The sequence below is a fragment of the Cynocephalus volans genome, chromosome 4 (assembly GCF_027409185.1).
Source record: "Cynocephalus volans isolate mCynVol1 chromosome 4, mCynVol1.pri, whole genome shotgun sequence".
NCBI lineage: Eukaryota > Metazoa > Chordata > Mammalia > Dermoptera > Cynocephalidae > Cynocephalus > Cynocephalus volans.
Window position 1 is genome coordinate 160,092,822 of NC_084463.1, and position 135,855 is coordinate 160,228,676.

General features: G+C 55.4%; 8 protein-coding genes across 12 annotated transcripts in view; 1 reads left to right on the forward strand and 7 right to left on the reverse strand.

Moving 5' to 3' along the window:
- Positions 1-3,364: 3,364 nt before the first annotated feature.
- MAP4K2 (mitogen-activated protein kinase kinase kinase kinase 2) lies at positions 3,365-15,354 on the reverse strand. Its single transcript, XM_063092911.1, has 32 exons — positions 15,259-15,354; positions 15,072-15,129; positions 14,745-14,835; positions 14,600-14,664; positions 14,275-14,330; positions 13,902-13,949; positions 13,773-13,815; positions 13,303-13,375; positions 13,092-13,223; positions 12,954-13,016; positions 12,485-12,566; positions 12,287-12,394; positions 11,777-11,855; positions 11,617-11,675; positions 11,006-11,049; positions 10,885-10,923; positions 10,759-10,792; positions 10,520-10,622; positions 10,351-10,439; positions 10,229-10,270; positions 10,063-10,147; positions 9,888-9,967; positions 9,746-9,806; positions 9,527-9,644; positions 5,943-6,001; positions 5,758-5,861; positions 5,495-5,672; positions 4,488-4,556; positions 4,317-4,403; positions 4,053-4,123; positions 3,912-3,967; positions 3,365-3,799 (listed from the first exon to the last, which is right to left on the reverse strand). Exons 1-32 carry the CDS (start codon positions 15,352-15,354, stop codon positions 3,712-3,714), a joined length of 2,460 nt encoding a protein of 819 aa, XP_062948981.1. The 3' UTR covers positions 3,365-3,711.
- A 423-nt stretch (positions 15,355-15,777) lies between these two features.
- On the reverse strand, positions 15,778-22,187 carry MEN1 (menin 1). Of its 3 annotated transcripts, none has more exons than XM_063093068.1 (10): positions 22,106-22,187; positions 21,272-21,732; positions 20,081-20,289; positions 19,733-19,861; positions 19,352-19,392; positions 19,182-19,269; positions 18,440-18,576; positions 17,889-18,024; positions 17,292-17,456; positions 15,778-17,059 (listed from the first exon to the last, which is right to left on the reverse strand). In XM_063093068.1, the coding sequence occupies exons 2-10, from the start codon at positions 21,714-21,716 to the stop codon at positions 16,577-16,579; spliced, it is 1,833 nt and encodes a 610-aa protein (XP_062949138.1). In that variant the 5' UTR covers positions 21,717-21,732; positions 22,106-22,187; the 3' UTR covers positions 15,778-16,576. The 3 variants fall into 3 exon arrangements, with proteins under 3 accessions (XP_062949138.1, XP_062949137.1, XP_062949139.1); XM_063093067.1 differs by having other exon boundaries at positions 22,118-22,185; XM_063093069.1 differs by lacking the exon at positions 22,106-22,187 and adding an exon at positions 21,859-21,917.
- Positions 22,188-34,663: 12,476 nt separating this feature from the next.
- On the reverse strand, positions 34,664-53,471 carry CDC42BPG (CDC42 binding protein kinase gamma). Its single transcript, XM_063096001.1, has 37 exons — positions 53,312-53,471; positions 50,665-50,756; positions 50,502-50,585; positions 49,799-49,894; positions 49,366-49,514; positions 48,723-48,816; positions 48,281-48,481; positions 47,908-48,156; positions 47,393-47,472; positions 46,553-46,650; positions 46,379-46,459; positions 46,008-46,114; positions 45,728-45,907; positions 45,342-45,431; positions 45,091-45,197; positions 44,937-45,006; positions 44,641-44,747; positions 44,448-44,562; positions 44,068-44,216; positions 43,902-43,990; positions 43,605-43,657; positions 43,420-43,518; positions 43,280-43,339; positions 42,908-43,013; positions 42,504-42,637; positions 42,285-42,424; positions 42,123-42,204; positions 41,146-41,362; positions 40,129-40,191; positions 39,417-40,016; positions 38,165-38,262; positions 38,000-38,084; positions 37,740-37,860; positions 37,540-37,657; positions 37,191-37,314; positions 36,990-37,075; positions 34,664-35,796 (listed from the first exon to the last, which is right to left on the reverse strand). The coding sequence occupies exons 1-37, from the start codon at positions 53,469-53,471 to the stop codon at positions 35,740-35,742; spliced, it is 4,641 nt and encodes a 1,546-aa protein (XP_062952071.1). The 3' UTR covers positions 34,664-35,739.
- Positions 53,472-59,359: 5,888 nt separating this feature from the next.
- Positions 59,360-81,677, reverse strand: EHD1 (EH domain containing 1). Its single transcript, XM_063094537.1, has 5 exons — positions 81,080-81,677; positions 77,553-77,650; positions 65,062-65,474; positions 61,911-62,075; positions 59,360-61,453 (listed from the first exon to the last, which is right to left on the reverse strand). Exons 1-5 carry the CDS (start codon positions 81,481-81,483, stop codon positions 60,929-60,931), a joined length of 1,605 nt encoding a protein of 534 aa, XP_062950607.1. The 5' UTR covers positions 81,484-81,677; the 3' UTR covers positions 59,360-60,928.
- A 13,384-nt stretch (positions 81,678-95,061) lies between these two features.
- ATG2A (autophagy related 2A) lies at positions 95,062-115,518 on the reverse strand. 2 transcript variants are annotated; one of them, XM_063092851.1, is made up of 41 exons: positions 115,252-115,518; positions 112,746-112,908; positions 112,492-112,644; positions 112,233-112,335; positions 111,693-111,828; positions 111,460-111,558; positions 111,066-111,162; positions 110,822-110,986; positions 110,580-110,720; positions 109,745-109,982; positions 109,514-109,661; positions 109,322-109,414; positions 108,687-108,842; positions 108,324-108,567; positions 107,917-108,013; positions 107,633-107,792; positions 106,668-106,810; positions 106,446-106,585; positions 106,169-106,329; positions 105,564-105,714; positions 105,233-105,432; positions 105,048-105,128; positions 104,673-104,779; positions 104,487-104,579; positions 103,406-103,476; positions 103,099-103,175; positions 102,272-102,436; positions 101,997-102,123; positions 101,697-101,911; positions 100,938-101,146; positions 100,554-100,689; positions 98,906-99,112; positions 98,594-98,695; positions 98,416-98,500; positions 98,174-98,306; positions 98,017-98,089; positions 97,732-97,814; positions 97,332-97,453; positions 97,039-97,193; positions 95,796-95,948; positions 95,062-95,712 (listed from the first exon to the last, which is right to left on the reverse strand). In XM_063092851.1, the coding sequence occupies exons 1-41, from the start codon at positions 115,420-115,422 to the stop codon at positions 95,476-95,478; spliced, it is 5,790 nt and encodes a 1,929-aa protein (XP_062948921.1). In that variant the 5' UTR covers positions 115,423-115,518; the 3' UTR covers positions 95,062-95,475. The 2 variants fall into 2 exon arrangements, with proteins under 2 accessions (XP_062948921.1, XP_062948920.1); XM_063092850.1 differs by having other exon boundaries at positions 102,266-102,436.
- A 5,210-nt stretch (positions 115,519-120,728) lies between these two features.
- On the forward strand, positions 120,729-129,115 carry PPP2R5B (protein phosphatase 2 regulatory subunit B'beta). 2 transcript variants are annotated; one of them, XM_063092364.1, is made up of 14 exons: positions 120,729-121,045; positions 121,509-121,971; positions 122,724-122,920; positions 123,497-123,598; positions 123,761-123,853; positions 123,979-124,109; positions 125,371-125,430; positions 125,522-125,573; positions 126,154-126,207; positions 126,281-126,331; positions 126,459-126,578; positions 127,476-127,603; positions 127,875-127,976; positions 128,438-129,115. In XM_063092364.1, the coding sequence occupies exons 2-14, from the start codon at positions 121,773-121,775 to the stop codon at positions 128,583-128,585; spliced, it is 1,437 nt and encodes a 478-aa protein (XP_062948434.1). In that variant the 5' UTR covers positions 120,729-121,045; positions 121,509-121,772; the 3' UTR covers positions 128,586-129,115. The 2 variants fall into 2 exon arrangements, with proteins under 2 accessions (XP_062948434.1, XP_062948433.1); XM_063092363.1 differs by having other exon boundaries at positions 125,522-125,630; positions 128,438-129,114.
- Positions 129,116-129,443: 328 nt separating this feature from the next.
- GPHA2 (glycoprotein hormone subunit alpha 2) lies at positions 129,444-130,131 on the reverse strand. The gene is made up of 3 exons (XM_063092478.1): positions 130,029-130,131; positions 129,663-129,847; positions 129,444-129,545 (listed from the first exon to the last, which is right to left on the reverse strand). Exons 1-3 carry the CDS (start codon positions 130,129-130,131, stop codon positions 129,444-129,446), a joined length of 390 nt encoding a protein of 129 aa, XP_062948548.1.
- A 2,601-nt stretch (positions 130,132-132,732) lies between these two features.
- Positions 132,733-135,855, reverse strand: part of MAJIN (membrane anchored junction protein) — a 24,511-nt gene continuing 21,388 nt past the window's right edge. Inside the window, exons 9-11 of the mRNA XM_063095687.1 lie at positions 134,721-134,793; positions 133,570-133,678; positions 132,733-132,928 (exon numbers count right to left, since the gene is read on the reverse strand). Coding sequence (XP_062951757.1) covers positions 132,883-132,928; positions 133,570-133,678; positions 134,721-134,793 — 228 coding nt within the window. The 3' untranslated portion in view covers positions 132,733-132,882. The remainder of the gene's footprint in view (positions 132,929-133,569; positions 133,679-134,720; positions 134,794-135,855) is intronic.

Below are 135,855 nucleotides of genomic sequence, written 5' to 3' on the forward strand. Positions count from 1 at the left end.
ACTCGGTAGAGTGCGGTGCTGATAACACCAAGGCCACAGGTTCGGATCCTATATAGGGATGGCCGGTTTGCTCACTGGCTGAGCATGGTGCTGACAACACCAAGCCAAGGGTTGAGATCCCCTTACCGGTCATCTTTTTAAAAAAATAAATAAATAAAAAATAAAATAAATAAAATTAGGGCTGGCTGGTTAGCTCCGTTGGTTAGTGGGGTGCTGATAACACCAAGGTCAAGGGTTCGGATCCCCTAGCAGGGCAGCCACCAAAAAAATAAATAAAATAAAAAGATGTGTAGCCCCTTATGTGAGTTGGGAACTGAGTCATAAATTGACCGCCTGTGAACCTACCACTGAACCGGAGAGCCAAGAAATCATCAATACCTTTACAAATTTCTGTGGTCCTTCTTTATCCCATCCCCCATGCCCCTCAGAGGGGCCACCATCTTGAATTTTATACTTTTCCTCCCCCCCCCTTTTTTGGCTGCTGGCCAGTACAAGGATCTGGACCCTTGTCCTTCGTGTTATCAACACCACACTGAGCTAACCAATTAACTAACCGGCCAGCTCCCTTCCCTTGATTTTTAACAGAATTTTAACACATGTACATGTACTGCCAAACGATTTAGCTTTGCTTGTTTTTAAGCTTTATAAAATTCCATCATACTGTGTGTAGTTTTATGCAATTTACCGTTTTAATTTATCTCTAAGATTCATCTATTGTTACGTTATGTATACTACGGCATTTTCAGTCCTCTCAACAGCCCTGCAGTGGGCTGAGGATGTGGTATACCCGGGGAAAGTAAAGATCTGCAAGATTGGTGATTCCCCCAGTCAAGGGGCCACACTCCAGGGCCTCCTGTACACATTACGTTCATTCCTTTGTGAATGAGCGCCTCCTGTGCACCAGGCAGCGAGCAGGTGCTGTACATGCTACAGGGAACATGGCACATCCCCTGCCATCCTGAAGCGCACGTAATGGCTCTCCCTTGAACATCACTGCCAGAAGGACTCCGAACATCCTGGGGTGCCTATGTCTCTTCTACTTATCTGGAAGAATGGCTTAAAGAGGCTGGCTGACCCATCCCATATATTTCCATCCATGGAGGACAATTTGACATCACCATGACAAATGCTGCCACCTGTGACCCAGCAATACTAGTTCCAGGAATTTATCCTATAGAAACACTTGAATATATACATAGGGGCACTGGTATAAGAATATGTATTGCAGTGTTGTCTGTAATATCAAAGTCATAGAAACGACTTAAACTTCTGTTAATAGGGATCTAATTACAGTTCATTAACGTTAGTTACGGAAAACGCATAAAATGTAATACCACTAGTTATAAAAAATAAAGGAGAACATTGATCATGGAAAGATCTCCAGGATATATTTTAAAAGGGCAAGGTGAAGACAATATGTGGAATGTGTTACCACGTGTATAAAAAAGAGGAAAGAATAAAATATACCAAATTGCTTAAATATGCATAAATACTTCTAGAAGGGTTCATAAGTAACTGAGACCTAGGTGGCTGGGGGACCAGGTAAGAGGAAGACTTCCATTATATCTCTTTTGTATTTAGTAAAATTATATACCATGGGCAAGAGCTACCTATTAAAAAATACATAAATACAATTTAAAGTTTTGGCCTTTCCGTGCACATTCCCTGGCGTTTTGGCCTTTCTTTGGCTTGTGGCCTGCTTTTGCTGGCAGCAAACATTTTATCAGAGGCCCTTGCTTTTCACAGGCACCCCACTTTGGCACATCACACTGACACACCCAAGCCCCTTTTTGGGACAGAATCTGAGGGCTGGGGCAGGCTGCCAGAAGGCGGCGCTGTCTGCTGCCTGCTGCTCTGTGGGAGGAGGCCAGCCCTCCCAGAGTGCCTGGGATCAGGGGCCTCTGCTGAGTGGGCGCTCACCTCCCTGCCTGCACCCCCAACATACCCCCAAGAAATCTGGAAAACCCAAGGTTAGGAATTCACTGTATATCCTTATCACTCCCCCCATGTGGCCCATCAGATGCCATCCAGGCAGGCACACACCTTCAGAATTTGGAAGTTGCCTCTTGCTTTCCTTTGGGTCTCCAGGGGAACATGGGTGTGAACGCCTGGTACACAAGAGGTGCAGCCCCTCCCCTGATCTGGCTTCCCATTTCAGCCAAGAAACCTTCCTGGTCACTGGGAAGAGTCAGAGCAGCCAGGTCTCTGCTGGAGGGCAGACAGGGGGACAGTGTGACACTCGTAGGTGCCACTGAGTCTACTCACATGAGCTGCCATCTACCCACCACCCACCCACTCACCCTTCATTCATTTAGCAAGTGTTTACCGACGGCCCAGCAGGTGGAGAGAAGTTCTTGTCCAAACACTAGCTTTGGATGTTGGAAGGGTGGTCATGGGGCCAAACTTGACCTGATCCCTAGGCCTTTGCTCAAGCTCTTCCCTCAGATCTTCCTGCCCTCTGCAGGCCTGGGCCTGCCTGCAGACCCAGCCCTCCTTCAAGGCCAGCTCTCAGCCTGCTTCCTTGGCCTCACCTGCCCAAAGGCTCTGGTCAACAGCAGCCTGTCAGTACCTGGGGCAGCAGGGGACATGTGAGGACAGCAACGGAAAGCACAAGATCAGCCTCAGGAGGACAGATGTGCCCTGGGATGCAGGCTCCAGCAAGGGGTACGGCCCCTCCTCAAGAGCTGGCCCATATCTTGGCAGCAACCCCAGGGCCTGGCACCAAGGAGGCCCTCTGGGAGTGTCTGTCAAGTGGACCCAGTCTAATCTTCCCAAAGACTAACCTGCAGTCTAACCTGATGACCAGCTGTATTCCGTTGTTCTGGGCATGACCAGGGATACTGCTACCTTGGCAGTCGGTGAGAGTCTGGGAGGCAGCCCCAGGCCTGGATGGGGCGCAGGTCATGGCAGCTATCATCTCCACAGGCATCAGCCTCCCTGGGAACGGAACAGCCTAATCGACTGGCCCCTCCTGGTCCCTTCCACCCAGTGAGATCCCACATGGGGCAGGGATGTCCCAGATGAGAGTCTCTCTGTTCAGGCCCTCCTCATCTGCATGAGTCTTTGGGGTGCCAAACTACAATGCAGTCACGAACTGCAAAGCTGAGGGCTAGTTCTCGGCAGGGGAGCCCAAAAAGATAAAGTAGACCTGAGATGGTTGCTGGGGGCCACCGGCCTCCCGTCACTTCTGCCTGGCTTCCCCAAAAACATGGGCAGCCCCACCCTTCCATGGAGCCCACAAAAAGGGAGGGAAGGAGGGAGATGAGGCAGTGGGCTCAGCTACCCCCACCCAAAGGGACCAGTGGAGTAAAACAAACCAGCTTTAATACCAATATAGTTCTCTCTTTTAAATACCATGTTCTCCAGGACAGAGAGCAGGGGTGGGCTCCTGGCAGAACGGGTGGAAAGAAACATGGAACAAAATGGAATGGATCAGCTGTGGCCACCCACATCCTGCCCAGGGCCCCCTGCCACGGGGCACTAGGCACTGTGCTGTCGCCAGGGGAGGGGAGGTGACAGCAGCTTCCTGTGGTCCAGTTATTGCAGAGGCGTGGGTGGGCTCCCCTCCCCTCCCCAGCCCCAAAACACTTCTCAGGATGAGTTCTGCCCTTCTGCCCAGCAGAACTGGAGCCTGGTCTCCTCTGATCTGGAAGGGCCCCTTCTGCTAAGGCATGCAGGCGGGTGGGGGCTGCCACTGGCCAGGCCCAGTGCTCAGTAACTGCTCTGATGGCCCGTGAGAATGTAGAGGTTGCTGTGCGCCCCCGGGTTCTCAGTGGGAATGCTCTCCAGGATGATGTCTCTGGATGGGAGAGAGAAGTGGAAGTGAGCAAGGCGGGAAGACACTTGGGCACATCTGTCCCTTCTCCGGCTTCAGGGATGTATGAAGGGGAGGCTGGGGTGCCACTGCCTACCTGTGGGCCCCAAGTACTCGGAAGATCCTTGTCTCGTCTGTGATCTCCTGGGTCACCTGGGAAGACGAGGGGCATTGAGGCCACCCCTGTGAGTCCTCTCCAAAAAGGGTGGAAGCAGCCAGGTCCCTGAAGCCCACTTACCTCGTTGGTGTCCAGGCTACGGCCCTGCATCCCATGGCTCCAGAAGGCCAGCACACTGTCCTGCAGACACACTAGGAGGGCCAGGCTGCCATCAGCCCCACGCCTGCCCTGAGGGGGCTGCCTCCCCAGCCCCACCCAGGCCCAGATCTAGGCCACAGAGGTCCTCACTGACCTCACTGACCCCAGGATGGCTCCGAGAGGGGCTGGGGGATCTGGCTCCTCATCCTCTGCCAGGCCCCCATCCCCCACCTCTGGCTCACTCACCCACAGTCTCAATGGGGAAATCAAAGGTCAGCTCAGGTGCCAGCGTGGCCGTGGGCTCACCCTGCAGGTTGACAATCCTCACGCAGCCTGCACAGGGAGAGGGCTGGTGGGTGGGGACGGGGTGGCTCCCCTTGCCCCCCCCATGGCGCTGCCCCCCAGCACTGCACTCACGTTCAAAGCTGACCAAGACTGTGTCCCTGTCCACCTGGATCACCTGCTGGGCCGAGCCCGGGATGCCCTCTGCAGGCAGAGAAGGGAGACACTGCCTGGCTGAGCCTCCAGTACACCCTGGCCCCAAGGGGACATGGGATATGCTACAGCCAGCACACTGCAGCTTTGGCCACGAGCACACTGCAGCCTTGCAACAGTCCCATGGGGTTGGGATACCTATCACCCTATGGCCAGGGCACTGAAGCTCAGAGAGGACAAATGACCGATCCTCAGGCTCGCAGGGAGCAGGGGTGGCGTCCCAGGGGGCCATGGGACAGTTCCAGAGTCAGGTAAACCAGGCTTCTTGGTCCAGTTACTGTGTGACCTGGAACAAGTCACCATACTTCTCTGAGCCTGTTTCCTCATTTATAACCCAAGCATGAGGATGCCTACCTTCAAGGGCCATTGTGAGGATCAAGAATGAAATCCTGGGCTGGCCAGTTAGCTCAGTTGCTTAGAACTCGGTGTTGTAACACCAAGGTCAAGGGTTTGAATCCCGGCAATGGCCAGCCACCAAAAAAAAAAGAAATCCTGGGTGTGAAAATTCTGGCTTGGGTCTGGCACCCAGGAGGGCCTCAGCCCATGTGTGCCTTCCCTCACCTTCACCCACCGCCACTCACTACTGCCCCTGAGCTGTTGCAACACCAGCGTGCTGCTTCCTTGCTCAGAATGGAGGCCTCCGGTGCCTGCCTTGCCAGATTTGGCTCTTCCCTGCAGCCCCTGCCTTGGTCCAGAGCAGTGACGACCAGTTGTTTCTTAGCTGCCAAGCCCTTCGGTTTAATAGAATCTTTTACAGAAGCCCAGCTGAAACTCATTGAACCCCACCGGGTAGCCCTTGGGCCCCCAAGGTCTCCATGGAGCTGGAGGCTATTGAGAGCCCAGTTTGAGGGCCTGGCCCCTCCCTCCCTCCCTCTCTCTCTGATGCACACCCCCCCACACATACTCAGCAGCCCAGCCCTCCTGCTCACCAGGTGGGATGAGGATGTCAGGGGTCAAGCCAGCCTCCAGGGGCAAGATGTGGAACAGGACTCGGCAGCCGGGCCCCTCGGGCCCCTCGGCCCCCACACACACCTGCGGCAGCTCCTTTCCATCCAGCACCAGCGGCTCCAGCAACCCAGCCAGGCTGGGCAGGGGGCTGGAGAAGTTCTGGGAGGCAGCAGGGATGCTCAGGTCTCCATTTCTCCCCCCAAGCCCTCTGCCCCCCCGCTTGAGGGTTCCTGGGCCTCCCCACCTTCAGCAGCAGGAACTTCTGCAGCGGCTCGTACCACTGTAGCAGGAGCAGGCTGGTGGGCAGGGCAGCCAGCAGGAAGGTGCTGCCCGTGTAAGGGTTCCGCACTGCAAGGGAAGTAGGCAGTGGTCACTGGGCTGGGCCTGCACTTGCACCTGTGCCCAGCCCTGCCCGGCCCCTGCTCTTACCCACACGACACTGCAGGCAGCCTTTGGTGTCGGGGATCTTGGTGGAAAGGGCAAAGCGCCTGTAGGGGTGACAACCAGAATATATGTCATCCATGGACCAGGCCCCTGCAGGGCCCTATGAGGTGCGCACTACTATCTCTCCGCTGTACAGGTGAGAGGCCGAGGCTCAGAGAGGCACAGTAACCTGCCCGAGCAACAGCTGTGCAGGGCAGAGGGTCTGAAGCAGGTCTTGTGGCTCTACAGCCCAGAGGGCCCCTGTCAAGTCCAGGGCTTTGGATCACAGAATTACCTCTAGCTCTGTGTGACTCTGGTCAAGTCACTTAACCTCTCTGTGCCTCGATGTCCTTATCTGTATAGTGGGGATAACAGTGGTTCCCACCTCATGGGGTCACAGAGAGGATTTTGAGTGAATGTGGGGCAAGCCCCGGCAGAGCCCCCACACCGTGTGCGCTCACAGAGGGCAGCTTGTATCCTCCCACACTATTACTTCACACCGATTTCAAGTCACTGAAAATCTTTTTTAGGTGAAGGCAGTGCATAAATGAAGAAATGAAAGAATAAAAGAGAGCACGCAGGGGCCGGGAGCTGACGTGGTTCCAGCTCCGCCAGGCAGCACAGGCACTCATGGCCCACCTCACAGATGGCAAAGGGCCCGTGGAGGTTAAAGGACCTCAAACAGCAAATGCCTGCCCCCTGCCTCTGCGGCTGAGGCTACAGCCCAGGTGGCCAGGGGGCGGCACACCTTGTGGCCTGGGGAGATGTGGTGAGGGGTGCTCATCACAGGGGTCCGTGCCTTGGTTACTGGGGGTCCTCCAAGCCCCCAGGGAACCCTCCAAGCCTGCTTCTTCCTCTGGGGAACAGGGCTACATGTCAGCAGCCCTGCCGCCTCCCAGCAAGCCAGGCCCTGGCTGTACCTTCTGCCAGGATGTGGGCCTGCCGAGGAAGTCACTGTCTGTCCCTCACTGCCCCTCTGCCCTGGCTCCTCCCTCTGCACTTGTTCCTCCCACTCTCTTCCCCAACTGGCCTTTGGATGGGACAGAGGCATATTTTTGTATTTGATTTTTTTCTTTGAACAATTCTGGTTCTCTTGTTTTTTCCATTCAAAGTGGACACTGTGACTCTGAGATTTCCCAGACACAGGCCCAAAGCTGTCGATGACTCGTCGGGGTTCTGACGGGCCTGTTTCCTGCAGGTCCTGGGCCAAAGCACAGACTCACTTGGGGACTGAGCTCAGGAAGCCCTGAGGCCACAGGGCTCCAGATGCAGTCCTGGCGTGAGCATGCTGCAGGAAGGGCACGGCCCTCCCGATCTCCCCAGCTGGTGCAGCCACTGCCTGGCCTCCCTGACCCTGCCTGCTGGGTCCACAGGCTTCCACCACCACCCATTGGGTCATGACAACGTCTGAGCCCACAGCCCGGCCCCCCTCTCGTGGGAGCTCCAGCCCTACCCAGCCATGGACTGATGAACATCCCACTTGCACATCTAATAAGCATCTTAATGCGACAAAGTTGAACTCAGCTCCCCCAAAACCTGCTCCACCCACAGCTTGTGACAGCTGCATCCTTCCCATTGTCTAGGCCAAAAACCCTGGAGTCAGCCTTGAATCCTCTTTCCCTTCCATCCACCATTGATCATCAGGAAATCCTGCTGGCTCGCCTTCAAAGTACAACCAGAATCCGACCACTTTCCACCTCCTTCACTGCTGCTGCAGCCTGAGCCACCATGACCTCCACCTGCTTACTGTGACAGCCTCCTGACGGGTCTCCCCGCTTCCACGCTCACCCCCTTCACTCTGTCAACACAACAGCTCATGAAGACCTCAGTCTGTGTCACTTCTCTGCAGTGGCCCCCAGGCTGCTTTGAGTCAAAGCAAAGACCTCATTGTGGTCCATTCTCTCCCTGTCACTCCATACATTCTGGACACACTGGCTTCCTCGAACGTGCCAGGCCTGTGCCTGCCCCGGGGCCTTTACACAGGCCATCCTCTCTGCTTAGGATGCCCTTTTGTCAGATATTCACAGGGCTTGCTCTTTCGCCTCCTCTAAGTCTTTGCTCAAGCAGCACTTTCTCAGCGAGGCCTTTCCTGACCACCCTGTTTAAAACTGCAATCCAAGGGCCAGCCTGTGGCTCACTTGGGAGAGCGTGGTGCTGACAACACCAAGCCAAGGGTTAAGATCCCCTTACTGGTCATCTTTTAAAGAAAAACAAAAACAAAAAACTGCAATCCACACCCCACCCTATGGTGCCTTTCTGCATGGAACACTCCCCCCTTGACACACCACTGCAGTTACATTGACTACTATCTGTTGCCCCCACAAGAAAGTGACAAGAAGATATGGGGCAGGGTCTCCTTAGTTTGTGGATGTATCTCAAGCCCCAGAACACTCCCTGGCACACGGGAGGTGCCAGGCAGATATTTGTTGAATGACTGAATGAATGCCTCTCCTCTCGGACATCCCCTGAGCACCTCATAAAACAGACTAAGCTGACCTCATTATCTTTCCACAATCTGCTCCACCAGAGGCCCGCTGATCCCTCTTGGTCCCTCACCCTCACTACAACCAGTCCCCAAATGCTGTCAATTCTACTTCCTAAATATTGCTCAAGTCCGGGAACAGAAGTAGAAACAGGAACGAGTTGTACTGAATTGTCAGCTGGTGGCATGCTGGCCTGGAACGGCAGGCAGCCATCACTTGACAAGAGAGCCCGCATGAGAACGAAGACGAGAGGAAGCAGAACCCAGGGATGCAGAATGGCTCCTGCTGGTGCCACGTAAGCCTGGATCCAGCTGGGCCTGAAGCTAACCCCACTCCCAAGCTTTCATTTACATGAGCCGTTAAATTCCCTTTTAAGCTTAACGGGTGAACTGTATCCCCTACAACAGGAGGAGGGCTGATCGACACACAGAGGGGTCCTTTCAGAGTGCTCACGGTGCTGCTGCAGTTGGACAAAGCCCAAATCTTGGGCCTGACATCCAAGGAAGGGCTCTGCCACATGTGCACCTTCCTCTCGGGCTACCGCACCTCCCCCCTCGGGCCACACACGCAGAGCTCTCCAGACCACCAGGCTGCTCTGCCCCACCCCCACATGCCTTCACTCTGCCCCTGCCTGGAACCCCTGACACTCCTTCACACTTCATGGGCTCGCCTGGACCCTCTGAAGCCCCCCAGCCTCTCCCTGCTCTCCTTCTAGTTCAGTCCAGCACCAGGTGCTACTGACTGTTCATGGGTTGGCATCTCCCTTTTCTCCTGAGAGCAAGGACTATTTGGCTCATTATGTCCCCAAGCCCAGCGTAGGGCCCAGCATAACATAAGTGCTCAGTAAATGTTTGCTTAACATCAAACTAAGGCCCACATTCTAACAACCACAGTTCCCACAATTTGCAAAGCTCATCCACTACGTCCTTGCTTCCCAACAAGCCTGGAGGGAAGCGGGAGGGGAGGCTGTTGACTAAGAAGGAAACTGGGACTCAAAGACGTAAAGTGACATGTCTAAGATCACAACAATCCCAGTACTGGGCAAGGCACATTCTAACCCTGCTTTGCCCCTCTGGTCCCCCTCCCTGCACACGCAGGGTCCCTGACCTGGGGATGATGCGCTGGGTGAGGCGGTTGGTGGGGATGGAGAGGGGAACCTGTTGCTGCAGTCTCCGCTGCTCAAACAGGCCTGGGAGGTCATGGGCCCAGATGTGCGTGGATTTCCCTGACAGGGAGAGAGAGATGGAGGCTCAGAGCACTGCTGGGCACAGTGCTGCAGGGGCTGGGGGTGCTGCAGGCCCAACCTCCCTGCCTGCCCACCTGTACCTGAGAGCGACAGCAGCACATTGTTCACGCAGTAGAGCCAGGAACAGCGGTGTGAAATCAGCTGGAGGCGAGAGAGGCAGATGGACAGGGGCCCAGGAGCCCAGGCCCCGGCCCTCTACCCTACACAGCAGCTGGGTCTCACCTTCTCCAGTGTGTCCTCATGCAGCTCGTGCAGGTTGAGTGTGTAGATGCCTTCCTCGGCCCCCACCACCAGGAACTGGTCTGCAGGTTTGGGTACGGGGTCAGAGTCCAGTGACACCCCCTGGCCCAAGCAGGAGGATTTCCAGGCTCCTGCTTCCTCCCTGCCCCTAGCGCACCTCGAGTAATAGGGTGAATCCAGGTGACAGCAGCATGGATCCGCAGAGGGCAGCCGTTGAAGACCTTAGAGAAGCAGGCGCCCATCTGTGGAGGAAGCGAGAGTCTGGGGAGGGAGTGCAGGAGCAGCGGGTGGTGGGGCCGTGGGGCTGTGGGGCAAACACTTACGTGCACCTTGGGGGTTGGGGGGAGCCCGTGACAGGACAATCTCTGGGAGGGAAGGAAGGAGTCAGGGTCGAGGTGATATCCACAGCCACCCTTCTGCCCACTCCCTCTGTCGCAACCCTTACCTCAGGATCCTCCCGCTGCTTCATGGTGGCCCAGGTGGTGGGCAGAAGTCGGGGGCTGTCAAGGCCTGGGAGATGTGGGGGCAGAGTTCCTGCAGGCACAGACCCGCTGTGATTCCAGCCCCAGCCTCACCCTGGGCCTGTGTCCTGGCCTCCAAAGCCCAGAACTCACCTGGGGGGCTGGATCGAGGGTCCTCAGCAGGAGGCTCAGAGGGGGGCAGCCCGAAGGGGGCCCGCTTAATGGTTCCCATGGCATCATCTGGGAAGTCCAGCTCCTGGCAGGAGGGTTGGGGGCCCAGCCCACCTGTGAGCAGGTCACCCTGTACCCACCCCAACTGCACCCTCTGCAGCAGTCTCCCCATCTCAGCTCTAGTCTCCCTGCCCTAGCTCCAGCTTCCCTCCGCTTCGCACCTGGAGTTCCGAAGCTGGCCGGATGGTCAGGCTCCTGTGCAGGACAAACCAGAAGGAAAAGCAGTATAAGATAGGACTGGCTCCCAGGCCTAGCCAGCCCTGCCCCTCCCCAGGCCCAACCCTCACCGTTCCTCCAGGGCCTCCTGGACCGACTGCAGCAGGCTCCTGGGCAGGGAGGGAAAGGGGTCAGAGGTCAGCCTCTCTGCTGCCCCTACCCCTCCCTGTAGCTTCCCTCGCCCTCACTTACCCACTCAGCTCCTCCTTTCCCAGCAGTGTCCACTCTTCCTCCCACTGGGAGAAACCGAGGCAGAGAGACCGGGGGAGAAGCAGAGAGAGAGAGGGGCAACATGAGCAGACAATCATAAGGTTGCAGAAGAGAGAAGACAGACACACAGATAGAAAGTGAGACAGTAATAGGCAAGACACTTGTGAGAAACAGAGAAAGACAGTGAGGGGCAAGGAAGCCAAGAGATCACGAGAGAGAGGAACAGACAGACAGCAAGAAAGCAAGGCACAGGGAGACGCTGAGACTGGGAGCAAAAAGAGATACGGTGACAGAGACACAGCAAGAGCAGAAACAGTGAATCAGAGAGTCGGTGACAGGTGAACTGAGGCAGAGAAATGTGGCTGAACTGGGTGGGGTGGGCTGGGAGCTCAGGCATGTGACAGGCCCAGTTTTTAGAAAGGCGTGGTCATCCTGCCACCTTTCCGTGGCCCAGGAAGGAGCCCCTAGCCCTTCAGGTCCTGAGGCCCAAGGCCCAGGCAGCCCCTGCTCCAAAGCTCCCTTGCTTTGAGATGCTCAGCCTCCATCAGCGCCAGCAACCCCACCCCGCCCCCGCCCTCCCCACACAGCCTCACCGGCTCATTTAGCGGGTCCGTTTCCTTCCTGCGTGGGGCACCAAACTTCACCTGGTGAACTGGGGGGCCCAGAGTACAAGGGTTAGGGAACCAGAGTCTCAGGATCGACCCCCGCACTCACGCTAAATCTGTGCACACACAGCCCCTCCTGCAGACTCACACTGGATCTCTGAGGGGGTCCTCTCGGCCGGGCCGTGCTGACCCCGGGAATGAATGGTGTCTGGAAACATGTCATAAGTCTAAGAAAGAAGAGAAATGGTGAGCACATACCTGGCACTCACCTCACACCTGGTACCGTTCCATGTGCTCTACGTATACCACCATGTTTTGTTTTCACAACAACCCTCAGAGATTATTGGGAGATGAAATGGCACCCTCATCTCACAGATGAGAAAACCAGCATAGAGAGGTCAAGTAACTTGCCAAAGGTCACACAGAAAACAGAGGCTTAGTCATGGTCATGGTCAGCCTGGCGCAAGGGCTGGGGAACCTATCAAGGGAGTGTTAGACCCAGCTCAGGAAAGATTCCTACTGGGTGGACTCAACCGGAGGGCAGCTCCACTGAAGGGTGCTGGAATTCCGTAAGTGAGAGGGACCTTAACCTACACCACCTTTGGACTCCTTCCAATCAGGCCAGGCCAAGACCCGTTTCCCAGCCCCCCTCACTTACCTCCAGCTCACAGTCTTCAGGGGAGGGGGTTCCCAGGTGGGGGTCACTGGCTTTGTCCAAGAGCTGCGTGAGGAGGGCCCGAGGGAGTGGCTGGGTTGTGAATGGGTGCTGGAGGATTGAGGGGAGATCGGGTTGGTCCCTGTCCTCCAGGCCCCTGTTTGGGAGCACTGTCCCCGCTGCCCTGCCCCTGCCTCCCACCTGCAGAAGCTTCTCCGCTGTCGGCCTCTTCTTGGGGTTCTTGGTGAGGGCCAACTTGAGGAAATGGTGGAAGTTCTGGGTCCTAGTGGGCACAAAAGCCCCCCACGCCCAGACCCAGGTTAGCTCTCACACAGAGCATCCTGCCAGCTGCCCCCTGCCACACTCCAGAGGAGTCTGCTGGGCCCACCCAGGAAGAAGCCAGCCTGAGGCCGAGGGCAGCTGGCCTGAGCAATACTTGCGCTACTGTCGCAACATGGCAGCTCCCCCGTCACCAACCGTCTGCCCTTCTTCCCCGTCCACACCGGGTCCTTGGCCCAGAGGTGGGCACCAGGCCCCTCCCTCAGATGACCATGGAAAGGCCCGGAGAGGGCAGAGCTCTCGAGGCTGCACCCTGGGAGTCGGTAGAAGGCTCCTCTGGCATGCGGCCTGGCTGAAAAGGAGGTACCAGCAGGGGGATGTGGGCCCTCACCAGCAAGTCTTGTCTCTCAGCTTGGGTGGCTGGAAGCTGCTCTTTGACATGAGCATCAGGGCCCTGTGGAGGGCGCAAGGTCAGGGGTCAAAGGTCAGCAGGGGCAAGGGTCAGGCAAGGGGCAAGTGTAGGGCTGACCTCATGGGGTGCAGGTGGAATAGAGGGGGCTGCAGTTCGCCCAGCTCAATGGCGGTGATGCCCAGGGCCCAGATGTCACATAGCTCGTTGTAGCCACCTTTGCGCTCCACAGCAGCCACCTCCGGAGCCATCCTAGAGGTGGAGTCACAGATGGGATAGGCGGGTGTCGCACCTGTGGCCCCTGCTCCCTCTGCCCAAGGTGTAGCCTCACCAGTACGGAGAACCAATGAAAGACCTCCTCTTGGCCACAGACGCCGTCAGCTCGCCTGACACCCCAAAGTCAGCTGCAGGGAGAAACAGCTACTCTCATCAGCCCTCTGGCTGCTACTCACCACCCCACCCAAGGGTTCAGGATGCACCTGGCAGGGCTCAGATGGGCTGACAGCCCAGGTTCAACCACAGCTGCCACAGGCCCAAAGTAGGGCCAGGTCCCTCTCCTGAGAGGGGTCCACCACCCTCTATCCCTGACCGAGTGCCTGATCCCATGTCAGACTCCACATAGACCCAACCTCATCCAGCCGCTAGCAGGAAAGGAGCACTGTGCCATTTTCTCAATGGGAAAACTGACTTAAGTGGTAAAGTGACTTGCCCAAGGACACCCAGCACTCGAGTCCAGATTCTCGCTAAGACTTCCAGAGCACCCACAGAACCCTCACTCTGAATGCATCCCCGGGTACTGACCCAACTTGACATCTCCCTGGAGAGTGAGGAGAAGGTTGGCTCCCTGTGGGAATGGAGGAGAGAGAATCCCATCTGGTGTCCCCAAGAGGCTCCTCCACCCTCCCTCGATGCCCCTGGCCAGACCCCTACCTTAATGTCTCTGTGGATCTTCCCCTGAGAATGCAAGTGGTGGAGCCCCTGGGGACAAAGAGAAGTCCCTGGGAACAGCTATGCAGCACTACCCCATCTCTCCTGAACCCCCTCTCAGAACTGGGGTCCCCCACCCAAGCCACTTCCTCCTCCCCTCTCCCCAAACAGGAAGTGACTGAGCCAAGAGGGAAATGGGCTGCTTCCTGCAACGGGGCTGGGGCCCCTTCCCCCCTTCCCCCAGACCCCACAGCCCCTCTGGCCAGCTCTACCTGAGGCACTCCATGCACCTCCCCGCCCCCACACTTGTCAGCTGGGCTCTCAGCCCACAGCTCCTGGGGATTGGAGGATGTGAGAGCCTCAGGGGCCCAGCTACCTTCAGTGCCTCTCGGCAGACATAGGCAATCTGCCGTTCCTCCAGGGGTCCTATGGCTGAAATGGAAAGGGTGAGGGCTGGCACGGGGGACTGGGGGATATGCCGACCCTCCCAGGCCACCTTGTGTTGGCCACATCCCTTGTTAGCGTAGTCTGGGATACTGAGTCCAAAGAAGGGCAGCATTTCTCTCAAGGTCACACAGCCAGTTGGGAGGAGAGCCCAAGTCCAGGGCTTGGACTCTCCCCTACTGCCCCCCACCCCCGTGTTGGGGTGGGGATGGGAGGAAAGATTGTAGTCCTCTGGGGCCTGAGGCTCTGGCCCTCACCGTGGTAAATTTCCTGCAAGGACCCCCCTCCACAGAACTCCATGCAGATCCACAAGCGGTCATTCCTGGGGGGACAGAGAGCTGAGTGGGGACACAGCAGGTCACATGGGGGCTGTCTGGGGGCTGGAGAATAAAGCAGCCTCACCTGAGGTAGCTGCCAATGTAAGCCACCACATTGGGATGGCGACACTCACGCAGAATGGTGATTTCCTGCTGGAGAGAGCTGATGTCGTCCCCTGGGGAGCACAACGCATCATGTGGGGGTGCGCATAGGGGTCGCGCTGACTCAGTGCTCCCATCTGCAAAATGGGCACAGAGTGCCTCCCTCTGGGCCAGACAGGTGCCAGGCGATGGTACCTCCTGGGGCCTGCCTCTTGGGGGGTCTCAGAAATGTCAAGTCTCGGCCCCTCACGCCGCGCCCGCCAGCGCGCTGCCCTCCCTCCTGCGCAGAGTCCCCGGCCCGGGCCCTCACCTGGGTCTAGCTTGACTATCTTCACGGCGGCCAGTTCGGACGTGACCGTGTCACGGGCCTGCAGGGGCGGAGGGGGCGACGCGGGATGAGGAGGGGGCGGGGCTGGGGGCCAGGGGCTGGATCCCGGCAGGGCGCCGAGCGAGCACCCTCCTCCCGGCTCTCCCGCCCATCTTGCCGTGCGGCGCACCTTGTAGACGTCGCCATAGGTCCCGGCCCCCACGCGCTGCAGCAGCTCGAAGCGGTCCCGCGGATCCTGCAGTGACACGTCCCGCAGCAGCGCCATGGCCCGGCGCCGGGCGGGCCGGCGGGCGGGCGGGCGCGAGCTGCGGAGCCGGCTCGGGGCGGCGCGGGGCGGGCACGGTGGCTCGGAGGCCGCGGGGGCGGGGGCGGGGCCGGGCCCGAGGGTGGGGCCAGGCCGGGGAGGCCCCGCCGCCCGGCCGGGAGGAGGCGCCCGCGGGACAGGCCCTCGGCGGCGCGGGGGAAGTCCCGAGGCCGAGCGGTGCTTCGGTCCTTCCGCCAGCCGGCCGTTTCTCGCGCCGTACAGGTGCGGAGCAGGACGTCCAGAGAGCCGAAGGCAGTGGCAAGAGGGGGCGTTCCACTCCCGCCCCATCCCCAATTTCCCAGATGAAACATGCACGTGTGCTTTGCTTTTTTTTTACAAAATGTATTCATCTTCCTTGGAACTGAAAAATAAATCTATGTACAAAACAGGAAGAGATCAGGTTCCCCTCACCCGCACCCCACCCCGTGCAGATTTCCTCCGAGGTCCCCTGAGATGGGCTGGACCTAGGGGAGGTTCCCAGAGGGTCGGGAGAGGTCCTGCTCTGATCGTGGCCAGTTCGGTCAGGAAAGGGCGGGGCTCAGCATTCACATGCTGGGGGCGGAGCTTCGTGCCCCGGAGTTTTGGGACGCGGAAGAGACGAAGCTAGGATTTCCAAATTCTGGAAGCAGGGCTTTTCTCTCGGATAGGAAGCTTGGACCCCCAAGGAATGGAATTCTGAAGTGCGGAAATGTACTTCTAGGGTCTGAGTGGGGTCCTAGATTCCCGGGCTGGAGGTGGGACCTGTGTTCCTTGGGTTAAGGGTGAAATCTCAGGCCCCATGACCTGGGAGCAGCCCTGAGCAACACCGGCCTGGCCCCGGTTAGCGCCTTCGTTCCGAAGTGGGCCTGAGTTTCCAGGGGCTGGACCTTTAAAGATTGGTGATCCGGACTTGGGGTGAGGTTTCCATTGGCCGGCTGGGATTACGGAAGGTGGGGCCTATATTTTAATGACCCGGGTAGGGCCTCGGTTCTGAGCTGGAGCTAGGTTCGGGGTTGGGGTTTACTAGTCTGTACTTCCGGGACCAGGTAGAGGCGGGGCCTGGTCCCTGGCTGGAGGCCCTGCCTAGATCCCCTTGGGCTGGGGACGAAGCCCGGGGCCTGGGGTAAGGGAGCTGGGGTGGAGCCTCCATACGGACTGAGTGAGGGGCCTGGGTCCCCGTGGGCTGTTAAGAAGTCCCGGTAGTTCAGAGGCCCTTGCGCTGTCGCTTGAGGAAAGAAAGAGTGTAGTCGCTGGGTGTGGACACCTTCTGCTTCTTCATCTGCACTTGCGACTGCGCCGTGAGTTGCAGCTTGATGGCGCTGGAGTTGATCTTGGTGGCCACCAGCAGCTCCTTCATGCCCTTCATCTTCTCGCTCTGGAAAGTGAGCACCGGACCCTCCGGCGGCGGGGACGCTGCGGGAGCTGGCGCCTGAGCTGTGTTGCCGCCTTCAGGGCCTCGGGCAGTGCCCGGGACCGTCCCTGGGGGCTTCCGGGGAGGTCCCGCCACCGCACTCTGGCCCGCACCGGGGCCCTTATCCAGCGCGGGTTTCTTGGGCGGCGGCGGCTCCTCTGGCTTGGACTCCCGCCGCGGGCCCCGCCGCCGGCCTTCCCGGGATTCCTCACCCCACAGCTCCTCGGCCTCGGCCGCCTCGGCCTCACGGCTCACTATGTGCACCTTCTGTCGCACCTGAACCGATGGGGAGAGCAAGCTAAGGAAAAGGTTGCAGACCAGTGGCTGGCACTGCAGGACCCAGTGCGCCATCCTATCTACGTAGTCTCAGTCTCATCTGTACCAATGATGAGACAATGATGAAGGGGGATGGGCAGATGCTGCCTCTGGGCAACAAAGGTCTGAGTCCCCTGTAGCTGCTGTGGTCACCTGTAGTGCCCAGCCTCCCTGTGCAGTTACTGATCCTCACCTGTCCCTCGAAACGGCCTAGGGACTGCACAAGGAAGGTGGCCCAGCCCACGTGCAGTACCGGCGTGGGGCTGCCCTCCTCCCATTTGCAGATGCCATCGTAGAATCGCAGCAGGTGGGCAAAGCACTCAGGGTCCTGGAGGGCAGAACCCTGGCTCTGGGTGCCCTGGGTAAAGGGGAAGGGAGGGCACAAGTCAGAGTCCCTTACTCACCCCTTGGGAGAGGGCACAAGCCAGTCCTCCCACCTAGGCAAAGAGGTGAATGTAGGTAGGGAGAATTCTTAGAACCTCCTTCCTTTTATAAAGCCAGTCCATAGACAGGAAAGAAGAAGAGGGGAACCATCCCTTACCTCCATCCCACCCCCTAAGCTGAGTGAGGGACCCTGGCCATGAAAGAGACGGGCTTCCACTCCATTTACCTGAAAGTATAGGGTAGAAACCCCTAAAATACTCTCAGTTCCTCAAACCTAAGCCCAGGACCTCAGCTATAGCAAAAGAGAATGAAGCTGCCTACTCTGGGCCACCCTTCTTGTGCAGTCTCCACGTCCTGTGGCTGGGGAGCCTTGCCAAGGGAGGAGGCAGGAGCTCCAGCACTTCACCTGAGTCTGCTCCCCTGGCCGCTCCTCGCCTGCCTCCAGCAAGCTGGCTGCCTCCTTCAGCAGGTTGGGAATGACGTCATTGGCCACTTCAAAGAACTCCTTGTAGATCTCCTCATCTTCCCGGCAGTAGTTGTAGCTGTGAGAGCAGTGGGGCACTGTGGGGTCTTGGCCATGTGGGTACCCCCAGGGACCTGGTGGGGGAGGGAGCCCAGGTTCTTTTCCTAGGTCATCCCAGAAACTGGATGAGTGGTTGGGGTTCTCACTCCAAAACGAGGTGTCCTGTGTCAGCTCCAAGCAAAAATGAGGAGGGGGGCATGAGGCTAAAGGTGAAAGTCCCACTGCTAGATGATGGTGGTTAGATACTGGAAGAGGGGAGAGGGGGAAATCAGGGGTTCCTACCTCCTGGGCAATGGTGCCCTTGGCTGCCTTGGGGCTGGATGGATAGGGACGGGGGCTTGGGACCCAGGCCTCACTCCTGGATGAGAAAGGTAGGAAACTGGGTAGAGGAGGAAGAAAGGATGGGCTGGAGGCCCTAGTGGGGGTATCCTCACTCCTGGATGACAGTGGCTGTGTCGGCCCAGGCCTGCAGGGCTTCACGCACATTGCGGTTGCGACAGTGGTAGCCGGCCAGGTACATGTAGGGGTAGATGTGTTCATCCCGGTAGTAAGTCTTGGCTGAGGCAATGCCCTGGGGGATGGGGCGGAGAAGCCTCAGGGAGACAGACCCAGCTGCCCCAGCTGGCACAAATGCCCTATCAGGTCACACCCAGAAAGGGCAACAGGAAGATCACAAAGAGTCCTCCCCATCTCCAAACCCACCTCCACTCCCTGCCAGCCCCTCTACCCGGTGCTCCTCCCTGGGTCTGCAGGACTGCTTGCTGAGGCCTGGGGCAGACCTCAGGGATGGGGACCCCCAGAGAACAGGCCTAGGGAGGAAGGGGCTCGCCCTCTGAGCTGAGGGCTCATCTCTTTACCAGGCTTTCCCACACACTCTTCTACACAAACACCAAAGACTTCCAAGCCCAGCCCAATGGCCCTCCTACCTCCATCCCCCAGCAAGTTAACAAATCCAGACACCACCACCCCTAGGTTGGGGAACCCAGGGACACCCCTCAGACAGCCGTGACCACACTGATTAAGTACACAGTTGATACAAAGTGGGGACTGGATGAGTGATACCCCCCAATACACAAAGTTCTTCTCTCCTCTCTTTCCCCCTCCCAGTCCCCAGAAAGAAAGGGACCCCAGCTGCTGTTGGGGCCTCCCTTCTGCACCCATCTGAGATGCCCCCACCTTGTGGTAGAGGGTGAGTGGGTCTGGCCGGCCGGGGGTGGGCTCCAGCTCCTCCAGATCTGCCAGGTTCCCTAGCGCCATGGGGTACCTGGGAAGGGATCAAAAGTCCAGACTGCCACCCAGCCCTCTGGCCCCACCAAGGCCCAGCCTGGCCACTTCCCTCTACTGACCTTTCCAGATGTCCCAGGTCATAGAGCAGCCAGAGCAGCTTCTAGGGGAACAAGGAGAGAGTTATGAGCTGGGGGGGAGGGGGGGAGGAGGAGGGATTCTCAGTCTATGAGGCAGAAGTTGGGTTCAGAACCAACAGAGACCTCAACAAGGTAGGAAGGGCCAGAATCCAGGAACCTGACCTTTAATGGAGTCAAAGCCATTTCATTCTCAATTCCACTCTGCCAAGAGGCCTGGGAAAAGCCAGGCTAAGAATAAGTAACCCATTTACAGAAGGGGAAGTTGAAGCTCAGGAAGGGAAAGTGCCCCTGCTCAGGGTCCCACAGTGAGTCACATCAGCAGCCTGGCCTAGCCCACCCCTGCCCCATGGGCATCCCCCTCACCTGCTGCAGCTGCAGCAGCTCCAGGGAGTCAGTGTGCAGGTCAATGGAAGGGTTGATAGCACACACCATAAATGCCACTTCCATCTTTCGGTCACAGCGCATGTATGATCCTTTAAGATACAGCCAGCTCTTTAGAGGAGATAAGACCAGATAGATGTCTCATGATGGCCCATCCTGTGCCTGCTTCAGGGAATGACAATCAGGAAAGGGACTCTCCTGCCTTCCCTTCCTGATATATGTAGGTGGTGATGGTAAGAGGAGAGTGCAGCCCAATAAAGTAAGAGTCCCTTGGGTGGCTTGGGCTAGCAGAGTAGGAAGGGGACAAGGTTGTAGGGGAGGACACAATACCCGCTCAGCCACACCCGCGTTGACTGTCTGGCCCCTGCGGTCTTCGTTGCCCTTGCCGTGCCAGGTGACCTCAGCTGTCTGCTCCCCATTGGGCCCAAACACTACCCAGGCATGATCCTCAGACAGGGCCAGGTGGACATCCCGGAGACCCAGGGCCTGGCAGGCCCCCACCACAGCAAAGGCCACCCCGGAGCTGTCCAATTTGGTGCCTGTGGAAGGGGGAGGTAATGAAAGAGGGTCCTCTGGGCTTTGGCCTGGGGTTAAAGGGAGCCAGGTAGTGATGAGCCATGTTCCCTCCCACCCTCCCTCCAAACCTGTGCCCCAACCTCAGAAGTTCCTGCCCAACATCCCTCCATCTCTTTTTCTTACATTTTCAAAGCCTCCCTGCCTCATTTACACCCCACAGTCGCATCAAGAAACCTTTCTGGGTTTCCCATAGCTTGACCCAGCCTTTGACCCTGTCTCTTCTCTTTCCCTGCAACTGTATTATATATTTCTATTAATTTAAAGATTCTCCCATTTTGTTGCACCTGTTAGATTATAACAAGGATGGCAAAAACAGGACACTCTGGCCAGCTCTTTTTTTCACACACCCACCAACAGATACTCTTAATTTATCTCTGCACCCTTCTCTTGCTAAGCTCAGAGGCAGCCTTAGAATCCTTCTCAATATGGCACACCAGGACATGACTGCCAGTCAACTGGGGTAGGCACAAAGAACCTCTTTGCAAGCCCTGAGCCTTAAGCTTCTTAAGTCAAGCCCCTGGTCTGTTCACTTTCATAGTAATTTTTATAAGTATTATTTTAATTGCCTCAGATGTAGCCCAATTTTGTCTTCTCCACCCCCAATCTGGCGCCACCCTCTGTGCTTCATACTGGGCTGCAGGGCTCCTGTGGCTGCTCAACGGCAGGGATGAGGGTGCTGAGGGGGCAGAGGGTAGGTTAATGGATGGGAGCCAAGTGATCAGGTTCTAGTCCCAGCCCTGCCATTCTGTGTGTGACTTTGGCACGTCATTTCCCCTCTCTGGGCTTCAGTTTCCCTAACTGCAAAGGAAGAAATAGCACCTGCCCCACCTCACGAAGTTTACAGGTTTCAAAAGGGCTCTGTACACCAGTTTCGTAAAGAGGTGGGCCAATGTTTCAGGTGGGACAGGATTCATTCTCTCCCCTTGCCACCTGTCGGGCTCCAACCTGTAATGAAGCTGAAGAGAGACTGGATGTGGGCCCGGTCCTTGAAGTAGGAGCGGCTGAGGCTGTTCCATATGACATCGGAGACCTTCTTCACCAGCTCGCGGCTGGAGACGCCTCCCTCTCGTGGGTAGAGGGACAAGTCCACGGCGCCGCGGATCTGGGCGGTGAAGCGGGCATAGAGGGCGGCGATGATAGATAGGTCGGCCACGGGAAAGTAGGTGAGGCCGCCAGGAGGGTCGGGCGCGGGGCTGGGCTGGAAGGTGAGCTCGGGCACGTTGGTGGGAATGACGCGGTTGACAGCCAGGAAATGCTCCACGAAGCCCAGTACCAAGGAGAGGAGTACCAGGTCCGGTTCCTCTCGGCCCAGCTCAGCAGCGAACAGGCGCACCACGTCGTCGATGGAGCGCAGAGGGAACAGCGTCTTCTGGGCGGCCTTCAGCCCCATGGCGGCGGGCGGCGGCCTGCGGGAGAGACGGCGGAGGGAGTGTCGGGCAGGCTCGGTCGAGGAGCCCCCTCCCAGGCTCTGCTAAGGATCCACCCCCGCACATACACACACAACTCCCCTGTTCCCCGCCCCCCCTGCTCACCAGCTCCCTCTCCTTTGTCGGTGAGACCTCTCGACCGAGGCTGTAGGGCCTACTTGTCCCCAACAACCCCAGGACCCCCGGCCCCGATGGGGGTGCGCCCCAAGGACCCCGCGGAGTGCTCCCAATGGCTGCCCCGCTCTCTCCCTACGACTGTGTCCCTGGCCCCCTAGAGGCCGTCCGGAAGGCGCCCCCAGGCCAATCCCCCCAAATCCCAAGGAGAGCCCTAGCCTCGGTCCCCCGCGCCCACCTCCGCGCTTACATCCCACACAAGGCACCGCGGCGCCCGCCGCCTGGAGCCTGCTGGGAAGTGGAGTCCCGCCCCTCGGCCGCAACGCCTGCCGGGAAGTAGAGTCCCGTGCTCTCCTGACCCCCTCTGCGTCTTGACGTGGGACGGGCCCGGCCTGCCCGCGGTGGCTTATGGGAGTGGTAGTCCCACGGTTCTGAGCGCCCCAGAGAGAGGTGAGGAGTGGAGGCAGCGCCCCCTCCCCGAGGTCCTCTGGGATTGGTCATTCCCTTTCCGCAGACCAGGTAGAAAGAGGGTCCGCGGTGTCTTCTGGGAAATGTAGTCCGGGGTGGGATCAGCAAGTTCAGTTCGGCTGGTCGCTCCGTTTCCGGAGATTCCGTTATCACGAGTCGGCAGGACGTGAAGAAAACGGGTACTTCTAAACACTGCTGGGGAGTAAATCTGTTCAGCCACTTCAGCTGGATATTTATCAATATCTATTAACAGGTGAACGTGTCTACTCTGTGTCTAGCAATTCTCCAATTCTGCCCATGAGACAGTCTGACAGTGCAAAGAGGAACATGGAAAGAAATGCCGTAGTTACTGGTAACAGGGTGAAGATTAAAAGAGTGAAGTGCTGTGTGCATCCTAAAATGGACCTTCAGAGTGTATTATGGGAGGGAAAAAAGCTGCAGAACAATATGTATGCTAAGGTAGAATTTATATTAACAACACTTTAAAACTTGAAAACAATACTAAATTTCTGACAGTCTTTTATTCATTCGCTTGTATATTCAACAAATGGGTTTTTGATACCTATAATGGGTCAGGCACTCAGTTCTAGGCATTGGGTGTATAGCAGTGAATAAAACAGTTAAATTCTTGCCCTACTTCGACTCTACGGGTTTTTTCTCCCCCTCAAAATCCATAACCCTGGTGTAATCGTGAGAAAACATCCGGCAAACCTAAATTGAGGGACATTCTACAAAATACCTGGCCAGTATTCCTCAAAAGTGTTAAAGTCATGAAAGACAGGGAAAAACCCAGAAACTGTTGCAGAGAAGAGACTAAGGAGACAGGACAACTAAATGCAATGTGGTGTTGAGTCCTGGCACAGAAAAAGGACATCAGTGGAAAAACTGCTGAGGGGGGTGACGAACTGTCCCAGTGGGCCCAGGACTGAAAGAACTTAGAGGTACGGGATTTTCTGTTTTAAAACCAGTTGATTCTTGGGCACCTGAGCTGGAAAAGGCCTCACTGAGAATGGGGGAATCTGAGTAAAAACCTGAAGAAGGGAGGGGAACAAGTAGGGTGGATATCTGGAGGGAGAACATTGCAGAAAGGTAGAAGAGCAAGTGCCACGACCCCAAGCAGGAGAGTGCTAAGGGCGACAGGAGGCCAGCAGGGCTGGGGTGTTATGAGCAGCGGGGAAGTAGTAGGAGATGGAATCAGCGGATGCTGTTTGGCAAGGTCACATCGGGCCTTGTCAGCAACATGAGCTTTGGCTTCTACTCTGGGTGAAACGGGTTGGGGGCGAGGCAGCCCTGGAGGGTTTAGAAGGATCGCCCGACCTGACTTCTACTTTAGAACAGCGCTGACTGCTATGAGGAGGATAAACTGGACAGGGTCAAGGGTCCAGCAGAGAACCCTTTGGAGGCTACTACAATATTCTAGGCAAGAGATTATTATTTCCTTTGTCCAGGGTGGTAGAATTGGAGGAAGTGAGAAATAACCCAATTCTTTTTATTTTTAATGCATAAAGTTACTTTAAGTATACATTTAATTTTGAAAACTATAAATGCTAAAATATCTCATCTTCTTCATCTCTTACTCCCATAAAAGTCACAATAGAAAGCTTCGTAAAACTGTAAAATACTATTATAGGAATTTTAGGTTTTATGTTGGAAAAAAATTATTAGTAATATATTGAAATGTTTTCTGTTCTTTATCGTTTTGTTCCACCATGCTGATTTACTTCATTTAAAATAAAAAGATGCATCATTTCTCCAAAGTTAATAAAGACTTAAGAGAATAAAAATAAGCATATCTGAAAGTGCATATTGATTCTGAAAAATAATGCGTACAGATAAGTACCAGCCATGAAAATGGCTAAAAAAGAGCCAGCCCGTGGCTCACTTGGGTGAGCGTGGTGCTGACAACACCGAGTCAAGGGTTAAGATCCCCTTACCGGTCATATATATATATATATATATATATTTTTTTTTTTTTTTAAAGATGACCGGTAAGGGGATCTTAACCCTTGACTCGGTGTTGTCAGCACCACGCTCACCCAGTGAGCCAACCGGTCATCCCTATATGGGATCTGAACCCGTGGCCTTGGTGTTATCAGCACCACACTCTCCTGAGTGAGCCACGGGCCAGCCCATTACCGGTCATCTTTTAAGAAAAAAAAAAAAAGAAAGAAAGAAAGAAAATGGCTAAAAAGAGGTATCTATTCACTCCTTTCACATTGCAGGACTGGGACAAAGTTACTTCTGGCTCTAAAAGTTTCACTGCATGACTTTAGCCATAACCCAATTCTAGACGTACTTTGATGGTAGAGCTGATTGGATTTGTTGACGGACTGAATGTGAGTGTGAGAGAAGATGAAGAGTCATGGTTAATGGCTGGCCCATGGGTCACTCGGGAGAGTGTAGTGCTGATAACACCAAGGCCACGGGTTCGGATCCCTATGTAGGGATGGCCGGTTAGCTCATTTGGGAGAGCGTGGTGCTGACAACACCAAGTCAAGGGTTAAGATCCTCTTATGGTCATCTTTTAACAAAAAAAAAAAAGAGTCATGGTTGACTCCAAGGTTCCTTTTTGTTTTGCTTTTTGGCCAGCTGGTACAGGGATTGAACCCTGGACCTCGGTGTTATCAGCACCCCACTCTAACCAACTGCGCTAACCAGCCAGCCCTTTTCTTTTCCCCCACCAATCTGTACATGGATACAAGATGTCCTTGTACTCTGCCTTTTTTCTGGTTATTTTGGATAGTCTGTCCATTCTCCTAGCAATGGCCAAAATCTCCACTTGTAAAGGAGTTTGGTTTTGAACATGTCAAGTTTGTTTTTTTGTTTTTTGTTTTGTTTTTTTTTCTTAATTTTATTTTGTCGATATACAATGTGGTTGATTATTGTGGCCCATTACCGAAACCCCCCTTCCTCCTCCCTCTCCCCGCTCCCACCCAACAATGTCCTTTCTGTTTGCTTGTCGTATCAACTTCAAGGAATTGTAGTTTTTATGGATTCCCCCCCCCCCGTTTTTTTTTTTTTGTGTGTGTGTGTGTGTGAATTTATTTATTTATTTTTAGCTCCCACCAATAAGTGAGAACATGTGGTATTTCTCTTTCTGTGTTTGACTTGTTTCACTTAATATAATTCTCTCAAGGTCCATCCATGTTGTTGCAAATGGCAGTATTTCATTTGTTTTTATAGCTGAGTAGTAGTCCATTGTGTAGATGTACCACATTTTCCGTATCCACTCATCCGATGATGGACATTTGGGCTGGCTCCAACTCTTGGCTATTGTAAAGAGTGCTGCGATGAACATTGGGGAATAGGTATACCTTCGACTTGATGATTTCCATTCCTCTGCATATATTCCCAGCAGTGGGATAGCTGGGTCATATGGCAGATCTATCTGCAGTTGTTTGAGGAACTTCCATACCATTTTCCATAGAGGCTGCACCATTTTGCAGTCCCACGAACAATGTATGAGAGTTCCTTTTTCTCTGCAACCTCGCCAGCATTTATCGTTCAGAGTCTTTTGGATTTTAGCCATCCTAACTGGGATTAGATGATATCTCAGTGTAGTTTCGATTTGTATTTCCCAGATGCTGAGTGATGTTGAGCATTTTTTCATATGTCTGTTGGCCATTTGTATATCTTCCTTAGAGAAATGCCTACTTAGCTCTCTTGCCCATTTTTTAATTGGGTTGCTTGTTTTTTTCTTGTAAAGTTGTTTGAGTTCCTTGTATATTCTGTTTTTTTTTTTTTTTTTTTTTTTTTATAAGATGACCGGTAAGGGGATCTTAACCCTTGATTTGGTGTTGTCAGCACCACGCTCACCCAATGAGCTAACCGCCATCCCTATATGGGATCCGAACCCACGGCCTTGGTGTTATCAGCACCGCACTCTCCCGAGTGAGCCACGGGCCGGCCCGTTCCTTGTATATTCTGGATATTAATCCTTTGTCAGATGTATATTTTGCAAATATTTTCTCCCACTCTGTTGGTTGTCTTTTAACTCTGTTAATTGTTTCTTTTGCTGTGCAGAAGCTCTTTAGTTTGGTATAAGATTGAAACAGACACAAATCTCCCGAACTCTTTCTATGAAGCAAACATCATCCTGATACCAAAACCAGGTAAAGATATAACCAAAAAAGAAAACTACAGGCCGATATCCTTGATGAATATAGATGCAAAAATCCTCACTAAAATACTAGCAAACAGAATACAGCAACACATACGTAAAATTATTCACCACGATCAAGTGGGATTCATCCCAGGGATGCAAGGTTGGTTCAACATACGCAAATCAATAAATGTGATACACCATATTAATAAAATCAAACAGAAGGACCATATGATCATCTCTATAGATGCTGAAAAAGCATTTGATAAAATTCAACACTCATTCATGACAAAGACCCTCTATAAGTTAGGTATAGAGGGAAAGTATCTCAACATAATTAAAGCCATATATGATAAACCCACCGCCAATATCATCCTGAATGGGGAAAAGCTGAAAGCTTTTCCTTTAAGAACAGGAACTAGACAAGGATGCCCACTCTCACCACTCCTATTCAACATGGTGTTGGAAGTACTAGCCAGAGCAATCAGAGAAGAGAAGGAAATAAAGGGCATCCAGATTGGAAAAGATGAAGTCAAACTGTCCCTGTTTGCAGATGACATGATCCTATATATCGAACAGCCTAAAGCCTCTACAAAAAAACTCTTGGAATTGATAAATGATTTCAGCACAGTTGCAGGATACAAAATCAACACACAAAAATTAGTAGCATTTCTATTCTCCAATAGTGAACATGCAGAACGAGAAATCAAGAAAGCCTGCCCATTTACAATAGCCACCAAAAAAATAAAATACTTAGGAATTGAGTTAACCAAGGATGTGAAAAATCTCTATAATGAGAACTACAAACCACTGCTGAGAGAAATTAGAGAGGATACAAGAAGATGGAAAGATATCCCATGCTCTTGGATTGGAAGAATCAACATAATGAAAATGTCCATAGTACCCAAAGTGATATACAAATTTAATGCAATCCCCATCAAGATTCCAAAGACATTTTTCTCAGAAATGGAAAGAATATCCAGACATTTATATGGAAAAACAAAAGACCATGCATAGCCAAAGCAATGCTGAGCAAAAAAAATAAAGCTGGAGGCATAACACTACCTGACTTTAAACTATACTACAAAGCTATAATAACCAAAACAGTATGGTACTGGCATAAAAACAGACACACTGATCAATGGAATAGAATAGAGAATCCAGAAATCAACCCACACACCTACAGCCATCTGATCTTTGACAAAGGCACCAAGCCTATACACTGGGGAAGAGACTGCCTCTTTAGCAAATGGTGCTGGGAGAACTGGATATCAATATGCAGGAGAATGAAACTAGACCCACACCTTTCACCATACACCATACAAAGTCAATTCAAAATGGATTAAAGAATTAAATATACACCCTGAAACAATAAAACTTCTTAAAGAAAACATAGGAGAGACACTTCAGGAAGTAGGACTGGACACAGACTTCATGAATACGACCCCAAAAGCACGGGCAACCAAAGGAAAAATAAACAAATGGGACATGTCAAGTTTGAATTACTTTCTGGACATTTGAGTGGAGATGCTGTATGCCCAAGAGATCAGAATTCAGGGAAGCAGTCTGGGCTAGAAACAGAAATTTAGAATTCTTAGGCATACAGATAGGATTTACAGTAGGAGATGAGATGAGACCACTGGGGACTGAGTTCTGAGGTACTCTTTCATGTAGAGGTTGGGCAATGAAGAGGAATGAGCAAAAGAGTCTGAGAAGGATTGGCCAGAGAGATAGGAGGAAAAACAGACGAACATCTGGTATCCTAAAGTGTAAAAGGATCACACAACCTGACCTACACTTTGGAAAAACAGTGCCGACTGCTGTGGGGAGAATAAACTGGAGAGGGTCAAGGATCCAGTAGAGAGCCTGTTTGGAAGCTACTACAATATTCTAGGCAAGAGATTATTGTTTCAAGGCAGAGGCATGATCAACAGTGTCAGATACTGCTGATAGGTCAAGCAAGTTGAGGACTGAGGACTGACCGGTGGATTTAGCTCTGTGAGTGCCTGATGACCATATTAAGAGCAGTATTGGAGCAAAAGCCTGATCGACTTGGGTTCAAGAAACGTGGGAGGAAAGAAATGGGAGACAGTGGTAACACAACTCTTTCAGGGATTTTTGCAGCAAAGGTAAGGAGGAAAGTAAGATAGTAGCTGGAGAAGAAGAGGGTTAAAGAAGGTTGTTGCTGTTGCTTGGTTAATAAGAGGCAATTGCAGGAGTGATGGCCTTGAATGGGTGGGAAGGAATGAGTTCCCACGTGGCAGCTTTGGCCTTTGCTTGGAGCACAGACAGTTTATCCACATTACCTGGAGAGAATGCGGAGCACACAGGTGCATGGGGTAGGGACTTCGATTTTCTTTTCTTTTCTTTTCTTTTTTTTTATAAAAGATGACTGGTAAGGGGATCTTAACCCTTGACTTGATGTTGTCAGCACCACGCTCACCCAGTGAGCAAACCGGCCATCCCTATATGGGATCTGAACCTGTGGCCTTGGTGTTATCAGCACCGCACTCTCCCGAATGAGCCACAGGCCGGCCCCCGGGACTTCAATTTTCTCAGTGAAATCGGAAGCCCACTCGGTCACCATCTTTTCAGATGTCTACTGGGCTCCTTCCCACCCTCCCTCCTTCACATCTTTGCTCAAATGTTACCTTCTCAAAGAGGCTGACCCAGCCCTGACCATTCTACTTAAAATCACACCCTCCAATCCAAATTCTTCTATCAGTCCCCCTACCCTGCTCTACTTTCTTTTCCAAAGCATTAATGTGTTCTATGACAGAGTTTCTCAACACAGGCACTAGTGACATTTAAGGCCAGGTAATTCTTTGTTGTTGGGGGCTGCCCTGTGTGTTGTAGGATCCGTGGCTTCTCCTCACTGGATGCCAGTAGCACACCTGCCCCAGTTGTGACCACTAAAAATGTCTCCAGACATTGTCAAATGTCCTCTGGGGGGAAAAATAGCCCTGGTTGAGAACGAAAATTCTAGCATAGAATATAATTTACTTATTTGCTATTATCTGTCTCCTACCACCAAAACATAAGCTCCACAGGACAGGAAATATGTCTGTTTTGTTCACTGATATGTCCCATGTGCCTAGAACAGTGTCTGGCACATAATAGGTGTTGAATAAGTATTTGCTGAATAAATATCTTTTTTTTTTTTTTTTTTTGGCAGCTGGCCAGTATGGTTGCTGAATAAATAATACATGTGCAAAGGAGTGATTATATTGATTGACATGGAATTTAGGCTGGGTGGGGAGGGAAGAGTGTGGGACAGCAAAGGTGTGGCAAAATCAATGGACTGCAGGTTCCAATGGGGGCAACAGATGGTTGGTGTTGGGGTGCTAGAGTGAGCTGGAAAGATAGGGGTGTTGGTTAGAGGGTAGGATGCTTGAAATTGAGATTATGCAGAGGGGGCTGTCGTTATTGGCAATGAAAAGATCCAGAACAGTGCTTCCAATAGAAAGATAACAAGAGCCACATAGTGAATTTTAGAATTTCTAGTAGCTACATTAAAAACAGTAGAAAGACACAGGTGAGATCCATGTGAATATATTTTGTTTAATCAATATATCCAAAATGCTATTTCAACTTGTAATCAATATAAGAATTATTAATGATCATTTACATTTCTTCACACTAAGTCTTTGAACTCTGGTGTGTATTTTACAGTCACGGTACATCTCCATTCAGGCTAGTCACGGTGCTCCATAGCCACATGTGGCTGGTGGCTCCTGTACAGAACAGCATGGCCCTCCAGTGACTGTGGGAGTAAGTGACTGAGGTGAGATAGAGGAAAAGATCATGGGAGAAGATGGGTCTAAGGAACTGAGAGGCCCAGCAGCTGGGTCATCTACATGTATATCGAAATCTCCAAGAACCTCTAAGAGACGGGAGGAGAATAGAGAGTGACAGCAAGGCCAGAAACAGATGATCAAGACGTGAGCCATCCGTGGGCTGGGAAATATCAAAAACAAACTAGGTGGTATGAGCTGATGACTTGAGTTCAGACTTGAGAGTTTGAAAGGAGGAGGGAAGGAGAATGTGTGTAAGTGGTGATGAGGATGATGGAGGGTGCCTGCCCCACCTCCTCCAGGCTCAGACGCAGGAGGGAGTAGGAGGTGGGGGTGGGACAGCAGAGGTGACCTCAGGGAGAGCAAGGTTTCTGCTGACCACAAGGGATAAGGAACAGTTTGGAGAAGGGGATAAGGACCAAGAGGTTGCTGAAGATGGGCCATCAACTCCAGAGGGCACAGAAGACAGCTCTCAGGAGCTGAGGAGGGTAGAGATGGGGTCAGGAAAGGGGATGGCCAGAGCTGTGTGGAACCTGGATGACCCACAGGGATAGAGAGCAGAAGCTTCTGATGGCCTCAAGGCAGGGGTGGTGATTGGGAGCACGCTGTGAGCGTGAGAGCAGGGGTAGGGAAGGGCCTGAGGCTCCAACTTGGTTCCCACTGCTGGACACAAACAGGCCAGGAGAGGGTGGCCTTTCTTTTTTTCTTAAAAGATGACCAGTAAGGGGATCTTAACCCTTGGCTTGGTGTTGTCAGCACCACACTCAGCCAGTGAGCGAACTGGCCATCCCTATATAGGGATCTGAACCTGTGGCCTTGGCATTTTCAGCACCGCACTCTCCCAAGTGAACCACGGGCCAGCCGTGGGGGTGGCCTTTCTTGACTCCGCCAATCTGTATATATGGGTATACATGGAACACTTTAACATAAATTAACCTCATGAGGGAGAGGAGAAAGTCAAAGGGGAATTCAGCCACTAATTTTTTTTTTGTTTGTTTTTAAAGATGACTGGTAAGAGGATCTTAACCCTTGACTTGGTGTTGTCAGCACCACACTCACCCAGTGAGAAAACCAGCCATCCCTATATGGGATCCGAACCCGTGGCCTTGGTGTTATCAGCACCACACTCTCCCGAGTGAGCCACAGGCCGGCCCAGCCACTAATTTTTTTACAAAGACTATCTGTGTAGTATTGTAATTAAAATTTATTTAAAATGACATCAACTAGGTAATACTCTTGACAAAAAAAGTGCAATTTGAACTTAATAAGGGAACAATCAGACAAATGCAAATTGTAGGTCATTTTACAAAAAAACTGGCCTGGACCCTTCAAAAATGTCAGAATCATGAAAGACAAGAAAAGGCGGAGTGCTGGCTGGTTAGCTCAGGTGGTTATAGGATGGTGTCGTAACACCAAGGTTAAGGGTTTGGATCCCCATACTGGCCAGCCACCAGGGGGAAAAAAGGGGGTGGGGGGAGGTAGGAACTGTTCCAGATTAAAGAAGACTAAAGAGACGTAACAACCAAATGTAAGGTTATGAGCTAGAGAATTGGATCCTCAATTTTTCAAAAATTCTGTAAAGAACATTTGTGACCCAATTGCATCAAAAATTGTGTGGTTTGAACAACAGAAATTTATTGTGTCACTGTTCTGGAGTATACAAGTTCAAGATCAAAGGCTGGCCTATTAGCTCAGTTGGTTAGGGTGCGGTGTTAGAACACCAAGGATGAGGGTTTGGATCCTGGTACTGGCCAGCCACAAAAAAAGAAGTTCAAGATCAAGGTATTGGCAGGGTTGGTTCCTTCCAAGGGCTGTAGGGAAAATCTGCTCTGTGCCTCTCTCCTGGCTTCTGGTGGTTTGCTGGCAATCTGTGGCATCCCTCGGAGCATCGCCCCAATCTCTGCTTTCATCTTAACATGGTATTCTATGTGTGTGTGTGTTCAAGTTTCCCCCCTTTTAAAGGACACTAGTCATATCGGATTATGGCCCACCCTAATGACCTAATTTTAACTAATTACATCTTCAATGACCTTATTTCCAAAAAAGGTCATACTCTAAAAGTTATCTGCGGTTATGACTTCAACATGAATTTTGGGAGGTTCTTAGAACTGGGGTTTTTAGAGGTGGTGACACAGGGCTGGCCAAGTAGCTCAGTTGGTTAGAGTGCAGCCTTGTATTGCCGAGGTCACAGGTTTGTACACCCAGTATCAGCCAGCCCCCCCACCAAAAAAAGATGGGTGGGAGGGGGAGGGAGGAATCGGTAAAGGGACATGAAAATCAACTACATTGTATACTGATAAAATTTTTTTAAAAAATAGAGAGGTGGTGATGCAGGAAGTTTCTAGGAAAGGCTGGACACCACGTGATTATTGCTGTTGCTGCTGCCACTGCTGCTCACGATCATTATTTTACCTTTTAATTCTCTTTTTTCCGCTTTTGCCAAATGCTTTGGCTCCAAGTTTCCTATGTGTAAATGTATATATTTATTTATTCTAGCTGTCAGGTGTTAAATGCCAAAGATTAGCTTTCCCCCCCAAAAAAAAGAATTTTGGGGAGGTTACAGCTGAACCCTTAACAGATTGTATATTAAATAACGTTAGAACAATATAACGATGGTTTCTGGTGGCTTTTTACTTTATTTATTTTGTGGCTCGCCAGCAAGGGGATCCAAACCCTTGACCTTGGTGTTATCAACACTGCACTCTAACCAGCTGAGCTAACTGGCAGTCCTAGTGGCTTCTCATTCTTAAAAGATGCCTGTTGACATATTTAGGTGCGAAGTTCAATATGTCTGTAACATACTTTCAAATGGTTTAGCAAAGTATATGCTATATGTATGTAGATATGGATAGATATGGAGGTAAAGCAAAAGTGGCAAAATGTTAATCGGTGGATCTAGGTAAAGACTATATGGAGTTCATATTCTTGCAGTCTTTCTGTAGGTTTGGAATTTGTCAACATAAAATATTGGGAAGAAATTAATTTTTTTAAATATAAAAAATAAAAAAATTTTAAATATAAAAATTTGAAAGGTTTTTGGCTAAATGATTGCTGGGTGCCAGAGAAGCAGCCATTTCTGTAATTTGGTGAGGGATGGCTCGAGGTCTTAGCTTACCAGAGGCCTGAGCATCCTTGCTGCCTGCCCAGAGCTCTTTCTTAGGACTTCTGCACCCTAATAGGCAAAGGAAACATTTCCTGAGTGGGCCGAAGGCATTTTACATCATCTCACCAAAGTCTCACTAGAACCTCCCATGAGATGGGTTTTTGGGGGGGGGGGGGGGTTGTATTTTAAAAAGATGACCAGTAAGGGGATCTTAACCCTTGGCTTGGTGTTGTCAGCACCACGCTCTCCCAAGTGAGCCAACCAGCCATCCCTATATAGGGATCTGAACCCTTGGCCTTGGTGTTATCAGCACCACACTCTTCCAAGTGAGCCACGGGCCAGCCCTAAGAGAGATGGGTTTTATTATTCCCATTTACAGATGGGGAAACTGAAGCTTAGCAAGGTCAGGTAATTTGCCCATGACTGCACAGCTAGACTAGAATCCAGTTGTCTGACTTCCAAGCCTGGGCTCCTAACCAGGCCCTAGAATTTATGGACACTCTCCAACCCCTATTCGCAACCAGACAGTGGCCCCTGAGCCTCTTTTCAGTACTTTCCCCTAGTTATAGGGCCCCCCAGGCCTGCCCTGATCCCAGGGCACATGCCCCACCCTCCTTCCCCATCCAGCCCAGCCACAGGGCCTGAGTCCTGCCCAGTCATGGACACCCCAGCTAAGAAAAAGTGGGACCCTCCCAGACTTCCCCACCTTCCCCCTCTCCCTCCTCTCAGCAGCCTTACCCAGGTGGGCAGTGGGATGCTGGATACCCTTGGTGTGTCCTCCAGATCCACTTCCACCCTTTCCCACCCTGCTCTGTGCCCCCAAGGCTGCCCTCTATGACTGACCTGCAGGAACTGAGCTCTCAGGGCCTCTGGCTGCTGGCTGGGTTTGGACCAAGAGAGGCAGGAAATCGGAGGGAGCAGAGTGAGGTGGAGGAATTTATTTCCTGGGCTGCCTCCTGCTAGGCCATGGCTAAGTTCTTCTGCGGAAAGCCACAGCTCCTGTCAGGTGGCACCACTGCCTCTTCCTGCCTGGCTGGTCTGACAGTTCCAACAGTTCCCCACTGCTGCTAGGGCCCCTGGGCACCACCTCTCCTTGGTGGGTTCCCTTAACACTGCCCACACTTCCGTAAACCGTCCCTTCATTATCCAGCTCTCCTCATTTACCCCATTCGAGTGTGCCATCTGATTCCTGAAAATGCAGGAAGGTAACCTGGTCTTTAACTGTCCATGATACCCCCACTCCTCCCCCCACCCCCGATCCCCCCATTTTCTGAACCCCAGAAGCACAGATCCAGACAGGGAAGCCAGCAGCTTACAAAGTTGTCTTTATTGGTTTCTTGCTGCTTCACAGAGCATTAGAGTCTATCCCTCCTGGGAATGTGGCATTTGAGAAGATAAATACTTATTTTGCCCCCACACTTTAGTAGGGGGAGGTTTAATAAAAACAGTAATATAATAACAATAATAATGACTGTGATCAATAATAAAATGCCCCCTAAGTTCCCCTAATACAGAGTTGGTTGAAGCTTCGAGAAAAAGGAGCCCCCTTTCTAGGAAGGGCCAGTGTGTGTCTAGAGACCATCCAGTGGCCCCCCGCCAGGTGCCCAACTCCCACCAAGAAGCCCTTATAAATACCCTCCCCACCCCGTCCCTGCCTAGAAATTATCTTCCCCTCTGGGCGGATTAGCTGACAAAGGCAGTCCTCACTGTGCCCCTCTCTCTCCCCAATCTCACCAAGCTCCTCCCCAGAGAAAGGACCCTGGGTCTGCTCTCCTCCCGTCCCTCTCCCCTGTCTCTCCCTGGTCCTCCTCTATGTCACTCCTTCATCCCTCTCTCCTCCTCTGGATAGCTTCTGTCTCCTTCTACTTCCCATCACCTCTTCCTCCACCTCCTTTTCTCTCCGCCTTGCCTCTCTCTCACCTCCTTCACCTACATCCTTCCCCCTCTTTCTCTATCCTCCTTTCCTCTGGATCAGAGCCGGTCTTTCCCACCCTGGCCCTGAGCAGAGACCCATACAGGTCTCATCTTGGCCCCAGCTGGGAACCAGACAGTCCACAGACAAGACCCCTGACCTGCTCCCAGGAACTCAGTCCTTCTCTATCCCTCATTCTAAGAGCTTTGGCACCATCACCTCTGGACACCAGGACAAATGAAGTGCCACTCTATTCCCAGTAGCTAGAACAGGCTGGGGCTGGGAGCAGAAGGGAAAGGCGAGATGAGGGCTGGGAGTCAGGACCCCCAAATTCTGGGAACCCAGGCAAGTCTCCCAGTCACTGCCCAGACCAGGCCCTCCCTGAGTCCAAATTTCCACATGCCCCGGACCAGCCGGAGTATGGCACGCCTCACGCTCTTTGCTTCCTCATGTCTTTCTGTGCTGGGATTGGGGTGGACCCTTCCAGAGGGTATCAAGGGGAACTCTCTGATTCAGGAGCTGGGGGGAGGCTCCGGGGTCGTTCTGAGACCTGGAGGTGAAAGAGAAGGAAGTCAGGGTGGGAAGAGGCAGGGAGGACTCTTTCCTCACCAGTCCATTGCCTCCCAGAGGCCTCCCTAGGACCCATCACCTGCTGTAGCAGAGCCCATGGAGGAATCCAGATGTGACATGGGATGGGCTTACATGATCACTGGAAGAAACTGGAGAACTCCCATTTAACTCTGAATGAACTTAAACTTCTTTTGCTCCATTCTTTTTTCAATCAAAAAATATGTTTTACTGACCCCCACCATAAAGGAGCCCAGAGTCAAGGAAGGAGGATGGGTTCCCAGAAGAAAACCACAGCACAGCAGAAGCCACAAGGAAGGGATAGAGGTGGAGAGAGGGGAGTGGCTAAGGTCGCACCAGCTCCAGGGAGGCAGTGACCACCTGACCAGGTGGCCAGGAAGGTTTCTTTGAAGTTGACAGTGGTGGGCAGCCTTGAGAGCAGCCTGAGGAAAGGGAAGGGCATTCAAAGCAGGGGCAAGAGCCTGAAAATGTGGAAGAACATGGCAAGTCCCAGGGCTCTGAGTGGCCTGGGGTGACTGCAGTGGGGGTGGGAGTTGGGGGGCAGTGCAGAGGGTTGAAGATGTGGCCAGTGGGTGAGAGGGAGCCTTCCCAGCTCTTCTTAGGTCTTCCCCTGTCCTCAGTCAGAATGGATTGCTCCCTCCTCTAGCCACCCCACCGCCACCTCCCTCCATAGGCTGAGCCTCTGTAAGAAGCCCAAGAGCTCCCCTTCTGTGCTGACTCCTTCCAAGGTACAGACTCAGCAATAACCTCGTTTTATAGGTCAGACAAGCTCAGGGAAGTTGGGTACCTCCCCAGGAGCAGTCAGAGACAAGATTCTCACCTAGACCAACCTGCCTGCAGGCCCCTGCTGGTGCCCACAGGTGGGGTGAGACAGGTAAGAGCTTACATCTCTCTCTTTCTCCCTGTTTGTTTTTGCTTTTTTTTTTTTTTTTGTAGCTAGCCTGTATGGGGATCTGAACCCGTGACCTTGAGGTTATAAAGCTGTGCTTTAACCAACTGAGCTAACTGGCCAGTCTTCAGCCCGCATCTCTTAGGGTTGAGGACAGGGATGGACACAGCCTGTTTTCCGGCCTCAGGTCACACGCAGGGCTTAGCAAGGAACAGAACTGCCCGTCTTTCGAATGGAGGAGGGAAAAGCCCCTTCCTCTGGCTCACCTGCGTTAGAGAGGCGGCGGGGCTCAGAGATCCCTGGCGGCAGGACACAGACTCGCTGGACAGAGACGTCCAAGGTTTCCTCTTCACTGCTCCAGCAGTATGGGGGGACAAAAGAAGCCAAGGTCAAGTCTGTGGGGGGGGCCCAAAGGGGGTGGTAACTTGGGCGGGGGTGTGGCACTGGGGGCTGGGGGCTGCCCTTACTGGGGTCTGCTTCTCCAGCGAGGTCGACACTGCCTGTGGAGGCTGGGCGCCGCGACGCCTCGGAGAAGCTGTGGGGCCGCTGCGGGCCGGAACTGCGGGCACCTCGGCCTCTCTCTTCTGGAGCCTGCTAGGGGACAATGCAGAGGGGATTGGGACCGGAAGGCCCAACAGACCAGGACAAATCAACTCCCCTCCGCCTCCAGCCTGAACGTGCTAAGGTCCCAGGTACAGAGGAGGAGTCACGGGCCTCCGGGTCCTCCCAGGTAGTGCAGTGAATGAGCTCACCAGAGAGGCCGGTGATTGGCTCAGCCTCACCAGCGAGGCTTGTGATTGGCTCCGGGGGACTCACCCGCGGCAGGTCCCTGGCGCTGGGCCTCCCGTTGGAAGGGCCCATGTGCACAAGGTGGTTGAAGTTGGTGGGCGGAGAGATGAGCTTGGAGCGCACAAAAGGATCCTTCAGCAGCTCCCTGCGGGCGGAGCGGGTGCGTGAGGCGGCGCGGCCAAGGTAACGCCCCGCCCCCGCCCCGCCGCGGCATCGCGCACGCGCACCTGCGCTGCTGCTTCTGCTGCTCCTCCGACACGCGGAAGGAGAAGCGGCGCTTGCTCTTGGTGCGGAACAGCTGGCGCCGGCTGTTGTCGGTGAGGTCGGGGATGTCGAACTCGTCCTTCTCTGTGGGAGAAACACAGAGCAGGGCGGTGCTCACAAGTCCCCAAGGCCCCGGTCTGCTGGCGCTGAGAGACACACACCCACACGTGAGCACAGGTGAACGCGCACACGTGTACACACACCCGCGCGCACGCTCCCTCACCTGCCAGCCGGTTCCTGAGGTAGGTCAGGCGGACCTTCTCGGTGCCATAGAGGAACAGGGAACCCTCGGGATTCAGGGGCCGCACCTGAGGCAGCAGGCACAGAGGTCAGGCCATGCCAGCCGACCCCACCCCACTGCAGCGCTGGGGCCTGGGCAGGCCCTCACCTTCTTGAGCGGCACAGTCTGGACCCACTCTGCTCTCCTCACGTCAAACACCTCGATGGAATTGTCGCTGAACACTGTCAGGTAGGGGGCTGCGTAACCTGCAGGCGGGAAACTGCCTGTGCTGTGCAGCCCCTGGCATGTCAGGCACCTCTCTGAGCTTGTTTCCTTTTATTTATTTCCACGGCTGGCCGGTACGGGCATCCGAACCCTTGACCATGGTGTTATAACATCGCCCTCTAACCAACTGAGCTAACAGGCCAGGCCTTGAGCTTGTTTCCTCCTCTGTACCATGGAGAACACCCTGTGCCCACACCTCATGCAAAGGTCCTTCCTCCGAAGACTCTCCCCTTGTCCCAGCCAACCTCCATAACAAATTAGACAACCACGGAGCGCTCACTACATGCCTGGCACAGTTCTAAACACTAGACATGTATTTTATCCCTTAATTCTCAAACAACTCTGAGCAGGTTCTATAATCACCTCTAATTTACAGATGAGAGAATGGAAACCCCAGAGCTAAGTAATGGCCGAGGTCACCCAGCTGATGAACGACAGCTGGGATTTGGCCCCTGGCAGTCTGGGTCCGATGCCTACAATGCTGAATGTCTGTGCTACACCCAACCCACAGGCCCCACCCCAGAAGAGCCATCGCACATGAAGGAAGCTCTGTTCCTCTCTTCCAGCCTTTAGCCTGCCATCACACCAGTTACTTAAGTGCCCCAGACTGCCCCACTGTCTCATCCATTCATTCATTCATTCATTCCTCCAAGCATTCCTAGTTCCTCGAGTATGCTTGCCTGGGCTGGGTGCTGGACGTGGATGAAGAAACCAACCCCAGCCCATTGTGCAGGCTCCCAGTGCACCAAACATGTCATAAAGTAGGAAGTTCTATGAGCCAGGAAAGAGATTTGAACAAAGAGAAGCGAAGGACCATAATGGCAGAGGACAGGACAGGGAGCATGAAGGCAGTGATAACAATGACAGCAATCATGGTGGTCATTTACTGAGTGCCTACCAGGTCCAGGACCAAGCCAGTATTGGAGCTGGACTTGGAGTTTGCCAGGTACAAAAGGAAGGAGAGCAGCTCAGCAGGCGGAAGGGCATGCGCTAAGGCATGGAAGAGGCAGATCCCACGTGAGCCACCAAGGGTAGGCCAGGGTGTGCAGAGCCTCCAATGCCAAACTCAGGAGTTTGGGTAGGATCCCATTTTCCTCCAAAACACCAAAGGCGCCAGGCCTTCCACAGGCCTTACCCCAGCCTGTGGGCGCCGCTGGCCACAGCAGCTCATGGCCACGAGATTTGCGGCCAGCACCATCCACGTAGACTCCAGCAGTGGTGAAGAGCAGCAGGAATTCACTGAGGCTGAGCTCCACGGTGCCGAGCGCCTCTCCCAGGCCCCCACGGGACGGTGGCAGCTCCTCAGGCACCAGACCGGCCCCCAGTGCTAAGGGCGCAGCCTCGTTGAGCAGTGGGTAGAGTGTGAAGGCACCAGCAGCACCAACACACAGCCGGTCACCCAGCAGCCCCAGGCTCTGCACAGGTGCGGGTGCCTGCAGCTCACGGATGCGGTGCTGCCAGGGCCCAGGGCCTGGGCCCAGCTGGTAGCACAGCACTTGGCGCTTGACAGCTATACAGAGCACGGGGGTGCGGGCCTGCAGGATGCGCCCGGCTGCCAGTGCCTGGCAGCCTCGAGACTCAGGGATCTTGGTGCCCACTGCCTCCACACTCTCCAGGTCGGCCAGGGTGAAGAGGCGCACACTGGGGCCACGGCCGCACAGCACAACCAGCAGGCCTGCAGTGGAGCTCACAGCCAGCCGCTGCACCCGCCGGCACTCCCCCACCTGGAAGATGTCTGTGGGGTTGGCGAGGGGAGTGTCACCAGCAGGTGGGTAACGAACAGCCCACTCCTCATCCTCCTCTGTCCCCTGGAGCTGACCCCACCCTGGCCCAGCCTTGGCATGTACCGTTGCTGTGCAGATGGATCACAAACAGCCCCTCCTCAGTGCCCAGAGCAAGCCGTTCCTGGTCTGGTAGAGGAAGGGAGAGGGTCAGGGGTCAGAGGGCCCATCCAGTGATGGGGAGACTGGCAGTCTCCTGCCCTTGCTGGGCCTCAGTTTCTCTTGAGGAAATGGAGGTAGTAATAATCCCACTGTCCCTTGTCCTTGCATCACTGGACTCTTCTCCCCCACAGTCTGGACTGGCTCTCATGGGAGAATGGCTGTGGGGGCCCACCACCTCGAGCTGTGGGATTTGGCCTACGTCACGTCACTTCTCAGAGCCTCGGTTTCCCCTTATGTAAACTGGGGCTGATGATGGTCTGTTTCTCACAGAGTGGCTGTGAGCAGGAGAGGAAGCAGTGCTGGGCAAGTATGAAGCAGAGCCCCTTACTTCATAACGCCCTTATCCCCTGTGGCTCCCTGCTGGCCTGGGGACCCGTGCATCTCTCCTGTGGCCCCTGTCCCCAGGGACTACAGGGAGAGGTCCCAACACCCCAGGGCAGGGGCTGCTGGGGAAGCTCTGCTTCCCACCTCTTTCCCAGTTATGGAGGGGCCCTGCTGAGGCCCAGACTCCCGGCCGCACACAAGTGCACCTCATGGCAGCTCCAAACATGAGATGCTGTGAGGCTCCGGGGGGTTCCACAGCTCCCCCACAGTCATCCAGCTGTTAGGAAGACAACCACACCAAATTCCTTGTTTGTCTTTCTAAAGTTATGGTTCCTTCCGCTCACCTGAGATTCCTCTAGGAAAAGCCGAGACTGAGGCACAAAAACATGGAGCGGCGAGAAGCCAGGCCCCTGCCCTGGCCCAGGACTCTTCACACAGCCATGCACAGAGCGGGGTCAAGAGGATTCTTGTGCAAGGCAGAGTCCACAGCCCATGGCTGCAGGGAATGGTCAGTGACAGTGGCCTTGTGACTGTGCCTGGGCCACCACCACCCCTACTTCTCCCCAATGCCTGCCCAAGGTGGTGCCCTTAGCTCACCGATGATGGCAGCGCAGAGTGCATGGGGCAGCAGTGGTAGCCTGTTGTCATAGGCCTCCTTGAGTGTATACACGGGCAGGGGCCTCGGTCGTGCGGCCAGCAGCAGCCGCTGCAGCTCACCCAGCACCTGCAGCCAGCGCTCCCGCTCCCCCTCGTTTTCTGCCAGCAGCAGCACACTGCACGTGGTTGGTGGCACTGTCAGCTGGGAAGCTGTCACCTACAGGCAGGGACCCAGGCTGGAGGCCATGGCTGAGAGCTATCCACCTTCCTCCCTTCCCTTCTCCACCAGCTGATGTTGATAAACACGGACTGTGTGCTTGCCAGGTGCAGGGTTAGTCACTGTCTACAGCAAGGGACAAGCCAGACAGGGTGGCCAGAGCAAGACACAGATAATTCCAGAGCCCTGTGATCAGCCATAATAGGGGAAGGACAGGCACTATGGGAACACAGTGTAGGTCCCCTAACCCAGGCCAAGAGGTGAAGAACCACCACCCAGGGGACAAGACATTTCTGCTGGAGCCTGAGGGATGACTCGACTACCTAGGAGTTGGTCAAGGGGGGGTGAGGGGTTGGGGACCGGCAGGGGCTGGCGTTTTGTGCAGGGGGACAGAATGAGAAGGACCAAGCATGAGGTGCACATGGGGTGCAGGGCACTCTTGGTACTGGAGAAAGTAAGGTGTGGCCAGAGCAGAGGGGAGAGGGCCAGGGAGGCCTGCAGGGCCAGATCCAGGGGCCTCAAGTCCTCGGTCAGGAGCACCCCGAGGGCAGCGGGCAGCCACAGAAGGGTCCTAAACAAGGCAGGACATGGGCAGATTCACATGTGGAAAGTCTGTTGTGGCTGCAGGCTGGAGGCTACTGTGGCCGTCCACGTGGAGGCAACGGACTGGCTGAGGAGGGCAGCCGTGGTGAGGGAGAACAGGGGCCAGGGTGGGGACAGCATGGAAAGGTTGATAGTCCATCCTGCCCTAGGCACTCACCCTAAAGATGCGTGGTAGGTCCCTGGATTGGGCATGGATAACATCAGAGGCCAGGACAGGAGTGGCGGAGAACTGGGGGTCCCTGGGAGGTCCATGGAGCAGGTCAGAGATCACACCAGCTCTGGCTGCCCCACTAGCCCCTTGCCACTGCCCAGCACCCACCTCAGATCCAGCGCCTGCAGGAGGGCCCCGCTGGCTGGGCTGAGCCGCGGCTCTGGAGCATCAAACAGCAGCAGGCGCGAGTCACTGAGGGCAGCAAACACCCGCTGCCAGCCCCGCCGGACGCCCAAGGGCCGTGGCACCTGGGGGAAGGTAGCATGGGAGTCCCCGCGCAGACCCTCGCCCTGGGCCCGGCAGCCCCGGCCCCCAGCCCCAGCTTACCGCGAGGAAGCCCTCGTAGGCAGTGCCCGTGCCTGTTTCGGGGTGCACTCCCAGGGCACTGCGAAGGAGGTCAGGGGGCACGGGGCAGGGTGGGGCCTGTGGGGCACAGGTTGAGTGACAGAAGTAGCCGCAGGCTGTGGGGAAAGCGGGAAAAGGTGGATGGTGTGAGGCTGGGAGGGGACAGCATTCCCAGCTGCAGCTTCCCTGAGCTACGGTGGCACCTGAAATGTCACCACTTCCCCATCAAGTGAGAAAAGAAAGATAAAGAAAAACTGAGCAGTGGGAAATTTGACCAGGAGGTGCCAGTGACCCTGGGTTGAGAGAAAAGCCAGGGTGTCAGGGTCACACACCTGGGGGCTGTGGCCAGAAAATGGGAGGTAGGGGTGTGGGGGGGGGATTCTCACCATCACAGCCCAGCCCCTGGCGGCCCAGGCCTAGCATCAGCGAGGTGCAGCGGAGACACTTGGTAGGGGATGGGAAGCTCCGGGGGCGCAGCGTGTGTGAGCCAGGCTGAGGAGGGAGACAAGCCATTACCCACGCTGGCCCACAGCCTCCCAGGGTCCCATGCCCCATTCCTGAGGGGCCAGGTGGGACAAGGGGCTGAGCCAGGCGGGAACACGGACGCTGGGCTCCAACCAGCAGTCAAACTCATGGCCACTGCCACCGCCCCAAATGCGGTCTGCCAGCCATGAGGCTCGTGGAGGGTACCAACCAGGTCTTCAGAGACCAGCAGAATGGCTTGTCCCCCACCCCATTTCGCCCTTCTGGGCACTGACCTTAGTAGGAGGAGCTTCTGCAGGGGCAGCAGCAGCAGCAAGCACTCTGGGAAACACGGCCTACGGAGAGCAAGCCAGCAGATGAGAAGGGCATGAGGCAGAGGGGGCCAGCCCCAGCTGGGGACCCTGCCTGTCCTCACCCCCATGCGCAGGCTGCGGCGGCCCTCCGGCCTCAGTTCTGGCTCCACCCCAGGCCTTGGGGCCTCTGCTGAGATGCCAGGGTCCTTGGCAGAATCCTTCTGGGGATGGAAGAAGGAGGGACAAAGTCAAGGTGCCGGCGCCTCTCCCCAGTTCTCCCCAACAAGTCGCTCCACCTGGCTCTTACCTCTGAGCTCCAGAAGGACAGGAAGGGAATCAGGGAGTTTGAGGGCTTGGTGTCTGCAAACAAAGGGTGTGGGTCACTGGGGGAGGGGTGGACCTGGCCTGAGGAACCAGGGGCCAGCAGGGCTGGGGCTGGCACACAGCAGGTGCTCAGTAAATCAGTGACCAATAGTGAGGCAAGCATCAGAGTCTGGGAATAGGCTCCTATCTCCACAGCCCTGCAAAGCTGTCGTGGGAGCCCCTAGGTAGCCATGAGGCTGGCGTGGGGCCTGGCCCAGGGACAGGCATGTGGCGCACTCACCCCCCGGCCCACGGGCCCGCAGCTCCTCCCGCAGCACAGCCAGCTCCTGCTGCAGGGCCTGGCTCTGCTTCTCGGCCTCCTGCAGACGGCTGGGGGAGAACGGGCACAAGCTCATCACAGGCCTCTGCACAGCCCCGGCCCCTGCAGCGCCTGCCCCCGGGCTCACCGCTCAGCCTGCAGCTGGGCCTCCTGCACCTGCGCCAGCCGCTCCTGCAGGCCCTGCTTGGCACGGATCTCAGCCTCCAGCGCTGACTGCAGCTCCAGCCTGGCTGAGGCCTCCATCTTCTGCAGCCGCCGTGCCTTCCACTGGTGGTCCTGGTGGCCAGGGGGCACCCACGTAAGGTGCCATCTGGGCAAGGCTGCCTCAGAGGTCCCCTCCCACCAAGCGCAGCTGCCCATGCCACCTGGTCAGGCTCAAAGCCCTAGCTCTGCTAGTGAGCTGCTGTGAGCATAGGTAAGTCACTGACCTTCCATGAACTCAGTGTCCCCACCTATAGAATGAGGCTATGGCACCCCCCAACCTCCCAGGGTGTCTCTGAGGCTCACCAGTGGCCGGGAAGGGAGTGTCTGGGTGCCCACGTTCCGCAAGGACTCCAGCTCCTCAGCCATCTTGGTGGCCAGGGCCTGCAGGTAACCTCTGGAGACCTTCTCATCGTTCACCCTGATTGGAAGGGGGCTCAGGGTCATGGGCAGGGCCCACAGCCCCACTTGGGCCCCACCCCTGGCCACGGGCACCCACCAGCTGAGGATGTCGGCAATCTGGGCCTCCCAGTTGCTCTCCGTCTCCCGCCGCTCGCCCTCCAGCCGCTGCTTGCTCTGCTGCTCCTGCTCCAGTTCTTCTGCCAGCTGCGGGTCAGCAGGAAGGAGGGTCAGTCCCCAGGGGGCCTGGCAGCCCTGAGCCTCGTTTGTGTCCACCCCTGCTCACCTGCCACAGCTTGCCTTCCAGCTGGGACCCTGGTGGCTCTGCCCACCCACCTTACCACTCCCCACCTCCAGCCCTTGTCTGTCTGTCCTGCCCCCGTCTGCCCTGCTTACCCTCTCCTGCTCCCGGCTCAGCCGCTGGTTCTCCTCCTGTAGCCAGCACAGAGCCTCCTTCCCACTTGGCCTGGGGAGGAGAAGGCCAAGGTAGGTGACTGCCAGCCCGGGCTCATGCCCTGCCCCTCCCCGCCACCCCTGGCTGCCCACTCACTCATGGCTGCGGGCCCGCTCCAGCTGCTCACGCAGGGTGGCCACCTCCTTCCTCAGTTCACCCTCGGTTGGTCCCATGCCATTAGTCTCAGAGGCTGTGTGGACGGTCTTAAGAACATGGACAGGGTCAGGGCAGGGGCCCGAAAGGCCATGGCCCACCCCCCCTAGGACACAGGCCTGTCCCTGAGGCCCTGAGTAGGAGTCAGGCCAAAGGAGGAAGTACCTCTTGCCAAAGGAGTAAGACCTCACTACCTTGACTGGAGAAGACTCTGCAAGGTTTTGCTCACACTGTCCCTGCAGCCGTGTCACCTCCCGGCTCAAGGTGGCTGCCTGGGCCTCCAGCTGTGATGGGGTGCAGAGGCAGGCCAATGCTGACTTAGCCCCCCAACCCCTCTGCCCCACTTTACTACAAAGTCTCAGGCTCTGCCCCCAACAGCTGGTGTGAAGAAGCAGTGGACTCCCAGACTGTCCTGTCCCAATCCCCATCCCTGGCCCAGCCTCTGCCAGTCACACTGGGGGGTGCTAAGGCAGGTGGTATTCCCAGCACCTTGCGCCAACCTTCCCAGGCTTCCTCCAGCCACGATGTGGGTCACATGGGAAGGGCCTAGCCACTGTCCCTACCCCCACCTGTCACCCACCTCCCTGCGGGCATCCCGGGCTTCCTCCAGCTGGGAGCTCAGGGCCTGGGTCTGGCTGGCTGTGGCTGCCTCTCTCTCCTGGGCCTCCTGCAGCCTCTGGAGCAGCTCCTCCTGCCTCCTCTGGGCTCTGCATAGCTCCTGCTCCTGAGTCTGCAGCCGTGCGTGAGCCTCGGCCAGCTCCTGGGGAGTCAGGGGGGTGGGAAGGGTAAGCTCAGAGTCAGGGCATGGACCTCTGCCGCATGAAGGCCTGGGCCACCCACCTGCCTCACCAGGCCCTCACCTGGTGGAGCTGGTCTTTCTCCTGATGTAGGTTACTATCCTGGCCTGGGCTACCAGCATGGGGCCCAGCCATCTGGGACAAGGGAGTCTTGCTGTCCATCAGCGGCTCTGCCAGAAATAGTCACTAAGATCTGCACATACTGACAGCCCCATTCTCAGCCAGATACTCCACATGCAGCACCTCGGGAACCTTCTCCACAGCCTGGGAGGTGGGTCTCCTTGGCCCATTTTCCATGTATAGGCTCAGAGAGTTTAAGATACTCCCACAAGTTCACATAGAATACAGAGCAGGGTCAGGACTGGAACCCAGATGGGAATACCCGTGTGCTGGGAAAGCCGCTTGGACTGCAGGGTGGGCATGGCGGGCAATACCTGACAGCCTCTCCTGTAGAGTCTGCACTTCCTTCCGTAGCTGCTCCAGCTCCTGATGGTCTGTGGGGCTGCTCAGGGCCTCTGGAGGGGAGGTGGCAGCCCCAGGTGAGTAGCTAGTCCCACAGCAGTAGCCCCAGGGCCAGCCCCCAACCCTGGCCAGCTGCTCCCCCACACCTTGGTGCTTCCAGCTCAACTCCACCTTCTCCTGCTCCATACAGTGGAGCTTCCGTTCCAGAGCAGCCGACAGCTCAGAGTTGCTGTCAGGACCAGAGCTAGGGGAGGGCAGGGACAACACCCATTGGCAAAAACCCCACCCCCAAAGCCTCTCCATCCAATCATTCTTTCATCCAAGGAACAACCAGGCCAGGCCCTGCCCTCGGGAGACCCCAGGTTGGTGCCACAGGCAGTAGTGGCTCCAGGGCACAGGCTTTAGAGTCCCCAGGCCCAGGCTCAAGCCCTAGTCCAGGCCCTTACAAGCTGCATGACCTTGAACAGTCACCTAACATAGCTGAGCCTCAGTTTCCTCACAGGAAAATAAGGTGATAAAAGGGCCCCTTCCAAGGGCTGTCAAGAGGTCTTGGTGAGATGAGCCCAGTGGCCCATGCCTGGCACACAGCGGGCCCTCGGGGAGTGCTGTTCAGCTCTCCTCGTCTCCGAGCATTCCTCACCATGAGCTCACTGTGCTCTCAGGCTGGCCCTTCGTATGGGACTGGATGGAGGTCATCCTGCCCATTTTGCAGAGGCACAGGGTGAGGCTCAGGAACAGGAGGGCCCTTCAAACTCCAGGCCTCTGGCTCTGAGTCCAGTGCATTCTCAGGCTGCTGTGGAGAGCACTGTGATAGCCACATACTGGGATGGGCCTGGAGGGGCACAGGTGTGGCTTTACCAGGAGCCTGAGGACCTGAGGGCTCAGAGAACCTGTCACATACAGCTGCTGGGTCGCTGCCCTCTTTCCTGGAGTCCTGATGGGCTATGCCTCCAGCTTCCCACCAGCTATGTAAGGGCTAGACCCACCTGCCGGAGGTATAGGTGAAGCCCACAAATGGCAAGTGGTGGCCCGAGAAGGCCCCGTGGGAGGGTGGCGGCAGGGTCCCCTGTAGAAGAAGAGAGGAGAGTCACAGAGTCAACAGGCACAGTCCAGGCTGAGGCTTGACAACCGGAAGACCCCTGGGACTGGGCATGACAACCTCCCCTTGCTCAGATGGGAACTAGGGGGATAATGTGGCCCTGACCAAAATGGACCACGGCTCCCACGCACCCTTGAGGTTCTAGCCTCAGGGGCTTCTGGGAGTTTTCTTCCTTACATGAATTCTGGTTAAGAGGATGACACCTGGGATCAAAGGACTTTCACTTGACACAACCCACCTCCGTGCAGGAGAACTGGCCCAGGTGAACCGTAACTCTCATGAGGTCCTGGGGTCCAAAGGCCTGACCCACAGCCCAGCAACTGCTCTAAGGAACTTTTGGGGGTCCCCTCAGCCAGCAAGTGGCAGGGCAGCTCCCCTCCTGCAGCGGCACCCAGCACTCACTGGATGGTTGAGGGTGTCATCATCAACGTCGAAGTTGGAGGTATCCATGGGCCCGCGAAGCTCAGGGATATAGGGGGCACTGCTGGTTGCCAGTCGCTCCCAGTCCACGCCTTCAAAGAAGGGGTGGTTCCGGAAGTCATCCAGCCCGCCGCGGCCCAGCCGCTCCTCCTGGCGGCACAGCAGCTGGCGGATCAGGTCTCGGGCACTGGCTGGCACCTCAGGCACATCCGGGGGGAACTGCAGGTGGTCCTGCAGGCCAGGGAGGGGTCAGGTGGGTCAGGCTGGGTCAAGTGTCCAGGATCCCACGCTTGCCTGAAGGCATCTCCAACCACCCGGACTCCAACCACTGCCCTTCCTGAAACCCCTTCCAGACCTCATGGTTCATGATCTTGCCATAGGTTTCCACCAGGGATTCAGCATAGAAGGGCGTCTCCCCAAAGAGCAGCTCATAGGCGCAGACTCCCAGCGACCACCAATCACACTGTGGGCCGTAGTGACCCTTGCCCTCCTCCATGGCCTGCAGGATCTCAGGAGAGATATAATCCGGTGTCCCTACTGCCACCGACGAATCCACCTGTGGGTGGTGGTGTTGATGACACCACCAGGACAGCTTTGAGCTCGGCTAGGCCTCCTGATCCTGCACACTGCAGCCCCGGGTCTGGCACCCCCATCCCCCAGGCTCAGCTGGCCTGGTGCCCCACTGAGGGCCTGGGCCCCCCTGCACCAGCCCTTTTTACCCCTGGAGACTGACACCCCTGCACCCATTCCCTGAGAGCTTGGCCTTCCCAGTGTCCCCTCAAAGGTGGGGTCCTTACCATTCCACTGCTGTTGAGACGCAGGCAGGAACCAAAGTCAGCCAGGCGGATGTGCCCATTCATGTCCAACAGGACATTGTCCGGCTTGACATCCCTGGGGAGGGACAGGGAGAGTAAAGGGCTTGACCTGCGTGTGTGGAGGTGTGTTTAGGCACATGCCCAGCTGCATGTGCACAGGCATGTGCAAACACTGGGGTGTGTGTGTGTGCACTCACATGTGTTCCTGTGTACATGTGAGCAATGTGTGCACACGCATGTGGGACGGAGAGAAGGCTGATGGCCAGGAGAAAGAAGGGGGCGAGATTGGGGAAAAGGACCCACAAGGATGCTCTCGGAGACAGCAGGGAGTACTGAGGGGGGTACAGGAGTCAGACTTTCGTAGTGCAGACCAGGACTCAGCCACCCATGAGCTGAGTGACCTTGAGCCAGGTGCTTACCTGTGCTATGCTCTGACTTCTACCACTGCAAAATGGGGATGACAGTAGCTCCCACCACATAAGGTTGTTTGGCGTGAGCATTCAAAGGAACCACATGCATGAAGCACCCAACTCGGGGTTTGGCACAGGATGAGTGCTCAGCAAACCTCGGCTATCCCCAGAGCAGCCAGCAGGGGTTGAACAGGGCAGCAGGGGCTGGGGCCCACCTGTGGACATAGCCCAGCTGGTGCAGCGAGTGGATGGCCAGCACCATCTCTGCCAGGTAGAACTGGGCCAGCTCGGGCGGGAGGCGGTCCTCGAAGCGGCTCAGCAGCGTGAGCAGGTCCCCGCCAGCATAGTAGTCCATCACCAGGTACTGGGTGTGGTGGGAAGGGGACTAGAATCAGACTGGGGACAGGGGCACCTGCCCACCTCACAGTGGTCCTGGGGGGTTCTGGGAAAACAGGGCTGTGTCTTCCAGCAGCTCTGGAGTGGCCAGTTCCCAGCCAGAGCTCAGGCGCAGGAACTGGTGGGAAGTGGAAGCCTCTTGGTACCAGCAGGAGAGGTCTGCCTCTCTCTTTGGACCCAGCACCCCTGGCCTCAAGGGCCTTCTCCTCTGTCCCCAGGCAGCCCCCCTCCAACCCCACCAAGTAGCCTCACCAGGTACTCCTCATCTTGGAAGGCATAGTGCAAAGCAGTCACCCAACGGCTGTCCCCCTTCACAAGGACGTCCCGCTCCTCCCGGAAACAGGCCGTCTGCAGCAGGTTTGTGGGGGCAGAGGGTGGGTGGGTTCAGAGCCCAGGAAACCCCCCTTGCCAGCTCAGGGGATGGAGAAAGACTCAGTAAGCCTAGGAGCCCACATCGAGGTCACAGCTCTGCCCCACCCCAGGCTGACCTTGGATGAGCCGGAGCCTGTGCGTTATGGCTCTGGGTCTCAGTGTTACCATAAGGAAAATGGGAACAACTCTGCCTGCCTTTCGGTTTTTTGTTGTTGTTGTTGTTGTTGTTGTTGTTTTTAAAGATGACCGGTAAGGGGATCTTAACCCTTGGCTTGGTGTTGTCAGCACCACGCTCAGCCAGTGAGCAAACCGGCCATCCCTATATAGGGATCTGAACCCGTGGCCTTGGTGTTATCAGCACCACACTCTCCCGACTGAGCCACAGGCTGGCCCTGCCTGCCTTTTGGAAAGGCTTATTGTGAGAAAGGGATAGGAGATTGGCAACTGCTGAGGGTGGTATCCTTGGCTGGTCAGCAGCCATGCCCACACTTTCCCCCGGATGCCCTGTGGGCCTCGATGGCAGTACACACCCACCCCCACTCCACATGCAGGGTGCCAAAGTCCCACCAGACCCCAAACTGACCTCGGCCCTCTTCAGCATCTCCCATTTGTGCAGCATTTTCATGGCAAAAATCTGCCCACTGTCCCTCTGCCTCACCACAGCGACCTGACGCCACAGGGAGAATGAGTCAGCCAAGCCCAGGTGTGACCGCCTCCTCCCCACCTACCCCAGGCCCTTTGCTCACCTCCCCAAAGGCCCCTCGGCCGATCACCTTCAGGATCTCAAAGTCATCTCTCTGCAGACGCAGCTCCTTCACCTTTGTTACGAAGGGGCTGGCTGAGGGGACATAGAGTGGGGCTCGGCACACTTGCAGAGAGGGCCCCAGCTCCCTCCCTCACCTTGGGGAAGCCAGGAGCTGCAACTCCCATGAGGCCAGGGAACAGATGACCTCCCCAGGGACAGCCTCCAGCCAAGGGGTTGATAGGATCTGGAGCCCATTTGGCCATGATCAGGAAGCATGGAAGGTGAGGGTCCTGGCTCAGCTGACCACCTGGGCCCCTGTCCCCAGATTCCAGGCAGCCTCCATCCCAGATGTTGATGGGACAGTAGTTTTCCCCAGCCTGGGGCCTGACCCTGACTGGCAGGTCACCCTGGGGACCATGGGATACCATTCCCACCGCCAGCTCAAAGTTCTTAGCCCCCTAATGGGCCAGACCAGAGATTGTCTTGGGAAACTGGACAGGCAAGATTCTTTGTTCCCAGAGAAACTTCTCTGCCATTCGGGAACTGTGGGACCAAGCTCTGGGCCTGGGTCCGAGGACCCTGTAGGCACAGAGGTACCTAGCTGGAGGTGAGCCCTGGGACAGCCCTGGTGGGCAGGAAGGACAATGTTCCCATAGGGTTCTGGGAGGACAGGATCTGTGCTCCCCATGTGGGGCCCCATCGGTCTGGAGGCATAGATACTGCCTGCACAGGTGCTCGTAAGACTCAAAAACAAGGCCAAAAACTTCTTTACCTGGTGCCCAGGTGTGAGCACTCAGGATCCCCTCCAGGCCTGGCCAGCCCCGTGACTCTCAGCCCTGCCTTCCTCGCTGGACGAGGCCTTTGCCTAGCCAAGAACCGCCTCCTTCCGCACAGTCCCCAATACCTCCATGAGGTATCAGATTAGGGCATCTCCAGCTGCTCCCAGGCCCTTCCCAGGCCTGGAAAAGCCACAGGCTGGGTGGAGGACATTAGTCTTAGGAATTTAGGGAGGCAGGAGTGACCAGTCAGGATTGGGGCAGCTGTGGTCTGGCACCCTGCCTCAGTTTCCCCCTGCCAGGAGGGAAACTCCTTGCCAGCTGGGCGGGTCTGTGGGTGGGACAGAGAGCTGCTCCACAGGTTCATCAGGCAGAACCCCCGCAGCAAGGGTGGTGTGGAAACCTCATTACAGAAATTAATTGTCTCTTTCCCAGGTCTGTGTGTGGAGCCGAGGAGGAGCAGCCACAGGCCTCCAAGGGAGAACCGAGGCCAGGGCGGTGACCCCCAGCCAGACAGGGGCCAAAGCCTGGGGCCCACAGCCAGGAGGATCCAGGCCTCCAGGACAGGCTGCCCAGTCCCCTTGTCTTGTCACAGGGGATGGGGGCTCCAGGAGGAGCAGGGACAAGTCGGGGCAGGAGGGAAGTGAGTCACCACCCTTTGAGTTACCTCGGGAGATGTCAACAGACAGGCCCCCATGCTGGGGTCCCTGGCAGAGGTGCCAGAGGCAGGCAGGGAGGAGTACACTCATGTGTGCAAACACACACACGTGTGCGTGGGTGTCATGGGGGGGTGGGTGATGACAACACAGTCAGACACACACACATAATATGCAGGAGTCCCAGGGAGACAGGGGCCTTCTGACTGCCCTTACCCTGGACAGAAGAGCTGGGGACAGGCCAACTTGCTGGCACATCTGGGTGGCAGGCCCCCAACCATGCCAGGCAGGGCCTTGTGCCCGCCCAGAGCTCAGGAGCGCCAGGAACGCTAGTCGTCCACTGGGTAAACACCCGCCTCACCCTGCTCTTCCCCCATGGCCCTGCCGGTGTGACCGGGGAACCCTCAGGCTGGCGCCAGTGCCCACAGTGGGTTCAGGGTCACCCAGGGCCAGCCACTCCCGGTGCTGAGTCAACAGGGAAAGGGTGCAGACCCACCTCCAGCCAGGGCCCCCTCCCCAGCCCTGGAGGAATAGCCCTTAGGAAGCCTGGCCAGCAGTTTGCACAGAAAAGGGGGCTGAGATTGGTTCCTGAGTCCATGCTGGGGTGGTTGTGCATGCCAGGAAATGGATGGGTGGGCGGCGGTCTGCAATTGTGCAACACCTGTGGATCTGTGAGTGTGCAGCATTGTGGCTGGGGTGGTCTACAGGGCAAAGTGCAGGGCTCCCTGGGTCTCTCCATGAGCTGTGTGAGTGTCCCGGTGTGTCCGTGAGGAATGAAGGAGACTGAGAAAGGCGTGTCAGCGCATGGTCTGCACGGGGGTCTGCATGTACGTGTGTGTTCTGCGTGGGGAATGAGGTGTGATGCTGTGCTGAGCGAGGAATCCTGCACGTGACTGGGGGGGGCGTGTACTGGGCGCACGCGGCTGGGGTCTATACCTGGGGACAAGTTGGTGTGTCTGTGTGAGGTGTGTTGTGTACATGAGCCGGGGTCTGTGAGTGGTAACGAGCGTGTGTGTGAATCTGAGCCACTGAGGTGTGCAGGTGAATGAGCAGGCCGCGGGGTCCGGTGGCACGTGTCAGAGCCGGTGCGGGGAGTCTGCCAGGGGAAGCTGTAAGGGTGCGGTCCCTGAGGGAGGGTCTGTGGGTGTAGAGCGCGCGGAGGTCCCCGCGCGGTGTCCCAGGAGCCGCCCCCCTCGGTGCCGTCCGGGCCACTCACCCCAGCTCAGGAACTGTGCCACGTTGCGCTCCCGCCGCAGGGGGGCGCTGCTGAGCTCGTGGTGCAGCCCCAGCAGCAGATCCAGGAGGCCGTCGAGCCCCGGGCCGTCGCCGGCCTCGCCCCGCGCCAGCCGCTCCAGCGCGCGCAGCCGCCGCTCCATGGCTGCGGCTGGAGCCCCGCGCCCGGGCTAGAGCCAGGCCGCCCGCATGCCCGCCCGTCGGTCGGTCCGTCCGTCCGTCCGCGCGTCCTCCCCCCACCCTCCCGCCCTGCCCTCCCCGCTGTCACCTTCCTCCGCCGCCGCCTGCGCGCCCTCACCTGGGCGCCGCGCCCCGCCCCGACGGACGGGCAGGTGCGCGCCGGCCAATGGGAAACGCGGCTGAAGGTGAAGGTGGGAGGGCGTAGGCGCGTGTGGGCGGGGCCAACTCCCGGCCAGGAAGTGAGGGGGCGGGCCGCGGGGAGTAACCCCTGGGCTGGGCTGGGTCGCGCAGGCCGGGGGGGGGGGGGGGGGGGGGGGGGGGGGGGGAGGGCTTCCAGGGGGTCGAAAAGAGCGCCCCAATCCCTGCGCGCCCCCAGCCCCAGCCCAACCTGGGTTCTCGCCTAGTCCTGCCCTGGGTGGGGGATGCCCAGGGCACTACAACTTCCCTCGCCACCTGGGCAGCGGCCGCTTCTCCCTGGGCTCAGGGACAGGGGCTGGGAACGCTCGCGGCTCCGGAGCCGGATGGGAATTGTAGTTCGCTCTCTCCCCGTTTGCCCGCCGCGCTGGGCAACTCCCTTCAAAGGTTCTTTTTTCTTTTCTTTTTAAAAAAGTCTCTGATCTCAATTTGCGTCGTTAGAGCTGCCATCGGAGACAGGTAGGTGGGGTTGGGATGGTCACACCCATTTGGCAGATGGGCACAGTGAGGCCTGGGAAGAACGAAGGTGCATGGGAGGGGTGACGGTGAGGACGCTCCGGAGCTGGAGTGGGCTGGGGTCCCTCCACCACAGGCTTTTTTAAGCCTCGGCAGGAGTAGGACCTGTGACCAGACCTGGAATGTGAAGGTCAAGGACAAGTCCGAGATGGGCTGGAGGAGGTGGGGAGGGGAGGGGCTGGCTGTCCAGTGGTGTTTCTGGTTTCTGGACCAGACGCCATGAGACTGTGGGTCTATCCAAAAGGAGAGATCATTTTAGTGGCTTTAGACAGCACGTTGTTTCATTAAAAGATCTGTTTGGGGTTTTCCCCCCACCTCCGACCGGGACCTCCTTGAGACGGGGCAGGGTCAGGGTCCCTGCGTTTAGGAAGGAGGCGCCCTGTGAGCGCTTGTACAGCTGAACTGCTCACCCGCCCGACAGCAAACAGGGTCTCCCATCTGATCTCAGGGGCCCTGCCCTGTGGCTTCTCAGGGCGCACAGTCCCTGAAATGGGAAACAGAGTCGGGGTGTTACCCAAGTCAGTCAGGTGGAGAGGGGGAACCAAGGCTAAACTCCCAATCTAGGGACCCCCGTCGCTACCTCCGGGTCTCCGGGGGGCAGGGGCAGAAGTTGGGGTGGTTTGATAGAGGCCCCCCGGCTCTCACCTGAGGAATCTGGGCCTCATGGGGGCGTGGCAGGGGCGGGGCCCGCAGGAAGTAAGTAGAGCCTGCTCCCCAAGACCACGGGGGGGCGCCAGAGACCACAGGAGGGGCAGGCGCTCGGAACAGAACCAAGTTCCCATCTGCAGAACGAGGAGGTGGGGAGTGCGTCCTGGACGGGAAGATGGGCCTCTCCTCTGCCGCCCCCCCTTGAACACCCTGATCTTACCCCCTACCCCACCATGGCCCCAGGGGTCAGCAGTCGATGGCCAACGGGCTTGGCCTCTGGGTTCTGGCTCATTCCATGTGTGACCTCCAGCAAGTCCCTTAACCTCTCTGAATGCTGAGTTCTCAGAAAAGTCCATGCCCCCGGGGCATCAGACTCCATTCCCACACAGTACAGCGGAAACTGGGAAACTGAGTCCCAGGCAGCACAAACCAAATCCTGAGGACAAGGGCTGCACGGGGCAGAGTGGGACTGGCATTCAGCACTCCCTGCCTCTCAGGCACTTGATTATTTTCGGCTCTGTGTTAGTTTTTGTCACATCTTTCTTGCAAGCCTCAGTTTCCTTGTCTGTAAAACGGGGGTCAGGCTCCCTGCTCACTCCTTTGCAGCTCCAATGTCAGAAATTCCTCAAAGGCTCAGTCGCTGCCTGACCCTGTTCCAGCCTCAACAAGCAGTCAAACCTCCAGCCCCGAGAGAAAGAGCTCCTAGCCGATAACACCAAGGTCAAGAGTTCAGGTCAACTCATGGACATGGCCCCGCTTTGCCCCAGCAGATCTGTTCTCTGATCCTGTGTGAGCCAGTCTCACTGCTTCCGATAGGCCCACCTGCCACCCCCTCAGCCTCTCCCCCTCTCCCCCAGACCTTTTGGTTATGGAGGTGCTGGCACCAGCCCTCATCCCACCCTGGGGGGCAGATCATGGTGATAGCACTTGCATTCTTGTGGTGCTTCTTGGCCTTGCCAAGTGACTTCAGATCTGTTATCTTCACAGGAAACCTGCCAGGAGAGTGTTACTATGACCCTCCCTAATCAAATGAGTCCATTGAGGCTGGAGAGACTGGGTGGTGCCAGCCTGAGCTCCTTCCTGTAGTCCAGACCTTGTGTGAGTCCCCAGGTTCTGGGCCTAGGTCAGTGTCTAGCAGCATGGGCACCACAGAAGGGTACTGTGGGCACCCAGATGCTGGGACAGGGGACAAGGAAAGGCCAAACTATGGTGGACATGATGTAGGTTTCTGTGAAGGGCTTTGGATGGAGAAAAGGAAGCTATCAATTCAGCAACCCAAGCCAGGAAGAAAGAGGCATCGGGGAGGTGCAGATAAAGGCAGAAACCCGGGGAGGGGCCCAGACACAAGGCAGGCTCTGGAGGTCTGTGGCGTCTGTGGCTCCTCCTTCCCCAAGGTCCGGAGAGTCAGCCTCCAATGAGTGGCCGAGGGTGAGAGTCTCCCAGCCCTGGCCTCCAGAGGCAGCTCTTGGCAATTGTCCTGCAGAGCAAACAAGAAAGGCAGGATGCTCCCTGTCCATAGCCTCCAGAACGAAGCGTGCTGTCCCACTCCTACCCCAGGCAGTCAGGGAACAAGAGGCCGGCTGTGGGGTGACACATGCTTACTTCCTGTTGGCCAGGCATGTGGCCTTGGGCAAGTGTCTTTCTCTCTGGACACTGTCTTTTTGTGTGTAATGGAGAACGGCACCTGCTCAGATGTGAAGGACAAGCGAGGTTCACGGTGTGGCCACCAGTGGCTGCCTTAACATTTCTCTCTAGGAAGAGCCTGGGCAGCAATGTGGTTGGAGGTGGGGGAGCTCAGTAACCTGCCCTTGCTTATTTAAATGTTGGGGTGGCTTGTGGGGAGGGGCTGATGGAGATGGTGGGGGCCGAGGATCCCCACACTCCATGCTAGTCCTTGGCAGCCCCCCAAGCCCACTCCTCCACCTGCCCTAGCACACCAAGGGTGTGTCCTTTGAAAAGGCCAAAGCTCCAAATGAGTGGACATATGGTGGTTTCATCATCCTGGTTTTTCTTCCAAAAACCTTCCCTGTGCTGCTCCAACAAGCCATAGGGGCTCCCACGCTCCAGGCAGCTGCAGTCGCATGTGGTTTTACAATTATCAGTCCCTCTGGGTGCATAGGAAGCCAGGCCCAGGCCCCCTCAGCCACCACCCCTCTGGCCCAGGGGCGCCACTGAGTCTGAGAGCCGCTTCAGGGAAGGGTGGGTCTGGCCTGCTTTGTTCTGGGTGTTGGGTGGGGCACAGTGCTTCCTGCACCCTACCCTTACCCCCACCCTGACTAGCCACCCTGGGGTGCTCAGCAGAGGAGGCCACTCAAGGTGGGTGTCCTTGGGGATCTGCCTCTATGAAGCATGGGCCACTCTGTGCATTTGGGGCCTGAGGAAACAGGCTTGGGGAGAGGACTGGCCAGACCCCAGCAAGAAGCCGTGCTGGGATTCGAACTCGGGCTGTCTGCCCAAGGCTGTGCTCTGCATGCAGCCTGAGGTGGCATGCTCTGAACAGCGGGCAGGCGTGGTGGCTGGGTGTCTCAGCCCCTCTCCCCAGCCTGCTGCCTCGCAAGTCTTGTGACCAGCCCATCTGAGATAAGACCAGAGCACTGGGTTGGATTGTGGTTAACTTCTTTGTTTTCTTTGGTTTTTTTTCTTTTAAAGATGACCGGTAAGGGGATCCTAACCCCTGACTTGGTGTTGTCAGCACCACACTCTCCCAAGTGAGCTAACCGGCCATCCCTATATAGGGATCCGAAGCTGTGGCCTTGGTGTTATCTGCACCACACTCTCCCAAGTGAGCCACGGGCCAGCCCCTAACCTCTTTGTTTTCTAAGGAGCAGGAGAATGTGATCAGATCTTACAAGGATCCTCAGCAGTTGAGACAGCTTCTGCGGGAGGGGGCAGAGTCAGCCACAGCGGCTGTGGGCAGGCCCTTCTCTTTGCCTCCTGGGTCCTGGGCTCTGAGGAAATACGGGACAGATTGCCCCCGAGTCCTCTTACTCTGGCGGCTTGGGGAGCTGGGAGAAAACACCGCTCCTTTGCCCAGCCTCTGAAGAGGGGACTTCTCACTTACCCAGCATGGTGGCAGCCGGGGAGGAGGCGGTATGGGGACTAGCCCTCCATCCGGGCAGCCACACCTTTGTCCACATCCACTAGTCCTTCCTGAACACACATCAGGGCTGAAGACCCCAATCTGCAAAACCCAAACCAGGGGCATGAGCTCAGGGACAGCAGAGGCGGAGACGCCTGCCCTGGGCCCCTCCTTTAAGCCTCAGCCCAGCAGACACTTCCCGGGGCAGCCTGGGGAGGTTCACATCCCCTCTGCCACCCCCACAGATGGCACGTGATCAGTGGAGGTCAGGCCAGGCCAGGCGCTGGTTCATTCCACAAGCTAGGTTCTGTTTCTTTGATGCTCTGACAGCTTGAACAAGCACACTGCACCTCTATTGGGTGACCCCTGCAAGCTAATGGGCTGCCCCAAGCTTTCAGGGCCCCAGGACAGCATGACAGCTGCAGTCTGGCGGTAGGTGGGGTGCAGGATCTGAAAGCTTTTTCCTTTTAAAAGGCGCTTTAGATTAGAAACATGGTGGAAATCACTCTGGAGCTGGGTAGACCTGGGTTCAGTCTGTTCCACAATTGCTATTCAAGCCGTCCTGTCATGGGCTCTTCTGCTGTGGAATGGGAGAATACAGACCACCCTGGGTGGCGAGGGTCCAGGTAAACCTGGCAGGGGGGAAGCCGCACAGGAGCAACTGACAGGTACAGGCAGGGCTGGCAAGCCCCGCAGCGTGTCAACTCACGTGATGGTGGCTCAAATACCAGCTGTCCCATCAGACGCCAGCCACACCAGGTGTGACCTGGAGCGCATACCTGGGTCCTGAAAGCCCTCAGGCCCTTGGTTATATATCCTGCCTTTTGTCACGAGTCTGCCTGGACTACCCCTCAAGTCTGCACCCTTCCATGGCGCATCACTCCAAATTTGTCACCCTTCCGTCTGTTGGTACAGTTTCCCTATCTGTGACATCACCTGGCCCTGGCCGGCCCCACCCTTGTGTTTTTGTTGATGCTCTATCTGCTGCATCTGTCTTTAAACCACCCTTGGGGACAGCATGGAGCCGGGCTGGCTCTGGAGCAGAACCCCATGTTTACTTGACCCTCCTGGTGCCGAGAGCCCCGCCCCCGCCCACTTGTCTGTCTGAAGCTCAGGTGGGGCGGGGTGCCAGCCTGGCTCTCAGACGCTCTCCCAACTGCTGTAAAAAACGACTCTTGCTCCGCTCCCATCTCATGCAAGGAAAGGGGGCCATCAGCCCCTTGGGGGACCCCTTCTCACTACCCGTTTGCAGGCCGCACAGCAGAGAGTGGGCATGACGGCCACCTCACCCTGGCAGCCTTGCCATTGTCCCTGCTGGCATCTTGGCCCCCCAGTGCTCTGCCAGCACCCGCTGTGGGGAGGAGGGCCCTGGGCTCTTGCCCCTAGAAAAGACAACTAAGCACCAGGAGCAGATTCAGCACAATTAAAACTTTTTTTAATGCAAGGAAAAAAGTCTTCAGTCTTTAGTCACTTCTTCCCACAGGAGTGTGAACAAGCTACTGCCCAGTGAGTTCTCAACGAGGGTGCCCCTCCGTCTACCTCCTCCTGACACCATATGAGATGACGGGCTGAGGCAGCGGCAGGGAACAAGGCCAGGCCTGGAGACTAGGACCCAGCAGGGTTGAGAGCAGAGCAGCCGGGGCAGGGGACGACCCCCTGAAGCCACCCACGGGAGTGTCTGGTAAGAAGCCCAGATAAGCAGCGCACTGACCACCCAGCAAACCGACCGCAGGCCCCTGGACAGCCCAGGCAGAGCAGAGAGAGGCTGGAACCAGCCATTCTCTGGCTCCTGTTTCTCTTTGCCCAGCCTGGGGGGTGGGGGTTGTTCTAATGACATCCAAGCCACACGCACTGAAGGAGAAACTGAAGGGCGGTAAGAAGGAAGGGGCTGAGTTTTCCCTGTCCCTGCTGTCCAGACACGAGGACCAGGCCAGAGCCATGGGCTTCCTTTCCAGGACCAAACCACACCAGGTCAGGAGACCCACCACCCACCCAAAGGGGGAGGAACATACCAAAAAGCTCCAGTGAAGTGAGGGGGTAGGAGCTGGGATGACAACCCCCTACTCGGCCAGGAAACAAACCCTGGGGCCCCTGGAGGGGCGTGCTACCCATCCAGCCACATCTAAGGGCTCCTGGGTGGAGCTGCCCCCAGGCTGGAGCGTGGGGAAAGGGAGACAAAAATCACAGCTTCTGAACAAGTGGTCAGGAAGTCACTGGAAAATTCAGTCAAGTATGAAAGGTGTCACTTCACAGAACAAAAACTAGCATCTAGTTTTCTCGAAGATGCTCTCTCTTCACCTCCCAAAAAGACAAAGGTGGCTGGGCCTTGCTTCTGTGACTGCCGAGCTGGGGTGGAGTGTCAGGGCCGGTGGGTAGGAGGAAAGAGTGGGGTGCCCTGGCAGCCGTGCCAGGAAGGGGAAAGGCACAAGAACCAGCTGCACACAGGGCGTGGGGAGGGGCTGGCGGGGCAGGAAGCCCCTGCCCCACGGAGCCACCCTCAGCTGAGACACAAACCGAGGGTGCCCGGTGTCCCTGTGCACAAAATCCTGGCCTGGCAGCCGCCAAAAGGGGCACACCAGGTGGGTGGGCAGGCCAGCACCCTGTGTTCACAGGGGCTGCCACGCTGATCGGCCAGAGCCAGGGCCAGAGCCTGGGAGAGGACAGAGGATGTGCGTGCGTGGGGCTGTCAGACAGAGGAGGAGGCAAGAGAGTGCTGCCTCTAACGTTATATATTAAAAATATCCATAGTTCTGGTGCATAAAATTCCATCATTCACATACGAGTACCACCCCTACGTCCCCCACTGGGCCCAGGAATAGCCTTAAAAGAAAGATGGTGGTTTTCCTTTTCAAGAGCTGAGGAAACATCCGCTCAGTCTTTATGGACCTTGAGAAACGGTGCCCCTTCCCCTCCCTGCAACCTCTGTCCCCCAGGCCTCTGCCTGCCCGGGCGGCACGGGGGACACACAGAAGGGGAGACGGGTCATTGCTGCCTCCGCTTGGAGGGCGGGATCAGGTGTGGGGGCAGGTCAGCGGGCAGCTCGTGGCCCTCCAGCTTGACCTTGATGAGGTGGTTGGCCAGGGCAAACTCTTCGTCGTCCAGCAGCCCATCCTTGTCCACGTCGGCCAGCTTCCAGATCTTCCCCAGCACAGTGTTGGGCAGCTTGGACTTCACCATTTCCTTCTTGGCGTTGGCACCCGTGATCTTGCCGTTGACGGGTGACAGCGTGTAGAAGATCTCGTCGTAGGTGGGCTTGTCCTTGCCCACCACCCACTCAATGTCGTCGATACCCTCGCCAGCCCCCTCGCCATAGCCGTGCCCAAAGGGCCCATTCATGGTGCCTTCGAAGGCGCCGCCCTTCACGGCCTGGGGGGGCATCAGCGACTCCTCCTGCCGCACCATCACCATCAGCCGGGCGATGTCGTTGGCCAGCATGTCATCTACCGTGTCCAGCAGTTTGGGCTTCAGGGCCTGGAACTTGCTGAAGTCCTGGGTCTGCAGGAGTTCCTGTGGTGGGTGGAAGGAGGAAAGGGCTGGGGAGGACGGCCCCACCCAGACTGTATGCGGAGTGCCTACAGCAGGGCTTCCTGGGCGGAAAGGGCTGGTTTCCCCCTTACCAGCCTGGGCAACTTAGTTAACCCCTCAGGCTTGGCACACTAACCTGTGAGCAGGAGGTAATAACAGCGCCCTCCTTGCAGGGCTGTGGCAAGGGTTAGCTAACAGGACACCACACAGCCCTGGCCCCCCACCACTCTGGGTGAGTCACCACATTCTCCTGCACAGTGAAGTGCCTGGGTCAACCTCTGACTCGGGTGGGGTGCTGGTGATTAACCAGCTGCTTCTGTTTGGGGAGGCCCCACCCCAAGCAGCCAGGATTCCCTCCAGAAGCACTGCCACAGTGCCCTGGGCCTTCCTCACTTCCTGACGGCCACCAGCCCACGTGGGGCACTTGGGACAGCCGTACCTGCATCTTGCGGAGGCTCGGGAAGTCACCGGGGGAGATCTGTTGCTCCCGCTCAATCTTCTGGTAGATCTCTCCCAGGTTGTTCACCAGCTCTTTCTTTTTGCTCTCTTTTCCAAAGACGTTGGGCATCTCCTTCTTCAGGGAGCTGATGATGTAGGCGTGGACCTGCGAGGACAGGGAGGGGAGGGTGTCAGGTACCACCTCGGTACCACCCTGGCTGCCCAGAGAGCCTTTGAGGACACTGCCAGGCGCCTGCTGCTCACTGCTGGGGAACAGGGAAGCAGAAACTCAAAGCTGCTGCTGCCATCAAGGGACCCCACTGGCCTAACAGCAGACACACAATTCCAGCAAGAGACAGACTGCTCGCCGCCATGGGGACGGAGGGAAGGAGAGAAAGACGCAGCTAAAACAAGACCGACAACAGCCTCGCAGAAAGAGTGAAACCTAGTCAGTCCACAGAGAGAAGGCCACCTGTTGAGCACCTCTAGGCACTTGACAGGCTCTCCCTGGGCATCCTCACCCTCACCCCATGGGTGGGATCATTACTCCACCTTGTTCCTGAGTAAGGCTCAGAGAGGCTGAAAGCCTTGCCCAGGCACTTGGCTACTAGGTGGCAGAGCAGGGACCACAATGTGGGAACGCTGAGAGCACTGCAAAGCCCAGGCTCCCGTTTCTCTGCGCCCCCTTCCCCAGCTGCCCCTCCCATGCCCGGGGAGGTGCCCATGTTTCCTGCACTCGCACATGTGCAGATGCTCATGCAGAGTTCACCCAACTCCACTTCATCATCATGACAGCCTCGGAATGATGGGGGATTAGAAAAATCCCACAAAGGCTTTTCCCAGCTGTTTCAAGCCTTATCTAAGCTGCGGTACCTTGCTCAGGCACTTGCCAACTGAGTGCCGCACTCCCTTCATTCCCCCGGTGGCCCCCTCCCAACCGCGGCCCAGCCCTGGAAGGCTGCAGCCAGCAGCCCCCTCCTCGCCAAGGCCAGCTCTCCCCCACCCAACACCCCTGCTCAGCCTGACCCCCATATGCGCCAGGCAGCAGCCTGGACGAGAACTACCCGAGGGAAGCAGCGCCACAGCGCCATCTGGGCTGGCATCCAGGATTTCCCAGGGATGAGGCAGGCAGATCACAGAGAGCCAGTCACTGCTGTGCCCAGCACAGGCCAGAGCGAGTCAGTGCAGGGAACACCACTTGCTCCAGGAAAAGGAAGCCATCTCAGAACAGCAGGTGTGGGACCAAACTGGAGACCACGGGGTTTTCCAGGCCTGGTGACTCAATGTCCTGCGGGCCAGGCAGTTACGCACTCTCTCAGATGAGCAGGCGGGGAAGCTGGGTCTGCCCTTTGTTCTGTCATTCCTGGAAGGAGGCTGAGCAAGGGAGAGGCGGGGCAGCTCTCTGTGCCCTGCAAGGAGAGGGGCTCGGCAAGGCCACCCCCATCAACTCAGGACACCCTTGACCTCTGAGGCTGTGAGCCAGTCACATGGATTCTCAGACATGGCTCCACTCATGAGGAGATGCAAGTGAGACATCTACAAAAATGTGCAGCCCTGTCCCCTCCAGAGCAGGCTTGTGACCCGTCCCTATGTGCACAGGCCACCAGAGACTCTGCTCCAGCAGGGTGGAGCAGGGCCAAGAACACGCACTTCCTACAGGCTGCAGGCCCATGAGCACTTGGGGTAGGTGGGGACCCAGTGGTGGCAAAGAACGAAGGGGCAGCCCTTGTTACTCAGGCACTGCAGTCTAGACACCTCTGAGCTGCGAACAGCAGGCAGGAGCGGGGGCTCTCCGGGAAGTGCCCCTCCTCAGCCCTCAGTACACTCGGGAGTGGGCACCATGGTGTGGGCCACAGCAGGGCCTCGCTGCAGTCGCAGTACCACATGGCACCTGCCCTCCGCTGCGGTCGCCGCACTGGCTCACCAGCGGATCGGCAATGTGGCCTCATGCGCCTAGCTTGGGCTTGGCCAACAGGACGGTTTCGTGGGCCGAGCTCTGACCCGGCCTAAGAGGGAGCTGCGGCCACAGCCTATTTTTTAAACAACCAAATCCTGTGCTAAAAGCGTCTAAAGGAACAGCTAGATGCCCCTGCTAAAATGCAAGTGTTTGAACTTGGCTGCCCATTCCTCCCTGATCAGACGCACTATGTCAAATGCTCCCGTCCAAAGGGTCAACCCCAACTGCAGTGGGGACCACCCCTCATGATGCCTTATCTGAGCAGGCTCCTGATGTGCCGCTATTGCATGTCAGACGTCCTAAGGGACACATTCTGTCCCTCTGTGTTGGAAGAGACCCCTGGTGGCATCAACCTTCATTCCCTAGCCCAGCCACGCCGGGCTTTGACACAAGTTCCTGGCTAGGCACTGAGGTTCTAAAGTCTGAGCGATCAGATGCCACCATCAGGTTCCAGTGGGCCCTGTGCTACCACGAAAGAGCAGGGGATGGCTTAGGAGGCTGCGTGGACTGACGCCCCCTCATCGTGGCCTGGGCTTCAGCGCCCAGTGCTCTCTCTGGGACAGGGACGGGTGCCCCATCTCTTCACTAGCCAATTCCTGTCCCAAGGCCTCCCCCATCCCTCCACTCCATGGGCACAGCTCCTGGCTGTTAGTTCCTGCAGCACCCTACGCTCATCCTGTGACAACACAAGAAAACCGCCGCTCACCTTTCATTTGTGCAGTCTGTTTTTCCCATGAAGGCTGAGGAGTGCTAGAAGGACAGGGGCTGTGTGCATCCCTACCCACCATGTCCCCAGGGTCCAGCACCATGCTCGGTGCACTTCAGTGCTCAATAAACCCCAGAGGGGAAGCCGCTGAGCCCAGATCTACCTTCCAACACACATTCCATTTCCAAGGCTGCCTTCTCTGCCTTGGTGTAACTTCCCGTTTGACATTTCTATGTTGTAAGCACATTCAAATCCTTCTTTGAAATAGTTGGAGAATAAACCACAAACAGGATGGGTTAGGAGGGAGGCCAGGTAAAGAATCTTAGTTAACAGCAGGCTGCAGCATGGGTGCACACGGAAACAGCACAGCACAGGTCTGGCCATGCAGACAGCTGGGATGGGTCTTGGGCAATCCCAGGGTCCCAAGTGCCAGTCCCAAAGCCCCTGGGCCCCGCCCAGCGGGCCACTCCTCCCGCCCCTGGGGTCTACCTTGGCCAGCCTTGCTCGTTTGATCAGGTCGTTGAGTTTCCTGAGGGCGGCGTTTCGGGGCAGAGATTGGATGTCTTTGAAGAGGTCCTGCTCCTCAGCTTCAAAGAGCTTGCGGTTGTCAGGGATGAGTAGTGGGTGGGACCAGAAGGAGCCAATGTAGACCCTGACCACCTCGGGGGTGTTAATGATCTTGCCCAGGGACCACATGAGGGCCCCGTACACTCGCATCAGCTGCTGCGTCTCGATCTGGTCGGCCTTGTTCAGCACCACGCGGATCTTGTCCTCATGGTTCTTGAGAGCCTTGATGACTTCTGAGAACTCGTCAGAGATGTCCAGCTTGTGGGCGTCAAAGAGCAGGATGATGCGATCCACACGCTCAGCAAACCACTCCAGGACGGCCGCGAAGTCATAGCCTGGAGGGGAAGAGAAGGGTAAGCTCAGGGCACCAAGGGGCCAGACTGCTCTGATGGCTCTGGCCTCTCACTCGGCCTGACGTCATTTTTAAATTCCCAGAATGCACTCATCTGGACAGGAGAGCACCCTGAGGGCAGGATCATCAGGTTGCTATTTTTACACCTGCCACAGTAGTACCCTCACCCATGTGGCTCCTGGCAGGAAGAGGTGCCAGTGCAAAGGAAGTCACAAAGTACAAGCTCTAAGTGGTCAGATCAGGGCAATAGAAAGGTGGAGACCCCAGCAATGTGGCTCAGCACAGTAGATTCGGTCTGCCACCCGCCAGCTGTGTGCCCCTTGACAGTAGTGACGATAAATCCCAGCAATAGTGACTGCAGCTACCTGTTCAGTGCTTATGTGCCAGGTTCCCTATCTTAAAGTTATCTCATTTGTTCTCTACAACAGGGGCTGGCAAGCTACAGCTCAGTGACCAAATCAGGCCCAACACCTGTTTATGTAAATAAAGTTTTACTGAGACACTGCCATGCTCATCTGCATTGTCTATGGCTGCTTTTGCCTACAACAGCAGAGTTCGGTTGTTGCGACAGAAACCACAAAGCATGCAAAGCTGAAATATTAACTATCTGACCCTTACAGAAAAAGTTTGCTGACCTCTGCTCTACATCAAGCCCATGAAGTGCTACAAATCACTTCCCCTCTCTAGGTCTTAAATACTTCTCTAAAGCAAAGGGCTGGACTAGGCAGACTCTACCTCTAAACCCTATTCAATGCTGTGTCCCACCACCCCATTAAAGCCGGCCAATTAAAGTGAACTGTGCCATCTGTGATGGAGACTGCTAATTAAAATTCATCCTTTAATAACAGATCTATCTAGTTTTAGCGGGACTCGTGGCCTACCAGATTAGGCTGCATTTCCTAGCCTCCCTTGCAGCAGAAATGAACAAGAAAAGGTGTATGAGCTCTTTGTCATTTTCACGCTTCCTGAGGACTGGGATGCAGATGTGATGGTAAGAGCTGGAGCGATCACCTTGGGTTCAAAGATGAAAGCTGCATGTTCAGGATGGCTTTGGACTGTTATTTTTCACATAAACAATCAGATATCTGATTTAAGCCAATGGATTTTTGGGTTTCTGTAACAGTGGTTTAATTGGTATCCTATTTGAAAACTATGCCTCTATAAAATGTTTTCACGCCTCCCACTGCTCCCAGGAGAAGACAGGAAGTCCACGTGGAAACAATGGCCTAGAGGCTTTGGGGAGCTTGGGTCCCAGCCCCTGAGGTGCCCTGTCCTCTCTGGGTAATTCTGGCCAAGCCTCCTTCTCCTTGGGCTTAGTCTCCTCCTTCTTCACCTGCTACCCCCAGGTCCCAGGTCACCAAAAATGTAGGCCAGCCCTGTTAGGAGCCACCAAGTACCTCCCAGAGAACAGGCAAGCTCCTGAGAACAAACCAGAGGCGCCACTCCTATGGAGAACAGTCTAGGACACTGCCTGGCTACTGGCCAACACCATCTCCTCACCCCCACAGACTGCTCCCCATGTCCCCTGTGAGAAACACTCAGTACCCCCTGGCCAAGCTGGGGAGTTCTGTTCCCAAGGCTGCAGGGGACAGAAACATAGCAGGTAGAGGAGAGAAAAGAGAAAGACAAGGCGTCAAGGAAAAGCAGAAGCTGGGCACAGGGCAACCAACAGTGCTGCGAGGAGGCAGCCCCTGGGGACCTCTGCCCCTGGGGACCTGCAGAGGAACTCCTCCCATGAGCCCTGAGGGCACACATCCGCTGCTTCCCATCGTGAAGCCCCCTGGGCTCCAGAGGTGGCCTCCCTCACAAGGGCTCTAAGCTAAGCAGCTGACATCCTGAAGCGCACCCAGGGCAAAGCTCTGCTCAGTGAGGCAGCCATTCCACTGCCAGGCAGCCCAGGTTCAAGTACGCTTCAGAGTTGTCTGTAAGCCTGAAGCCACAGGGTGCCAAGCCTCTCCCGCACTTGGGGCACCCAGAAAGAACGTGAGCTTTGAAGTAAGATGGTTCTGGATTCAACTCCCAGCTCCAGCCACTGACTCTGACCTTAAGTTCTTTTGTTAACTTCTGACTTACGCTTTCTGCATCTGCAAAACTCGGGACCTCCTGGGATTACAGGAAGATTCAATGTGGTAACACATCGGGCTTCTAGCATGGGACGGACTCAGAATGGCCACGTGAATCGGGCAGGCTCAGGTGAGGAGATGACAGGGCCCCATAAGGACAGGGGGCCAGGCAGCTGGGGACTCCGTCACCAGTCAGGAACAAAGAGTGATGAACATTCAGCCTGGCTCTGAGGCCACAGGCCAGCTTTGGTCTTTGAGACAAGTCACCGAAACATAAGGAAACGCCCAAACTCAAAGTGTCAGTCTACTTAGCATGGGCAGAGACCTGCAACCCTTTTCCTGCCCCGGCACATCGAGGAAACAGGGCACTCTGATCAGAAACAGCCCCTCGAGGGCCCTGGGCCACAGTCTGGGCAGGGAGGCCCAATCTTCCAATCCTTCCACAGGCTCGTGTGGATGGTCGGGGCCAGCAGAGCTAACGGATGCCCCGCACTTGGTGGGTGTGGAAGGGCATCAAGCAAGTGCCAGGTTACCCCATGCCAGCTGCCAGCCATCACCACAAGCTGCTGGTTCCAAAGTACAAGGCCCTGGGCAGGGCTGGCCCGTGGCTCACTCGAGAGAGTGCGGTGCTGATAACACTAAAGCCACGGGTTCGGATCCCATATGGGGATGGCCAGTTAGCTCACTGACTGAGCGTGGTGCTGACAAGGCCCTGGGCACCCTGACACCCTGCAACTGGCTCAAGAGCCACAAGAGGGGACATCCAGAGAGTGAAACCTCAGCAGAAAACCAGAGGAGAAGGCTGAGGAGCAGCCTGAGGGGAGCCGCCCCCAGGCCAGGCCTCACCCGACTGAGCCGGCAGGGCCCTCCTGGGCCCACAGCCTTTTATGGCCAGCTCTGGGAACAGGTCAGCACTGAAAAAGCGATGACTCAAGGACTGAACAGAGGGCTCCCTGCTCAGCAGAAGTGAGGCCCCTCTTCTACCCTGCAGAGTTGTGTGTCCTCAGACCCCCACAAGCTGAAACCACAGTTCGCACAGCTGGGGAGGCAGGAAGCCAAAGGCGCGCTGCTGGGAGCAGGGGCGCCCTAATGGGCTGTTCTCAGCCCTGCTAGAGTTGGCTGGGAGTGAGACAGCAAGCGCCTGGGGAGCTGCAGTCACTCAACTCCGCCCAGTGTGGCCTCACTGCCTCCTCCTCCTGGATGGCGGGTGACCCAGGGAAAGCAAGGAGGAGGAGCAGTGAGCGAATCACGCACCAAACTCCCTGCGCAGGTCCACGCTGAGCCCACTCTGCCCACATACTGGCACTGGCCACGCCTCCAGCTGGAGTCAACAGATCTAAGGTCACTTTTTTGCAGGTAAATGAAATTTCCTGTTTATCACAGAAAACACTCATACTTTTGGTGTAAGGAAGACACAGTGGCTGGCCAAGTACACCCAAAGGCCACAAAGATTCACAGCACTCAGGCCTGCTCCATGTCATCACAGGTGTGTGACTTCGTGGCTGCAAAACACCACCAGGCCACCCCATACCCTGGAGCCAACCTGTCCCTCCCTCCCCTTGATATGCCCCACTCGGCCTGAAAGACCAAAGAGGTGCTGAGGGCTGCACCACATGCATCAGGTCCCCACACCCGGCAAGAGTGGCCAAAGCAGCCACCACTGGGCTCAGAGTTTGGCAGCAGGTGACAAGTACAGAAATCAGCTGCCCACCCCCCCAATGCCCAAGGCAACCAGCCTTCAGGCTTTGGGACACACCAGAAGAGGAATCAGGTGTCAGATGCCACCTACAACAGCAATTCCGCAGCAAAAGCGGGAAACTGTGGTGTGCTTGTGAGAGGTGGGGCACTGTGCTGTTCGCTCTGTGTGGCTCAGGACCGGTAGGGAGTGACAGAGGTGACAGATGCATTCTCCACAAAGGGCACAGAAAACGTGGCCTGAGGGGATGGGCTGCGAAGAAAAAGCCAACCTGCAGTGTGATTTCAGTGAGAAAAGCCAGAGCCACCACTGATAAGGGACCGTGAATTGCCGCCAGGACAAGTTCTGGGACATTGAGGACATTGTGCTAAGTGAAATAAGCCCATCACAAAGGAACAAACACTGTGCGATTCCACCTGTATGAGGTCCCTAGAGCAGTCAAATGCAGAGACAGAAAGTAGAGTGGTGGGTACCAGGGGCTGGGGGAGGGGGATGGGGAGCTAGTGTTTAATGGGGACAGAGTCTCAGTTGGGGAAGACGGAAAAGTTCTGGTTGTGATGGTTGCATAACAGAGAGAATGTACTTAATGCCACTGAAGGATACACTTAAAAATGATTAAAGTGGCAAATCTTATGTTAGGTATGTTTTATCATAACTTAAAAAAAGAAAGAGGTTGGCTGGTTAAGTCAGTTGGTTAGGGCACAGTGTTGTAACACCAAGGTCAAGGGTCCAGATCCTTGTACCAGTCAGTGGAAGGGAAGAAGGGGAGAGAGAGAGAAAGGGGGAGAGAAAGAAAAGGAGAGAAAGGAAGGAAGGAAGGAAAAAAGGAAGGAAACGTCCTGGGAGTGGGGGAAGAGGGGAGAAAAAAAGAGTCGCTCTAGGTGACCAGGCCGAGCCAATTTGGCTGTGTGACGCCTCAGGGAGGTGTGTGCACAGGCAATCTGGACAGGAGACTGAAAGCCACCTCTCCTGGTGGCTCTGTGCCCACCGAGCCGCCTCCAGGCCCCTATGGGTGCCAGCTGACCTACTAACACGGTCTTCCTTCTTGACAAGAGCCGAACCACGATTCCTGCCACCCTGCACATAAGTGGAAGAGGGAGATGTTTGGATGTACCCAAGCCCGACCCTGGCACCCTCCAAAATGCAGGTAGCTCCAGCAGCTGGGGGAAAAGCTGCTTCATACGTTCCCAGTGTTTCTAGAACATGGAACAATAGAGGGTTTGTCTCCAATCGACACTTGCTTCCTGCCATTCAAGCTGTGTGGGCCTCGGTATTCTCTCCGTAACTCTCCATCACGTGGGTTTCCAGCTCCAGCCGGGCCCAGGACAGCAAAACAGAGACTCAGGAACTAAGAGTCTGTGCTGTGAAGACTCGTTCTGGGCTTCCTCAAGCTGAAGTTTTTAAGGAAAGGACTTTCCCAGCAAAGTGCAGAGGTTAAAGGAAAAGGCCTCCCCAAATCCTAGGTACTTGCCCAAAAGAAATCAAAGCATATATTCACACAAAGCGCTGTTTCCAAAGATTTACAGCAGCTTTATTCAAAACTGCCCCAAACCAAAAGCCTTTCAACAGGTGAATGGACACTAGCCGGTTAGCTCACCTGTTTTGAGCATGGTGTTGATAACACCAAGGTCAAGGTTTGGATCCCTGTACGGGCCAGCAGCAAAAACAAAAACAAAACCCAAAACAAAACAAAACAGGTGAATGGATAACAAGTGGTAAATCTAAACAATGGTATACAACTCAGCAACAAAAAGGAATGAACCACTGATATTCTCAACACACGAATGAACCTAGAAGCATCATGCAGGTGAAAGATGACAGACACCAAAGGCTTCACACTGCATGATTCCATTTATATGACATTCTGGAGAATGCAAAACTTTGCGGACAGGTTGGCCAGTTGGCTCAGTTTGTTAGAGCGCGGTGCTGACAGCACCAAGGTCCAGAGTTCAATCCCTCTACCTGCCAGCCGCCTAAACAACAATAACAAAAAAACTTTGGGGATAAATGTCAGTGGGTTGCCTGGGACCAGGCGTGATCACAGAAAGGCAAAGGAACTTTCTGGGTGAGGGGAATACTCTGTATCTCGGTTGCGTTGGTGCATAACTACTTTATATAGAGTTGCAAACCTACAAAGGGTGAGTTTTACTACGCGCTGTGTAGACTTCAATGAATCTGACCTAAAAATAAGCTATAAAAAAGGGGGGTGGGGGGGGACAGACCAACTCCAAAATCGGGCCTACAGAAATCAGAAGGTTCGTGAAACTTCTACTCAACAACCAGCTGTGTGACCCTAGCAGGCCACTTGCCCCAGGAGCCTCGGTTCCCAGACTCTTCATCTGTAAAGTGAAGACAGCAAGTCCCCACCTCACAGGCTGCTGGGAGGACTGAGTGAGTGCCTGGCACGCTGGAAGCCCTTCGTAAATGTTTGCTCTTATTTACTCACAGGATTTGTATTTTCGGCTCAAGAAGCTCAGATTCTGCAGGCAAGGACTGCTTCCAACGCATGAAGAATGCCTCATACCCCAAATAGAAACTGAACATTTGCAGGCGCTCGGGCCAGCTGCTCCCCAGCCCGCCGATGGCTCGCAGCCTGGGAACAGGTGCCGAGCGCAGCCTGGTACGCCACCTCCACAAACGCCACCTCCACATCCCCGCCGCCGCATCCCCAGCGGAGCCCTCGGGCCCAAGCCGACCAGAGAGGGAGGGAATGCGGGTGGTGGGTAGAAGGCTTTGAGCAGGCCTTGGGATCTGAAGGGAAACGCTGGCTAAGTTGGTGCTGCCCGAGGATCCTCCTCAGGATGTTACTCAGAAAAGGGTCCTCAAAGTCTGGGACACCCTGGGTTTTCCAGTCTCTTTATTATTATTATTATTATTTATTATTATTTTTTTTTTGTCTTTTTCGTGACCAGCACTCAGCCAGTGAGTGCACCGGCCATTCCTATATAGGATCCGAACCCGCGGCGGGAGCGTCGCCGCATTCCCAGCACCGCACTCTCCCGAGTGCGCCACGGGCTCAGCCCTCCAGTCTCTTTATTATTAATCATCTGACACTTGTTGAACACTTAACTGTGTACCAGGCACGAGGGCAAGAGCTTAACATGAGTAAATTCCCATAACCACCACCAATAACCCTAGGAGCTGGTATTGCCATTCCTGTTGTACTGATGTAACGACTCCATAGGGCCACCCAGCTCCTGAAGTGCTGACCTGGCACTTGAACCTCCTGTTATTGTCATCTGTGCTGTGGATGCTGAATCTAAGAGGGATGCAGCACTTGGCCCTGCCCAAGGCAGCCCATGGGACGTTCTGTGGTCTGCAGAACACCCTGGTGAAATACCGGCCTGGGAGGCTGCCCATGGAGGGCCGTCTTAGGAGGCGGTCAGCAGGAAGGGAGAGCTGCCCGCAGCGCAGCCCCACGCCTTGGTCAGAGGGCTCCAGCCTACACAGACGGAGCCTGGGAACCATAGACAGACGGCAAGAGGAGAACCCAGAGTACCAGCCAACCTGGGCCAGGGCTCCTGGGGCTGCTCCATGGATGACCTGGGGGGCAATTTCTGGCTGGAGGCAGGGTACAGGGAGGAAGATACCAGCATCACTGTTGAAAGCCCCAGACCTCCAGTCCATTTCTGGACTCAGAGTCTGACCTAGGGCTGGGAGAGAAGCAGAAGGTGGCCTCTGTGCACTTTAGGAGAGATCAGAGGGCATATTAATGACCCAACAGCGTCAAAAATTTAGAAAGAAAGATACAATAATAATAATAATAATAATAATAATAACAACAACAACAACAACAACTAGTCTGATCCAAGTTCTCAGGCCTCCTTCACTCCAAGGCACCCTCTTCTCAGCCACACTGCAGTACCAGCATAGCCCCTGCCTGGGTTCGAATCCCAGTGCCCACACTTGCTAGCCTGGGTGTCACCTTGGGTTCATTACTTAACTTTCCTAAGCTTGTTTCCTCATCTTAAAGGCAGCAGCTTCCTCACAGACACTGCCGCTGTGAGAATGAAATAGAGCTCGTTGAGGCAGCTGTGGACTGAACAAAATCAGGCACAAAGCCAGCCAGAAAAAAAATGTTTTAAAATAATAAAAAGCAAGATAAAAAAATAAATAAATTTGGGGCCGGCCCGTGGCTCACTTGGGAGAGCGTGGTGCTGATAACACCAAGGCCACGGGTTCAGATCCCATTTAGGGATGGCCGGTTAGCTCACTGGGTGGGCGTGGTGCTGACAACACCAAGTCAAGGGTTCAGATCCCCTTACCGGTCATCTGTTAAAAAATAAATAATAAATAAATAAATTTTAAAAACTAAAAATATATATACTAAAGGCCCACCGCTGCTGTCCGGGCAACCAGGCCAGTTGACCCTGGGGGAACCGGGGCCATTAACCCCCAGGGCCCTGAAGACGACAGCTGGAGCCCCAGCCGCAAGCAGGCCAACAAAGCAGGAACCAAATCCCCCAACCAAAAGCCCCCAAGGTCCTGAGATTGGGGGCCCGAGGGCCTCAGCCCCACCGCCCCACCTCACTAGCATCTTAGAGTGCACTTCTTAGCCACAAGTGTTTCTAGGGGGTGTGTGACTTGTCTGCTCATGACCTTCACCAAGTTTCTGCTTAGATTTTTCTAATCCATTTTTAAGAGTTTAAATGAAGGATGTTAATCTTTGTGTTAAATTTTCTTACCAATTGACTTTTAAATTAATTAAAAATAAATAAATAAAAATGCCACCTATTATCATATACCCCCCCCCCCCAAAAAAAAGAAAAAAAAAAAAAAAATACACACATACACACACACCAAAAAAACCACAGAGCTGACCAGGTCTCAAATCCCCTAAGCCAAGTCGAAACAACACCCCGCTGCTGACACAACTTTTGTGGGGGTAACAGTCACAAAAGTTACAGCTCAGCTCACAGTGACAATGGTGGGGAGCGAGCTGGCCAGGCCTGAGCCACGCCTCCTGCGGCTGCCCACAGAGGCCACACCGGGGCTGACCCCCCTCCCAGGCCAGGCCAGGACTGGGCAGGCAGTCGGCAGCCCTGGGGGCCAAGGGCACCAGTCCCGCCGGCCCCAGCTGCCCTTTGGAATGCCCTTTATCAATCACACGGGCAGCACTCAAGAATGAACACTGTCCCCAAGGGTCACCATTCTCTGCTGACACAGGAGAATGTTATCTTTAAAGTCACTCAGAAGATTAGCGCCACCAGGCAGGAGGGTCCGAGACCCCAGTAGGGGCCTTCTCTCCCCTGAGGCAATTCTCACGGGTCCCCCACGGAGCCCAGGCTGCATCCTGACCGCTTTGGGTCTGCACCAGCCCCACCTCTATCTCCACACAGTATTTCCTGCACATATTAGGGACCACAGGGAAAAAGAGGAAAAAAGTCAGGAGGGGCCAGGCACATGGGGATGGGAAATGGAAGTAAATGTAATTAGCAGCTCTGATGTCCACGTGCCTCCACAAGGACGTTCTGTTTCCCAGGAACGAGGTTGGCAGGCTGCAGAGATGCACGCCGCTTGCCCAGGACCCGGGTTCTCTGCCGGCCTATCTTTCTGAGAGGGAAACACCTGCTTTCCACGCCCCCAGCAAACGGAGCAGAGAGGCCGCCGGCGGAACCCGGAACGTGCTGCCCTGTTCTGACTTCCTCTGCTCGACAGGGCTGAGCAGTGCCCTTGCGTGACATGGGTGGGGACAGGGAAACCCACTCCTCCTGTGTCCACCTGCAGTTACACCCCGGAGCCCATGCCTAGCACATCCAAGAGGTACTGAGGGGGGTCTTTTTGATGTTAAAAGACCAACACCAAGCCCCAACTGTTGGGTAACTTTTAGTAAAATACATTTAAACCAAGACTTCTAGGACTATAGAGGTCTAGTAAAATTGGTCTGATCTCTGCTATTCACTGCAGAAAACCAAACCCCTCCTCCAATCAGAGCAGTGTGCATATTCTTCCGCCACCCTTCTCCTACCTGCCCATGATGCAGTGGATGCAGGGTCACCCAGGGACCAGGAGGGGCCATGCCTTCCACCTGGAGGAGCAAGGCAGGCCCCACAGGCGGAGCACTATGGCAAGCCTCAGCGTCTCCCCCTAGCTCCTCCAATGTGTCACCTGCACGGGAATGTGAGGGCCGGGGCTGCCTGGCATGCTCGCCTCCTCCCCCAGCCCCCACTCAAAATGCACTGTCTGCTGATTCATTGATTGTGGAGGGGACCGGCGAGGCTTCAGTGCCTGTCCCAGAGAGAGCAAGTTTGGATGACACTGCCTGTCTCTTTTCTAACAGTGGAGGAGGAAGAAGGAACAAGAGGCAGGGAGGGAGCCTTCCTGCAGGCAAGGCCAGGGCACCCCACACATCCAGATGTGCAGCCCCAGCCACGCAGCCCGCTGCTAAGCTCCGAGGACACGGCTGTAGTGCCAATAATAGTCCCAGGGGGGCGCTTCCGGCACTGGTGGAAAACAGCTGTTTCTGAGTTCCTTTTTATGAGATAACAGGGGTCACAGGAACCCTACACCCTTTCCCTCAAAGACTTTAAACTCCAGCTCTGAAGGCCACCCTTTGCAGTGGCATTCTGGCAAGATAAGCCTCTCCTCGCGAGCCACCGAGCTACTGTCTCTTATCTGAGGATGTGAAGACACAGCTGACCTGCCAGGCTTCAGTGCTATCTGATGGCGGTCAGAAGAGCCCCTGGCCAGCTCCTGCAGGTCACTGAAAAGACAATTCTACAGAGCCTCAAACAAAACCCCTCCAGGACACCACAGTCCTGGGGGCAGACTGAGAATAAATCCCCTTTGTGGTTCTTTGTCTTTAAGAGTAATTTATTCAGATGTTTTAGCCTTAGTTTGGCAAACGAAGGGGCTTTGGCTCATCAGGCATTTTCTTAAAACCAGGATGGACTGATAATGGCAGTAAGAAAGAAAAAACAACTGGCCTCTGCCTTTCTAGAAGAAGTCCCCAAACTGACTCCCTTCAACTCCTAGGAGCATCCCCTATCACCAGAGGCAGGAGAAGCTAAAAGCTTAACTGGCAGCTTTTCAACCAGATAACAGAGCAGTTTCAGCACGCTCTGATGCAATCCTATGTTGGCAGGGGCCCACACTCCTGGGAAAAAAGAGAAATAAGTTTTGCAGCACCAAGAACAGAGCCACCACCCCCTCATAACCACAGTACCCCAAGTCCCAGGCTGCCAGCTTCAATTGCAAGGCTCACCACAGCTGGGTGTCCCAGAGGGAACGGGACACAGGAAAAGTTTGCATGTTAATGATAAACAAACCTGGTCACTTGTCCTCACACCTCTTTGAGTTTGATCTTATTTCATTTTCATACTTGCAGCTGCAGACTCTGCTCCTTGCCTGCCAGGTACCAGCCTCCTGCCCTCATACTCCTCCCAGAAAGCATTCAGGGCCCCCGGCGCCCCACCCTTCTACAAAAAGGGGCAGTGGCAGAAAGAAAACCCAATTCAGGCTCATCCTGAACCAGATCTTCAGAAATGCTTAGCAAAATCTAGACAGAAGTTTACACAACTGGAATGGGCCTAGTGCAGTAATGCACAGCATGAAGACCTCTCGGAGCACAGCACCCAGGGAGGCTGCTATCAACATCTAAATGAATTTTTGTTGTTGTGGTGGTTGGCGGCTAGCTGGTACAGGAATCTGAACCCTTGACCTTGGTGTTGTAACACCATGCTCTAGCCAGCTGAGCTAACTGGCCATCCCCTGAGCAAATTTAAGCAAATTCCCACTAGCCTCTAAATATATATATATATTTTTTCAGGCAGTTGGCCTATATGGAGATCCAAATCCTTGACCTTGGTGTTATCAGCACCATGCTCTAACCAACTGAGCTAACTGGCCAGCCTACCCTAAACATTTTTTAAACAAATTTCTGTAGAAATTTACATAGTTTTGGGACGGAAAGCTTTTAGACACAAACTAAGGTAAGTGAGCAGGGGGTGGGGGTGGGGGGCAGGCAGGGGCTCATTCAAAGTGATGGCTAGTTGGAGTATCTGGAAACACAGGTACTGAGTTCCTGCGACCTCACAGCATGGCTTGAGACCCCATCTCTTGTTGTTTCCAGCATGCCCAGGGGTTCAAAAGCATGATAGCCACATGAAATTGGCCATGGTCTCCCCTTGGTCATCTGAGCACAGACAGCCAAGGAAGAAAGCAGCTCCTGCCCTCTCAGTGCAGTGGAGATGAGGCTGATGAAAATGCCCGGGGCTGGAAGAAACCTCAAAGGCAGCATTTGGTCCAGGTCACAGACATCAGATAGAAGTCTGGTGACACCCTGCAACCTGGGCCTATTTACCTCGGCTGATGCGCTGTTTCTCTCCAGACAGGATCCCAGGGGTGTCGATGATGCTGATGCTGTCCAGGACTGGGTTGGGCAGCTGGGCACACATGAACCTGCGCAAGAGCAGAGGCCAGGAAGAGAGAGGTCAAGGCCAAGTTATTGCTGCTCCAGATGCCACAACCAGGCTTTCTGAACTCTTTCACCTCCACCTCTGGCTTCCTTTCCAGAAGCAAAGAGCTCATAGGATGTTTTCTATTGTCCTAGTTTCCAGGGGGAGCCAGAAAGTTGTACACACTTTCTCAACTGGGCGTGCAACCAGCGGTTCCAAGTGAGCGGCATCAGCACTTCCCTCACTGTGCTCTTCCCCCAGAGTGTGAGAGTTCAACTGTTAAGTTGCTGACTTGCTAGTGAAAAGCATGTGGGCCTAGGTCACCATTCAATTCAGAAGGGAAACAGAAGGGTGACACTCAACCTTGGAATTCCAAATGAAAATTTTCAACCACTTGGCTCACTTCCCTCACACGGAAGAGAGCTGGTCCCTCCCTACTGCTGCCGGGCCAGACCTTCCCTTTCACCTGCTAGAGTGAAGGGGCTCCAATGGGCGGCCGGTAGAAGCCTGAGGACCACACAGGCTGGTTGACAGAGGGACGGGGAAATACAGACACACCGTTCTCTGAAAACCAAAGCAGGCTGAGAAAGAACAAAGCTGTGGAAAGGGCCTAGCCATGCGTGCCTGAGTGCCATGCTATGCTTAGCACAGCCTAGAACTGCAAAGCGCCATCTCAACTGATAGCGGGGATTCTTCACTGGACACGGAAAAGGGTCCTTTAAAAACTTCTCTGAAAAATGTATTGTGAGCAAATAAAATACTGACCCATTGTCTGTAGGACACAGTCCTAAAGCTGCCTTTCTGACAGTGGAGAGGAATCTGAGCTGATCAGCTTCTCCTTTTGGTCCCATCCCCCCCAGTGACCAGTGGCCCACAGGCTGGGGGCAGCTGGCCAGGGTGAGGGGTGCTGCCTGCAAGCGCACCAGAGCAAAACCAGCTGATCCGCCGGGTGAACAAACCTTGGACCGCATCCTTGCTAGTGCCAGCAGTGGAGCATGAGTCCCACCACGAACCACGTGCCAGACCTAGGGCTCCTGCTAGGGAAGGGAGTCACTGGAGAGAAGATGACAAAGGAAAAGGACTGGAAGTAGAACTGGCTCTCAGAAGAAACTTACATAAAAATGCACCCGATCCCATCTTTTCACCGGCCAGGATGCCCAGATTTCATCTTGCACTACAAGTGGGCGGTCCCAGTTATGCAATGAGGAGTTTTCATGAGACACTCTTAGGACACACTGACTGTGCCCTGCTTGAGTCTGCTCCATCTGATTTTATTCTTAGAGCAGCCACTCAGAGGGCAAAAACTGGGAAGTCAACTTCATGACTCCATGGGCCTCTTTAAGAGCCGGGAGAGGCTGTATCAGGCAGAGAAAAGCCCCTTTTGTTGTGCCCTCTCTAGCCAGGCGGCACTCAGTGTACTAAACATCCTGACATAGCTTGGGCCAAGGCCCCGACTGGTGAGGCCTCTTGTGGCAGGGCCATCTGCAGTTGGGGACACTCTGGAGATGAGGTGGTGCTAAGAAGGAAATAAAAGTGTGCTTCGCAGAACCTGTGGCACCGTCATCCAAGCACCTGTCTCAAATCACTCGCTCCTGAACTGCTTGTTTCATGTAGAAGCAAGCAGCGGGCGGTAAGTGGCCACAGAGAGGCCAGGCAGTCAGTGCTATAGTAACTAAATGGGTGACTTCACACAAGCTGGGCCCTCTGAACCTTGGTTTCCTGAACCAAAAAATGGGGATTGCCAAGATGATTTCTAAGACCCTTGCAGCTCTAAACTGTAGGTTTCCAAGTTCATAAAACTGGTCATGTGCTCCTGTTTCTCCTTTCAGAAAAGGTCTGCCCTCACAATCAAAAGTGAAGACCTGGGCCGAGCCTGTGGCGCACTCGGGAGGGTGCTGCGCTGGGAGCGCGGCGATGCTCCCAGCGGCCGCAGGTTCGGATCCTATATAGGAATGGCCGGTACACTCACTGGCTGAGTGCCGGTCACGAAAAAGAAAAAAAAAAAAAAAAAAAAGTGAAGACCTAAGGACAGCAGAGATAGGTACGGCGACCCTTCCCTGTGGCTTCCCAAAGTTCTGCATGGAAGCAGAGACGAAATGCTTGGACTTTCCGACACAGAAGCCAGACTTTCCACAAAATCAAATGGCTCCCACCAGCAGCACGCCTATCTACCAGGCCGACTGTGCTAAAACACAAGCACCCTTCGAGGAAGGCTGCAGGCTAAGCAGTAGCCCACAGGTCTTTACTCACCCCAGCCCTGGCACTGACACACAAACACCATCCCCCATAAAACAGGAGGACAGGCTGAAATGCAAAGAGTTAAAGGTCAGCTCTGCACATGGAGGTAGGCCTGGCCACCGGCTCGGCTCTGGGTAAAGTTGGCCTGCCTTGTGTGGCTGCACAGTGTCTGGAAAGGAATGTGATCACGCAGGGCGGAGACCTGGAAGGCAAGATTCAAAGATTCTTTCCCAGGCTCTCCCCTGACGTAGACTGTAGACTTCGAAAGGCATGTGGAGTCACTCCTTGGATGGGGGTTGGCCGAGAGGGCAGGGTTTGTGAAGTCCTTTGGTATGTCCCCTGGGGAATTGGGGCTATGTGGGTGGGGGGAGGGAAACGCCTTGAGTTCCTTTAGAGAAAAGTGAGCCTGGGCCTTGCACTCTTTAGAGAGGAGGCCATTGTGTTTCATTCATAGCATCCTGAGGGTCAGAATCTTGGAGGATTACGCTCACCATGAGGAGGCAAGGCTCGCCCATTTAACTGGGGAAATTGAGGCCCAAGAAGGTTAAGGAACCTCCTATCGAGTCTACACAGGGACTGTGGGCACGAGTCGCATTTCAGGGCTCCCAGTGCCACTGCCTCATGCTGTTTCCAGAATCTTCTGAAAGCAGCACTAACCCTTTGAGAACTGTCTTTGGGAGAAGTGTTCAAACCCCATCTGTTCCCTGCTTCCCAGGGGCTGCCCCAAAGTCAGCAGGTCACAGCAGATCCTCCTTGTCCCTCCTACACAAAACCACCGGTCCCAGGGGAGGTAGACCAAAGATAAACCACACCAGCGAAGGGAATGGCTAAAAGTTCCATCGTGTTTTCTCATGACGCTTAGAAGAACAGACCCCAGAAGGGAGAAGGGGGGAGGGGTTGACTTGAATGAATTAGGTGCGTCCAGCCTGGGACCAGGAGGCGGTGACCAAGAAAGGGAGGACGGGAAAAGCTCACCCTCCGAACGCAGCCCCTGGTTCTGAGGGAGGCGGAGCTGAGATCCGCAGGAGGATTTGGGAGTTAAACCGATAACCTGGAAGATTCTGGGGGCGACGCCCACTCCCAGACCCCCGGGCGGGTTTTCTGTAGGAAGCGGCGGCTGAGGGTCTCCCAGGACCTCAGAAACAAAGGACAGCGGGGGGCTGTCCCTCCGGCCTCCCGGGGCCCCGGGGGGTACCTGTTGAGGAAAGCGTTGCCGAAGGCGTTGAGCTTGCGGTAGGGGCGCCGCGGATCGACGACGAGCGCGTTGCCCGGCACCACGCCCTCGGTGGGGCCGTGCATGACGGCGATGAAGGAGTCGGTGGTGGGCTCGGGCCCGATGCGCATCCCCGGGAAGTCCTGCTCGATCAGGTGCCGGATGAAGGTGGTCTTGCCCGTGCTGTACTGGCCCACGAGGAGCACCATGGGCTTGTTGTCGAAGTCAGCGTCCTCCAGCGCGGGCGAGTGGAACTCGTGGAAGCGGTAGTGCTCCTCCAGGGGCAGCAGCTTCTGCGCGTACAGCTGCCGCAGCCCCTCGGCCACCGTCTGGAAGAGCTCGGGCTCCTTCTTGCGACGGGCATCCTTGCTGACCCAGCTGAACATGCTGCCGGAGACGGAGCTGGCTGCTGCGGGGCAGACCGGAGGCTGAGAGCGGGCCGAAGGTGGGGAGCCGAGGTGGAGCCGGGCCGGCCGGCGGAGGGCGGCGGGCACCGGGGCAGGGGGCAGGGGGCGGGGAGCGGCCCACACTGCGCAGGCGCACGGCCGGCGGAGGCGCCCTCTGCCGAGTGGAGCGCGCGCCTCGCAGGGCGCCCTTTATAGATCCGGTCCTGAGTTCCGGCACGCGCGCCGCCGCCGCGGGGCAGCGGGGACTGGGGAGCGGGAGAGGGAGGGGAAGGGAGGAGCCACTCCCGGCCCCGCCCCCGGCCCGTGCCACGTCCTCCCCTCCCCCGCCTCCCATTGGCTGACTTCAAGTATCGCGAGCCCCGTGGCCCGGGAGTCTTGGCAACCGCACCTGTTTCGCCCCGCCCTTTGCGGGGCGGCTCGCGCAAGTGCTGCTGTTGCGAAGGCGGGAAACGGGGTCCCGCACGAGGAGGTCCGGGGGTCGGCTGCGCCCCCTCCTCTCGCCCCCGCTTTCCTAACACATGGGCCCTCTCATCTCTGTCATCCTTCACCTTTTAAAAAACATTTTAGGGGGCAGGGGAGCCAGCGAGAAATTGGTAAAGGGCCACAAAAAATTAGTACATTCAAAAAGAAAAAAATTTTTTAAAATTATTACACTGTGTAATGATAAATATAAGAATAAAAAAAGCAATTTTTTTAAAAAAAAAGATGACCGGTAAGGGGATCTTAACCCTTGGTGTTGTCAGCAACACGCTCACCATTGAGCAACCGGCCATCCCTATACAGGATCCGAACCCATGGCCTTGGTGTTATCAGCACCGCACTCTCCCGAGTGAGCCACGGGCCGGCCACAACCCCCCCAAAATCTTTAAAAAGCTTCTTGTTATAGTAGCCCGAATGGACCCTCATCTTTTACCTGCCTTGGGGGAGGGAGAAGCAGAAAAGAGGTCGTAGAAGAAGCTAAGGGACAAGGACTCCATGGCGCGGGGGTGACCAGGGAGAGAAGAACAGAGAGGGAGGAAGCCGCTGAGGAAAGTCTGACCGGCAGCAAGAGGCCTGACCTCCCCTCAGGCCAGCGGGGCTGGGACTGGGAGATGGACACAAGCAACTGAGGACATGTACTTATGTGGGGGAGAGGCTGCCGTGTGACAAGGCAGGAGGGGACAAAGAGGAAGTTGAGGCCCTCTGGCCACTAGAGTTTTGAGGAAGTGAAATCGGAAATTCCCTTGGTGGGGAAGTGTGGGGCAACAATGAAATCTTGTGGGAACTTAGGGGGAAATCAAAAAACCAAGTACTTCCCCTTTCTTCTCAGGGTCACCGCCAGTTACTATTTGGTGTTTTACTCCAAACACTCCCCTTACCAGTTCCTGGCTGTTCCATTGGGCTCATTCCCCAGCCATTGTCCCCAGCTACACACAGACCCCCTTGGCTGTCGAGGCTGGTGAGAATCTTCAGTGGGTGATGTCAGAGCTTTGGGGACTGTGATTGTTATGTAACCAATATCAGGGCACAAAAGTGTGGGAGGGGGCTGAGGGCTCTTGGAGGGATCTAAAATGAACCTGGGAACTTGAAAGCCTCCTGTCCAACTTTCTGGCTTCTGGGAGATGTGGAAGCCCAGAGAGCTGGGTGCCTATATCAGGGAAGAAAGGCTAGCAGGAAGAAAGGAACTCAAATCTGAGAACAAGCAGTGTATTAGGGGAGCTCAGTCAGGTGGGATCCAGAGAGGGCAAGATGGGGGTTTGGTCACCCACCCCTTGTAGGATCAGGCCTCTATATCTCCTGAGGGAATAAATCATGTTAATTTGATTGCCTTCCCCTCTCGATCTCTAACCATTGCAGAGCAGATGAGTAATTCCAGCCCTGCCTGCAATCTTAGGTCCCGGACTTGCTACTTTCATTTGGGATTTCATTAGCATTCTTTTCATCAGTCACGGTAAAGCACAGAAGCCAGACATTTTATTTTATTTTGGGGGGTGTTTTCCTGAAAAGACGATACTGAGGTTCCTAGGCAGGGACTGTCACCAGAGACTGCATGCCAACTGGTGACCAGGAGTCTCCGGTGGGTGCAGTCCAGACTTCCTGGGTCAGCCTTAGAAGCCAAAGGGTTTGCCTCCTGCACAGCATTCGGAGGGGTCCACCCCGGAGATGCAATTTCTGGGCTGCTCTCAGGAAGGGCCCCGGGCTGAGGATCCTGAATGAGGTGGTTGTTCCACGGTTTGAATGAGGCTGCATGAGTTTGGGCCCCAGCAGTGCTCACATTGACCAGCCATGGTTTCACATCTCCCCAGAGCCCTGTATGCTGGGAAAACCCAGCCCCAGACAATTGAAAACAACAAAATGTTCCTGGGTTATTTATGGTCACTTTATGTTATGGTCACTGTTGTCATGTATGGTCACTTTACTTTCTCCAAGGAGTTTAAAGGACTGGAAGAAGGGATCTCACTCACCCTGGTGAGGCTCAAGTGGCTGGGAATTAGTTCCCCCCATTTCATGGAGTTGGCACCCAGGTCCTGGGCAGTTTCCTTACCCTGTAATACCGCAGTGAAAATGTCCTAATTTTCTTTCCTTTGTGTTTTTGTGTAAGGCAGTTTCTGTTTAGTGGAAAAGTTTTGTAAAACATGAGTGAACCATTTCACTTTTGGTTTCTCTGCTGTTCCACTTTCTGCCTGTCTGCCTGGGCCAGGGCAGAGGGCTCAAATATCTTCCTTTTATCTCAGAAACCGTGCCCATCCCCCACTCCCAGTGTTTTCTTCTTCAATTCACAAACACACCTGCAAACTGCTCTTGGGGTGCCTCTGGGTCTCCTTGGAGGCTGCTCTTGGCCAGCGAAAAGGGGTCTCCTGCTGCCTTGTTGCCCCGTCTTCCTTCAAAGTGGTCTTCTTGGTCCACTAATGGCCTGGTCTAGGGAAGTATTTATAAGGTCCCTAAAGACAACTTTAAAAAAAAAAAGGAGGCCATTTTTCTCCAAATATGGCAGAAGAATCAGGCTGGGAAAAGCCAAAAACACGTAGGTTTCTCCCTGGGATGAGGAGTAGTTCATTCTTTCCACTGAGAAAGTTTGCATATAAGCACAGATTTTTTTGTCCTTGCACTTGTGAGATTTGGCCAACAGATCAGTTTTGCTGAAACAAGGTAAAGCACCAGCGCAGTCTATTCCTTTGCCTGGGGGGTTTCCAGTGCTGGTCAGAAGGGCATCCTCCACAGCAGCAGCCGTGGCCCTTGGGCTAGGGAAAGTTGCTGGCACCAAAGGCTTCTGCGGGCATCTGGCAGTCGGACAAGGCCCAGCTTGGAGGTGAGTGTCAGGATCCTAGCTGCTTTCAAATCCCAATGAGAAAAAGCCTGAATCCCTGAGATGTTAAGTGACTCACTCAAAGTAGCCCGGGCTGAACAGAAAGCTGGATCTCAGGAATCTTAACACTGCACTCTATCCACGCTCAAAGCATAGGAAGTTGCAAGGCAGGGCAGGTGGAAAAGCAGAGGAAGAGGTTTCAAGAGCCTCTTTCCCAAGTGTGGCCTAGAGCCAACTCTATCCTGAAGCTCAACAGCCCTGTTAGTCCTTTTGCTGCTCTGCAGCCTGGAGGACAGGCTTGCACATTTACCAGGATGGTGTGTGCATGTAACCACGTAGTGCTCTGCAGAGCTGAGACTTAGAGTCCTCTTGAGCACTTTTGGTAAAAACTATAGTTCAATTACTGCGCTGGAGGAGGCCATTGTGGCAGGACTTCTAAATGTGTATATCAGTCCCTGCGGCCTTTGGCCCTACCTTGCAGGGGCTGCCGAAGCAAGAGCTGCAGCTGAGCGCTGGGCACAGTGTTCACCCTAAATTCATTGGACAACTGGGGCACTGTCCTGGCCCTGCCGGGCTGCAGGCTTTGCTGTGGACAGATGGCGTATAGGGGTTCCACGGGAAGTGATTTACTAACAAGCACATGAGCATTCTGCCTTCTATGGTGATAACATCAGGAGTTCCTTGGCAGGGTTTGGGGCCCCCGTTACCCTAAGTGGATGAAATGGTGGGTGCAACCCCAATGTCTGCAGCCTTAGCGGCCTGAGAGTACACATGATTCATACAGGTGTTGCTGCCTGACTGACATGGTCTTAGCTCCACGTAGAGGAGTGTGGGCCAAAGCCCTCCTCCCGTCCTCTCCAGGCATTTCTGGGGGCTCTGGGGGTGCCTTGTTGCACAGGAATGAGTCTGCCCACGTTCATCTGCTCCAGCTGCCTCTCCCTCGCCATCCCCTGTCCTCCCAGATCCCCTATGGCTGGGGGCTTCCCTGAGCCTCACTGTGGGCCTCCCAGGCTGAAGGCTGGAGAGTAATTCTGTCCCCAGCCGTGTGTCACACTCAGCCAGTAGGGCACAGAGCCCAGGCCATCTTCAATGAGCCCAGCTCCTTACACCCAAACCTCAGTAAGGTTCCGACATCATGCCCAAGGCTACCATTCAGTCCCCTCTGCCGACCTAACACTTCACTTCTCCTTCCCTCAAAATCAAGTGTCTGTGCAGGTCACTTGGGGTGGTCCAGGGTGATCCATGCAGCTGCCCCCAGCCCACCTGCTCTGCCCATAGTCAGTCTCTTTCACCACCCTTTTGGCCCAGCTGGAACATTCCTCTGACCGGCACCTTTTTCATCCTGCTCCTAAGTACAGGCGCTGGTGACAGGTAATCTGCAAGGGGACTGGAAGCCAGAACCCTCCACCGAGACCCATGTCTGCCAAGCTCCGTGCTTGCTCCCAGAAGTACATGTTGGGGTGCCTTCTCAGAGCTGGGGTCAGGCCTCTTATCTCCTGCTCAGCCAGCCTGGTCCTCTGCCCCCTGGTTCCACGACCCCCACCCCCAGAAACACCTCTCATGCCCTTTGGTCATTGTGGTAGGCAGAGTTTCAAGATGTTCCCAAGATCCCCCAGCCCTGGTGTATGCACCCAGCATAACCTGGGACTGTGAATATGATGAATTTGCTCCTGTGATAGGTTGTGTTAGATGACACATGACTTTCCATAGGAAGATTATCTCAACGGGCTCACCTGCTCACAAGAGAGTTTTCTCTGACTGGTCAGTTGCAGAAAAGGAAGTCAGAGATTCAAAGGACAAGAAAGATGTAATGTGTCATTGTTGGCTTGAAGATGGACGAGGCCACATGGGAAAAAATGTTGGCCTCTAGTTGCTGAGAGGAGCCCTCAGCAGACAACCAGCAAGGAAAGGGTGAGCTCAGTCCTCCAGCTGCAAGGAACCGGATTCTGCCAATGAGAATGAATTTGGAAGCACATTCCTCCCAGAGCCTCCAGGTGAGGTCCCAGCCTGGCTGACACCTTGATTTCAGCATCTGGGACTTAGCAGAGAAATCGGTCACGCCGGGCCCAGACTTCCAACCTACAGAACTGTGAGCTCATAGATGGGGGTTGTTTTATTTATTTATTTATTTTTAAATGATCCAAACCCGTGGCCTTGGTATTATCAGCACTGCACTCTCCCGAGTGAGCCACGGGCCAGACCTAGATGGGGGTTGTTTTAAACTGTGAGGTTTGTGGCAATTTGTTGCAGGGCAATTAAAGACGACTACAGCAATAGATTTGTCCTTTTGGCAATTCATGAGTCACTTGATAGGCCACGCGTGGTGTCCATTAGACATGGGGCTGGAGAAGAAAATGGGAGGAACATAAAGTGACCATGGAGTGCCAATAACTGGGAAAGAAGATTCAGAAGTGAGTACAGTGTGAGCTGACTTGACACACACACAATGGTTCTCAACTGGGGGTGATTTTGCTCCTTAGGTGACGTTTGGCAATGTCTGTAGTCATTCTTAGTAGTCGCAACTTCGGGGACTGCTGCTGGCATCTAGTGGGTAGAGGGTGGGGAAACTGCTAATCATCCTACCACGCACGGGAGAGAATGAGCCAGCCCCAAACATTGACAGGGCAGAAGCTGAGACCCCCTGATTCTTGCTCATGTGCGCACGCGCACACACACGCACACGCACGCACACACACACACGCACACACACACACACACTGCTAACCACACACACACACACACACACACTGCCAGCCACACACACACACACACACACACACTGCCAGCCACACACACACACACACACTGCCAGCCACACACACACACACACACACTGCCAGCCACACACACACACACACACTGCCAGCCACACACACACACACACTGCCAGCCACACACACACACACACACTGCCAGCCACACACACACACGTGCACACACACACACACACACACACACTGCTAGCCATTTGAGAAACAGAGAAGCATAAGGGCCAAGTGCATGGACCTTGAAGCGACTGCTCAGGTTCAATTCCTACTGACTGTGTGATTTTTAACAAGTCACTTATGGTCTCTGAGACCTGCTATAAAATGGGAAATAACAGCGCTAGCCAGTTAGCACAGTTGGTTAGAGTGTGGTCCTGATAACACAAAGGTCAAGGGTTGGATCCCTGTAGGGGCCAGATACCAAAACAATAGTAAATAAAAATAAATAAATAAATAAAATGGAAGACAGCAAAAGCACCTACCTCATAGGATTAAATGAGTTAATGTGCACGGCGTGTGTAGAGCAGCAAAGCCAGCTTACTTGAGCAATTATGGGAAATGTTTACAAAGCCATCCCTGCATCACAGCAGCTGGGACAATTTTCATTTTCTTTTCTGTATCGTCCAAATTTTATATAATGGACATATTTGACTTCTTTAATGGGGGGGGGGAGGAAAAAATGATGAAGGATATTCTACAAAACAACTGACCTGTACGCTTCGAAAAAGTCAAGGTCTTGAAAAATAAAGAGAGGCTGAGGATGGCTCCAGATTAAAGAAGACTGAAGAGACCTGACAACCAAATATGAATCATGATCCCAGCTGAGTGGGACAGTGGGTGACATTGGAAGTGGACTACATGTTAGATAATAGCATTGCATCACTGTGGCCAGGCCTAAATTCAGTAACTGTATTGTGGTTGTGTAAGAGATGTCATTTGTCTTAGGAGACACATGTTGAAATATTTAAGGGTGAAGGGTCATGATCTTGGTAACTTACTCTCCAATGGTTCCTCCCAAATTTGTGTGTGCATATGAGAGAGAGAGAGAGAGACAGCAGATATTATGGCAAAATGCTAATTATTGATGAATCCCAGTGAAGGGCTTATGGGCGTTGATTGTACCTTTCTTGCAACTTTTCTGAAGGTTCATAAGTGTCAAAAATGAAAACAAAAAGGCACTTCCCCAGAGTGCCTCCATGTGGCCTGGTCCATTGTTACACTTACTGCCCCTCCTAGAGCAGTGCTCACTCTGGAATTTATGCATTGCAGCCCTCACCAGAGCACTGCTCACATAACCCAACCGGGGACAGGAGAGCCAAAGTCCATTTATAGTAAAGTGGAAAAAGAATTGTGTTATATCCATACAATAGGACACACAGAGCAGTGAATGAATGGGAATAAACGACGGCTCCTGCGACCACACGGACACAGTCAGGCACAGCTTGGCACGATCCCATTTATCTAATAACAACAAACCGGGCAAAATGAACACACATTGTTTTGGACTGTGTAGGTCAGCAATAAACCAGAGAAAGGCCACGGAGTGATTACCATAGAGGTCCCGACCTGGGGGTGGGACACGTAGGGGCTCTGCAGTGTTGAGATTTTCTCTTTCTTGACTTGAGTGGCTATTGCACAGGGACTTATCGTGTGATTCTATGAATGTACGTTAGACGGTTATGTGTTATGCACATCCCAGCGGTAAGAGCCCCGCCAGGACGCGCGTTTCGGCGAGGCGTGCCCTGATGGGACCCGCCGCTGAAAGGAGGGCGCTGGCATCTAGTACCCGGCGGGGCACGGAGCCCTCCGGGGTGGCCTGGAGGCCGGACAGAGAGGGACAGGGAGGGACCGGGGACTGCTGGGGAGGGAGGCCCCGGCGCCCCCTGGTGGTGGCCGCGGGGAGTGAGGCTCGCAGAAGAGGGAGCTGCCCCGCCCGCCCCGCGCCCTCATCCCCTTTCTGCAATTTTGTCCCCGGCCTGAGTTCTTGCTCTTGTGCTCACGACCATTCCTGAGACTCACTTCAGCAAAAGCTGAAGTCAAATTCGCCTCTCCCAGGGAACCTTTCTTGGAACATGACTAATTTGCACTTACTCTCAGGATGCCTCGTCAGCACCACTGTTTCACATAAGCGTGGTGATGATGACGATGGTGACCACGATTATAGCTGGCAGTCACTGAGGGCCTCCTGCTGCCAGCCCTGTGCTGGCCGCTCCACGTGCTTCTGAAGCCCCTCCCTAAGCATCTGCATTCACACGGGTGGTCTGTCGTGCAATGTGCATTTACTAAGCACCTCCTCTGTGCCACTCTGAGGCTACAGGAACCAAAAGTCAGTGGCCACCGTTCTCAGGGGTTCACAGGATGGTGGGGAAATAGCCAGGTACTGGTGATGGGCATGATGGGGGCATAACAGGCCACAGAGCATCGTGGGAACAGTGAGGGGGACAGGTGGAGAAGCAGACTCCAGGGTCACAGGCACATGTCCTGGAGGTAGTGACTCTTGGGCAGGTCTTCAGGGAGCCTGAGAGGGGGTAGGGGTGACACTCAGGCTAGGGAAGATATGCACAGACCCAGGGCCTGCCAGGAAAAGGCCACAGGTCAGTGGAGGTCAAGGAGCCAGGTCAGAGAGACTGGGTCTGCCTTGCTCATGAGTTGGGACATGGTTTCCAAGAGCCATCAGAGGCCTTTGTGGGACCACCATATCTATAGAAGCAGGTGGTAGAGGAAACCCAGGGCAGGGATGGCTGCCTGCCATCCCCTTCCACCCTAAGTCAGCACTCTGGGCCTTGGGCCTGACAGCCCCAAGAGGGTCAGAGTCCCACATCCCGCCGTTCAGCCAGTGTGTCTTGAACACCTACCGCACTGGAAGGGCGGGGTAACCAGGCTAAGGAGGATGAGTAAGTTGTGGACTTTGCTCTCAAGGAGTCTCAGACCAGCACAAGGATAAGATAAGTGCACAGAGCTCCTTAACTCTGCACAGAATGAGATAAGGGTGGTGGGAGAGGCCCACACAGGAGGATCATGGGAGGGCCTTCGGGGAGGAGTGTCTGAGCTGGGCCTCAGCAGGGGTAGGTGGGGGCCCAGGGATCTGGAGAAGCCAGGAGGACAATGAGCAAAGCCCCGCATGGGAAGGGGCAAGAGACAGTGTCTTAGGGACCAGAGTATGGGGCCAGATGTTTGTCAGCCACATAGTGTCCTCAGAGGGAGAAGGTCCAACTTGCTCTGTGACTTTAGCAAATGCTCACCTTTTCCCAGCTCATGTTCTCATCTCACAAACAGGTTCACGACATTTATTCTGCGAGGTTGCCAGGAGGATCCCAGGTGATGTACACAAGTGTCCAGCACACAGAGAGCTCAGTAACCCACTCCTGTTATTATGCAATTTGGACTTTATTCCTAGATCTGTTTCCCATTTAAAAAAAAAAAAAAATTAGCAGCAGAAAACTTTTTATTCAAATGAAAATTTCCCCACAATCCCATGATATAAGAATTAGTGGAGAGTGAGGTTGTTGCTGGACGTTGGGACAGGGGAAATGTCGGCAGTCCTGTCTACTCTGCTCCCCCACTATCACCACAGGGGGCCCCCGGTCCCTCTTTAGAATCCCGGAGGCTGGAGAAGCCGCTCCATAGCTGGGCCAGGGGAGCCTGGGGTCAGGGCTGAGCTTCAGGGAAATGAGACTTGAGAGAGGGGGGAGGGGCAAATTGAGAGGGAGGCTGGCTCGGGGTCCCTTTCCTTGGTCAGGGGCTCCAGCACAAAGACTGGGACCCTGAGCACTTGGCCACACCGAACGTCGGCGGGTGCTTCCTCGGGGTGCAAGGCAGAGGCTCAGGATCTGTTCAACAAACCCTTATGGAGCACACTCCTGGGCTCAGTCTGGGCTGGGGGCTGAGATGGTGGGGAGGACAGAAACACAAGCACAAAATAGCTACGGGGCTTGGGAGTGCAGTGCTCAGGGGAAGCACAGGGGGCTGGTGGTGCCCAGGTAGGCACTTAGGATCAAGTGGGCTTCAAGAAGGCTTCCTGGAGGCAGAAGATGCTCGGGCAGAGCCTGAATGGTTAGTAAGAGTGAATCTGGCAAAAAAGCCGGGAAGGGTGTTCCTGGCAGAGGGAACAGCATGGGCAAAGCACAGAGGCATACCACAGGGCAGGCGGCATAGGTGGGGAACTAAAGCAGTTCAGGCTCACCAGAGGGGAAATGGGAAGGTGGGAATGAGACAGAGGGAGTTGGGGCCTTGAGTGCTGCACTGGGGTTGCAAGGTTCTTTTTGACCCCTGGACACCCCAAGCCCCACCCCTGCCCCCGCGGGTCCTGGTGGCTGGCATTGAGGCGAACATACCTGTGACCTATGGAATTGGCAGCCAGAGGGGTGACGAGAGCACTGGCTGTCAATTCATAGGTCAGAGCCCTGTGCACTCGGTCTTGGTAGCCCGCCGACAGCCCCCCCCTTGCCATCCTGGGCCTGGGAGCATTGCCATGGAGGTCCCTGCTGGTCTGCCAGGTAGTGGCTGTCTCTCCTTCTCCATGGGTACTGGCCCCCACCCCAGATAACAGCAGCCCCACTGGAATCAGTGGGTACTTCCACATGGAGTTGCTGTTACAGGGGGTGGGAGCCATCTGGAGGCCTGAGCCCTGCCTGCCTGGCATTTCCCTTTGGGCAGGGTTTGGGGAAATACCCCTTGCCCGCCCACCCAGGCCCCCTGGCTCCTCATGGGCCCAGGTCCATGGTCTTTTTATTGAAGCTCCTTATCATTCAGGGCCCACACCTGGCACCCTATGCGATACCAGCACCCCTTCCCGGGCGAAGTCCAGGGTCAGCCCCAAGTCTGCCTCATAAAGCCGGGAGTGGCTCCGATTTACAATTGCTGGGCAGCCTTTGCCCACTCTAACATCCCCACGCCCTCTGTCCCCAGGTTCTTTTGTTTCCTTGTTTCTTTCCCAACCAGAGCTGGGCCCCAGGCTCAAGTTTGGCCACCGTGTCCTCTGCCCTCTGCCCTTTGCCCACCTCCCTGCTGCAGCCACGGGGCAGAGGGACAGCAAGGGAGGGACAGCTGGGCTTCTGTCAGTCTCCAAGGACCTCCAATGCCCAATTTCATGAGGATGGCCCCATACAGAAAGCTGGAGAAACGACAGAGAGAGAGAAGAGCAGGGGGCAGAGGGGAGCCAGAGAAAGAGAAAGTGAGGCAGAGGGACCAAAAAGAGAAAGAGGAGAGGTGGGCAGAGTACTGAGAGATCGGAGAAAACAGGGACAGGGAAGTGTAGTGGTCGGGGAGAAAGGGGTTAACAGGGAACTTGAAAAGATGCTGATACACAAACCTGCAGGCAGTATAAGAACAGGGCCATGAGCAGCCACAGCCCTGGAAGAACACAGTACCCAGCAGTCCGAGAGCCAGCAGGGGCCTGGGAGCTGGGTGACCTCGAGCAAGAAGCTTAATCTCCCTGAGCCCCTGCTGGTTTGTCATATGCAAACCCGGGCTTGTGAGGCCATCCTGCACACTGGCCTGGACTAACGGGAAGCTGCCTACCCTTCTGCTTTTGGGTCTGTCCCTGCTGTGGGGAGAGCAAAGAGCTGCTGACCAGGATCCCTGAACTGACCCGGGGCTCCTGGGGACAGACCTTTCTCCTGCAAAGTGTGTTCTCATCCCTTCCCAGACAGGTTCTGGCTCAAGAGGCTTCAGTGACAGGTGCCAGTGCCAGTCCTGCCGAGACCCAGTGGGCATTTCAAGAGACTCCAAAGCTTCTGTAGAGAAAAGGGAACTTTTAGAGTGGACTTGGGCCGTGCCACCCTTTGCCAGAGGCAGAAACAGGCCCAGAGAGTCAGAGGAGGCTATCCAAGGTCACAGAGCAAGGCCTCAGGGCCGTGCTGGCCTGGCAGCCTCTCTGAAGCGGCATCCTTTCTCTTGGAATGTAGTCACGGTAGGATGGGGGATCCCCAGGCAGGGATCCTTCTGCCTGGGAGGAGGGGCTGCCGATAAAGATACCACAGCTGGTGACCGGCTCCCCACCCCCACTTCAGGTCCAGCAGCCCTTCCCAGAAGCCTGGGCAAGACAAGCCTCCTGCTGTGTGGGGTCTAAGTGCCCTGGCGTGGCAGAGGCAGTGCTCAATCCAGAGTCCTGGCACCACAGAGCTAGGCAGCTCTGAGATCTAATGCTGTTTCTCCCATCCCACAGATGGAAATTGAGGCACAGAGCAGGAGGGGCTTTCCCAGGTCCCCAGTGACTGCACAGGTCCCTTCCTCTCTTACTCAGAAGGGCTGGTGACCCTGCAGAAAGGTGCCTGGGCTCAGGAGCACCATGGGGCAGAGGGGTTGTGGGGGTCCGACGGCCCAGGAAGTGTCTTACCTGGCTGCCTGGCTGGCCCTCGGGGCACAAGGAGGAAGTGGGGACGCCCTGAGCCCAGCGCCTTTTGAGCTTGTTGGCCCAGCCCCTGGCAGCAGTTAATGATTATCCCACCACCATCAATATGGATCACAAGTGCGGTTCGAAGGGCAGGAAACCCTGGACTGTGCCCCGGCAGGGTGGGGCAGGCCCAGGAAGCATCAGGCTGGGCCCCTGTCTGCCAGTCCTGGTGGCATCAGACCCTAGCCATCTGCAGCCCAATCACCCTCCGGGCCTCACTCCCCCAACCTCCTGCTTGGCCTCTGCCCCAGGTGGCCATAGGCAGCCAGGACCTCAGGGTCCCCCAGGACAAAGATTCTGTGCCATCATGCTGCCCAGATCTTCCCCACTGAGGGGCGCAGGGGCCACAAAGAGGGAGCTGGTGTGTGTGTGGGGGGGTCTTTGCTAGCCCAAGAAGTCTGCAGATAAGCCCAGAAAGATGACGGTTCTCTAACTCTGTGACTCCTAACCTGAACCTTAGTTTCCCCACGGGCCCACCCACCTCTGTGGGGAGCTGGGTGGGGAAGGGCATGGGAGCAGCTTCTTTTTTGTTCACAAGAAACAATGTGTGTGTGTAGGGGGAACAGTAGGCATTTTCCCGATTTCATGTCAAGTTACGTGCACGTGTCTGTCAGGACCATTCTAACCACAGCACTGCCCCAGCACCCCTCCCACTCCAAGGTCTGAAGCTGGGACCTCAGAGCAGAGAGCCAGTCACTCCAAAAGCCTTGTGCTAGAGACGGTGGGAGCAGCCTCCAGAGGGCCCAGGGCTTGGCCTTGCAGGAGTGATGTGCCTGGTCCCTATCAGCTAGGCAAAGACCACCAGAAGGGACCAGAGGCTCAGAGACCCAGGACGTAGCCTCAGGTCACACAGTCAGGGCCTGTGCCTTCTTGGTGTCCCCTACAGCCCCACCATTTGCTCTGGTCCCAAAGTGAGGCTGGACTGGGGTGGGAGGGTGTGGAGACCTCTGGTGGTGACACGGGAAGTGCTGGGTGCAGAGGTGGGATCTGGGCAGGAGCCAAGGTCAAAGCTGAGGTCAGGGCTTACAGGGGCTGTACAGGTATGTAGGACCCAAGAGAGGGGCTTGCGGTGGGCACAGTTTATTCCACTTCATGCAGACACTGACCCACACGCCCAAGGAGCTTAAAAATATTACATTGAACCACACGGTGTCTGTCCTCCCACCTCCCCCCAAGATATAGAAAGACACTTGGCTGAGTGGGGTCAGGGTCCGAGGGTCCGAAAGCCTCCGTCCTGGGACAAGGCAGCAGTGTGGGCCCAGGTGGCAGGGAAAGGCCGTGTCCTTTCTCCCCAGAGGAAAAGTGCAGAGACAGGGCCGAAGCCCCAAGGCAGGGAGGCTGCACCCCCACAGCGGACAGGCAGCAGGCAGGCCACCAGCTGTCCTTCACAGTGGCCATCCCCTGAAGGGCCCAGACCTGGTCCAGCTGTGGGTTGCAGCTCTCAGGAGGCTTGGGAGCCTGTGGCACCATGGGGGCTGACTGGGGCACAGTGGGCAGCGCCTCCTTGGGTCCTGGGTGCCCTGTGCTCAGTCCTGGGCCTCCTCTGAGCGCCACTTGAGAGCATGGTCCTTGTGGGCATCGGGGAGGATCTGGTTGCGCATGCCCCCAAGCAGGTTGGATGTGGCTTCTGTGGCTAGGATGAGTGGCTTCACCACTGTTGGGGGCAGCTGGCGGATCACACCCCCCACAGCGCCTGTCAGCCCCTTCTGCTCATGGCCCCGAGATGCCACATCACAGATGGTCTGAGCTGTGTCCAGGATGCCCTGTGGAGGACAGAGGTCAGTACAGGGGTCTGAGGGAGGAGGTGGGCGTGGCGTAACCGGGAGCAGGGCAGGGGCCTCATCACCTCTCGAACCGTGTCATAGGCCTTGGCCACACCCTCCCGGAGGTCGGCGGGCTGCTGGCCCTTGCGCAGCTTCCTCGCAGAGCGCTTGTCCTGCAGGGAGCGGGAGACGGGCGCTGCTGGGGACAGGATGTCATAGACTGTCTCGGCTGTGGCCTGAAAGACACAGGAGCACTGGATGAGGAGAGCTGGCCCCTAGGCTCCCCTGGCCAGCCCGGGGACCCTGCCATCCCTCAGCCTCACCCACCACCAGCCTTCAGCTGTCCTGTGCATGGGCTCTTGCTCAGCCTCGTCTCGCCACCCTCCTTCCATTCCTCCACTCCTTCCATGGCTCCCACCACCCGCCCTTGGAATTTCAGGAGGAGCCTATGACTCTCGAAGGGACTATCCTAATGTCCTCTCAAACCCAAACCTTTCTTCCTGCTGACCACCACATCGAGGCAGGCTCCCCATGGGTGCCACAAATGCAGCTTGCCCGAGACTGACCAACTGCCTCCCCGACCCCACTCCTCGTCTGGCTTCCCTGGCTCTAGGGGAAGGCCCCGGGGAGACCTGGGTTCCCTGTCACTCACCCCCACAGACCATCGGCGAGCCCATCACCGAGTGCGACCTTCCTCTGCCCACCAGCACCTCTTCTCTCTGTCCCACATCACTCACCAACATCATTCTTTCCCACCCAACTTAATACCCTTGGGGCACTCTCTGGTGCTTGCTGACCCTGCCAGACTCCTCCCTTGAGACCCTGCCCTCTGCCCCCCTGGGGTCAGAGCTTGCAGGTCCCAGAATGCACCGAGCTGCACGCCCCTGCCTGCTATGACCATCCTGTCCCTACCACAGAATTCCTTGCACTGACCACAGCTGCTCACAGGACTGTCTCCCTCACTTAGCTGCCCAGTCTCCCAGGGGATCCCTCTGGGCCTATCCTAGCAGAGTATGTGGCCTGAATGAACCAGGGCCAGTCTCTGAGCCTCAACCATCCCTCCCTCCCTCCTTTTCAAGACATGTCATGACCATGGAGACACAATGGGCTCACAGGCCTGGGAGGCACTCACCCTCCTGTAGGGGAGCCGCTGTGGCCCAGGGAGACCTGGCTATGGGGACCTGGCCTCCCCTCTCTATGACTGTTTCTCTATAAAATGAGGCCATGACACCCAGATTGCCCACTCACTGTAGAGCTCTGAGGTCAGAACTGGGTGCTATGTGGCCCCTCCCTGTCCCACACGGCCCACACAGGGCGCCCACTTACCTGGATCGCCTGCACCAGCCGGTTGCTAAGTTCCAGGGCAGCAGAGGCAGTGGATGAGCCAAAGGAGGCGGCGCCTCGCTGCAGCCCCCGCATGAGGCGCCCGTCCTTCCTGTACTGCTCGATGGGCAGCCACAGCAGGTCCCGGAACCCTTGGACTGGGGGACAGGGTTGTTAAGAGATGCCTGAGGCTCCCCTGCCCTGCTTGAGGACCTCCCCCTCCTGTTCCCAGTGGCAGCTGGTAGGCCACACAAGAGGAACAGCAGTTTCAAGAGCACCCAAACCCACACACTCACAGAGCTGGACAACCGAGTGCATGGGGCCCACGCCTCCCAGCAGGCCGGGCAGCTGATTCTTGCGGATGTCCTGCAGCCACTCATTGAGAGCATAGCCCAGCACCTTGTCCACACCCAGGAGTCTGGAAAGCGGAGGGAAGAGGGAAAGGTGGGAAAGAGCCACACGCTGAAAGAACATGGGGCTAGGAGGACCGAGTACCCCTGTGGCAAGTAGTGTGGCGCCCCAACCCTCCCCGTGGCCTGACCCAGCCATGTGAGGAACGACTGTGCCTGTTTTACAGAGGAGGAACTTAGACCCTGAGAGGGGTGAGGACTTGGCCAAGGCCACACAGCCGGTCAGGAACAGAGCAAAGGGGAGACAGGAGGCCCTGGTGAGAGGCTGAGGGTGCTGGGGGCTCACCCGTGCCGGCAACACAGCCGCTTTAGCTTCAGCTCGGAGCAGTTGAGCTGGGCCAGGCCAATGAGGAGGCCAGCGAAAGTGCCCTGGGACAGGGAGGGGGCTCAGGGTTACATACATGATGAGACACGGGAACTGGGCAGCCCACGGAAGCCACCGGAGACCAACTCAGCAGCAGCTGGTGTCCGGATGCAAGCCCTGGCCCCAGAGAGACTTGGCCATAGCTGAGCAGAACAGGGACCCCAGAGTCTAGCCCACATGGCCACCCTGCCTGATGGCCCCACTCACCACCTGGTCCATGGTGACATGCTTGCCATGATAATCCAGCCAGATGGGTACCTCAGACGTGAAGCGGAACTCCCTGGGTGGGGGAGTGGGAGAGGGGCCCTTTGGTCACTGACCTGGCGGCCTGTAGTCTGGCCAGGGCCCCAGCCTGCAGCCCTACCTGAAGTAGATGGGCTGCTGCTCAGAGGAGGAGCTGTGTCCACCGCCTGGAGCCTCCTGCCAGCCAGCTGTCTCTGTGACCTCAGGCTGCCCTTCCTGGGCGCTGCTGGGCTGGACTCGGGTCTTGGGGCGAGCTGGGGACGGAGGTCACAGACTGGGGATGGGGCCAGGGATAGCTGGGAGTCTGGGCTGTCCTGGGAGGCAGGAGGCCTGGACCCTCCCCTCTCTGGCCCAGCCTCTCACCCTCAGCAGAGGTCTCCCCTGGGACCACGGGGTTGATGCCAGCCGCTAGGCTGGTGAAAAAGTCCTTGAGGAAGAAGAGGGCATCCTGTAGGGGAAGATTCAGGGAGCAGGTCAAACTCAGAGGGGTCCGGAGACAATGGGGGTCATCTTGGGCTCTGCCCTCGCATGGCCCACTCACCTGGTCCACATTGAGCCGCAGAGGCATCAATGAGACACGGAGACAGCACTCGGGCCCGCCCAGGCTGGTGGTAGGAGCCACGTGCAGCGCTTTGATGGTGAGCTGGGGGCAGAGGGAAGCTCTGGGTGCCTGCTGGGCCTGGGGGCCCCTGTCCCCCACCTGTTTACCCAGTCAGCCCTGCCTCTGCACGTGCTGCTCCCCCCGCTAAGCCTGCCCCTAGCTCTGCCCTCCTCTCAGGCTCACAAACAAGCTGGGTGCGCGTGTGTGCAAGCACATGCCCTGCCCAGGCTGCACGGCGGGGGCTGCCTGTACCATGTTGGAGTGCGCACGCCGTGGCATCCGTTCGCTCGTGTGAAGGTACAGGAACTTGTTGATCTGGGAGGAGGCGAGTCTGTCCCGGACCTCAAGCTCCTGCACAATGAACACCTGGCGGGACAGCGGCCGTTCCTCCAGCTCTTGGCCAGGGGCTGCAGGACCTGCGGCTGGCTCTGTTGGGTACATCTCGTGCTGGAAGCTTACCTGTGGGGTGGACGGAGGTCTAAGCCAGGTAGACAGGGCCCTGAGAGGGAGGGAAGGGCTGGATACAGGTCTCTTTGCTCCCATCTCTGCCCCACACCTGCCTGCCACCCTGGCACCTCCATGTGGCCACACTGAACTGTTGACCTCCTCCCCCGAATCTATCTGCTCCCATTCCCACAGCCTTAGCCTCGCCTAAGTGGCACCCAAAGCACAAACCTTGCTCCGCCCTTACCTGCCAACCCTCCATCACCAAAGCCTCCTCAAAATCTCTCTCAACTCCCTCTGCACATCTTTCACCTCCACGGCTGCCACCTGGTCTCCCAGCTACCATCACCTCTCCCCTGCACCCTGGATGGTCCCCACGTCCTCTCCAATCCATTCTCCACACACCCACAGGGATCTTTGTTCATCATTTGCCCACTGGCCTCGAGGGCCCTGCGGCTTCCCCTGCAAGCGCCGCACCTTGGCTGGCAGGGTTCTGCCTCTCCCTCCAGACCTGCCCTCACCCTTGCTGCAGGTGCCCGCTGCTCCAGCCTCTCTGCCCCCTGAACAGGTCTAGGCTGCTTCATCTTCAGGCCTTTGCCCTTGTGCTGCCTTCTCCGTGGAAAGCCTTGCCCCTCTCCCCGCACAACCGCTGGCTCCCCGTCAGGTTGCAGAGGCCCCCCGGCCACTGCTCTGAAGCTCACCTCCCCTGAGCTTTCTCCCAGCACAGCCTGCTGCTCCCTACAGCTTGTGTGCTCATCTGTCACCTACCTCCAGAGGGTCCTCAGGAAACCCAGCACCCGCCTGGTGACTCTCAGTAAGTGAGACCTCCCCCTGCACAATCTCCCAGGCCCAAACCCTCTGGACCGCTCTCTGTATCTCATTCACATCCAGTCCAGAGCCAAACATGTGGTTCTTCCCTCCAGCCGGTATCTCCAGACCTGCTGCTACCACCCCGCACGGCCACACCGCCCAGTGCTGACCGCGGCAGTGGGCGCCCCCGTGACAGCAGCCTCTCCTCAAAGCCCCCCGCGGCTTCCATCTCACTGCTGCACGGTGTGCAGGGCCCTCCACGAGCTGGGCCCCGCCAGGCCCTACTCTCCTCCCTTGCTCAGCAGCAGCCTCCAGGCCTCCCGGGAGAAGCCAGCAACGTCCCAGCTTACAGTTTTCATGCTCTTCCCTTACTCACTCAGGCCTTTGCCCAAATGTCACCTTTTCAAGAGGACTCTCCTGACCCTCTCATCACCCTGTGTCCCCCTCTCCTGTTTTACGCTCCCCTGAGTATTTTTCACTGTTTCCCACACTAGATACATCTCAGTTGGTTTTGGCCTGGCTTCCTCCACTATGAAGGGGAAGTTTTGTCTGTTTTGTTCATCGCTGCGCGTAGCAGCTAGAACTGCGCCCGGCGTGGGGTGTGACAGCGCTGGTGTGTGGCACGACAACCGCACCCCACACTCACCTTGCTGAGCTGGATCTCCATGAGGACATGGTGCTGCCGCCCACTGCCACCCTGTGTACGCCATGAGTTCTGGGGCCGGTTGGGGCCAGAGCAGCGGGAAGGGGAGCCCCTAGGGCCCATGAGGCCAACTCTTGCCCTGGGAAGAGGAACAGGGAATGAGCTGAATCAGAGGAACCCCCCACTGCCCCCAGAGCAGGCCTTTCAGCCTGGAGCAAGACATCCCCTCCAGCTGCAGTCCTGGGAGGTGGGCAGGGCGAGGAAGGATGAAGAAACTGAGGCCAGCGAAGGGTGGACGGGGCTCAAGGTTACCACCGCGGAAAGGCAGGGCTGGCCCAAGCCGGGCCCTAATCTCCACCAGCTGCCACCTGCACCTCTCCTCCTTACCTGTGGCCAGGGTGGGGGCCGAAGTCTCGGCCACCATACAGGTGCCAGATGAGGGAGACTTCACGTAGCACCACACGACTGCTGGGCACTGGGAAGTGGGCGGGCGCCCGCAGCAGGTCCGTGCTGCCCAGCGGCCGGGAGAAGTGCCCGTCCCGCACGGTGATGGGGCCTGGGTGCAGCTGTGTCACCACGGGCTCCCCGTCTCGGGGCTGCCAGGAGGAGGCCAAGCAAAGATAAGTGGCACAGATGCTGTCCCCAGTCCAGCCACCCCGTCTTTCCCCTGTCCTCACATCTCCCTCTCTTCCTCCCCCGTTTCTGATAAGAGGTGACCCTCGGCCTACTATCCCCAGAGCTTGTGTCTGAGCAGTCTGTCCAGGAGGGGCCTGACAGCATCTTGCTCCTGCCAGCCCTGCCTCCCTGAGACCTTGGCGAGTTCGGACATTGCAGCAAAACAGTTCCCCATCCCTTCCTGCTAACCACCCCCTCCTCTTCCTCTAGCCCCCTGGACGTTCCTGTGCCTCTGCCTGGGAGGCCTCCTCTTCCTCTGGGAATCCACCTCTGGGAATTCAAAGCCCAGCATCAGGGCCACCTCCCCAGGATGCACATGCCCGGCACTGCTTCCCAGGTGATGGTGCCCACCTCCTGTCTCCTTCTCTCACCACGGGAAGGGTCAGGCAACCACCAGTGGGCATCCTGGCCCCCACCCCAAACAGCTGCCCTTTAGGGCAGGGGATGGAGCCATGACCTCCCCCCTCGTACCGGGATGCCCAAGCCAGGAGCGTCAAGGATGCAGAACTCGTCACTATCCAGAGTGTCTCCATCACCCTCCTCTTCTTTCTCATCTTCCTTCATCTCTGAGTGGGACCCTGAGGGGCCAGAAAGGCCCCCAGCAGGGGGTGAGGTGGGCTGGGTCCCACTCCGTTCACCTGGGAATAAGTAGACTGAGACGGGCGAGGATGGAGGGAGGAGGCCACCTATAGGAGAGAGAGGCCAGTTTAGAGGGAGGTCTGCTATGGGTGCCTGGTGATGTCTGCTGTCCCCAAAGTGCCCCCAGTCCACCTGAAGGCTGGGCCAGCTCCCGCAGGCTGCGCTCCGTGTCCAGCAAGGCGTCGGCCAGGTCCCGCTGGTTGATGAGGGCTGTCTCCACTGGGGGGCATGAGGGTAGGGAGGCAGGGCTCTCGGAGAGCTGGGCCAGGCAGCGGAGGAGTGACAAATAAGTGACAGGAGGGCGGGGTGGCCCCAGGGATCCCCCAACACCAGGCCCCTGAGAGCCATGGCATGGGAGGGGGCCTGGCCTAGCTCTGGTAGTCTGTGTGGCCAGACCTCACCTGTACCTTCTGGCCGGCGATCTCCGTGGGGCTGGGGGGCCGGGGTGGGGGGTGCAGGTCTCCTGCACTCATTACGTACTGCAGCAGGTTGACCAGCAGGGCACAGGAATCGGCACAGCTGTGCACGTGCACCACGTTGTTGGAGCAGCGCAGCTCGAACAGTGGCTGGCTCTGTGGGCGGGGCAGGGCAGGGAGGGTGGCAGCATCAGCACAGACCCCACTACCTGCAGGGCCCTGCCCTCTCTGGGAGGGCGCCACAGGTCTGTACCTGCCATAGGGAGAATGGGGTTGGGTCTTCCTGTGGGTGTGGGGAGGCAGCCTACCCAGTAGCCCCATTGAACACTTGAGAAAACTGAGCCCAGAGAATACAAGGGACTTGGCCCAGGGCACCCAAGAGAGCAGGAATGTACCCACTCCACCCCCATGCCCATGAAGGGCTTCGCACATCCAGTCTTTTTTGCCCCTTAGTTCAGCACAGTGAGGCAGGGCCTGCTATCTCCTTTTTAGAGATGAGGAAACTAGGGACCCACCAAGGCTGTTTCACTCCCTAGGCCCTACTTTTGCCCTGGCTGCAGCTGCCCCAGCTGCCCTCTGGTGGCAGGGCTAAAACCCATTCATTCACTCAGCAAACATCGGGGGGGGGCACCCACGAGGGGCCTGGCCCTTCCCAGGAGGGGCACAAACTGCAGCCCAGCAAGGGAAGGGCAGGCATTGACGATGGCCTGGGTCCAGACCCAGGGAGCAGGCATGCAGGGGAGGGCGACCCCCCGAAGGCTCCCTCTGCCCCCACACCTGCTGCAGCTCCAGTGACCTTGGGTGACAGCCACACTCACCAGTTTACCCTCAGTGCTCCCTTTCCAGGTTTTGATCACAAGCTCCAGGAGGTCCACGTCCAAGACACAGACATAATCTGAAGCAGAAGGTGGGCAAAGAGATCCTGTGGCCTCCTTACACCCAGCCCCTGCCTCACCACCAGGGGGGAGCATTGGTTTATCTGGGTATGGCCCTCACACGTGCGTGCCCATGTGCATGGGAGTTAAGAATCCAGGCAGCAGCTGAATGAGGACACCTGGCTGTTCTGCATGTGGTCAGGGGCTGTGGTCCCTCAGAAGAGAGGGAGCCTAGCGCGGGCCCACCTACCTCGCCGCAGATCCAGGGTCTCCACCTCACACTTGTCAGATAGGTACAAGGCAGAGTCGTCGAGGATAAACCTGGTGGGGAACAGGGCTGAAAAGGGCCCGGGAGCCGCTGCAGGCGGCAGCTCCGTGGGAGCTGGGCAAGGGTGGGGCTCCTGGAGACAGCAGAGCGGTCCTAAGCCCACAAGAAGCTGCAGTGATGGGCCCCCTCCCGCCTCAGTGTTCTTGACTGTACATGCTGTGGGCTCAGACAACAGGCGCTTGCTCAAGGGGGGCAGCACTCATGTGTCTCCAAGTACTTCCAGCTCCACCACCTCATCTGGACCTCATAACAGGCCTGGAGGGGGTGTCCTTTCCCGCCATAACATTTACTGTCCTTTTAAAATAAGTCCTCACTGTAATTGTAATATAACATAAACTCCTTTGAGATCAGAATAATAAAAAATAATATTAAAATCACTCAGAATCTCTAATCACAAATTCTGAGAAACCCACCATATACATTGCCTTTATCTTTCCAATGCAACCACACACATAGATATATATAAACACCCCCTATTTTTAAAAACATATGTAGTTGTTTTTTTTCTTTTTTGTTGACTGGCCAATACAGGGATCGAACCCTGGACCTAGGTGTTATCAGTCCTACACACTAACTGATCAACATATGTAGTTTTATATCCAACCTCTTTCAGTAAACATTGTACTATCACATTTTTTTTTAACATTATTCTTCAACTTGAATTTAATGTCCGCACAGCATCCCCCCCATTGGGTGGGCCACGTTTATTTACTCTGGTTGTGACTTGGGGGCATTTAGATTGTAAATTTTGACTGTTTAATGAAATTATACTACAGTGGCATATCCCACCTCTCTTATCGTTATATCCTTCAGACAACCCCCAGAAGTGAGATTACCAGGTTAGAGAGCATGGATGCTTTTAAGGCTCTGATTCAGAGGGTCCAACTACCTTCCAGGAAGGTGGGAACAATGCACGTTCCTGAGGGAGGACACACAGCAGGTAGGCAGCTGCAGCCCAGCTGGGGGTGGGATGGACCAGGAGCATGGAGGGAAGCCTGCATACCTGAGCAGGAAGGTGGAGGTGTCCATGATGATGTTGCTGGAGAGGGTGAAGGTCTCAGCAGTGACGAGGACGCGCACAGGGAGATAGAGTGGCCTGGGGGTCACACTTGGGCTCGGGCAGGTTCCTTACACCTGAGAGCCTGCCCTAGTCCAGCTGCCCAGTCCCTAGCCCACCTAGCCTGGGTACCTGTAGTCCACGGCGCAGGAGAACAGGTGTGTGTGTAGGATGGTGATGACCGTTGGGGGCAGGTATCCCAGCACAGGGTCATCCAGCACGTCTAAGAACTCCAACAGCTTCAGAAGCCAGGGCAGGAGGGGGCAGTGAGGATAAGGTGGCCTCTTCCCTCCTCTAACATCTCCCTGTCCTGGCCCCTACTTGGCACCCCACCTACTGCCCACAGGTGGTTTACCACACCCCTTTGTCTCAGAGCTCTGGCCAAGGTCAGCTTTGACCCAGCCCATGCCCCTCATATCAGTCTCCTCCCATCCTGAAGACCTGCTTGCCCAAACCAGAAGTCCAGTACCTCTGGACCATGTGAGCTCCCAGGTCACCCTTGCTCACCTGGGAGTGCCAGCTCTGTTCAGGCAGGGCCATGTAATGGCGCAGGGTGGCTTTGTGCAGCCGCAGTGTCACCAGGAACTCCTGGGGGTGGAAGCATAATCAGGGCAATGGAGAGTCCGGCCCCACCATGCACAGGGAGGCAGCTGCCCAGCCACAGGGGTGGTGGCACGCACGGGAAGCTGTACCTTGACATTCTTGTGGGGGTCCAGGTGGATGCGCACAGCAGTGGACAGCATGTGGGGGTCCCGGCCCTGGCTCCTGTGGCTTGAGGCTCCCCGCTCAGTCACCCCTTCCTCTGATGGGTAGATGGTTGCGGCCAGCTGGGCCGGGGGAACAAAGCTGGGCAGCTCCAGGTGACTGGGCAGCATGTAGTCATCCACAGCCGCTGGAGAGGGGTCTTGTGAGCCCCCTGCCAAGTCAACTGGCCACCCACTCCGCTCAGGGCCCCTGTCCCTCTTGAAAGCCCTCCACCCCCACCCTAGAAACCCAGTGGTGACCAGTCCCCAGCCCTCACACCTCGGTGGTAGAGTGTTGCCTTTTCGGCTTCCAGGCAGAAGTAGCCGAGTCCCGGCTGGCCGTGGTACTGGGAGACACTGAAGACGGTGCCGTGCTCCATGTCTAGCACCAGCTCCCCATGCGCAGCCTCCAGCCGCCTCCCGCCCTCATCCTGCAGACAGTGCACACAGCCTGGCTGCACAAGCTGCACGCAGCAGCCCCCACACCCTCGGGGTAAGCTAGCTCCAGGAGCCCTGGCCTGACAGGGGTCAGTTCCAGCTTCTACCACTGATGCTGCTGCAGGCCCTGGGCAGCACTTCCTTCTTTTGCCAAAAGGGAAAAAGAATCCCTGCCCTGTCTGCCTCCTCAGGACAAAATGATGCCCATTCTGAACCTTAGCATGAGCTTTATATACAGCAGGTGCTAATAAGTGACTGATATGGTGTGATGGGATGCATGGGCTGCTATGCATGGATTGGCGGGTGGTGAGTGGGTGCTGTAGGTTGGACAGCCACCTGGGCCTTCTGTTCTCCACATTCCCGACCTAGAGCTGCTCACGCTTCTCTTGCTTTCCCACCAGTGGGGGCCCTAGAGTTAGGGGCTCACTTGCCCAGGATTGCCCTCACCTTGGTCTCACAGAGGGCTGTGATACGACCCTTCAGCACTGTCACCAGTGTAGAGAAGGTACTCTGGGAGTGAGCGCTTGGGGGCTCAGGAGCAGGGGGCTGGGGGGCCCCCGATGTCCCCACTGAGAAGAAGTGGGTGTCCTCGTCATCCGACTCTGAGTCTGGGGTAAGATCAAGGCAGCAGGTGGGAAGGAGACCTGGGAGGGCTGTCCTGGCCTTGCCCAGATCTGGGGTGGGGGGTGTCCTCCTTCCGGCCCAGCCAGAGCACCCCTCATACCCAGCTTGAAGGCCGATTTGCACATCTTGAAGTTGTCGTGCCAGAAGCCCGAGGGGCCCGGGAAGCCAGGGGGATGAGTGGTGGGGTCAGGGGTGGGAAGCAGGTCCGCAGGCTCCCACATAAGCAGGTCATTGTTGATCCTGAGACAGGCGGGTGGATGGCAGAGGTGAGGGAGGCCAGAGCCTAGCCCTGCGCCCAGCCCTGCCCGGCCTGTGTCTCCACCTGTTGTAGATACTCTCGTAGACCTCCTTGCTGGGCAGGAAGACGTGGGCACTAGGCAGAATCACTTCCAGGCTGCAGCGAGATAGTGCCAGGGTCCGGCTCTGGAACGTCCTCATCTCCTCAGGGTCTCCAGGGATCACCATCTAGACACAGTGAGGTGGGGAAGAGAATCTCAGCAGAAAGTCATCTTAGTGATGCCAGGGCCTGTCTCTGGCTCTGGAATCAGAGAGACCCAGGTCTGAGTCCCAATCTCCTATCACTCACTCATTCATTCATTCATTCATTCATTCATTCATAGGTACCCTTCTCTGCTGGGAATGTGATGGCCATCTGAAACACAGCACGGATGGCATGCCAGTTCTGTTCTAGGGGCTTCATGTATGTTAACTCCCTTAATCCTCACAACAGGGCTATGAGACAGAGGTTACTGTGCTCACTTTCCAGAGGAGGAAATTCATCTGTAGGTAACTCTCCAAAAGGTTAGGTAACTTCCCAAGGTGACACAGCCACTGAATGACCGAGCCTGGATTTGAATCTGGGCAATTTGGCCCCAGAGGCCAGCCCTTTAACTGCCTCTTACTCAGCCCTCATCACCTTCAGAGAAGAGGATCCCAAGGCCCAAGTGTACACTGCCAATGAACAGCTGAGGTGGGATGGGGTCCTGACCGTCCTAACTGAGGACCCATGCTCCCCCAGGGGCCTGCCTTCACTCCCAGCCCCAGGAGCGGGGAAGGGTGCTTCAGACTCCCTCATTGACAGGAAGTAATGGAAGATCACTTCTCAGCCTTTTGGCTAAGACAAGTGGAAAGAAATAATGGAAAAAACAAAATCCTCACCAGTGTTGGGAAACATCATGAGCACCACAGGTGGTCCTGCTGCCCTGGCCCACAGCCACACAGGTGGTTCCCATGGCAGAGACCGGGGGTGGGGGCGTGATCTAGGGAAGAGGCAGGGCCAGGCCTCACCTCCTCCGTCTCATACATGGTCCTCTTGGAAGAGAAGGGTGAGGGCTCAGGCTCCCGCAGCTCGCACGGACTCTCAGCCGACATCTCCAGCTCCTCTCCCTTCTCCGGGGCCACCTCCCACTGTGCGTTGCTGGACTGGGGGTTCAGGGTCACCACTACCCTGCCATGGCACAGACCTGTCACTGACAAGCAGGGCCCCCAGCACCTGGTACCAAGCTGGCCTCCTGTCACCCCCAGCAGCAGAACCCTTCTCTCCAGCTGCCCCTTCCAGAGCCCCCACTTACTGAGGCAGGAAGTACTTGTGCTCAGTGCTCTTGGGATCGAGGGCTTTGGAGACACGCAGGCAGGGGACGGGTGGCTTCTCTCCATCTTCATAGATACCTGAAGGAGATAGGGAGGGGTGGGGAATTGTCAATGCTGCCTCTTCCATTTCTTCCCCATTGCCAGGGTGGGTCAGACCTGTGCCCCTTCCCCGCTACCATGGTTTGCAGTGGCCCAGAGATGAAGGGTTCACTCTGCCTGTTGTCCAGAGGGGGCCAGAGACACGCAATGCTGGTGCTCTGCAAAGCTGGTATTGACCTGAGCCAGGGTCTGCTCCAGCTGTGACCCAGGCCCATCTGTAGCCCTAAGTCCACCTCTCCCAGAAGCCCAGGACCCCTGCTGCAGGTGTTGTTCCCCAGGGGACTCTTACCATGCAGATCGGAGCAGGTGAGTTCCAGGCGGGTGGGGGTTGGGGGGCCAGGCCCACTGCTAAGCTCTGACCGGAACTGGGGCTCACTCAGCTCCAGCCGCAGCTGCTCAGCCCGCACAGCCCCGCCCGCCCAGGGGTCCCGCTCAGGCCGCAGGTCGGCAATGGGGAAGCGCAAATGCAGTGTGGCCCGGGGTGCTGAGAGCCGAAACACTGTCTGCTGCTCAGTTGTTGGTGGGGGCTCTGTCTGCAAGAGGGTCAGCGGGGTCAGAGCTGCCACAGCCAGGGCTCCTCCCACTGTGGTCAAAAGCCAGAGGATCCGCACTCTGCTCCCCACCCTGGCCTGGTCCTGGCTGGGTATCTTACCAGCAGGGTGCTAGGTGGCTCGGGGGGGGTGGTGGCTAGGTGCAGCAGCGCAGCAAGCCGGTCCAGGGCCCCCAGCTCCACATTTGCCTGGAAGTCGGCCAGGTCCAGGGACAGTTCAGAGTGGCAATGGCGGGCAACTGAGCGCCGGGGCCGGCTCTAAGGGTGAATGTTCAGGTCAGTGAGGGTTGTGGGGTGGGTGAGAGGGATTGGAAGGGGCCTCCTTAAGCAAAAACCAAACCCAGAGCCCTCCTGGTGGTGAGAGAAGAGGCTGGGCAGGGGACCCAGAGGGGGACTGTGGAGAACTTCGCCATCCTGCCTGAAGCAAACAACATGCTTGTTTATTTAATAAAAGCCACCCAGTACTTGCCACTCCCAGCCTCAGAGGCCCAGCAGGGGGTTGCCATGTTGAGAGAAAGAAAGGGGGCAACCAGGCTAAGAGAATGGCGAGGACAGGGACAGAGGAGGGTATTCAGGGGCGCTGGAGTGGTGAGGTATGGCCTGACTGGAGAACAGAGTCATGGGGAATGGGGAATGGGAGTGGGGAGCAGGGGAGACACTGGCAGAAGCCAGGGTGAGTGCCACACACCACGGGAAGCAACACACAGCCTCTAGGCCTGAAGTGAGGGGTGGCTTACCTTGGGCACACGGCGCAGGGTCTGTGTGTGGCGCAGGTGGGCACAGGGCCGAGCTGAGACCTGGGAGCCCAGGTTACAGGGGAAACTCAGGATCTGGGATGGGATATGGAAGGTGAACAGGGTCAGGCCTGGTCCCCACACCCACCTGAACCTCCAAGCCCTGCCTCACACACACTCTGCGTCTGCCCTCACCTCCGTGTACTCAGGCTCCGAAGTGCCACTGGGCCAGAGACACTCCAGCACCTCAAGCTGCCCAAAGTGCACTTCTGTGGCGGTTGTCCGCCGACCCCTACTGCCGGTCCGCAGCTCCCAGGCCAGCTGCACAGCTGTGCCCGTTAGCCTGTAGGAAAGAAGATGAGCATCAGAGGGTGGGCTAGGGCGGCTCTGGTAGTCCTTCCTCAGGTCCCTGCCTCAGGCTCGTACCGGACATGGCTACAGGGACAGGCTGTCTGGAAGCGTGGCCGAAGGTGACGGAAGTCGCGAGAGCCGAAGGGCCCATCCTTGGTGGCATCAAACTCAGCAAAAAAGTGGGTGGCGAGGTCAGGTGGTCCGGAAGATGGGGCAGACGTCTGAAGCAAGGTCAGGGTCACGCCCCCCAACGTCATCTTCAGCAGCGTGTCAGGGCGCATGGTGTCCGGGAGGGGTGTGGGGGCCATCTTGCCTGAGGGGACTGAGGCTTCACCAGGGGCTCCCAAGAGCTCATGGGTACCCCAGATAGAGTGACAGCCAGCCACTGTGATGGGGCTGGAGGAAGCCCTGGCCCAGCTGGACTGTATGGAGCCAAGCCTGTCCCATCATGTGGCTCTGGCAGGGGACTTGGCCAGGCAGGGGTGACACAGAGTGCCTCCTGTATGTCAGGCCCTCTGCCCAGGCTCGGTTTAACCCTCAAGGGAACTGGAAGGACCGGCTGTAATAAAGCACCCAGCCCAGTGCCTGACCCACAATAAGATCTCAATAAATATTAACCGAAATAAACAGCCTGGCAAAGTCTGATCTTAATGTCCCCTTTTTACAAAAGAGGAGACTGAGAGTGAGAGAGTTTAAGTGCTTAACCAAAATCACTGACTCGGAAACCTCAGCTCCGTCCATTGCATCACCAGCTTCTCTCAAGTTTGGTCCCCAGGGAACCAATGCCTAGAGGATGTTGTACCTCTAGGCATTGCTGGGGGCCTACCAAATGCATCTGACATCCCACCGCATTGAGGCCTCTTCCAGCCCTTCCTGACCCTGGAGTACTGCCCGAAGTGCCCCAACTCACCAGCTGGGTAGGCCTGGGCAGAGAGCCGGCGGGAGGCCATGTCACTGTGCACAGAGGAGCCCAGGTCTACGTCGGAGAAGGAGAGCTCAGAGAGGGCTGAGGCCACACTGCTTGTGAGGCCAGCCATGGAGAAGTAGAGGTCTATGGGTAAGGTTAGCAGCATCAGGGACAGCAGGCTTGGCCCCCAGACTCCTGCACCCACACTAGCTGCCCCTCCAACCCAAGTCTGGCCCCATACCCACCAGTGCTGTCCAGATTGAGAAGAGGGTTGTTAAGGGGGTCCAGGCTGAGGGGCTCGGCCACAGCCCCTGCCTGCAGCTGCTGATTCAGGTCCTGCTCTATCAGCCACAGGTCTTCAGCACCTAGCGGGCGGCTCTTGTTCAGCTTGTCAGCCAAGCCCTCAGGTTCTACAGGGGAAGATACTTCAGTCCAGCCTGGCCGGCCCTCTCTAGCCATCCCACCCACTGGACCACGCATAGGCCTCACCTGTAAGACTCATGGCGCTGAGTAGTTCTTGAAGCTGCTGGAGCTGCCGTGGGGTCAAGAGCAGGTGCAGGGAGCCCAGCTGTCCTGCCACCTCCAACTGGGGGCCGAGGAGGAAGCCATGGAGCCTACAACTGCCACCCAGCCCCTTTGAGAGTTGCCACCCACCTGCCCTCACCCTGGGGAAGTAGGATGCCAGTTCTCAGGCTAAGCTCTGTTACCAACTACCTGTATGAACCTGGCCATAATTTGACCTCTCTGAGCCTCATTGTCTCTAGTTGCCAAGAAGGCAGTAATTTCCCTCACTTGACATCCCCCCTCCCAGCCTGAGGATGATCAGCATTGCTGAGGAGGAGTCTGAGATAGGACACACTCCTCTCTAGGCCTGGGCACCCACCTTGGGGCCTGGGAAGGCCTCATTCTGCTTCAACTTCACCATTAGCTCCATGTATCCTGAGCAGCTGCCAATCTGCAAGGGGGACTCTGGAGATTCTTCCTGAGAGATGAGAGGATATAAAAGGAGAGAGTTGAGAAAATGAAGTCAGAGATGGTCAGAAGGGATGGGAGGGGAGTCACAGGGTTCAAGGGATTAGAAGGAGAAAGGGATTGTGGGAATCAGAGTCGGCCCACCTGTTGGGGGAGCTCCTCAAAGTGCAGGTGGACCCCTGCCAGCTGCAGCAGTTTGTGCAGGAAGGCAGGTGGCTGATGCACGTCCACCGGTGGTGCCTGGCTTGGGTCCCGCACTGACTCATCACAGTACTCCAGTCTGGGGAGTAGAGGGTCAGCCCTTGCCCCAGCCACCCCAGGCCTGGAGCCCCTCTCTCCACCCAGTGCTCTGTCCTAGCAGTATAGGGTCGGGGAGCCTGGCCTGCAGAAATACCCCATCATACCAGGTATCCTGGATCATCATGTCCAGCTTGGGGGCTCAGGCCAGCCCTTGCTCCTCAGACCCTCAGCATCTAACCTGATCCTTAGGGACCTGGCCACTCTGGGCCTGCACCTCCGGGCCCTTGGACACCAGTCCAGGCTCACAATACAGAACACCTCCCCAACCCAACCACCACCCAGGCCTACCCAGACCTGCCCTACCATTCCCAGCAGGCTAGGCTTGGGGTACAGGACAGGGGAAGGGCCATACGGCAGCTTCCACTTAGTCCTATCTGTCCCTACCTCTGCACATGGACCTCCACTGCCACGCCGTGCTCCCCATCACCAGGCGAGTGCTCCACCCTCACAACAGTATCCAGGAAGGTCACCTTGATCCTCCGCAGCACTGAGGGTTAGGGAAGGGGTCTCAGGTCAGATGGAGCAACAAGGAGGGAGGCAGTTTCCCATCTGGGCAGCAGGGTGGCCGTGCTGGTGTCTGGGGCCTCCTTCCTGTGAGCCACAGAGCGGAGGGGGGCAGGATGGCTGGGATGGGCCTGCTCACCAGTCTCGATGGTCTGGGCGAACATCTCCAGCCCTTCCAGGGGCTGTGGAGGTTCAGAGGGCTCAGGCAGCCCATCCCTCAGACACTCTTGGGCCAACTGCAGGCTTGTGGTCATGCATGAGGCCCAGCTCTGTGAGTCAGCAGCCCCTGGCCCTGTGGGGAGGAAGAGGGTCCCATGGCAGGCAGGCTCAGTCAGCTCCTGGGTGCTCAGGCCCACTCCTACCTGTCCACCCCCTGCATTACCCTGTCCTCACCTGGGCCCTGGCGGGGCTGCAGGGTAAGCTGGAGGCCTGACACGTGCACAGTGCAGTGGTCGGTGAGTAGCGCAGCCCAGGGCACAGCAACCTCAATGGAGCCCACAAAGCCTTCCACCAGCACAAGTGGTGACTCAATCGATTCCAGCACCTCGTTTACTGACTGGAAGCAGGCAGGGGACAAAGCCAGCTCAGAGAAACCCCAAGTCTGGCTGGCTGCCACAGCCTTGTTTGGCCATTCCACCTTGGGGAGCACCCTCAGCTTTTCCTGTCCCTCCACATGGTACCTATAAGGTCCTACCTTTGCTCATGCTGTTCTCTACTCCTGGCCCTTCTCTTCACCCATCATCTAAAGGGGCCCAGTCCTGCAGCTCAAATATTTCCCTCTCCATTCAGTTCAAAAAAATATTTACTGAGCACCTTGTATGTGCTAACCCTGAAGCTATATGGGTAAATAAAATGTCTTCGTTCCCCAGCCTAGCCAGGCTCCAGCCAGGGACTAGTGTACCAGGATGAAACTCGGAGGTAAGCAAGTACTAGGGAGTGGGGGTGGAGGGGCCCACACCTAACCCAGCCTGGGCCGTCAGAGGTGGGGAGCGCTGAAGGATGAGGAGCAGGAAGCCAGATGGAGGGGACGGATGGTAGTGTGTTCTAGCATGGAACATGTGCAAAGGCCTGGCAGAGTGCAGCCGCACCCCACATCCATCCTGGGTAAGCATGGAGTTCAAGGGGAGAGTGTCCAGGAGAGGGGGCTGACCTGAGGCTGGGTGGGATAAACCAACCACAAACACTTCGTGTAGCTGTATCACTCTGAGGCACAAGGCCAAGCCCCCAGTTAAAACATCTGTGCTGGAGCTGCACCTCTGCTAGCTTGAGAGCTCCTTGAGGGCAGCAGCCCACCTGCCTTTTCCCTGTGACCCCAGGTGTTCTGTGTGGTGCCAACCAAAGAGGGCCTCAGTAAACACCTGTTGGGTCCCTGAATAAACAAGCACATGTGAATAAATAAACACAAGGAAGAGCTAGAAGGCCCACAGGGATGTAGTCTAAATTCCTTACCCAGAGACCCACAGATGGGGAAACTGAGGCCTAGAGAGAAGGGACTAGTCTAGTCACCCAGTGTACTGTGGGGACTGAGACTGGGACCCAGGCCTCTCTTCTCATCCCACCCCAGAGTCCCCAAGGCACTCACCTCTTTTGGGACTGCAGGTGAGGTCTGTAGGCCCAGCAACTGGGAGGAGAGGCTGGCTATTAAGAAAGCACCTGCACCCGCCAGGGGCCCAACCCCTCCCTACAGGCTGGCCTGGAAAGCAGCCTACCCAGGAGCCAGTTCAATCTCCAACAGAAGGACAGGGCACAGAGGAGTGGGAGTGCTTTCTGGGGCTAAAAGTAGACATGGGCAGCCTAGAGGTCTGGGCTGTCTAGGCTAGCCTAAGAGCTCAGGTCAGAAGTGAGAGAAGGCCTCTGACAATGGAATTCACAGACAACAGGCTTCTGGGAGGTACACCCAACTCAGGGCTCAGGGCTCTCCCCTACTATTCCCCATTTGCTCATTAAGGCCTGGCCTACCCCTAAAGCCCAGCTGTTCCTGCCTGAGGCCAGCCAGAAATCTGAGAAGCCCCTGCCCCCATGCCCACCCTTGCTGCTCTGGACCTGGAGGGTTGACCCAGCCCTGGGCTGGTGCCTCTAATTGGTGGCTCCTTCACAACTCCCCAGGTCAGCTGAGCTGTGAGTCAGGGCCCCTGACCGCCCCCAGCCTCAGGCCTCTGACCCAGACCTCACTCCTCTTGGCTCTCTAGCATCTCCCTCAGCCTCCTCCCCGGGTGAGGCCAGAACTCCCCCACCTTTCCTAAAGGGCCCGCCTCCAGGTAGGGATGCTGACCCCCAAGTCCCTCCCTAAACATTCGTCTGGTCCCTCCTACTTTCCCCAAAGCAGGAAGTAAACAGTCGCAGCAGTCGCACGAGGTGTTGATCAACACGGGTGCTGACGCGGTTGTTGACATCTACATCCGGAGGCGAACCCCACCCACCGGGCCCAGAATGATGGGGTCAGGAGGTCAGGGCACATTTTCCACAGGTGCCCTCACCAGGGCTCTGAACCCCTACCAGCCTTCCTTGACCAGCTGCCTCGGCCCTAACTCTGTCGCTGCCCTGGCCCAGTTCCACCGGACTCCCCCCTCCCCCCCGTTTTTCAGCCTTCTCCTCACACCGTCCTTAGCCCCTCGGCACCACCCCGCTCAGCTGAGCCCCCAAACTCGATGTGCTTATGCTGGCATTCTTCAAACAAGTGACACCCCCTCTCCTGACTCAGTTTCTCCTGCTGTGAACTGAAGACAGGGACTCCTTCCCGCCCAGCTTCTGGCTCAGGTAAGGAACTGAAGCGACCAGCCAGGGGTGCCTCTGCCGCCTGGAGAGGACGGGACTGCCCTGCCTCTCCCTTTCGCCAGGAGACTCGGGTCACTGCGCCCCCGCCCTCCGCACCTTCCTGGGCTCGGGCCTGGCTCCTCACCCAGATCTCCAGATGGATATCCCGCAGGGCAACGCTGCCCTTGTACAGATCGAGGCTGAGCTGGTCCAGGCTGAGGTGCTCCTGGAAGAAGTGACCCAAGTAGTGGTGCAGCAAGTAGCGGCAGACCCGCTCTTTCACACAGTTCGACCATGGCCACAGCCATCGTGACATCTCGGAGACTGCCGGGCCCTGGCCACCTTCTCTCTCCGCCAGCCGGAGATTCCCGTCCGGCTGCGCTGTTCACTAGAGCCCCCGGCTCGCCCCGCCGCTTCTCTCGGCGCCAGGCCGCGCCCACGGACACCCAGCCACGCCCCCCACGCTCACTACCATTGGCCATTGCAAAAGACAATGCCTACTGATTGGCCGTGAGGGGCGGAGCCTTCGGGCGCGAAAAAGGGACTGGGCTCTCTGCACGATATAGTGCTCCCAATCATGATTTACGCTTGCGTATAAGTACTCTGGAGGAAGACCTTTAACCTCCCTTCTACAGGCTCGGGGAAGGCTGTTGATTGAGTTGCCAATTCCGCAAAGGAAAGCGCATGTGCCGACTCGTCCAACCGCTTTAGGTGGTTAGGAAGAATTTAAAGGAATAGTGTCCCATCAAACTTCGTAGAAGGCTTCCCAGAGAAATAAAGTCAGTGTGAGATCTGCAGCTCGTATCTGTACAAACAATTAAGTGGATAAACGTTTGCATTTTGCAAAACGCTTTACCATGCTTTATCTGATTCAATCCTCTTAACAACCCTGTAAGGTCGGGATTATTGTCACCACTTTACAGGTAAGAAAACAAGTTTGTAAAGGTTGCTGAGTCCATCACCAGGTCTTTTTCTCCCTCCTCACCACGGAATGCTTCGGAGGCGACTAATTGACCCTCCCTTGTCTCTGCAGTTGGTCAGGCCTTAGGGCCTTCTCTGGAATAATAACACTTTTCATATCTCTCATCCTAAAGCCAATAAAGAATGGATTCTATCTCCTTTGAGCTGAGATTCATTGTTTTTGTACAGCCTGTGAGCTAAAACGGTTTTTACGTTTTTGAATGGTTGGGAAAAAATCAAATTAAGAACGAACATCTCATGATGTGAAAATTGTATGAAATTCATATTTCAGTGTTTATAAATAAAGTTTTAGTGGAACACAGCCATGCTCATTTATTTAAGTACTGTCTGGGGTTCTTTCCTGCTACAATGGCAGAGTTGAGTACTTGAGATGGAGGCCCGCAAAGCCTAAAATATTTATTTTCTGACCCTTTACAGAAAAACTTTGCCGAGGGCCGGCCCGTGGCTCACTCGGGAGAGTGTGGTGCTGATAACACCAAGGCCATGGGTTCGGATCCCATATACGGATGGCCGGTTCGCTCACTGGCTGAGCGTGGTGCTGACAACACCAAGTCAAGGGTTAAGATCCCCTTACCGGTCATCTTTTAAAAAAAAAAGAAAAACTTTGCCGACCCCTATGCTACAGGATTGGCCCCACAAAATCTCTTACATCATGGGTGACTTAAGGGATATCCGTGAGTAGTTATGATTCTATTTTAGATTTACTAGGGAGTTGAACTCTATTGCATTCTAATGCCATAAGTCAGCCAGGGGGCAAAGACCCAGTCCTAGCTCTGGGTGGCCTCAGGCAAGTCACTACTCCTCTGTGACCTTCAGTTTTATCCCCTGTAGCCTAGGGGTAGGTTAGTAGAACAGCTCATTACCTGGAAGGGACTGAGGAACAGCCTCCAAGACAATTTGGGAAAGGTTAGGAAGGCCCCATTCAGGGAGGCAGGCTGATATGATGGCCATTCAGAAAACACTTGTGGAATGAATTAAACGATTTGCTGGTCCTCCATAACAGGTCAGGGGCATTGCTATGCTCATCAATTGTTTAATTAATAATATTGAAAATAATAGACACCATGAATTGAGCCTTTGTTATGTCCTAGGCCCTGGGCTTGTTACTTTACGTGGATTTATCACATCTGCTCCTCACCATACATACACTCATGAGGGAGGCACTATTAATATCCTCGTTTTACTGGAGAGGAAATGGGCTGTGTGCTTAAGCGCCTATGGAGCAAGTAAATGAATGAGCACTACTCCCTCTAAAGGCAGTAGAAATAGAAGGGTGTGTTCTCCTGGAGTCCAGGAAAGTTGTCCTTGTGTCCAGTCTAGCAGGGAGTGACCATCTCCTGCCATGGGGATGGGGTGCAGCATGTGCAAAGTCTGGGGACACAGGGTCATTCCCTGTGTCTAGACCCCCAATGCCCTCTGAGGTGGCTGCTTCCCAAATCTGCTTCTCTCCAGGGTCAGGCTGCACTCACATCTCTCATTGTAACTTGACTGGTTGTCATGTCTATCTCTTAGGAGTTGATGCTTGTCAGTCCATTCCCGAGCCAGATTCCCAGTGCAGTGTGTGCGCCACAGCAGAGGATTAGACAGGAGAGTGGAAGTCCTTCTGCCACCTTCCCCAGACAATTAACCACAAGCTCCACAGAAAACCAACTCCAAAGACACTCATTCCACAACCTAGCCCAGGCCTTGGAATAGAAGCTGAATGGGTGAATTTAAAATACTGGCAGGGTAAAGGGACAATATTCTCTTGGGGACCCCATTGGGGTGTTTCTGGGATTAAATCCCAGGCCCCCGTTTAGGTCCACTAGTCCTAAGAAATACACTGGGCATTGCATTAGTGGTGACTAGATCCCTGTCAACTCAAAAGGTCTGGGGAAGGATGGGGCCAGGGTTCCTCCCCTTAGAGAGAAGGGGGGGGCTTTGCCCAGGGGATGGGGTAGGGCCTCCCCACCCTAGATTAGGTGCAAGCTCATCAGGCAAACTGTTCTCTAGGCATCAGAGGCCCTGGGGGAGTCTCTCCCTTCCCCCAGGGATGGCCCACCCTCTGGGAATTTCTTAAGTGGGATTAGGATAGGTGTGGAAGGGATCATGGTAGGTGGCCTGGGGGGCTGCAGCTTTTGATTTAGTCCTTGGTGGAGGACTTGGATTTTATCAGAGGGAAGGGCTTTCCAGGAAGAAGAGAGGCCACGCCTCAAAACTGGATGGAGCTGGAGGGAGGAGGCTCCCTGGGAAGATGACTAGGCACAAGGTGTCCAGGCCAAAGAGCTCTACCAGGGTAGATCAGGGGCAACCAAGGAGTACAGTGGGATATGGACACACCTGAAAAAAAAGAAATTTAATCTATGAATACAGTAAAAACTGTTAAATTGTACAACTAAAATGGGTGAATTTTTTTTTGAATATATATCATTGCATACATATATCACAATGTAATGCATTTTGTTTAAATTGTGGTAAAATATACAAAACATAAATTTTACCACCTTAATACCATTTTAACTGTATGGTTCAGTAGTGTTAAGTATATTTACATTGTTGTGCAACAACAGAACTTTTTCATCTTGCAAAACTGAAATGCTATTCTCATTAAACAACAACTCCCAAATGGGTGAATTTTATGGTATGTGAATGATATCTCAATAAAGATTTTTTTTTTTTTTTTTTAAAGATGACCGGTAAGGGGATCTTAACCCTTGACTTGGTGTGGTCAGCACCACGCTCACCCAGTGAGCGAACCGGCCATCCGTATATGGGATCCGAACCCGGGGCCTTGGTGTTATTAGCACCGCACTCTCCCGAGTGAGCCACAGGCCGGCCCAAAGATGTTTTAAAAAGGAAAGGATTTCCAACCCTGCACCCCCCAGGTGACATTGTGCCTATTTTGAGACTCAGTTCAAATATCACTTCTTTCAGAAGTCTTATGCCTCTCCTCCATCCTTCAGTCCTTAAACAAAGCACCTCCTTTGTACAAAGCACCAGCCTTCTGTAGCCAGTCTGGCCTTGAGACCAGGGTACTGGTCCCCAGAGGGCCCATGGTGGAGGGCTAGAGACAGCTGGGAGGTGGAAGCCTGGCCTCTGATCAGCTTGTTTGTTTGTTTGTTTGTTTGTTTGGCGGCTGGCTGGCAAGGGGGATCTGAACCCTTGACTTTGGTGTTACAGGGTGGCGCTCTAACCAACTGAGTAACCAGCCAGCCTTCTGATCAGCTTTTGGTAAGGGGACTGGGTCGCTTTGGGCAAGACACTTCTCTCTGGGTCTCGGGGTCCTTTGCCTGTCTGTAGAAGGCTCTGTGGGAACCCCAGCTTGTTGTTCAGAGATATGGGACAGGCTTCACCTCCTGGGCCTGGGAGGTGGACAAGGAGGGAGATTATGAGTTCCCATTTAACAAACAAGGACATGGAGAACCAGATGGGCAAGGACTGCTGAAGATTTCCGAGCAAGGGGAGCGCTGGTCAGGTCTCCATTGATAAAGTCCTGGATCCTAGCCTGGCTAAACTACCTGCCCTCAGTACAGGCCTCTGTTGGGCGGGCACCTCTTAGGTACCCAGGCTCCCTCAGCAGCAGGGAGGATGTATGGGCGGTTCCTCTGGAGCACTGAGTGGTCACCAAGGCCCAAAGTAGGGTGGGGCAGACTCTGAAAAGGGGCCTAGCCTCTCCCGACCTCATTGTCTAGTCTCATTATCCTCTCCTGCTGCTCAGCATGGACCAAATGTTCATCCAGGCAAAACTTCAGGGTGAAGATTTCACAGCAGTGCAGGGAGATGGAGTTCAGGGGAAAAAAGTGTGTTGTGGTCCAGGGACCTGGGAAGGGGGCCCAGGACTGCAGGTCCACAACTTTTGGCCAGAATGCCAAACTCCTGTAACCTACCTGTGTGTTGGGTTTTGAACCCAACAACAACAGCAAGATTTTGAACAAGGCACCACCTCACACACCCACTAGCACATCTTAGAGCCCAGAGGAGCTGGGAGGTCCATCTGGGGAGGCCAGGCTGCCTGGGGTAGGGTGGCAGCTCCAGAACAGCACGTCTTGCTCTCACATTTTGCCACTCCAGGGCTGGCCCTTTAAACCCAGACCATGATGTCACTGTAGACAGCAAGGGATGGGAGGGGGACTGCAGGTCTGAGGATGGACTGCATTTCCCAGTAGCCTGTGGCAAACCACACCCCTCCCGGCACGTTCTGACTCACCACAGACTATTAACTAGTCCAGTTCCGGATTTCAGGGGTTTCTGAAGTGTCCGGCCATTCTGGGGTGAGAGTGGGGTTCCTATGGGGATGGCCTGGGGCATGGATGGCCCAGGCCAAACCTGTGGGCTTGGCATAGCATGCTAGCCCTCTTTTCCTGCCAGTGTCCTGACACCACACCGATTCCTGGTACAAAGTCGAGTCCTTCTCTTTCCCTATGCTGTCTCCCTTCCAGAATCCGGGAGTCCAGCCCCCAGCTGGAACCCATCCCATTCTGCTCTCTGACTTCCAAAGCTTCAGCCTTTGCCCTGGAGTCCGCCCTCAGGGCTTACCCCTTCGGTCTGGTAGCTCCCTTTAAGCGGTGCGGGGACTACATCTCCCAGCGGCCCCGGGGCCTCCCTGACGCAGTCCTCACCCCCCGCCCGCTGGGAGGTGCGGGCCGAGCGGGAGGAGGTGACTTGATGTCATCCTGAGCAGCTGGGCGGCGGGTGCCGGTGCGCACAGAGCAGGGGCTCCCACTGCGCCGCGCCGCGCCGGATCCGAGTCCCACCACTCAGCGGAGGTTCGCGCACTGCTGGGGCCAGCCCAGAGCCTTCCGTGCGCCCGGCCTCGACCCGGGGCTAAGCTCGGGGCATGCTCCAGCCCCCTCCCCGGAACCCGGGAGAGAACCCAGGAGCGCCGCCGCCCAGCCCCAGCGCCCCGAGCGGAACCGCTGCGAAGGAGTCCTGAACGAACGCCCCCGGGGGTCAGCGACCAAAGTCTGGGTTTCTGAGAAGTGAGCGTCCCCTCGCCCCACTATGAGGTTTGGGGGGCCAGGAAGGAGGAGCTGAGGTGGGGGGAGGGTGCTGGCTTCTAGGAGGCAGGTGGCATGGGGATAGGGCCCTCAGTCCTGGGGAGAGTCCACCGCGGCCAGCGTCGGTGGATCAGGTACAGCCACATCCTGTAAGGGGTAGGGACGGGGAACAGGGCAAGGACTGAGTAGGGGCTGGCTTGGGGGATAGGGCCTATTCTGGGAGGGGTTATTTTGGAGCCTGGGCCCTTTAGTTCTGGGAGAAGGGAGGGACATGTCTCTGACGGGAGGGGGCTGCACCCCTGTTTTAGGTCTGGGCAAGGGTAGGAGGGAAAAGAAGACATGGGCACTTAGTTGCAGGCTCACAGACTGTCTCTCCTCAAAGAACTGACTGGCTCTCTCTGTCTCTTTCTTGCTGACCTTTCTGCCCTGACTTCATTTTCAAAAGAGCCAGGGTGGGAGCTCTAACTGGATTCTTCTGGACCCTCCGGAAGGACCTTAGGCCTGAGCCAGCCTCCTTTCTACCCTGCCTGCCCCCCAGGACTGGAAAGTCATCAAAGGCCCTGGGGGGGGGCCCCAGGACTGTGGTTGTGCCCCCCCCCAATGCCCCGACAGGATGGGCCCGAGTTAGTCCACCCCGCCTCACCCAGCATCCTCCAAGCCCAGAGGGAACCTCTGGGTCTCTGAAAGCTTGATCTGCCGCCTGTCTGCCATGGAGACGAAGCTGCCTCCTGCGAGCACCCCTACCAGCCCCTCCTCCCCGGGGCTGTCGCCTGTGCCCCCACCCGACAAGGTGGATGGCTTCTCCCGCCGTTCCCTCCGCAGGGCCCGGCCCAGGCGCTCCCACAGCTCCTCTCAGTTCCGCTATCAGAGCAACCAGCAAGAGCTCACGCCACTGCCCCTGCTCAAAGGTGAGCCAGCTGCTGGCTGCCTCGGTACCTGAGCCCAGGAGGGGACCAGCTAGGCAGCTGCCATCAGGGGGAGTTTGGGTGGCCCCTTCCAGGCTAGGAACTACTCTACCATTGGAACTGACCCCCAGTTCTCTGGCTCTCTGCTGACGCATGGCCTGACTGGCCTGTCATCCATGGAGGTGGGGCATCTGGAATGGCGTCACCCTGGGGGGCAGACCAGGGCCAAGGGTGGAGCCCACAGCCTGGGTTACAGGAGGCCACTATCAGCCCAGCCAGGTGCCTGCAGCAGGTGCTTGACATGGCTCCCTGTGATCACTGTGTAGCCCCTACCCCCATCCCTGTGTCACAGGCCAGACTGGCAGAGCCAGAGGGCACCCTAGAGACCCATGGCCCTGAGCTCCCCCACTCTAGCTCTTAGAACAGGGTGCCACCTATGAGAGGGAGGCAGTGGCTGTTTGGGTCACCTGTGGAAAGCCCACATATCCAGAGTTTGTGATCTTGCTTTAAAATCAGGCCATCATACTCTGCGAACCTGGATTAGAAGGAAAAGAAGAAGGGCCCCTAACCCCTGGGGGTGGAGGAAGGGACAGGAGTTGTTTGCTGTCTGCAAGGAGTGGGAGGTGGCACCAGAGCATGGGGTTTGGTGGCAGCAGAGGCTGCCTCAAGACCCAGCCCTAAGAATTAGAAGGGTCCACCCCACCCAGGCTGTGGTAGCTGGGACCCAGGCTCAGCTGCCTTCCCTCCCTCCCCAGATGTGCCAGCCTCTGAGCTGCATGAGCTGCTGAGCCGGAAGCTGGCCCAGTGTGGGGTGATGTTTGACTTCTTGGACTGTGTGGCTGACCTAAAGGGGAAGGAGGTGAAGCGAGCAGCACTCAATGAGCTGGTGGAATGTGTGGGGAGCACCCGGGGCGTCCTGATCGAGCCTGTCTACCCAGACATCATCCGCATGGTGAGCACCTGGCACTCAGCCCCTGGGGGATGGCTGAGGGGTACATGAACCCTACTGACCCGCCCACAGGAACCCTGTGTGGAGAATAAACCCTACACTCTTCAGCTTGGTCTCAGCTCAAGGCCCATGTCTTCCTTCCCCTTAACCCCATTGCTGCCCTGCACCCACTTGGTCCCTCCTGGCCTGTCCCACCTCTGCACCTTTGCTTATGTTTGCCTGAGGCCTGTAGTGCCCATGCCCCTTACCTTCCACTGCCTGGCTCAGGTGCTGCCTCTTCCATGAAGCCTCTCTCAATGCCCAAGTTAGAAATTTCTCTTTTTTTTTGCCCCAAATGCCTGTAGACCTCACTGCTTTTGATCTTGTCTTTCCCACTGGATTGCGTTTTATCCACCCTTGGGTCCCCAAGCCCCTGGCCCAGTGCTTGCATGAACTAGGTGTTCAGGTGATGATTACCCAAGGAATGAATTGCTTGCTGGGGTAGGTGCTGAGGTTGACCCATTACAACGTCGGATGAAGGACCCTCTGGTTTCTGCATTCAAGGGCTGTTCCTTAAAGAACCCCAACTCTGCCCCTCAGATCTCAGTGAATATCTTCCGGACCCTGCCACCCAGTGAGAACCCTGAATTTGATCCTGAAGAGGATGAACCCAACCTTGAGCCTTCGTGGCCCCATCTGCAGGTGTGAAGGGCTAGGGAGAGCAGGGATCCAAGTTTTGGAAGAGATCTGAGGAGAGGGGAGAGGGTCTCCTTAGCCCCTAGACTATTGGATGAGGACCACAGGGTGGGGTGAGTGGGTGAGGCTGTTACTGAATTCTCTTTTTTGTCTGTCCCCCTCCCCCAGCTGGTATATGAGTTTTTCCTGCGTTTCTTGGAGAGCCCAGACTTCCAGCCCTCTGTGGCCAAGAGATATGTGGATCAAAAGTTTGTCCTGATGGTGAAGTGGGGAGCCCAAGCTGGGTGGTACCATAGGGCAGGGGCAGGCTCTCTGAGGAGTGTGGGATAGGATGGAAGCATCCTGGGGTTGACCTCTCACCTGACCCCTGACCCTGGGTCCCACAGCTCCTGGAGCTATTTGATAGCGAGGACCCCCGAGAGCGTGAGTACCTCAAGACCATCCTGCACCGAGTCTATGGCAAGTTCCTGGGTCTCCGGGCCTATATTCGCAAACAGTGCAATCACATCTTCCTCCGGTGAGTGGCTGTTGCCTGCCCAGCAAAGACTGGGGGAGGGAGAGAGATGTGTTGGGAAGATTGAGGCAAAGGCTCTCTTGGTAACATATTACATAATATTGATTACACAAAGCCTGTGAAGTCAGCAGAGAATGGGTATTAATTTCCCTTTTTTTTTTTTTTTTGGCGGCTGGCTGGTACAGGGATCCGAACCTCTGAACCTTGGTGTTATGAGGCTGTTCTCTAACCAACTGAGCTAACTGGCGAGCCCTAATTTCCATTTTACATAAGAGAAAATGGAGGCCGAGAGAGATGAAGTGGTTTGCAGGGATGAGGTCAATCTAGGATCTAAATCCTAGGATCTAAATCTTCTGAACCTTATCCTGCTGGGACATAAGGACCCAAAGAGAGAGAGATTCTTTCTGCAAATGTATATTGAGGACAAACATCCACGAGGCATCAGTGGCCCACATTGGCCTTGTAGTTGAGATCACGGCTCTGGAGTTAGATGGCTTGCATTTGAGTTTGGTTCCATTATTTGGGTAAACTTGGGCAAACTACTTAAGCTCTCTCCTAGTTTCCTCATCATTAAAATGGGGGTGCCACCTGTAATAAGTTAGGGACCATCATCAAGTGAAGCAATGCCTCCAAAGCACTCAATATGGCTCCTGGACCAAGGCTGGGACTCTGAAACATTAGCTTTTATCGTTACTAGCTATAAAATAGGGAAGACATGACCCCTGTCCTCCAGGAGCTTGGAGTCCATTAGATTCTCCATTTACTAACTTTGAGGCAAGTGTTATTTAACCACAGAGTCTTGATTCCTTCATCTGTAAAATGGATTTAACTAAGCCCTTCCTCCTGGGACAGTTTTGAGAATTACATGGTACACAGTAGAATCTCTAAGTATTTGTTATTCTTTTGGTTGACTGGCATGAAGAGTGAAAGATATAGGCTGGGTGCCTGCTGATTGGATGGGGCTGAGGTGATGAGGGTTAGGGTCTGGGGGAGAATAAGATGAGCTGGAACACTTCATGGAAGAAAGGGTTGAGCTGGGACTCAGTGGCAGAGGTGGCTGCGCTGAGAAGGGTATTTCAGAGGTCAGTGTTGATCTCAGTGAGGCCTGGTTTGGGGCACTGGGAAGGGATTGTGACCTCTGGGTGAGGATGAGTGTGCAATGTGTGTAAAGGTGGGCAGGCAGGATGGCTAAGGGGTGGGCGTGGGGTGGGCTGAACCTACCCCCACTGCTCTGAGCCCTCCTGCATTCTTCTCCTCCTCTCAGTTTCATCTATGAATACGAGCACTTCAATGGTGTGGCTGAGCTGCTGGAGATCTTAGGAAGGTAATTGTCCCTGGGCCTCAGGTGGAGTTTAGGATTCTGAGAGGAGGGACTGAGGTTATCTGAGCCCTCCTCTCTTCTGCCTCCTCCTCAGCATCATAAATGGCTTTGCGCTGCCCCTGAAGACTGAGCACAAGCAGTTCCTGGTTCGTGTCCTGATTCCCCTACACTCAGTCAAGTCACTGTCTGTCTTTCATGCCCAGGTGAGGCCTGGGCCTGGCCCTACTGCAAGAGGAGTTCCTGATAGAGTCAGAGAAGCCAGTGGGGTCTGGAGGTTAGCTTGACACTCATGGGATGCTACCTTGCCTTCTTTATCTGTACTAATTCTGTTCCATCTACCTTAGACAGTTCCCACTGACCCTTTAAGGCTGACCTCAGGCATCAGCTCTGTGAAGCCTTACTCAGCCCCTTCCCCTAGTCAGAAGTAAACTCTCCTCCTACTATATTCCCAAAGATTGTGATACAGAATTCTACTATTGAACCTTTTGCAAAATTTATAAGGATTAGTTTGCTGACTGTTTCCCCTGTGAGATCATCATTATATTCCCAGCACACTGAGCATGGTGCCTTGGTACATCCTAGGCAGTTAGTAAATGCTTGGTGAATAAGAGAGTGGGAGACAGTAAGTGAGCAAATGTCTGGCATCCTGTCCTGGGCAGTCAGTCCTTGGCACTCAGCCTTCTGCTGACCCCTGGCTTCTTTCTCTCTACCCCACACCCCTTACAGCTGGCATACTGTGTGGTGCAGTTCCTGGAGAAGGATGCCACCTTGACAGAGCACGTGAGTATCTCTGGGGGGAAGGCAGGCCTCTTACCTCTGCAGGTTTGACTCCTTTCTGCCTCAACCCCCACAGGTGATCCGGGGGCTGCTCAAATACTGGCCAAAAACCTGCACACAGAAGGAGGTATGAAGAAGGGCTTTGATGCCCACCAGGGAGGTTGGGAGGGCTCAGCTTCCAGGAGGCAGTCAGGTGTATGTGCATTTGGGGGAGATGTGAGCAGCTGTCCCTCTGTCCCTACCCCTGCTTCCAGGTGATGTTTCTGGGGGAGATGGAAGAGATTCTTGATGTCATCGAGCCTTCCCAGTTTGTGAAGATCCAGGAGCCCCTCTTCAAGCAGGTGGCTCGCTGTGTTTCCAGCCCCCATTTCCAGGTATGGTAGGGACAGGTGGTGGTGGGAGCAGAGGTATGGCCTGAGAAGGTCGGCTAGTTGGCCTAACACAGCTCCCTCTGCCCTCAGGTTCTCTTGCATTCCTGGGTCTGATAATGGGGAGACGCTGACGGTCAGGAGACCTAGGGTCAAGCCTCAGATCTGCCTTCCACTGGCTGAGGGGCTTCAGGCAAATCACTTTACCACTCTGAGTCTGAATTAGCTTCCTCATCTGTAAAATGGGCCAACAATGATCTCTTCACAGGGTAGTGATAAGGACCAAAGAGATCATGAGTATAAACATGTTTGGTAAACTGAAGTATGCTCCAGAATGGAGTGGAGGGTTGTTATCATTTTCCCCCTTTTCTTAGTGGCCTTAGATTTCATTAGTCCCACTTTAGGACCACACCAGGCTTCCCTGCATCGTCCCAGCTAGCTGTAACTCATGTTCTCCTACATGTATGTACAGACGTTTTCCCATTCTTGTGAGCTGTAAGCCAGTGGAAGTCAATTCTTCCTCACAGTGACACTGGTACTTCAGTTTATAAAACATCTTAAAGTCCAGTATCTCATTTGATTCTTAGAACAGCCCTGTGGAGGTAGGTATTATTAGCCCCGTTTTACAAATGAGGAAACTGAGACTGAGAGGTTAAATGTCTCGCTCAAGGTCATGTGGATGTAGTAGAGTCTGTAGTGAAAATTTGTCTCCGAGCGCTGGACTCCAAATCCAGTGCTCTTTTCTCTGCACCATCTTGCTTCCTCCAGTGGGTCAGATGAGCCTTGAGGATGGGGTGTATGGATGCTGGGGGGCCTGGGTTTGGGGGTAGCGATGGATACCAGACTTTGTACACATGGAGAAGCCACTGCTAGGTACTCACGCTGCCATTTTACCCGCCCCAGGTTGCAGAGCGGGCTCTGTATTTCTGGAACAATGAGTATATCCTGAGCCTCATTGAGGACAACTGCCACACTGTGCTGCCTGCTGTGTTTGGGACCCTCTATCAAGTCTCCAAGGAGCACTGGAATCAGTGAGTGCCCAGGTTTTGACCTAACCCACAGAAACTGGGACCAGAGCCAGCCAATCTAGACCCTGGGGTTATTCCTAACTGGAAAGGATCAGAGAAAGCATCAGAAGATGGCTGAGGGGGTGGTAAAAAGGGCAGGGAAGTGGGCAATGCTTGTGGTGTTCAGGGCTGCATGCTGGATTTGGGGGACAGGGATAGGCAGATGCCAGAGGAGGAGGGGAAGCCAAGCTGAAGTTGTTCTCATCTCCTCACCTCCTCCCTTGATGCTGCCAAGAACCATCGTATCTCTGATCTACAATGTGCTCAAGACCTTCATGGAGATGAATGGAAAGCTGTTTGATGAGCTCACAGCCTCCTACAAGCTGGAAAAGCAGCAGTAAGTATTGGGGGACTAGGAATCGGGGAGAGGGGAGAAAAGCAGGAAGAAAGCAGATCCTCAAGGCTGGAGGGAACCTTAGAGGACTACTCCAAGCCCTATTTGATCAGATGTTTAAAGTCTCTCCCTCATGTTCCTGCCAAGTGCTGGGCCATCCTATGCCCGATTGCCCACCGCATCCTCCAGTCATTCTTCCAAGTAGTTCTTCCAGGTACCACCCTCTTCTGACTACCCGTAGCTTCCTACCCTTCAGCCAGGGCCACTCAGAGCCTGGCCAGTTCATCTTCTCCACGACTGTGGCCTGGGATCAGTCCCTTCTCAGTGCTTCCCTAAGCAGAGGGTTCCTACAGTCACAGAACAGAAAACGGTTCCGTGCCCTCCCTTTGCAGGTGGGGTGGTGGTGAGGGAGGCTTGACTATGGGGGGCTCCAGGTAGGGGAGCTGCCTCACCTCTCTCCACAGGGAGCAGCAGAAGGCCCGGGAGCGTCAAGAGCTATGGCAAGGCCTGGAGGAACTGCGGCTACGCCGACTACAGGGGACCCAGGGGGCCAGGGAGGCCCCCCTCCAGCGGCTTACACCCCAGGTGGCCACCAGTGGGGGTCAGAGCTAGAGAGCCTCCCAGAAAGGGAAAAGCTGAACCCAGAGCTATCAGTCCCTCCATCCCTCCTCCTGCCCAGGGGCCCAGAGAGATACACGCTTATCCCTGGCCTTGCCAGAGTGGGCTCTGAGGACTCCCTGCCCAGTCCAGCGTGGGCAGTTTTTACCAGGGGGCAGACGAGGAGAGGAGAGGTGGTCTTGGCAACAGAACTCTCAGGCCCGCATGGCAGGACTTGACCAGGGCAAGCTTGACCAGGAAGCTGCCATCAGGGATCTTCCCCTGCCTCAGGCCAGCACGACATCCTTTCTCATCCCCACCGTGGGGGTCCATGGTCTATTTATTCTCGCCCTGCTTACCCTCAATACAGACACTGTCCTGGGCCTGGGGCATCTTCCTTCCCTCCCCTCCCTTGCCCTATACTTCCTTGTCCCCTCTTTATTTATTGGGCAGGGGGAGGGGTGAGGGCACAAACAAGAACAGATTCACAGTGTCCTGGGGTAAGGGGGGGGCGGGTCACAGTAATCATTGCCTATCTCCCTTCCTCTGGCTGGGGTAGACTTAATAAAGAGAGAAACTCAAGAGCTGCTTGCTTTATTTAGGGGTAGGGCAAAAAAGGAAGTAAAATGATGAAAGACTAGTTAGAAGGGCCAAGCAGAGAAAGGGAAGAGGCAAAAATTCCCCTCTTCTCAGGAAGTGACAATCACAAAATCTTAAGAGGGTAAGAGCTGGAGCAAACCCCTCATTTACAAAATCCCATCGCAAGTAACCAGCAGGATTGGAACTCCCCCCAGTGTTTGAATCCCAGACCAGGCTTTCCTACCAGAACTTCAAACCCTCTAACCCAGGGGAGAGAGGAGGGAAGAGGATGAACTAGTAGCGTGAGAGGCGACACATGTCACACTGGCAAGCCTTGGCTGTGAAGATCTCGAGCTCCTCCCTCCGGGTCCCCACACACTGCAGCTGCACCTTCACCTGTGGGACAGGGGAGTCCACGTTCCAGTCCCCCTTCATAGGGCCATCTTCAATCCCCATCTCCTTTGTCTTTCCCCTAACCCCCAATGTCCCTTCACTGGGCTGGGCCCTCCTCACCTTCTTCAGGCTGCTGATGGTGCAGCACTGAGAGACGGAGGTGATGTTGTGTCGATAGCCACTGGCCACCAGCACAGAGTACCGGGAGGGGAAGGCACTGGACTCACAGTGGCCAACACAGGCTTGTACCACATGGGAGCCCTGGCAGGTGCCTTGGCGGTCACTTCGCACTGTCACGTTGATGGCTAGAAGGAGATGGGTGAGCAGTTGATGGCAACTCTGCGAAGGCTTGCCCTAGCTCCTGTTGTCTGTTCCTCAGTTTGGGTCCATCTAGAGTGCTGCCTACCCCAAAATGCAGTCTATCAGCTCTTTGCTCCCATCCAGAATTTCCACTCCCTCCAGCCCTCTGGTCCCAGAGGTACTCACGGTGCAAGTGGCAGCCTGGGATGGCTGCCTCCCGACCCTGGTCTTCCATGACTGCCAGGACCAGCAGGCAGAGGAGCAGGGTTTGGGGGGACACTATGGGCATCTGAAACACAATGGGTAGATGTCTCACTATGGGTATGCAGGTGGGAGGAGGAGTTCTTTAAATACTGCATGCCTCCTGGTGAGTGGGCCAGCGCTGGCTGGTCTTTCTGACAGGTGATGTGTGCTTGAGTGAGGCTGTCTTTTCTCTGTATCTGCATGCGTGTGTGTGTGTGTGTGTGTGCGCGCGTGCGTGCATGCGTGCATGTGTGTGTGTAAGTATCAGTTTGGATGGGTGTGAGTGTAAGCAGCTGTTTCTGGATGGGACTTAGGTGTAAGCCCTATGTGTGGTGATTCTCCCCTGGAATTTCCCTTGCCATCTGGAGCACAAACATCTTTCTCCCTCCATCTGCCCCATCTTAGCTTTCGGAAACCTTGTCCACATCCCCAGGCCCTCCCCAAGCTCCTCCTGCCTCAGTGAGCTCACCACTTCCAAGGCCCAGGAATTGAGTGGCTCGTAGTCTCCCTGTGCCTCCTGCTGGTCTCTGGACTGGTGCTGTCTCTCCAGGCTTTTATTTGCCAGCAGTTTAGAACCACGCCCTCTTGGAGATCAGCTTTCGGGCCAGCCTCCTTGCCTGAGGCCTCAGAACAATCCCACCTGGTAGATCATGCTCTTTGAGGTGTGGTCCTCAGAGAATGGCTTCTGCTGCCTCTTGCTTCCCTGTCCAAAAAGTAGCCCATGGTCCAGAGCTGAGGGAAGTGAGATGTGGAGAAAGGCCCAGGAGCTGGTGGGGAGTGCAGCATGTGTGCAGCTCGAGAGAGAGGGGTTAAGGCCTTTGGCTGAGTTGTGGCCATCTGAGTTTTCTTTGCTGTGTGACTTTGGGCAGGATACTTTCCTATTCAGGGCTTTACTATCCCCAACCTTCAAACTATTAAACTCAGCCCTGCCCGTCTCTTACCAACTGCAGAGGAAAGGGACTGGGGAAGGAGATTCTTATGGACAAGGGAAATCGCATCAGTGGTGGGGGGTCTCCTGAGATGTGCTTAGTGGCAGAGCCAGGGAACCTGGGAAGTTACTAAGTCTGTTTCAGAGTTTTCCTTCCACAGTGTCAAGCAGATGACTTCTCATCCTGTGGGTCAGCTACAACGTGGGGCTCTGAGCTGGAGCGTCCCCCTAGTTCCTCTAGTAACAGGGATCTGACTCCTGAAAGAGCCTGAGGTTGTCAAGTCCAGCAAATCCAGTCATTTAGTCCAGTTCTGGTTTTACAGATGGGGCAACTAAGGCTCAGAGAAAGAAAGTTACTAAAAGTCACACAGCTAGTTTATGTCAGGGCTGATTTAGAACCCAAATCTCCTGCTGTCCATCCATGGTGCTAAATTACTCTTGGAGCAAGAATGTACAAGTTGGAAAAAGACCCCTAGTCAGTAGTAGCCAGAGGGGTTGGGGCAGGGTAAAGATCAGAAGGAAGCCTGTGGTGATTCTGGGCAGCACCGCCCCGCCTCCACCAGCTTTGCCTCACTGAGCTGCTCAGAAAGAGCAGGGCCCGTCACCCAGACTGCCAGAGCTAGAGAGCTAGAAGGCACTTCACAGCTCATCAAATCCTATGCCCTAATTTTCCAGATGAGAAAATAAGGAAAGCGACTTTCCCAAGGCTTCACTGTATTCCAGTCAGACTCGGGATGGGCCATCCACATTTTGGAGTTGTGCCTTTCAGCAGCTTTGTAAAGCAGGCCATGTTTGGGACAGTAGGGCAGACAGTAAACACGATTTGAGAGGAACTGATGTTATTGATGTTGCCAATCCTCAAATCCCCACACCCTATGGCTTCCTATACAGCCCCTCCTCCCCTCAGGGAGGTCCTGGGTCCGCATTTGCTGGGCCCTCCTGCAGCAGTCCATCTCTTGTCTCCCCACTCAAGGTAAAGGCAGCAAAGCAAGGGGACTCAGAGGGACCTCAGCAGTCTAGTCCACACTCTCATTAGGGGACTAGCATGTGACATGACTCTGGCATGTGACAGATAATTAGGTGTTTAAAGCCTTCAAGTGACAAGGGCTCATTAACTCACAAGGCGAAGTAATTCTAATATTCTAATACTGGACATCTCTAAATTAAAAGTAATGTCTTTGTCTTGCACTAAAATGAGCTTCCCTAAATTTTTACTGATTATTTTGGTTGTCTGCAGCCACACAAGACTAAACTGTCTGTTCCAGATAAGTCCTTTGGTTGAAGACTGAGCTGAGGTGCCCTGGTCTTCTCTAGGCCCTAACTTGGACTGACTGCCAGTTAATCTGATAAAGTAATCTGTGTTACTGTCAAAGAGCCAGAGGGATAGACAGGTGGGAAGCATTTCATCTTCGAACAGCATACACTTTGGGGCCTAACTGGGTGAACTGGGAAGGTGATCATTCCTTTTGGATCAGCAGGGCTCAGAACAGTGAGTCTTGCAAGACCCCATTCCCTAACCCCTGGTAGCAATGTTTGAGGTCTGAGGTCAGGTACAGACACATCCACCCAAAGTAATCCTGAAAACAATGACCAGGTAGACCTAAGGGAAGTTTCATGCGTTGTTTTTCTGTATTTTGAGAGAAGCGTTTGTTTTCTCTTACTCTCTCTACTTCACTAAAGTCAATCAATAACTCTTCATAAGTAATTTATTGCCATTAGGACAGGATAAACACATAAGAGGACTCTGATAGTTTGAGGCCTTTACTCCCCATGACTGAAGTGTCATAAGAGAAGGACAGAGCTGAAGGAGGAGTGGCTCAGGTGGAGCCACTGCAAGGGATGATCCTCTTTCCACCGCTGCATTTAGGCTCACTGGCTGCTCTTCCTGAAGAAATATCGGAACGGGAAGAGAGAGCTGCAGGAATAAGAGCAGAGTAGGCTAAGACTCTACAAGGTCTTCTTCCCTTCTCCCCAGTTCCCATTAGTACTTCATTAGCTAGGGCATTGTTGCTCTGGGGAACCACTGAATGGAAATTCAAGTCTGAAACAGCACTTGAAAAGGTACCCAAATTAGATTATACTCAGGAGGGGGAAATAAAGAAAAAGAATTGCACTGGGATGGCTGAACTCTAGATAGATAGAGGGATATGGTAATTGTCCTCTGCAAAAAGGACTCTGAAGACACAACCTAGATTCAGAGGGGAGAGAGAATGGAAACATTTTGGTAATCAAATCATCTGAATGACCCACACCCAAGTGATATAATAGTCTCTGTTCAGTCATTGTTTACAGAAATAGGCCCTATGCTGGGCACATCAGGGTGGGGATGAATTGTGTAAAAATGAAAACATAGTCTTTATTAAATTCATAATTAGGACCCTTGTTCTCAATCTCATGTACATCATCTATCCTGGACATAACTAGAAACCTGTGCAAATAATCTACTTTCTTCTCTATTCTAATTTCCCTGAAAGACTCAATGAGGCAAGTTCTGAATCTAGATTGCTGCTCTGGAGCTGGATCTCAGTTTAATGGCAGAAGAGAAGTTTGTCTTACCTTAGAAATCCAAAGAAGCCACTGGTTCCTAGCTCTTTAGGTAGAGGTGGATTGTTTTGCTGCAATGGGGGGACAATTGGCCCTGCCAGGCTGTCCCCCAACTTAGAATCTGTAAGGAAAATACTCAGGTAGGAGAAAGGTGTTAGTCCATTGGGCTACTTTCATGTGAGCAGGAGAAGGCAGGATACCAGCAAGAGCCAAGGGCAGCCTCATGCCAAGATTTGTTTAAAGCCAGATGATTTGTTTGTTCTGACCTTCCCAATTTCATCTCAGCTAAGTAATATGGTATTCTTTTTTTTTTTTTAAAGATGACTGGTAAGGGGATCTTAACCCTTGACTTTGCGCTGTCAGCACCACGCCCTCCTAAGTGTGCTAACCAGCCATCCCTATATAGGGATCCAAGCCCTTGGCCTTGGTGTTATCAGCACCACACTCTCCCAAGTGAGCCACAGGCTGGCCCAAGTAATATGGTATTCTGACCTTGGAGTATTTTCTTTTTTTTTGTATTAGTATTTTCAAAGTCAGGCTCTGAGATATTTACACAGCTCAAGTCCCAGACACCTACCACAGCTGACATGTCTTCAAATGGAATGACAACTTGTTGAAGAACACACTTGCTTACATCCCTGCTTCTGAGATAACTGCAGTCTACACTGAATCCTCATGCTGGGTTAAACATCAGCAAATTGGAAGGGCAACACCTTGATGTGTATTCCCAGCCCCTGCAGAGCATCCATTTGCACCTTCAATATTAACGCTAATTCCCCAAAGGTAAGAGGAGAGATATCTTCCCAAAGACAGTTTTCCAACAGAATGGAAAAGGGAAACATATCCCTTCCAACTTTTCTGTAAAACTTATCACCCCACTTAGAAAAGTTTTGAAACTGTGGGAGCATCAATTTCACTATCAGAAGCAGAGGAAGGGCATGCATTGCCTCTCTTCGTTCCTTTTGGGAGCTTGGGGGGGCTTCTATTACTCTAGGACAGGCCCCCAGACTGGAGGATGGCCAACAGGCCCCTTCACAGGAGCAAGACACATCACCTATTCAGTGTGCCCAGACTCAGAGCTCTGTGCTGCTCTACTCATCAAAGAACTGAAAGGAACAGGATGATTATTAAAGCATAGTAAATATGAATTTCCCAAAACCTACCCTGTTCCTGGACATCAGTGGTATCAGAGGCCAAGGTCTCCTGCCATTCCTGTTGTATTTTTCTTTCCCTGTTCTGATAAAAAGAGGACCAAGAAAAGTCTTAAACTTTACTCCTACACGGTTGGTGATCTGAATGCCATTGCTGGTGAACTGATTTCACATTAGCACTGGGGCCTGGCTTCTTTCTGACTGCACAGGCAGGTTCTATATTTCCTTCTATAGGTCTGTTTTTTTTTTCACTTCAGCTTCCTAACCACTGTCCCTCTAAAACCGTAAGATTAAAGAGCCAAGAACAAATCAAGCTGGGTTTCACTTACCATTCCATGGTACTGAGTACCTACTATTGCCAAGGACAGAATACTGAGGTTTCAGAAATCAGGAGGACCTTAAATTTACCTTGGAGAAATGTATAATCCATGGGGTAAAACTGACACATAAACTAAGTGTTACAAGACAGTGTAATAAACTACCCCACAAGTCTATATAGAGTGCTGTGGTTGCTGAGGAGGACGGTAATGCAGTGGTTGGCAGTTAGTCGAGGAAAGATTCACAGGGGAAGTGTGATATTTGAATATGGCCTTGATTGGTGAGTGGGATTTTGTCATAATGGGGATGAGCAGATGGTCAGTGAGAGCAGGGCACTATAGACAGGGACATGATATATAAGGGCACAATGCCATCAAAGGGTAAATATAATGAGCATGACTACAGCCAGGCACAGTGGAAACATAACTACAGCATTAGCAGCCAGCACAATACAATATAATCTTATTATTTCTCCATGTGTTACTGCTTTATAAAAATTCCTTTGTACTTTGAAGAGGACATCCTACAACTGGGTTCTGGGCCCACAACATTTCCCATTAAACACCCTGATAGACAGAAATATGGTTCATATATTTTCTTTGGGAATCTCTGCCAACTGGCTACTCTCCTCATCCAGCCAGAACTTGAGGGCCTAAGTACCCAGTACTGCTGGAGTTCCTCGAGCTGTTTTGCTGGTGAAGAACTCTATATAGTAAGGGGCTTCAGACTGTCAAGGTGGGTTCTGGGAGGCAGAGGCATGGCAAGCCCCTAGAAAAGTTAGGACTAGCCCCCATCCTAATCATAAGTTTCAGGTTAGAATGGCAGATAT

Coding starts and splice junctions, on each gene's coding strand:
- MAP4K2 (XM_063092911.1), bottom strand. CDS start 15,354: ATGGCGCTGCTGCGGGACGTGTCACTGCAGGATCCGCGGGACCGCTTC. Junction 13,224..13,302: donor TTCATTGGTTCTCCGTACTG/GTGAGGCTACAC, acceptor CTCCACCTCTAG/GATGGCTCCGGAGGTGGCTG. Junction 11,676..11,776: donor GACCCCCTCAGAGATCCAGT/GTGAGTCTGCAG, acceptor TGGGCCCCCCAG/TTCACCAGGTGAAGTTTGGT.
- MEN1 (XM_063093067.1), bottom strand. Junction 19,393..19,732: donor AGCTGCTGCAGCTGCAGCAG/GTGAGGGGGATG, acceptor TTGTTCCCCTAG/AAGCTGCTCTGGCTGCTCTA. Junction 18,025..18,439: donor ACAGCCACTGTCATCCAGGA/GTGAGGATACCC, acceptor CTGCTCTCACAG/CTACAACTACTGCCGGGAAG.
- CDC42BPG (XM_063096001.1), bottom strand. CDS start 53,471: ATGGAGCGGCGGCTGCGCGCGCTGGAGCGGCTGGCGCGGGGCGAGGCC. Junction 43,519..43,604: donor TGTCCTTCTGGAGCTCAGAG/GTAAGAGCCAGG, acceptor TTCCATCCCCAG/AAGGATTCTGCCAAGGACCC. Junction 42,205..42,284: donor CTGCAGGCGCTGGATCTGAG/GTGGGTGCTGGG, acceptor TGGACCTCCCAG/GGACCCCCAGTTCTCCGCCA.
- EHD1 (XM_063094537.1), bottom strand. CDS start 81,483: ATGTTCAGCTGGGTCAGCAAGGATGCCCGTCGCAAGAAGGAGCCCGAG. Junction 65,475..77,552: donor GAAACAGCGCATCAGCCGAG/GTAAATAGGCCC, acceptor CTTCCCCTCCAG/GCTATGACTTCGCGGCCGTC. Junction 61,454..61,910: donor CGAGCCTCCGCAAGATGCAG/GTACGGCTGTCC, acceptor CACCCACCACAG/GAACTCCTGCAGACCCAGGA.
- ATG2A (XM_063092850.1), bottom strand. CDS start 115,422: ATGTCACGATGGCTGTGGCCATGGTCGAACTGTGTGAAAGAGCGGGTC. Junction 111,829..112,232: donor GTGGAGGTCCATGTGCAGAG/GTAGGGACAGAT, acceptor TCTACTCCCCAG/ACTGGAGTACTGTGATGAGT. Junction 108,843..109,321: donor CCCTGCGCCGTGTGCCCAAG/GTAAGCCACCCC, acceptor ATTCACCCTTAG/AGCCGGCCCCGGCGCTCAGT.
- PPP2R5B (XM_063092363.1), top strand. CDS start 121,773: ATGGAGACGAAGCTGCCTCCTGCGAGCACCCCTACCAGCCCCTCCTCC. Junction 126,208..126,280: donor ATGCCACCTTGACAGAGCAC/GTGAGTATCTCT, acceptor CAACCCCCACAG/GTGATCCGGGGGCTGCTCAA. Junction 127,977..128,437: donor TACAAGCTGGAAAAGCAGCA/GTAAGTATTGGG, acceptor CTCTCTCCACAG/GGAGCAGCAGAAGGCCCGGG.
- GPHA2 (XM_063092478.1), bottom strand. CDS start 130,131: ATGCCCATAGTGTCCCCCCAAACCCTGCTCCTCTGCCTGCTGGTCCTG. Junction 129,848..130,028: donor CCCAGGCTGCCACTTGCACC/GTGAGTACCTCT, acceptor ATCTCCTTCTAG/CCATCAACGTGACAGTGCGA. Junction 129,546..129,662: donor CCATCAGCAGCCTGAAGAAG/GTGAGGAGGGCC, acceptor CCTGTCCCACAG/GTGAAGGTGCAGCTGCAGTG.